Source organism: Mobula birostris, chromosome 10 (genome assembly GCF_030028105.1).
Source record: "Mobula birostris isolate sMobBir1 chromosome 10, sMobBir1.hap1, whole genome shotgun sequence".
NCBI classification, from domain to species: domain Eukaryota; kingdom Metazoa; phylum Chordata; class Chondrichthyes; order Myliobatiformes; family Myliobatidae; genus Mobula; species Mobula birostris.
This window is the reverse complement of record NC_092379.1, coordinates 92362498-92506676: the sequence shown is the minus strand read 5'-3', so window position 1 is coordinate 92506676 and position 144179 is coordinate 92362498. Positions and strand designations below refer to the sequence as shown.

Genomic DNA, 144179 nt, shown 5'->3' with positions numbered 1-144179 from the left:
AACTGCTCTACTCTTACTCAATGCATTATACTCATGCCTTTCTGTGCACTTCTTCAAATGTCTATCTGACTTTCCACTGCTGCCTGGCACCCTCATCGAATGCTTTTCCTCCATTGAATGAGCACATGTCATTTTCATCCTGTTAAAAGGAAGCAGAGAACAGCAGGGAGAGTGTGGTAAACCATATATATGTTGTGACTGGGTTAACTGTCTGGACACACCCCTCTGCTGACTGCCCCTGTGGCTCCTCCCACAGAGTCCTGTATAAAGGTGTTTCACCTTGCCCCTCCCCCTAGGTCCGGGGGCAGACACTCACCATGGAGGTCGTATTGTACAGTGAATAAAAGCCTTTCAGTATTTTACCAAACCTCAGTCTTTTGGAGTTATTGAAGGTGCTTCAATTTTATTCGCTGTACATTTTAAAGCATGGAACACGCTTTGAGACCCGACAAATTAGACCTTGATCCACAAACACCTGAAGCTGGAAATGCTTTCGAACTCTGGCTGGCCTGCTTCGAAGCATACCTAGAGGAGATTAAAGCGACCGACCCCGTAGCGAAGCGCAGAGTTCTACTTTCCAGGGTCAGTCCACGGGTCTATTCCCTTATCAGAGACCAGCCGAGCTACGATGGCGCGATGAGCGCCCTCAAAAGACAATACCTGCGGCTGATAAACAGCGCCTATGCTCGGCACCACTTAGCGACACGGCATCAACGGCCTGGGAAATCAAGTGCTGAATTCATCCGAGCCCTACAGACACTCATTCGGGCCTGCAATTGCCAGGAGCTGACAGCAGCACAGCATGCAGAACTCCTAGTGAGAGACGTCTTCATCACGGGGACCAGGTCAGTGTACGTGCGCCAGCGGCTGTTGGAAAAAGCCGATCTTACCTTAAGTTCGGCAATCAAGCTGGCCGACAGGCTGGAGGCCGCTCTGCATAACTCTGAGGCTCTCCAGGCACGCGATCCCCCGATGGCCTCGTGGGCGCCGCAGACCCCACAACCTGCCGGCGAATCGACCTCGGCTGCTGCCAGTCGCAAGTCCCCGCAACCTGCCAGCGAATCGATCTCGGCTGCCACCAGTCACGAGTCCGCAAAGTGCTACTTCAGTGGACTGGAGAAGCAGCCCCGGAAACACTGCCCGGCCCGAGAAGCTACCTGCTCCAGCTGCGGAAAGAAGGGCCACTTCGCGAAGGTCTGTAAGTCCAAACCGCGAGCGGGATCGAGCAGCGTCGTGTGCAAAACATGGGGGTCGCCATCTTGCCTGCCACCACCTTCCCTGCACGCCGCCACCACGTGCGAGACATGGGGGCGCCATCTTCCGTGCACACTGCCACCATGTGCGAGACATGGGGGCGGCCATCTTGGTCGGCGCCACCTCCCACCGCCTACGACCAACGGGTGCTCACGGGGCACCCCACCACGCTGGACCAAGACAGCGACTCTGTGACCCTCGACCAAAGCGCTCCCCACCAGCTCGCAAGGTCAATGATGGACATCCTGGTGGAGGGGCACAGGACAAGCTGCCTGTTTGACACAGGCAGCACGGAGAGTTTTATCCACCCAGACACGGTGCAGCATTGCGGAATTATGATACGGCCGGTAAGTCAGAGGGTCACCATGGCCTCCGGGTCGCATACAACAGACATCCGGGGGGGTTGTGTAGCGACACTATGGGGCAAGGGACAGGATGTCGAGACTTTACGTTACTGGTCATGCCTCAACTGTGCTATTGGGGCTCGACTTCCAGAGCCACCTGAAAAGCGTGACAATGAAGTATGATGGGCCCCTCCCACCAATCACTGTCGTAAATCCCCAGTTTTGTAGAGATATGTCACGTACCCCGCTACTGAACACACACACACACCGACCCGCACATCCCACCCAACACCATGCCAACTACCGCACTACCGACGCCACTTGTGGCCTCTCCACCCTCAGGATCCCTTCCCCACCGCTGTTCGCCAACCTGACCCCTGACTGCAAACCTGTGGCAACTAAAAGCAGGAGGTACAGCGCGGGGGACAGAGCCTTCATTAAGTCGGAGGTGCAGCGGCTGCTCAGGGAGGGGGTCATTGAGGCAAGCACAAGTCCTTGGAGGGCGCAGGTGGTCGTTGTTCAGAACGGGGAGAAGAATAGGATGGTCGTGGACTATAGCCAGACCATCAACAGGTTCACGCAGCTCGACGCGTACCCGCTACCCTGCATCGCGGATATGGTCAATCAGATAGCACAGTACAAGGTGTAATCGACCATAGACCTAAAATCCGCTTACCATCAGCTCCCCATCCGCCGGGAGGACCGCCCTTACACCGCCTTCGAGGCGGACGGCAGGCTTTATCAATTCCTGCGCGTCCCCTTCGGTGTCACGAATGGTGTATCTGTCTTCCAGAGGGCAATGGACCGGATGGTGGACCAGTGCCAACTGAAGGCCAGGTTCCCATATCTGGATAACATCACCATCTGTGGTCACGACCAGCAGGATCACGACAAAAACCTCCAAGAATTTTTGCAAGCAGCCAAAGCTTTCAATCTCACCTATAACAAGGACAAGTGTGTATTTGGGACCACCCGACTTGCTATCCTTGGGTGTGTCGTGGAGAAGGAGTCATTGGCCCTGACCCCGACCGTATGCGCCCCTTGTTGGAACTCTCTCTTCCCAACACCCTCAGAACCCTCAAAAGGTGCCTGGGCTTCTTTTCATATTACGCCCAATGGGTCTCTAACTATGCAGACAAGGCCCGCCCCCTGGTCAAGTCCACCACATTCCTCCTCTCAGCCAAGGCCCGCGCAGCCTTCAGCTGCATAAAATGGGACATTGCCAAAGCAACAATGCATGCAGTGGATGAGGCCATCCCCTTCCAAGTAGGGAGTGAGGCCTCCGACTTTGCGCTGGCTGCTACCCTCAACCAGGCGGGAAGACCAGTGGCGTTCTTCTCCTGTACTCTTCAAGGCCCTGAAATTCGGCACTCTACGGTGGAGAAAGAGGCCCAGGCCATAGTGGAAGCTATTAGGCACTGGAGGCACTATCTCGCCGGCAAAAGGTTCACCCTGCTAACTGACCAGCGCTCAATCGAATTCATGTTTAATAACCAACAGCGGGGCAAAATCAAAAACGATAAAATTCTGAGGTGGAGGATCGAACTCTCCACCTACAACTATGTACAGGCCTGGGAAGCTCAACGAGCCCTCCGATGCCCTATCCCAGGGAACTTGCGCCAGCGCGCAGATCGACTGGCTATACGCCCTACATGTAGATCTTTGCTACCCAGGGGTCACCCAGCTTTTCCACTTCGTGAAAGCCCGGAACCTGCCTTACTCCCTTGAGGAGATCAGGATGACGACCAGGGACTGCCAAGTCTGCGCAGAGTGCAAACCGCACTTCTACCGACCCGAAAAGGCACCACTCATCAAGGCCACCTGCCCCTTTGAGCGACTGAGTGTTGACTTTAAGGGCCCCCTTCCCTCCACCGACCGCAATGTGTACTTTCTTAACGTAATTGACGAGTACTCACGGTTCCCCTTCGCCATCCCCTGCCCCGACACCACTACCACGTCAGTTATAAAAGCCCTGCGCAAGATCTTCACTCTGTTCGGATACCCATGCTATATCCACAGTGACAGAGGGTCCTCATTTATGAGTGACGAGCTGCGCCAATACCTACTGGCTAGGGGAATTGCAACTAGTAGGACCACGAGCTATAATCCCCGGGGGAATGGACAGGTGGAGAAGGAGAATGGCACGATGTGGAAAGCCACACTCTTAGGCCTCAAGTCAAAGGCGCTGCCGGTCTCCCGCTGGCAGAAGGTCCTTCCCGAGGCACTCCACTCCATCCGCTCCCTGTTATGCACGGCCACCAATGCCACCCCTCATGAGCGGCTCTTTTCATTTCCCAGAAAGTCGACCACTGGGACCACCCTACCAACTTGGCTGACGTCCTCGGGGCCAGTGCTGCTCCGGAAACATGCGAGGAGCAATAAATACTCCCCGATGGTCGAGAGGGTTCACTTACTCCATGCGAACCCTCAGTATGCCTGTGTGGTTTTACCTGATGGGCGGGAGGACACGGTCTCCATCCGGGACCTGGCGTCCGCAGGAGCACCAGGCCCCTACCCTGAACACTCCGTGGTGACTACTAACCCCGTACCCACCGATGTATGTACCTACGAGACACCGTGCACCCTAAACCCTACACAGACACCACACGACACTACCATACCGGGCGTGATGCACACGCACGAGGGATTAACAATGCCTAACGTGCTGACACCTCAAGTCAGGCCGGAGCCAGCACAACCACCGTCGCCAATACAATCACCACTGGTGCTACGTAGATCACAGCGACGGACTCGACCGCCTGATAGACTTGACCTGTAAATATACTTGTTTTAAATATTGTCAGTCACTTCACCTCGCGGTACTCTTTTTAAAAAAAGGAGGGGAGAGTGTGGTAAACCATACATATGTTGTAACTGGGTTAAATGTCTGGACACGCCCCTCTGCTGACTGCCCCTCCCACAGAGTCCTGTATAAAGGTGTTTCGCCTTGCCTCTCCCCCTCAGTCCGGGGGCAGACACTCACCATGGAGGTCGTATTGTACAGCGAATAAAAGCCTTTCAGTATTTTACCCAACCTCAGTCTTTTGGAGTTATTGAAGGTGCTTCACAGAGGAGAGCTCTCCACAGATCCCATAATGCTCAATTACAGACAGGTGGCACTGGAGCTCCTAGAAACAAAGCTAAGGTATCTAAAAGCTCTATCACCAATAGTGTGACGAAGGGAGGCAGGAGAATAAAAAACAGAATCCAGCGACTCAGTGGCATACCAAAAATGGATGCCTGAAAAGGATAGGATCCACTTAAAAGGGCAAGACCATGAGGAATCTTCAAACAAGGGCAATATTGTAAATTTAACGGGTTATGGAAAATCAAATCCCTTGAGAAAAACAAATTAATACATGGAAGTGAGTGGGTGTTTTTATACCTGACAGGAGCACAGTATTCAGATGACTCTGATGGTGTAATATCATGAAAAAAAATCTTGACTGTTTTCTCCAATACAGAAGGTAGCTAGGAGCCACTTTCACCAGATATGTCTGGAAGATTCGGCCTGTCAATGTGATGAGTGAAATTTTTGTGGTTTAGTAAGAGGAGTGAATTGATAAGCTAATACATTAATGCAGCTGAATTTGTATCTCAGTATGCGAGACTACTTGAAAATAAGTAACATTTTTTAATGTAAGTGAGTCTCACTGCAAGTGAATGAGGAGAACAATCACTGCACATTCCATTCTTGGCTGGTTGCCATGACTCCACCTGGTGAAAGGTTCCTCTGGTTGCCGGGGGCAAAGGTTGAGAAGTTAGAAGTAGCTCTGGCCTGTTCTGTGCAGCAAGGCCTTTACACAGGGGAGCTGAAAACAGCCAGGGCCCAAAACACTTTCTGTCAAGAGGTAGCCCTAAATGTAGGTGTAGAATATTGTTCCTTTCCTTACTAAGCTCCTTATATGAAACAGTGGGTGAGTAATGTTCCTATTATATGTAATATAATAGCTGTATTGATGTGCAATCACTTCTTGTTTTTACAAGATGTTGGAGGCAGGAGGAGAAGGAAGACATTTCTCACCAGGGGAGACAAGTATCCCCTGAAAGACTGAAATGTCTTTCTATTGTCTCAGCAAGTGTTTAAATATACAGCTTTTTTTAAAGATATTAGTATCTTTGATAAAAAAAATAACCAAACATAATACATGGTTTTATAGAGAGCCTGGAAATAACAAAGAAAATATAATCTAAAATGAAGTAAACTTATCAATAACAATATTGTTAACAGTATACACTGCTCTGAAGATTACAGGCAGACAATGTGTGCACCTTCTCCAGAACTGCCCTGGGTTGTTAGTCAAGGGCAGGCAATGACTTCTGTCAAAGGTGGCATCCACCTTTCATTCATTCAAGTTAATTAAATTAGAACATATTGTTTATTAGGAAGATGAGAACAAGCATTAAAGCTATGAAAAGATTGGGAGAAAAGTTAGCACTGGATGGTGACAAGCTATAACTAAAGCAATGGATATAATCTATTAATATCTTGGAATCTGAAGATGAGATTAAACACAGATAAACGAAAGTTGTTGACTAAATTGTACTCTCCCTCTGCCTTTAACCTTGCCACTCATTACCTGACTCACCTTTGAAATGAATTGAACTGTGTGAATTTAGTGTACTTACACAGTAGACATGAACTGAAACTCCCCACAGAGACTGACCAGTTTTTAACAATGATATGGATTGTTTTCTGCCTCTCAGCTCCTTTGCACTGAAACGTAGCTATTCCAGTTGTAAAGTCCCTTTCCTATGCTGTCAATTAAGGCAGATTTTTCAAATGTCTGCCTGACGGTAATTTGTCTCAGTGTATTTCCACCTTCTGCTTAATCCGTGGGTCTTTGAGAAGGCACCAGTTGTCTTCTGGGCACAAGTTCATGAATAACATATTTCAAATAAATCAGAAAATCATGGACATAAAATGCCAGAAATATTCAGGGGATCAGACAGCATGTGTGGAAAGAGAAATGGATGTAAAGTTCCAAGTGGAAAACCCTTCGTCATTTTGGAAATACCCAACCAACTCAGGTAACATCTAGGTTCTTATGAAACATCATCAACCTGAAGTATTTATTGTTTGTCTCACCACAGAAGCTACCTCATTTGTTAAATATTTTGAACATTTTCTGTATTGTTTTCAGATTTCTAGTATTTATACTTTATACTTAATACTTTATTGTTGCCAAACAATTGGTACTAGAACGTACAATCATCATAGCGATATTTGATTCTGCGCTTCCCGCTCCATGGATTACAAATATTAAATATTTAAAATAGTTTAAATTAGTAATATTAAAAACTTAAATTATAAATCATAAATAGAAAATAGAAAAATGGGAAGTAAGGTAGTGCAAAAAAACCGAGAGGCAGGTCCGGATATTTGGAGTATATTATATCTATACATCGGAAAGGTCAAGAATTTCTTTTGAAGCTATAAGGAATTCACTGGTATACCCCAGCCTGACTTTTTTTTTGTATATTGTAAATGTCATCATCATTGATTTAAATTAAATTCAGTAGTTTTGATGAGAGATCTTCTACCCGAAACATTAACAGCTGCTCTTTCTCCTCATATAACATAATGATATGCTGAATATTTTGAGCAATTTGTGGATTAACACTGATTTAAAATGCTTACTTTCTCTGATGCATCTATTTTATATACAACAAGGAATATATTTTAAAGCATTTTTAATATAGTGTTGCTTAAATTCAGCCTGATCGTACCAGTTCATATCAGACCTAATTTCAGTGAAGAAGCCTGAGTGGAAATTTGTAGAAAATACTCTTCACAGATATACAAGATCAATTTGGGATCAATTATCAATTAAATCAGTAACTGTGTTGAAATGTACAAAATAGATATCCCTCTTATTTTATTTACTGATAAAGAATGAAATAAGGGTCTCTTCCAAAATTTAAAAAAACGATTTTCATTCTGCCTACAGATATGAGTCTCCTACACAAAAATAATATCCGCATGAAGTGTTTTTAATTTCTTAAAAATCTTTCTGCGCTTAATAGGTTGGTTCATACCATTCAGATTCCAAGACATTATATTAATTTTATTAAAATCCATATTTAAAATTCTTATAAAGTAAGCTAATGCGCAGGCGGAAACTAAATCCGAAGAAAGGACAAAGCATGACTCGATCAGAAAGAGAAGCAAGATAATTGACAAAAAAAAACCTCACAGGACTGCCCAGTCGAAAAAAAACTAATCTAATAGACCCACCTCCCTCTCCCGAAAACCCGGAAACCGTCCAATAGACAGACGGCATGCTGCTCCAATGACCTTTGACCCCTGTCTCCAGTTAGCAGCTCTTGCTTACAAAGTAATACGTTGCCACCACCAGAAAGACATAACAAAAGGTACATAAATAACAATTTCCAAATATTTTCATATTATGTCGAACAATAGCTAACACCGAACTAACGACGGCCATCTTAGATTCATTTAAGATACGTAACCATGTATGCAAAAAAGATAAATCCAACCAACTAATAAACTACAACTAATGTTAAAGACTTACAAATCAAAGAAAGAATAAGTAATTATATATATATAAAGTCCAAAACTATATTAACTATTAAAGCAAACAACAATGGATCTGAGTAAATCAACCAAGTCCATGTCTGGGCACTCATAAAACGTGGAGCGGACTTTCATCGAAACCGCTACAACAGCTCCCAGCTAAGGATTAACCATTCAAATTGCTTACAAAATGGACTTAAACTCCTTTATAAATTTCCAACCGTCTTCTGGGGAGTCAATCCGTTTTGAATGAGAATTAGGTGGAGTAATTATCAGACGAGCCGGATAACGCAGAGAAGGACGACAGTTAATCTTATAAAGTTCAGCCATAGGAATAAGGAACCTTGGTTCTCAAGGGATATTGCAACTCTGATAAAGAAGAAGAGGGAGTTGTATGAAATGTATAGGAAACAGGGGGTAAATCAGGTGCTTGAGGAGTATAAGAAGTGCAAGAAAATACTTAAGAAAGAAATCAGGAGGGCAAAAAGAAGACATGAGGTTGCCTTGGCAGTCAAAGTGAAGGATAATCCAAAGAGCTTTTACAAGTATATTAAGAGCAAAAGGATTGTAAGGGATAAAATTGGTCCTCTTGAAGATCAGAGTGGTCGGCTTTGTGCGGAACCAAAGGAAATGGGGGAGATCTTAAATAGGTTTTTTGCGTCTGTATTTACTAAGGAAGCTGGCATGAAATCTATAGAATTGAGGGAATCAAGTAGTGAGACCATGGAAACTGTACAGATTGAAAAGGAGGAGGTGCTTGCTGCCTTGAGGAAAATTAAAGTGGATAAATCCCCGGGACCTGACAGAGTGTTTCCTCGGACCTTGAAGGAGACTAGTGTTGAAATTGCGGGGGCCCTGGCAGAAATATTTAAAATGTCGCTGTCTACGGGTGAAGTGCCAGAGGATTGGAGAGTGGCTCATGTTGTTCCGTTGTTTAAAAAAGGATCGAAAAGTAATCCGGGAAATTATAGGCCAGTGAGTTTAACGTCAGTAGTAGGTAATTTATTGGAGGGAGTACTAAGAGACAGAATCTACGAGCATTTGGATAGACAGGGGCTTGTTAGGAAGAGTCAACATGGCTTTGTGCGTGGTAGGTCATGTTTGACCAATCTGTTGGAGTTTTTTGAGGAGGTTACCAGGAAAATGGATGAAGGGAAGGCAGTGGATATTGTCTACATGGACTTCAGTAAGGCCTTTGACAAGGTCCCGCATGGGAGGTTAGTTAGGAAAATTCAGTCGCTAGGTATACATGGAGAGGTGGTAAATTGGATTAGACATTGGCTCGATGGAAGAAGCCAGAGAGTGGTGGTAGAGAATTGCTTCTCTGAGTGGAGGCCTGTGACTAGTGGTGTGCCACAGGGATCAGTGCTGGGTCCATTGTTATTTGTCATCTATATCAATGATTTGGATGATAATGTGGTAAATTGGATCAGCAAGTTTTCTGATGATACAAAGATTGGAGGTGTAGTAGACAGTGAGGAAGGTTTTCAGAGCCTGCAGAGGGACTTGGACCAGCTGGAAAAATGGGCTGACAAATGGCAGATGGAGATTAATACTGACAAGTGTGAGGTATTGCACGTTGGAAGGACAAACCAACGTAGAACATACAGGGTTAATGGTAAGGCACTGAGGAGTGCAGTGGAACAGAGGGATCTGGGAATACAGATACAAAATTCCCTAAAATTGTCGTCACAGGTAGATAGGATCGTAAAGAGAGCTTTTGGTACATTGGCCTTTATTAATTGAAGTATTGAATATAAGAGCTGGAATGTTATGATGAGGTTGTATAAGGCATTGGTGAGGCCGAATCTGGAGTATTGTGTTCAGTTTTGGTCACCAAATTACAGGAAGGATATAAATAAGGTTGAAAGAGTGCAGAGAAGGTTTACAAGGATGTTGCCGGGACTTGAGAAACTCAGTTACAGAGAAAGGTTGAATAGGTTAGGACTTTATTCCCTGGAGCGTAGAAGAATGAGGGGAGATTTGATAGAGGTATATAAAATTATGATGGGTATAGATAGAGTGAATGCAAGCAGGCTTTTTCCACTGAGGCAAGGGGAGAAAAAACCAGAGGACATGGGTTAAGGGTGAGGGGGGAAAAGTTTAAAGGGAACATTAGGGGGGGCTTCTTCACACAGAGAGTGGTGGGAGTATGGAATGAGCTGCCAGACAAGGTGGTAAATGCGGGTTCTTTTTTAACATTTAAGAATAAATTGGACAGATACATGGATGGGAGGTGTATGGAGGGATATGGTCCGTGTGCAGGTCAGTGGGACTAGGCAGAAAATGGTTCGGCACAGCCAAGAAGGGCCAAAGGGCCTGTTTCTGTGCTGTAGTTTCTATGGTTCTATGGTTCTATGATTTCCCGATATTTAATTCTTTCAGCATAAAACTCTGGGGTAAAATCTTCAACTATACAAATCTTTGCTCCGTTATAAATTAGCTTATCCCTTTTCCTTGCATCCAGAAGAATAGCTTCTTTGGTTGTAAAATAACGCAGACATACTATAAAAGGACGAGGTTTCATTTCGGCTGAATTCGTTGAGCTCTGTCCAGTAGCGGACAGGCTTCAAGAATCTCACTAAAAAGTGAATATAACATGTTCGAAAAGAACTTTACTGGCTCACCGGTTTTCGTATTTTCAGGCAAGCCCAGTATGCATAAATTCATCCTGCGACTTCTGCTTTCCAAATCGATTGTTTTCTTCTTAATTCTTGATAACTCCGAAGTAACCTCATTAATTTTCTTTTCCATAGAAGATAACTTGAATCCTTGTTCTTTAATAGTTTGACTCGTTGACTCCTGTTCTCTTTCAATTCTATGAGTGTTCTGTTTAAGCATCTGATATTGATCTTCCAGATTCTTCAAAGATTCCTGAACAGCAAAAATAGTTTTTTCCAGCTTTTCATTAGCGTTCGTCAGCTAATCGATTTTGGTATCTACCGTCCGATCTTAGCATCTATAGCTTCTATTGAAGAGAGCATTCTTTCTGAAGAGACTTCCTCTGATTTCTTTGTTTTTTCAGCTTCGGAAAGAGTTTTGCCACCTTTGCCACCACTCAATTCCAGATCGAGTATCAGCCATCGTAATTGAATCGTAAATCCTTCAGCAAAAGTAATAAATCTTCAAACTTTGAACAAATCTAACAGTGGAAAGTAAGTTGTAAAAGATGGAGCTGCGACAAACATGCCTTACTCCAGGAACTGCTAAGGGGAGACCTCCAGAGTTTTCACCCTAAGATTATCTCCACACATTGTATGGAAAAATTAAATAGCTCCCCCACCTTGTCATAAACTGAGTCATCGAGTCATAGAAAAGTACAGCCCAGAGGCAGACCCTTTGGCCCATCTAGTCCATGCCAAACCATTTACACTGCCTGCTCCCATCAACCAGCCCCAGGACCATAGCCCTCCATACCCCTACCATCCCCCTACCATCCATGTACCTGTCCAAACTTCTCTTAAACGTTGAAACTGAGCTTGCATGAACTATTTGTACTGGCAGCTCATTCCACACTCTCATGACCCTCTGAGTGAAGAGGTTTCCCCACATGTTCCCCTTAAACTTTTCATCTTTCGCCCTTAACCCACGACCTCTGGTTGTAGTCCCACCCAACCTCAGTGGAAAAAGCCTGCTTGCATTTACCCTATCTATACCCCTCATAATTTTGTATACCTCTATCAAATCTCCCCTCAATCTTCTACATTCCAAGAATAAAGTCCTAACCTATTCAATTTTTCCTTATAACTCAGGCCCTCCAGTCCCAGCAATCTCCTTGTAAATTTTCTCTGTACTCTTTCAACATTATTTACATCTTTCCTGTTGGTAGGTGACCAAATCGGCACACAGTATTCTAAATTAGGCCTCACCAATGTCTTATACAACTTCAACATAACATCCCAACTCCTGAACTGAATACTTTGATTTATGAAGGCCAATGTGCCAAAAGCTTTCTTTACGACTCTATCTACCTGTGACACCGCTTTCAATGAATTACTTTGTATATACCTGTGTTCCCAGATCCCTTTGTTCCACCATACTCCTCATTGCCCTACCATTCACTGTGTAAGACCTACCCTAGTTTGTCCTACCGAGGTGCATCACCTTGCATTTGTCCGCATTATATTCCATCAACCCATTTTTCCAGTTGGTCCAGATCCCTCTGCAAGCCATGATAGAATTCATCGCTGTCCGCTACACTCCCAATCTTGGTGTCATCTGCAAATTTTATGATCCAGTTAACCACATTATCCAGATCATTGTTATAGATGACAGACAACAACGGACCCAGCGGCTCTTCATTAGCCCAAAATGACTGGACTGGTACTGGCTGTTATTTTGCATCATCCTAAACAGTTACTGAACTTGCATCTGTACTCAGAATATATACTTTGCAGCCGCTATTTTCCATTGTTGAAGAACAAGTGGAGATCATGATTTATGCATTAGGCTTTTTCTGAATATGAACACTCCTTTACATGCACCTCAGGCTTGCCACAATTAATTGTAAGTCTTCAGACTTACCCTATCAGTACAATCACATAATTACTGGATGTCCTCCATGACCTTGTCTTTTTAATGGCAGTCATTCCTTGCCATCCCATCCTCACCACCCATATAAAGTGTGTGCACTTATCGGAAACTTAATGACCAATAATGCAGATGTACACACTTACTTGTGGAACTCAAAACAACAGTAGTTTATTCGAGAGCTCATTGCAGATTGCCCCCTGGAACTTTCTACATACATTGTTATAGCCATTGAATAGATGAAACAACCCTTAAATAAGTGACCACTTTAAAGATAAAATTTCTACTCACAACCAATATCACAAACTCTCACGCACAAAAGGAAATAAGTAGAAAAGACATGTAAAGGAGTGTTCATATTCAGAAGAAGCCTTATGCATAAATTATGATCTCCACTTGTTCTTTGACAATACAAAAGTATTACTTTAGAGATAGAGTTATCCCAATAACCAAAGTACAAATAGAACTCTTCTACTAATTAACAATTTAAAAGGATAAAATTTCAAAGATTCAGGGTAATTTTTAACTAAACTACATGGTAATCTAGCAGGGAATGTGGTCAGCCATCAGAAAATGCGTTTGGTTTTCGCACTCTTGAAATGACCATTCAACCACCAACCCTCCCTCCCATCTTGCCAAAGCCGTGTTTCCTGAGCAAAGGCCAAATAAATCAGCTCAGGGAGACATCAGGCTCCCAGTTTTCTGACAGCATCTAACGAGTGAAATATATCTTTCAAAATGTATTCAATAGTTCTGATGGAGGGTTTTTCATAACTTGCATGAGATTTCAATGGGTTATGGAGGAAAAGAGATGTTTTGCAAGGTGATTTGGAGATAATTTGGGAAGAGTTATGATGAAGGCAGGTGATTTCTGTGAATCTGCATTACCACGTATTTATTAATTAATTGATTGCTTCACTTCCACAAGAGAGCATGTGGCTACAGTCCTTCGTATGTCTCAGAATCTGTGGACTGGTTCTGGTCTTTATACAAGCTGTTGATAACTCCAAGAAAGATGAGGAGCTTCAAGACAATTCTGACTCTACTCAACTACACAGGGTGAGAGTTCATAATTAAACTTATAAGCAACTTAAGATGTCCAGTATTCCATGTGGAACCTCTTCAAATATTTGAATCCTGAGACCACAGCAGCTGGCAGCAAAGTTCAAGTTCGAAGTTCGAATAAAATTTATTATCCAAGTACATATATGTCACCATATATAACCCTGAGATTTATTTTCTTGCGTGCAATCACAGTATGTACAAGAAACACAATACATGAAAGACTACACCCAATAGGACCAACAAACAACCAATGTGCAAAAGATAATACACTGTGCAAATACAAAAAGAAAAAAATTAATAGTAATAATAAATAAATAAGTAGCAAATATCAAGAACATGAGATGAAGAGGCCTTAAAAATGAGTTATGGGAATAGTTCAGTGACAGAGCAAGTGAACTAGTCCCCTCTCGTTCAAGAGCCATTTGGTTGAGGGGCGGTAACTGTTCCTGAACCTGGTGGTGTGGTCCTGAGGCTCCTGTACCTCTTCCTGGTGGAAACATTGAGAAGAGAACATATCCTGGATGGTGGTGGTCCCTGATGATAGATGCTGCTTTCCTTTGACAGTGCTCTGTGTAGATGCGCTCAGTGGTGGGAAGGGCTTTACGCATAACGGACTGGGCCATATCCAATAGTTTTTGTAGGCTTTTCCGTTTAAGAGCTTTGGTGTTTCCATACCAAGCTGTGATGCAATCAGTCAATGTACTCTCCACCGGCCCTCTATGGAAGTTTATCAAGAGTACAGATGTCAGGCCAAATTTCTGCAATCTTCTTAGAAAGTAGAAGTACTGCCATGCTTTCTTTGTAATGGCACTTATGTACTGGAACCAGGACAGATGCTTTGAAATTATAACACTGAGGAATTTAAAGTTGTTGACCCTCTCCACCTCTTATCCCCCAATGAGGACTGGATCATGGACCTCCAGTTTCCTCCTCCTGAAGTCAGTAATCAGCTCCTTGCTCTTTCTGACATTGAGTGAGAGGTTGTTGCTGTGGCACCAATCAGCCAGATTTTCAATCTCCCTCCTATATGCTAATTCGTCACCACCTTTGATTCAGATAACGACAGTAGTGTCGTCAGAAAAGTTAAATATGGAAACCGTGTAAGTTGAGAAAGAAGTTACTATTAACCATTAATATTCAATATCAGGAGCACAAATTCTGTCAGATTTTCATCTCAGTTGTAAAACTCCATCAGCCAACTCACCATATATTGGGAAATTGAACTGAAGATGCTGCTGATCTACATCACCCAGCTGCAAACCAATGTGGAATCACACATTGAGACATTTGATTACCATTAAACAATGTATTGATACAGTTTGCATTTGATTTTTGACTATCAGTTATCAAGAGTTATACTGGATCCATACAAAAGCTGTGTTTTTTCTCCTGGTGCGAAATTCGCAGACACAAACTATATTTGAGCTCACAGAAGGATAATGTCAAATGACACGTCTGAAAGAATAATACAATAATCTCAGCTCTGGCCATTGAGTCGCCTAAAGATTAGCAGTTTTTCTAAAGCAAAGATTTTCCATGCAATAATTATCACTTCTTCAACAGGTGCACTCTCTTTTCATTCTACCATTACATGTTTCAGATTGTTTATAACCCACCAAAGCCCGCTGGTGATGTTTATTTTGTGGCCTCCTTTGACACAGAAGGTCTTGAAAGGTAAGCTTGCCTCCATAAATCTGATCTCACTGCAAGTGTGTAAGCAGTCTATAGGTGTGTCTGCTAAACTGCATAAAAGATCTCTCCTGACTGATGGTGGAATGAGTTAAATGCACAGTAATTTAATAACACAATTTTCTGTAACTATTCTATGTAACAAGAATCTGAGGACTCAGGGTTAGATGTAGATAATTTCTGCTCAGCCTCTACTGAACAAGACTAGCTGATATGGCAGCTTGATTTTCCAGCACTCAGTACCAGTGGCAGGATACAACAGGCCCGAGCCAGTGCTGTATACCAATGTGACAAACCCACTTTTAACCTCCACTGCTTTTGTCTAGTCTCATTAGATATAACAAACCTAAATCTCTTCTGTTTATTCTGAATGCAGACTCAGATTCCAGAACCAGAAGCTCGATGTTGAACACGCTAAAATTCCTCAAGGCAATTCTTTTCTAACCAGTCTTAGACCATAAGACATAGGAGCATAATTAGGCCATCTGACCCATTGAGACTGCTCTGCTATTGTATTATGGTTGATATATTATCCCTTTCAACTCCACTCTCTTGCCTTCTCCCAATAACCATTGACGCCCTGACTAATCAAGAACCTATTAAGCTCTGCTTTAAGCATATCCAATGACTTGGCCTTCACCGCCTTATGTGGCTATGCATTCCACAGATTCACCACCCTTTGGCTAAAGAAATTCCTCCTCATATCCGTTCTAAATGGATGTCCCTCTGTTCTGAGGCTGTGCCCTCTGGTCCTAGACTTCCCCATTATAGGAAACATCCTCTCCACATTACTCTATCTTGGCCTTTCAATATTCAATAGGTTTCAATAAGAGCCCCCCACCCCCGTGTTCTTCTGAACTCCAGCGAGTACAGGTCCAGAGTCATGAAGTACTACTTAAACGTAAATTTTGATCATTCTCTGGACCATCTCCAATGTAAACGCATCATTTCTTCGGCATGAGTCCAACCTAATACTCCAAGTGTGGTCAGACTAAAGTCTTATAAAGCTTCAGCATTACATCCTTGCTTTTATATTCTAGTTTTCTCAAAATGAATGCTAACATGGCATTTGCATTCCTTACCACCAACTCAGCCTGTAAGTTAATCTTTAGAGAATCCTGCTGGGTGACTCCAAGCCCTTTTGTAGCTCTAAGTTTTTTTATTATTTACCTGTTTAGAAAATAGTCTACACCTTTGTTTTTTTCTACCAAAATGCATGACCATACACTTCCCTACACTATATTCCATCTGCCACTTCTTTGCCCATTCTTCTGATCTGTCTAAGTCCTTCTGCACCCTCCTTACTTCCTCAGCACTACTTGTCCCTCCACATGTCTTCGTATCATCCCCAGACTTGGCCACAAAGCCATCAATTCTCTCATCCAAATCATTAATGTATAACGTGAAAAGAAGCAATCCCAACACCAGTCCTTGCAGAATACCTGGTCATAAGCAGCCAACCAGAAAAGGCCCCCTTTATCCCACTCTGCCTCCTGCCAGTCAGACAATCTTCTATCTATGCTATTATCCCTCCTGTAATATTATGGGTTCGTATCTTGTTAAGCAGCATTATATGTGGCACCTTGTCAAAGGCCTTCTGAAAATCCAAGTAAACAACATCCACTGACTTTCCTTTGTCCAGTCTACCTGTTACTTCCTCAAAGAATTCCAACAGATTTGTTAGGCAAGATTTCTCCTCAAGGAAACCATGCTGACTTTGGATTATTTTATCATGTGCCTCCAAGTAACGTGAAACCTCGTCTTTAATAATAGACTCCAACATCTTCCTAACCACTGAAGTCAGGTTAATTGGCCTATAATTTCCTTTTTTTCTGCCTACCTTCCTTCTTAAAGAATAGAGTGACATTTGCAATTTTCCACTCCTCCGGAACCAGTACAGACTCTAGTGATTCTTGAAAGATCACTACTAATGCATTCACAATATCTTCAGCTAGCCTTTTCAGAACTCTGAGTATAGTCCATCTGGTCCAGGTGATTTATCTACCTTCAGAACTCTCAGCTTCCCAAGCACCTTCTCCGGAGTAATAGCAACAACAGCTACTTCTGCCCCTGACACACTTGAGTTTCTGGAACACTGCTAGCGTCTTCCACAGTGAAGATTAATACAAAATACTTATTAAATTCATCCACCATTTCTTGTCCCCATTACTATTTCTCCAGCATCATTTTCCAGCAGTCCGATATCCACCCTTGCCTCTCTTTTACTCTTTATATATCTGAAAAAACATTTGGTATACTCTTTTATATTTTTGGCTAGCTTACCTTCATATTTCAACTGTTCTCTCCTTATGGCTTTTTTAGTTACCTTCTGTTAGTTTTTAAAATCTTCCCAATCCTCTAACTACCCTCTAGTTTTTGCTGTATTATTTGCCCTTGCTTTTCTTTTTATGCTGTCTGTCTTTAACTTCACTTGTCAGCCACGGTTACATCCTCCTCCCTTTAGAATACTTCTTCTTTGGGATGTATCTCATCTGCATTTTCTGAATTGCTTCCAAAAACGCTATTGCTGTTCTGCCGTCTCCTGCTAGTGTCTCCTTCGGATCAACTTTGGCCAGTTCTTCTCTCATGCCTCAGCAATTCCCTTTACTCCACTGTATTACTGATTTGCCTGACTTTAGCTTTGCCCTCTCAAACTGCAGGCTGAATTCTATTCGTATAGAGAGAAAAGGTTCCAACTGTGAGGAGCAGATGCACAAATATTGACTAGAGAGCATTTTACACCTAAGACAGAGTCCTCAGCTGTTCCCGCCTATTACATTAAATTGATTACATATTGTACAAAATCAGTTATAGCAAATTCCCATATGTGTTCCATCTGGGCAATTAACTAAAGGGAAATTTTATCTCTTTGGCAATGGAATGAATTTTGGAACCTTAGGGTCATGTGCTGACATCACCATGTAACAAGTAGAAATGTAATTCTCCATCATTGGATATTTTTCTATTAATCTAAATTACTATAACCTTATGTAATACCAGCATCCAAGTATGTGTTACTGGGTCACACAGACCAGAATGTGTGAAGTTCAATTTCCAGCCCTCACCGAGTTTTCTGATCACACCTGGGAAAGGGAGATCAATGAATATTTTTCAAGTGTTCTCTGAACATATAACTCAACACCAATAATTATCATGTGTGAGAATTGCATTAACTGTAGTGACTTTTACTGGGATTTCACTTAAGACCATAAGACATAGGAGCAGAATTAGGCCATCAGGCCCATCGAGTCAGCTCTACCATTCAATCATGGCTGATCCTTTATTCTCTCCTCCTCAACCTCAGTTCCTGGCCTTCTCCCCATAACTTTTCATAGCATGTCCAATGAAGAACCTATCAATCTCTGCCTTAAATACACCCACCGACCTGGCCTCCGTAGCTGCATGTGGCAACAAGTTTCATAAATTCACCACCCTTTGGCTAAAGAAATTTCTCTGCATCTCTGTTTTGAAAAGGCACCCCTCTATCCTGAGGCTTTGCCCTCTTGTCCAAGACTCTCCCACCATGGGAAACATCCTTTCCACATCTACTCTGTCTAGGCCTTTCAACATTCAAAAAGTTTCAATGAGATCCCCCCCCCCCTTATCCTTATAAATTCCAGCAAGTACAGACCTAGAGCCATCAAACATTCCTCGTATGGTAACCCGTTCATTCCTGGAATCAATCTTGTGAACCTCCTCTGGAACCTCTCCAATGCCAGCACATCTTTTCTAAGATGAGGAGCCCAAAACTGTTTACAATACTCAAGGTGAGGCCTCACCAGTGCCTTATAAAGCCTCAGCATCACATTCTTGTACTTGTATTCTAAACCTCTTGAAATAAATGCTAACATGACATTTGTCTTCCTCACCACCTGTTAACAAGTTAACCTGTAAGAAACATTGTTAGTTAAACTTTGTTATGAAAAATCTGATAATGAACTATTGTAATCCAAAGTACTGCGTGATTTGGTTCATGCCAGATTTAGTGATTTATAAAGTCTGAGAAGAAATGTGTGAATAAAAATACTTATGGAAACTTATCCAACTTTGGGTGGAATTTGCATCTGGGACACTGAAAACTGTTGGCGAAGCAGAAATTCCTGGCCAAAAGGTTATTGATAGAAACAATAATGTTAACTAATTTTCTCTAATCATGACCATGCTTCACAAAGCCAAATGATGGAAGAAATTCTAGATTCTTTGAAGGTTGAATGAACACAATCTTTGCTTATCAGCTGTTTCTTTTGTTCATTACCTCAAATCTCAGTTTTTTTTCTCTTTCTTTCTCCTAAAGACACTGCCTCTTGATCTGTTAAGTTCCCCAGTCCTACTTCACATCACTCATCAGCCATCCTCCATGTGTGCATTCAGACAGTGGTTTCTACCTGGGATTCAGTCATTGAAAGGAAACACAACTGGAGCCAATCATGATCACTACACTGGTGAAAAAATGGATAGTATCCAAGGCCATCACCTCTGACAGTTTTCCTCTCAATGGTGTAAGGGTGTCCAGTACTCCTCTTGCAATTTGATGCAGAATGACTTTATTCAGTGAAATCTAACATCAAATTTGGACTTTCTGGATTGTATGGCTGAGTTATATAGCTGCAATGAGGTAATCAATAGAAACATTGACCTGGACATTTAACATGCAGGGAATTCATTTGCTTACCAATGGTGCACTGTAGTGACATATCAAAGTGATTTATAAGTACAAACCATAGAAATGGAAGAGTTGGATTGGGGGGTGGGGAATCAAAGGGATATATAATAGTTATCCAAATTGCACATTTGCACATCTACCTGGGAGCGGAGAGTAGGCACAAGAGATTCTGCAGATGCTAGAAATCTGAAGCAACACACACAAAATGCTGGAGGAACTGAGCAGTTCAGGCAGGGAAATGAACGATCAGCTTTTTGGCCTTAGTTGCTTCATTAGGACTGGTTTCATCTGAGCAGGCTCTAAGGTAAGGCGATGTCTGATAAACAGAAGGGGTATTAGTAAGTAGACCGACCAGAAAACAGTGCTATGCATTTCACAGAGGTTGGTTGAAGAACAACACTGGCAGAGGTAATAGAGAGCTCAGTATTCAGCAGGACATACACTGTGTTTGCCTCACGAGAACTGAAAGATTTCACATTCCCTTTCCAGCTGGGTAATATCTGAGGCAACAAAGGGTGACACTGATGAGACCAGATATGAAGGTAAGTCATTTCCATGAAATATAATGATTACTGCAATTTAATTTAATTTGAGTTTTATCTCTGTTCACTTGGTTGCCAGACTACAATTTAAATGCCAGGAGGGTGAGAAGGGATTGATGAAGAATATTTTCTGTTGAAATTTGGAGTGCACTGCTGGAGAAGGTGATGGGGGCCAGGTACTGAACAAGCACTTGAGTCAGCAAGACACTGAAGGCAGTGACCAAGTGCTAGAAAGTAGGATTAGTATAGATAGGCATTTGATGGTTGGCCAAGGCATGGTGGGCCATTGGGCCTCGTATTGTGCTCTATGACTGAGTGCAACACAAAGCATATTTTTGGCTGAGAATGAGCTTCTAGCTCAGTGTTGCTGTTCTCATACACATAGCAAGCAAATAGTAACGACATGAAGCATACTGCGTTTTGCCTCCTTCTGGAAGTTGAACCTAAACTGCAGTGCAATTCCCGAGGTACAGCTTAAGAGCAACCTCCCATTCTTTCACAAAGTAGCTGATGTCCATGTACTGCCAGCATTGTAGGTGAGCATTTTAATCACAGATTCCACTAGGAATGATTCAGCGACCCTTTTCTGCCTTGCTCCGCGATCCTCAATGTTAGATCATGGAGTACTGACACAGAAGAGTAGCCATTCCATCTCGCACAGTCAGAACAGCAGTAGGCAGCACCAACCCCCTGAATAAGATGGAGAGTTTAGGCAGTTATTAGCAAGCCACTAATCAAAGTTGTTCCTGCCTCCTTTGCACCAGAGCTGTTGGGCTTAGAGTTCCAGGAATTGAAAGTGTTTTGTGTGGTGTTGTGTTCTGATATGTGAAGATGCTTATACTGTGTCAGTTTGTTTCATAACGTTAAGTCTGCAGATCATGGCTGATCAGTTACTGAATTGCAGGAATGTGGGCTGTGGAAGAATCTTATGACAAGAAAATTCCAGGAAATAAAGGACTGGTACTGAAGTCCCCTGCCAAACACCATGCTATTGCTGCCCACTTGCAGAAACCTTTCTCTTTCAAAGGCAAACCTCTCATTGTGCAGTGAGTATTGTCTTCTCATTCAAAGTCTCACGTCATTACTTAAAGATACACAAAACACCGAATTTACATTTTCAACAGAACCTCTGCTCCTGTTTATTGTGAACTAATTGTGTACAAGTGCATGGACACCGGCTGTACCCCACTCCCTCACGCATGTGCCCATTTTTAAGGTGCTCGGTGAAGCCTAGCCCCTCCAATGTCTTCAAAGTTCCATTTTTATGTCTCTTCTAAAGCTTGTTTTGAAAAGATTGCCTTGGCACAGCAATACACAAAGGTTAGAACAAGAAAGCTACCGAGGAAAAACCAACGACATATTCATTTCAATCTTCCTGAAAGCACATACTGCCACAGGGAAACTGAAGCGATGAAGTACTGTGATGGTTGCTTTCACTGTATTATAGAGCTTTGTGCTGTGTTAAGTAGTGTGTAGGGAATTTAATGAGTCATGCATCTCATCATCAGAGCAGCTGCAAGGATGCTCATTGCAACAGATTTAGACCAGGTCACAGACTGACCCGCAAACCTGAAGCAATTTACAATCTATTGTTTATTTATTTATTTATTGGGATGCCGTGCAGGACAGGCCTTCTGGACCTTCAAGCCACACTATCCCACAACTCCCAATTTACCCCTGGCCTCGTCACGGGACCAATTAACCCACCAACAAACCCGTTCATTCTACTGCAATAATAATCAGAACATTGATTGACCCCAGTTCCAGCAAGTATTTTAGGCTCTATATATGATTTTAGAATTCATTTTTGTGTGCATCAATCTACAAAATATCCATTTTTTTGTGTGAAGCAAAGGAGAAGACATTAGCAGACTGTTCTACAGCAAGTAGAGACCACGATTCCGTCCTTTTCAAATGTCCATACACAATCTCTGACCTAGAACAATTAATGGGAAGTTATGGACAGGAGCTTTGCCTCACCTCCATTATACAGACATTGCAGCAAATGTTATGCAAAGATCAGCTAACTTATATACCATTTAAAAGCTGCCCATGTGAACTGAATGCACTAAATGGTTGTGCTCCTGCAGAATTGTCTCATCCTACCAATAAGAATCAGTTTCCTAACTAGAATAACAATTTCATTCTGTTCCTTCAACTTAAACTTCCAGTCTCTTTTGAGGCACCCTCGTGTAATATTTTTCTAAAAGTACTCATAAGTAATATAATTAGACATTCCTTTGTCCAATTATCCATTATTCAATGTTCTTCAAAAGAATTCAATCACATTCATCAAGTATGACTTTAAGGTGCTCAATTACATCTTAATATTTTTCCCAATTACAGTTTGAGATACTGGAAGATAACTGGTTAATTAAGCTAGTAAACTACTTCATTATTAAGATAAAGAGACCCAGGATAGTACATCGCTAATGAGCTTACTCCACAGATGTAAATAGACTTCTAGAAACTTCTGCACTAACTTCACCCTTGTTCATTCTCCTTTTTCCTGAAATATCTCTGTGTCGGTTTTGATACTCTTAAGGAGCTTCTTTTCATCCACCCATTTTATCTTTCTTAATATTTGTTTTGTCACACTCCTGTTTCTCTTTCACTAGGATTTTTTTTTTGCAAACTTGTACACTTCTCATTTAGTTTTATATTCTCTTACTGCATTGGTTGTCTTTAGCTGCTTTATTGGCAAGAAAAGCTTTTGCCCCTGGATGTATAAGCTGGGTCTGTTTCACTTTCAGTTTTTATTTGAACATTTCTCAACTGATCCTCTCTTATTAACAAATTTGCCCAGGTTATCATAGATGGATTCCCTCTTACTTTATTGCAATTGATCTAAGCGTAATCAGCAATCTAAGTAGCTGATTCACATTTCTTTCTTTTAATATAAGAACTCTTTTTAAAAAAACAGGAAGGTAGGAGGAAGCCATGCAGCCCTTCAAGCTTATTCTGTCATATATTGATCTGCTATCTCAGTCCCATTTTAGCTTATTCTGTCATATATTGATCTGCTATCTCAGTCCCATTTTAGGGCACTTTCCCTGCTACCCTTGATTCCCCTCATATCTGGAAATCTGTGGATAAAGATGTAACTAAGCCTCCATAGGCCTCAAAGGGGGAGAATATAGAATCTGCCCTTCTGAGTGAAGAGCTTTCTCCTCATCATAGTACTAGGTAGCCTTCCTCATATTTTGAAATCGTGCCCTCCGGTTCTAGATTCTTCAGTCAAGCCTGTCAAACCCTTCAAAAATGTTGTATGTTTCAATGACATCTCCTCGTGTTCTTCTAGATTACAGAGAATACAGTCTCAGTCTACTCAATGTCTTCTCAAAGATTAATCCCACAATTTTTGAACCAGGTTGAGCCTTAGTGTAATCCCTGTTTGGAAGTGTTCTTTTTCTTATTTTCTATTTTATGGCCTTCTCTCATTTAACTTCTAGTGCACCCTGTTAGGGCCTGCGAGGAAGAAATCAAAATAAAGCACACTTGCTCCCTTTGTAAAAGTATCCATACTCCGATCACTCAGCATGACAACTAACACTGGAAACTCACTCAAGTGAAGCAGCAGATACAATGGAAAGGAATTAGTGAATGATACAACAACAAAATGTGCCCATGGAAAATGGTTTCTCCTTGTTAACAGAATTTATAGATTATCATTAGAGCTAATTGGCACAAAAATAGATGGTAGGTGGATGAAGTGGAAGGCAATGAATAACAAAGGACAGACAAATAGAGGTGACTCTGGAATTAAGTGTAATGTGTGTCCTTCCTCACTGTCCTGTAGGTATGAAATATATTTCCAGAATGGAGTTCAGTGCAGTGGTGCCTATCTGAAGTTGCTGTCAGAAAATGATCAGCTTGATCTGGTAAGTCAATCTTTTGATAAACTTAAACAGTAAAAATAAACAGTCTGCAATTTGTCTCTAGCTTAAATTGTATCAATACAAATTCAATTAAAAGGCTCTTGATGATCTTCCTTGATTCTAGGTTGTATTGGTTAGTGGTTACTGTCAATAGATCATTCACACACAAAGTCAATGGTTAATGTTAAACTCAGATCACACCTGTGGATAATCAGTGATGATTCTAGACTGCTAGGCAATGGATGGTCACCATTGACTATGTCAATCATTGCTTACCATTCATCCAATACTTTGTCAGTCAATGGTTATTATTAAAGTCCAACTCATTTGTTCATTGCTTATATTTGATATTCATATGTGTTGATCATTGATTACCATCGTTTCCCTCTCTCACTGGTTATAAGGATGGGATGAGTACCAGTTTGATATTAGGAAAAGAATACCATTGAACCGGTCTCCTCTTGTGCCAAGATGAGGCCACCCTCAGGATGGATGACCAACACCTTACATTCCATCTGGGTAGCCTCCAACCTGATGGCATGAATATCGATTTCTCCTTCTGGTAAAAAAAAATTCCTTCCGTTCTCCTCTTCTTCTATTCCTCATTTTGTCCTCTTATCTCACCTCACCTGCTTTTCATCCTCCTCCTCCTTCCATTTCTCTTATGGTCCATTTTCTTCTCCTATCAGGTTCCTTCTTCTCCATCCCTTTATCCTTCCATCCCACCTGACTTCACCTATCACCTTCGAGCTCTTCTCCTTCCTCTCTCCCCACGTTTTTATTCTGATGTCGTCCCCTTTCCTTTTCAGTCCTTAAGAAAGGTCTCAGCAGAAAACGTTGACTGTTTATTCTTTTCCATAGATGCTGCCTGACCTGCTGAGTTCTTCCAGCATTTTGTGTGTGTTGCTTACCATTGAACAAAGTTTAAGTGGGTTCAGCTGGCAGATCCTACACAATCTGAATCCCCTTTCGATGACAGCTTTCATGTGCTCATTACAAACTCTACCATTGTTTCCACAGAGGAAGTTCAATGATAAAACCCCTTACAGCATCATGTTTGGACCAGACAAGTGTGGCCAGGACTATAAATTGCACTTCATCTTCAGGCATAGGAATCCCGTAACAGGTGCATATGAGGAAAAGCATGCCAGGAAACCAGACGTGGACCTCCAGAGTTACTTCGACGATAAAAGACCTCACCTGTTCACACTAAGTAATGTGATCTTTATCATTCTAACAGAAAACAAAACAGCTGCAAGAGAGGGAAGGCAGTTATTCAGACTCTTAATGTATTTTGATTGAAGTAGTACAGGCTAAATTACCTTTTAAAACAAACAGCATAGAACAGGCAATCCATATGATTCAAACAAATTTGTATATAACAAAACAATCTGTCAACTTTCTCTTAAGAAACTATTGGTGAAAGTAATAACTAAAGTGAAGAATAAGGTCTCCTGTGTTCAACACGATCTGTGGGTCTAAACTTCCTATATCAAATACAGTTTAACATATGAATGCCAAAGCCCAGCTCTTGCTTTCTGGAGCAGATTCTTTATTAGATCTCAGCACTGCAACATATTTACGTACTATACCAATACTAGCATATTATAATCATTGTACTTAAAATTGCTTCTCACTTGATATTCTCTTTTATCTCTCTATTTTCAATAAAAATTCAAATAATTACTGGTTTAGTTGTGAGACCAGACAACAGTTTTGAGATGCTGATTGATGAAAGATCTGTGAGTAAAGGAAACCTCCTTCAGGACATGACACCCTCTGTAAACCCTCCCAAAGAAATTGAAGATCCCAACCATCAAAAACCTGAAGACTGGGATGACAGGCCTAAAATAGCTGACCCAGAGTCCGTGAAACCCAGTGACTGGTAAGAATCAAACTACTACAAGTTAGTGAAGGAGCCTGTGCATATATATACTGTTAACTGGGTGTATATCCCCTTTCATTCTTCAATGTAGAGATTACTAAACTCCAGAGAGTATTTATCACCTCCAATACTATGTATGGGCTAGAATAGGACATGTGTGGTTTCCACTACAGAGAATGGAAATCAGCAGGAAATTCAGCAGCTTTCCTCCATTAACACTTGAGATTAGCCTCTGGCCAGCACCAGTCAGCTGACTAGCGAGAATATTCCTCCTAGCAGCAGACTACCAGTGAGTACAGGAAGATTCCTTCCACCTACACTAGATTACAAATTAATCCAGAAGCATCCCTCCACTAATACAAGACCCAAATCGCAAAATGGTTCAGACTTAGAGGGAGGCCACTTAACCCATCAAATCTGCAATCCAATTTGTCCCACTCCCCAAACCCTAGGTGTGGATACATTGCTGAGGGACAATATCTACCAACATTTGCAGGGACTGAGTCTGGTCTGAGCTGTGTGGTTAGTCCACTGCTGTTCACTCTGCTGACCCACGACTGTGCTGCAACACACAGCTCAAATCACATCATCAAGTTTGCCGATGACACGATCATGGTGGGTCTCATCAGCAAGAACGGTGAGTCAGCATACAGGGAGGAGGTGCAGCGGCTAACAGACTGGTGCAGAGCCAACAACCTGTCTCTGAATGTGAACAAAACAAAACAAAACAGTTGGTTGTTGACTTCAGGAGAGCACGGAGCAATCACTCTCTGCTGAACATCGATGGCTCCTCCGTTGAGATCATTAAGAGCACCAAATTTCTTGGTGTTCACCTGGCGAAGAATCTCAACTGGTCCCTCAACACCAGGTCCATAGCCAAGAAAGCCCAGCAGCGTCTCTACTTTCTGCGAAGGCTGAGAAAAGTCCATCTCCCACCCCCCCCATCCTCACCACATTCTACAGAGGATGTGTCGAGAGCATTCTGTACAGCTACATCACTGCCTGGTTTGGGAATTGCACCGTCTCAGATCGCAAGACCCTGCAGCGGATAGTGAGGTCAGCTGAGAAGATCATCGGGGTCTCTCTTCCCACTATTACAGACATTTACACCACACGCTGCATTCGTAAAGCAAACAGCATTATGAAGGACCCCACACACCCCTCATACAAATTCTTCTCCCTCCTGCCATCTGGCAAAAGGTACCAAAGCATTTGGGCTCTCACGACCAGACTGTGCAACAGTTTCTTCCCCCAAGCCATCTGACTCCTCAATACCCAGAGTCTGGGCTGACGTTTACATCATTTATTATTATATTGTAATTTGTCCTCTACTGTGCCTATTGTCTTGTTCGTTAATTATTGTATTGCCCTGTACTCTTTTGTGCACTTTATGTAGTCCTGTGCAGGTCTGTAGTTTTTATGTTATTTTACGTACTCTAGTGTAGCCTTGTGCTGTCTCACATAGTCTAGTGTAGTTTCATGTTGTTTCATGTAGCACCAGGGTCCTGGAGGAACATTGTTTCATTTTTACTGTGTACTGTACCAGCAGTTTATGGTCGAAATGACAATAAACTTGACTTGACTTGACTCCAGGACAGTCAGCACTGCTTTGTATGTAGGAAGTTGTGTCTGACGAATCACTTGGAGTTCTTTAAGGAGGTAACCAAGAAGATAGGGCAGTGGATAACCCTAGATCTCTCATTTCTGTATTCTTTTTAGCCCTCTGTTTATTTTGCATCTTCTTAATTATTGTGCCAAAATGTGTTACTTTGTGTCTCTCAACATTAAGTTTCATCAGCCACCTCTTTGCCCATTCAATAGCCGATCTCGTATTTCATCAATGTCTGTCACTACCCTCTTACCGTGTCACTAACCATGCTTCCAAATTTTTATGTCATCTGAAAATTTGGAATTTGTACCCAACTCCAAAGCAATATTATGTTTAGAGAAAAGCAGCAGTTCTTATACTGATCCCTAGGAAACTTCACGATACACTTCCATAAAGTACTCGACAAGAAACCTTTCACTATGATTCTGTTTCCTGTTATGTGGCCAATTTTCTGTCCTGACGTAATCCCTTTTATTGTCGTGATCCTCTGTCTGGATGACAAGCCATTATGTGGCACCTATCAAAAGCCATTTGAAATCTAGGTATACCACATCAACCACATTTCCATTATCAATCCTCATCTATTTCATCAAAAATACTATCACATTAATTAACCAAGACTTTTCTTTAACAAATTCTAATTGACTTCCCTAATCAACCGATACCAGTCCAAATTCAGATAAATTTCTCAACCAGCAAGAAAGTGAGTAAAAGTCATCCCTCAGTTGATAGAAATATGAATTAACAGTATTGGATTGATCTTTCTGGAAAAAAATTCAATTTCACGACCAAATATTTAATCTCAGCTAGAGATTATTATGTGGATAAACATATTTCATACTGTACTAGGCTCAGTACTGAAAGATGGTGTGAATAAAATGAAGAAGGCTGGCAGGGAAGGGATAAAATGCATAGTTGGCCAGTATTTTAAACACTGTTTCAGAACTAGCCTTTCCAACAACTTCAAATCACTGTCCTACTATTGCTATGTGTTATATCTGGAGTTGTTTCTTCCTATCTGCCATATTTTACGTGCAAACCTAATGCTTTCTGAGTAATTTACAATACGAACTTATGTCAGATACTCAAATGCACAACTGCTGTGGAATGTTCTTTACCACAGGGATGAGGATGCTCCCCGCTATGTTCCAGATCCCACTGCTGGGAAGCCTCTTAACTGGCTGGATGAGGAGCCAGAATACATTACAGATCCTGAAGCTAAAAAACCTTCAGACTGGTGAGTTGAGCACAAGCTTGAGGAGTACAAACACATCCAGACACCAAACTCATGATGTGTACCATAGCTTCATTGGTATATTGTGGGCACGTGGCCAAGTGGTTAAGGCATTCGACTAGCGATCTGAAGGTTGTGAGTTCGAGCCCGAGCCGAGGCAGCGTGTTGTGTCTTTGAGCAAGGCATTTAACTATACAGTAGTCTGTGACGACTCTGGTGCCAAGCTGCATCGGCTCTTGCCCTTCCCTTGGACAACATCGGTGGTGTGCAGAGGGGGGACTTGCAGCATGGGCAACTGCCAGTCTTCCATACAACCTTGCCCAGGCCTGCGCCCTGGAGAGTGAAGACTTTCCAGGTGTAGATCCATGGTCTCACAAGGCTAACGGATGCCTCTAAATTTAAATTGGTATATTCATTCATATAACCCAACTTTCATTTTCATATTCCTTGAAATACCCTCAAGTCTTTGCAGAATCATTTCCTGTATGTCTATATGTCACAGTCCTCAACATAACATCCTTTCAAATACATCTGATTAAACGTTCATTAATCTTACCAAGGTTTTTTTTTAATTTATTCATTTACAGGATGTGGGCATCACCAGCTAAGCCAGTATTTATTGCCCACCCCTAGTTGTCCTTGAGAAGGTGGTGATGAGCTGCCTTCTTGAGCCGTTTCAGTCCCTGAGGTTCTAGCCCTATAAATGAGGAATCATTATTTAACATCCAACTATTTTTGCCCTTCTAGTAATCACTGATAATAACAAAATCCAATGATTTTCCCCACTGCAATGAACAAAAATAACAATGTTTAACGTTAGATTTAATAAAAGAGATGTTTGTCATAGATCATTTAGGAATTATTTTTCGATTAGAATCACTTAAGTTTTGTTTTACAGGGATATAGAAATGGATGGTGAATGGGAAGGACCAAAGATCCCGAACCCTCTGTGCAAGTCTGCAGGCTGTGGAACCTGGAAACCTTCCCTGATCCCCAACCCTGCCTATAAAGGCAAATGGAAAGCACCGAAGATTGCCAATCCCAATTACAAAGTAAATTCATCTATGCTACATTGACGGTCTTTGTGTGATTTTTAAGGTTTTACAGTCTTCCTTATATTAGCTAGAAGTTTTGAACACTCTGTAGCATTCCTGGTATGGATCGTTAATAAATACAGAAGTGTGCCGTGCAGACCAGAGGGTGTGAAGCAAAAAACAGAATGTTGGAGGAACTCAATGGGACAGACAGCATGTGTGGAGGGAAACTGTCAACATTTTGAGTTGAGACCCTGCATCAGGCTTGTATTTCATAACTGTTAACATCTGTATTTTCCCTCTTGCTGCTCTTGTTAATCTATGGGTGTCTGTGAAGCAAAGAATTTAGAACCCAACCCAATGATCATCATATGTAAGTTTCAGGTGAGGAATAGTTTTGGCTGTGGTGACTTTCTCTGGGAATTCACACGTGGACAATGAGGTGCATAGCATTGCAGTTCAAAAAACACACTATGTTGGGAGCACTGAAACCTGTGTGATTTAAAATGGCCACCAACCTATCTATTATTTGTGATAAATCAGCTAGCATGAGCCCAGTGTTGAAGGTGATCAGCCAAAGGTGAGAAATGATCCCAGGAGATCCCTGCACTTTTATCTCTCCCATCATTTGATTTTTCAGTTTATACACTAACATGTCTCCTCATCCCAAAAACCCCTGGCTATAATGGAGAGATCATTTCAACAGTACTGATTCATTTCTTGTAGATATTGTTGCTGTCTCCCTTGAGGGAAGTAACTGTCTTTAGATTCTTAAAGCAAAGGTGATACAATTTCCTTTCTTCACTGAAGTAAATATTTCTCTTTTTATAACATAACTGAGAAGTCTAAGTGAGCAAAATTTCTAATTTTCTAACTTTTTTCCAATAGGGAGTATGGACACCTCGAAAGATACCTAACCCAAACTATTTTGAAGATTCAAACCCATTCCAAATGATTTCAATCAGTGCCATTGGACTGGAACTCTGGTCACTCACTGACAGCATTATGTTTGACAACTTTATTATTTCATCTGATGAGGAGGTTGTCAAGCAGTGGGTGAAGGACACTTGGGCACAAACGAAGGCAGTATATGATGCAGATGGAGTAAGTTAACATAGTTGTTGCAGAGAGATCACTTTTGTTGTGTTACAGCATAGGATAAGTTTCAATGTGCAGAGCTTCTTAGGTTTGGCTCAACAGGTGTGGAGGTTGACAGAGGGTTGCAGCCAAGTAGTGGGGTTGAAACCAGGAACACTGGCAGATCAGTAAGGCAACTCCACACCATCATCTCCCACTTCTAACTGCAGTTAAGCTGTGATGGAAATCCTCCATTAAAGAGGCAGCATGTCAATTAAAAAATGTTTGTCACTCAGACATGGCAATAGTAATGTGCCCGCACAATTTTACTATGCCCTGTGGGTTTATAAGGTTTCCTGGAATTTAGCAGGTAAAATAAAGTAGGAACACACCAGCAATTGAGGGCTGAAGAAATAACGGAAATATGCCAGAAAGTAGCGAAAGCACACTGCTACTTTGCTGCCTTCTGTGTGAAAGGCTGTGTTCACACTACTTGTGCTGGGAGGTTAGTTTGGCAACTTAAGAGCTTTGTATATTTGCTTTGCACTTTGGATCTTGGATCCGTCAGATTAGTTTTGGGTGCTGCTGTATTTTTGGCTATCTGTGCAACCACATGCTCAGAATTAGTCCAGGTTCTGCCAGATACTTGTATAGGATTTCACTGCCTGTGGCCTATAGCTGCTTACGGGTTCACTTCTCTGGTTGGGCAAGCACTTAACTCTCCCAGCTCTGGCACCAGTCAGTATGTACGATGCTCCTATACAGGCTTCCCATGGTTGCAGGATGCATCTGGTTTCAAGCACTTAGCATTTAAGTCCCTCTGCAATATTCATCAACAATAATAACATCCATACTGTAAATGGTACACAGATGTAACAATATATATTTGCAGCCTTGTATAAATTCTTAGTGGTTACTTTAATACAATAAAACTGTATTAATCCACTATCCAATTATTCAGAAATCCCAATGGTTCAGCATCTGGCTCACTGGGACTGTTTGGTGATCTTTCATTAAACTCACTGGAGCCTTTTCCCATGCTTCCATTAAACCCACTGGGTCTCTTTTCTCACAATCCCTTTAAACACATGAGGCTCCATTTCCTATACTCACTTTAAGTACATGAGGGTCGCTCTATTTTCTTTGAATATGTCATGGCCTCATTTCCTGCTTTCCTTATGCAGGAAACTTTATTGTATTGCTGCATAAAATGGATTAAAAGTTATCTGGAATATCAAAAGGATTAAAATCCATTTATCATGAAATTATTAGTCCAACATTGCTAAAGACTAGAGTGTGCCACATTAAAACTCCATCTAATAGGAGAGTTAATAGAGGTATATAAAACTAAGCGGGGTACAGATAGGGAAAATGCAAGCAGGCTTTTTCCACTGAGTTTGGGTGAGACTAGAACAAAAGGTCATTGGTTAAGGCTGAAAGGTTAAATATTTAAGAGAAACCTGAGGTTGAACAACTTCACACAGAGGGCAGTGAGAGTGTGGAACGAGCTGCCAGCAGAAGTGGTGGACGTGGGTGTGACTGAACCGTTGAAGAGAAGTTTGTAAAGTTACATGGATGGGAGAGGTATGGAGGGCAGAGGTATCCAGGTGCAGGGCAGTGGTACTAGGCAGTAAGCTTTAGCACAGACTATATTGTCCAAAGAGCCTGTTGCTGTGCAGTAGAGCTCTTTGACTCTGTGACTCTAAATTAAAATCCATCTCCCCGTGCCTACTAATACCTCTTGCAGTGTGTTATCACATATCCAAGTGGGAGAAATTTTTCTCCCTGTTCTTCCCTTAAATGAGATGCTGTGGTAGTTGAGAATTAGGAATGCTAACGGCCCCAACCAGAGACCAACATGAGCCCCTCATTCTGTACATACCAAATGCAAATAATCACAGTAAGGAAGTCAAGTGTCCGCGATGAAGCTCACTCCTCCTTCCTTATCACTGCTCTCCAGACTCCGTCTGATAATATTCCCAACGAACAATAAAATGGGTCTTCTGTGGACCCACCACTCACCTCCCCAACTCAAGACAAATGAGACTCAGTGAGAGCTGCTGTTTGATTCCAGACAACTGACCCTTTGCTGTCCTCGGTCATCTTTTTTAATGTTGGGTTAAGTTTACTGAAGTGTATTGGTGGATACCTGACTGGGAGCCTTCTCTTCATGTTGGATGAACCCCAAGCCTGGGAAATTTATTTGGAGCTCTGTTCCCTGAGAGAGGAGAATTTCCATTGTCATTTGTCCAGCGGTGCCATCATGTGGCAAGACATCTGAGAGTGCCTCATTGTGTTTTCATGTGCCAGTCTGTGCCTTTATTTAATTGTTTCTGAGCGTGAATGGATACATTTTTTCAAGAGTGACTGATAATTCTGTTGATTACTGCTGTCCACAGCCTAATTTGATCACGCAGCTCATTTTGGCAGCAGACAAGCGCCCATGGCTCTGGGGGGTCTACGTGTTCACAGTTGCCTTACCAGTCATCTTATTCATTAGCCTTGTTTGGCCAAATAAGGTAATTCTGTTAATTTTGGTTCATAATAGAGTAAAAATGGAGTAAGAATTAAATGCTTAAAACTAAAATAATCTCACTGAATCCCATTCCTGTAATTTATTGTTCTCTTATAGCTACTATGCTCTTTTGTAATAGATTGATCTACCCACTTTGTGTGGAATTGTGTCTCCTGCCTGTACTATGTGGGGGGCGGGGTACGGTACGGTAATTTTCACTACTACATTTTATCTTGACGTGTTGTATTCTCTTGTGACGCGGATTGTTTCCATAGCGTTTTGGGCCCCCTGATGATTATTACTACAAGAAGACTGATGATGTGCAGGTCAATGATGACGAAAAGCTGATTACAGAACGCCAGTCTCAGCAGTCAGGTAACCTCAACGGCATTTACAGTTCAGCTGCCTGAGTTCAAGGCTGATTTTGTTTACCTTTGTTTGTTAAGAGCCTCAAAATGCATTTAGTAAGCCTACCACCACAATAAAATTAGCAATTCTGTACTTCCCATCTGAAAGGAACAATGCTGTTGAATGGGGAATATCCATTTATTTTAGTAAGGACACTGGGAGTCTAAGTAGTTATTCCAACACCTGCAGAATCTCTTGTGTTTAAGTAGGATTCCAATTGCCACCTTGATGGGAACCAATTGGAGATTGCTGAAATGCTTCTCTGGAAGGGGAAAAATTGATCAGGTCAGTATAGTCTGCATTCATATAGTGCTTTTCACAAGCTCAAGATGTCCCAAAGCACTTTATGACCCATGAATACCTTTGAAATTCATCCATTATTATAAACGCCCTGATCTTTGAATGATCAACAATGCCCGACATTCTGCTAGTGTGCTCTGAGGCATAGTCTCCCGTAGGCACCCAGCTGATCAGTAAGCTTAAGTTTTGTCAAAAAGTCACAGGCCTGAACTATTAACTCTTCTTGTAGAGAAGTGAATCTTTGGACTTCTTTGCCCTGGAGTGTTGTGGAGGCTAGCTCATTAGATGTACTTAAAGTGGAAGTGGATAAATAGGAAGAGAGTGGAGATGAAAAATTGGCAGAGGCTGAAAGTCAGAAGGTCTGGGAATGGTTTGAGGGGCAGAAGGCTCGTGATGCAGAAGATCAGGAGGGCTGAAAAATGATATATTGAAATAGTTGTAGTCAAAAAGAACGCATGAGTCCAACTTGTATTCTCCACATTCACAAACAGCTTAGCTGCCTATTACCATGTATTAGACTGCTGCATCATTTTTACCTTAAGAAAGATCAGCCACTCACTTTCAAAGGTAGCACTAATATTGCTGTGGTCCAGGTATAACAACTGCCTCAGCATCACAGTGGGCTTCTGAAGAATTGGTCATTTGGATCAATAAGATTCCATTTAGCAATGAAAAATGGACCAGTTAATCTGTTTCATTAGTGATGTTGCTGTGGACACAGTTGACTACTTTTCTTTGAAATCCTAAAAGAAACAGGACTTCAGGTCCACATCTTAAGGTGGCACCATCAACACTACTGCTTGGATTTTCTCCTTATGTCCCTGGAGTGGAACTTGTGCCATTACCTTCTGACAAAGGTGAAGTTGCCATCAACCAAGTTCCTGATTACTGTACAGTCTATTTCGCCAAGTTATTCCAATTTCCTCAGGAGCCTTGGAGTTGAAGGAAGGCATATGAGCAAAGGAATTATAATACATAGGAAAAGCTAAAAATATTATTGTAGTTTCCACCAAAATATTCTAGCCACTGAGGAATCTGCTTCCAGAGTAACATACAAAATGCTGGAGGAAATAACCAGGTTTCAGCCCAAACTATTGGCTGTTATTCCCTTCAGCTGATGCTGCCTGACCTGCTGAATTCCTCCAGCACTCTCTGTATGTTGCTCAAAGTTTCCAGCATCTGCAGAATCTCTTTGGTTAATCTGCTTCAAGACTCGCGTTGCTCTCTACTCCAATGTTGAGAACTGCTGAAGACAAGCACATTACTGTAGTTCTTTGATTCCCTTGGCTGAGAATGCATCAGATCCCCAATAGGTCTATCTTACAGCTATTTTTGACTGAAAAATAATTGCTACTAGTTGAGAAAGCACAAAGTAAATTAAATATCCAAGTACAAAGAATTGTTTTCTTGTGGGCACACACAGTAAATCCAAGAAATAGAGTCAATGTAAGACCGCACCCAACAGGGTGGACCAACAACCAATGTGCAAATGCAACAAAAAGAATAAGCAATGAACGTTGAGAACATGAGATGAAGGGTCCTTGAAAGTGAGTCCATAGGTTGTGGGAACAGTTCAGTGATGAGGCGAGTGAAGTTATCCCCTCTGGTTCAAGAGCCTGATGGTTGAGGGGGTAATAACTGTTCTTGAACCTGATGGTGTGGGTCCTGAAGCTCCTGTACCTTCTTCCTGATGGCAATTGACTGCTGATATCCAGATTACAGACCAGTTCAACAATCAGATTCTTCAGTGCCAAACTGTCATGTCTCCACTCTATCTTGGACTGGATTTGTTAATGATTACTAATTGTGATCTGCATTCTCAGGTAATCCTTCCCATGATCAACAAGGGATGGACAAAGAAAGTGCCCAGAGAAAAATGAAAGCAGAATTGGAAATATCTGCACAGGTTGGAATTCCAGAACATTTCTTTAACATTGAAATGTTTTTACTTTGTTTTGACCTAATTTTTCAAATTGAAATATTTAGTAGAGCTCTTACCTGTAACATTTTCCAGTATCATTTTGTTTTATAAATCACATGACAAACCAATACACCCAAAAGTGCAACTTGTGAATTATTGTCTGAAAGTTATAGCAGGTCGTATCAGGTTCCGTGCACTACATGATCCAGATTCATTTAAAAATCAAATGTTCTCAGATCTCAGTGTGTTTGGTTCTGGGCCCTCCATGTGCCTGATGTGGTAAACTCAAGCATTACTGTCCAGTGATAATGTAACATACCCTTTGATGCTATCTCTTGGATTTTCCAAAGATTATCTGCATGGGCTCTTTTAAATATCATTCTTGTTGACACAGATTCACAGTGCCTAGAGCCTGCCTTTATGTGACTAGAGAGACCAATGCTGGGGACATGACTCAGCCAGGTCTTCTTGGCTCTTTTGTGGAGATTCCTTTTGTTCCCTCTCACACACATTTTCAAGAGAGCAAAGTTGTAATAATAATAATAACTTACTTATAGAGCACTTTCATACAATGTAGTTCAAAGTGCTTTACAATGGAATAAAGTGTAAACATGAAAATAAAAACAAACGTGAAAATAAAAGTCAAAAAGATTTAGTTAAAAGCAAGGTTAAATGGGTTTTGAAGTGACATTTAAAAATGAGTCTGCATCCTTTATAGTTTTAGGTATTGAATTCCACAGTTTAGGAATGTAGTTCAAAAAAGCTGATCTACCAATTTATCTTTTGAGGGAGATTGTTGAAATTTAATAGAACAGAGGAAGGAGACCTGTGAGCCCAAGCAGGATTATAAAACAAAAGTAATTCTGTGATGTACTCCCATTCCAGACCATTAACAGCTTTAAAGACAATTAAGGAAACTTTAAAATCAATTCAAAAAGATACAGAAAGCCAATGTAGAGTAGCTAGGTCAGAAGTGGTATGCTCCCTCATCCTGGTTTTAGCTAAAGTCTAGCAGTGGCATTCTAAATGAGTTGAAGTTTGGTAAACAGATTGCTTTGGAAGGCCAGTAAAAATGCATTGCAGTAATCTAGTCTATTCGATATAAAGGCATGAATTAGTTTGTCAGCATCATTACCTGATAGAAACAGACTGTCACGTGCCTATCATCCCAGCCTGACATATTCCCCTTATCCATCAATTTATCATGCAGCTTGATTCAACGCCCCATTCAACTGATCAGAATCAGCTAATGATTCCTCATGACCTTCCCACCTGGGAAAACAAGCCCTTCGCCCCATCCTCCAAACAATCAATAATCCAAACCCTTACCTAAGCTATCTGCTCCAACTCAGTCCAGACCATCCCTTTTATTCCTCACCTCCTTGACCTCCCAAACCCAAATCTGTCTGAGTTCCCAACATGTTACGACCAGGGATAAAAGAGTCACAGCCACAGTTTTAATGTGCTTTTGCGGGCACTGACCTGCATACAGCCTGAAACATTTTTTTTAAAATGTATGTAAGTGAGCACTTTCTTTGTCAGAAAATGTAGTGATCCCCCTTTCTCCATAAACCATAGCAACAGTGTTACACTGGAAGCAGACAGCCATTCATTGTTCCAGCAGCACAGTGGTTGGGATTTTCACTGTACCATTTGCACATCATTCTAATTTGCTGACTTGTATCTTAGCACAGCAATTGAATCCTCAATTATCCCTGGCCAATTTGCTGTCTTGGTCTTAATAGCAATGTCAGTGATCGACCCTTCTAAGGCTATGTTCTACACTAATCTAGATTCTAGTAACTGAAAGGAAAAAGAGTTTCATATATCTTATCACCCCTAACAATACATCAAAGCACTTCAAAGCCTACTAAGTTCTTCTGGAAAAGCAAGTATATTTGAAATGCTGGGAATGCACAGAAAAATTGCAGAAATAGACATGATAATCCCTAATAAGGCCCCAGAGAGATGCTATACAGAAACAGGCCATTCAGCAACCACCAATCACCCATTTACACTAATCCCACATTAATCCCATTCTTTCTCAGTAGACGAATAATTATTGATAAGGACTATTCTGTTCTTGCTTGAATTGCGCAATGAAAGTCCTACTGAAAAGGCTTTATTTAGTTCAACAAACTGAAAAATACAAACCTTCCAACAGTGGAGCACTATCTCTGATGCCAAGGAAATAATGTTAACAACAAAAAAATTAAATGTCAGTTTTGTCAAAGAAAGATATAATGTACAGGAGTCATGATATTCTTATCTAATTATATACAAAGTCATAATCAAGAAGCAATTTTAATTATACCTTATCCCAAGACATACTATGAATACAGAGGCAAACCGTAGATACTAGCCTTTTAACAAAAATTGCAAACAAGGGCAGTAATCTCCACAAAAAATGTCAACTACGCAGTTGATGATTTTGAACATCGTCAATACTCTCAAAGAGTACAGACACCTCCTGAGTTTAGAAAATTGTCGTTCTTCCACCTGGAGGAAGTTTGTCAACAGTCAGCAGAAGAATTTTGTTAAATTATAGGCATAAAGGAATGAAGCCAGATGTTTATGGAATTAATTCTGTTTGCAGGCACAAGGGAGTGGTGACTCATACCTAGGGCAGATTCCAGTCAAGGAGGCCCTGCGACACCGCACGACCAGGCCAGAGTAATGTGCAGAGGATTCATCACAGTTAAAAGAAGGACTTTTACACATTTCCAATTGACAACCTGACCAGAGCTTTACTGAAAATCTTTGGATATCTCTGAAGATCTTGACTTTTATTAATGCAGGCTTTTTTCTTGTTTTTTTTTCAAGAAAAACAAGGGTTATCTTGTTTTATTTGTCACAATATGATAAAAGTAGTTTCCTTATTTGAATTTATAGTTTTCCTGGAAATACCAGATAGGGTAAAACCTTACACGTTATTTCAAGTTGTGATAAAATTAAATATTTGTTCTTCTCTACACTGAAATGGAAGAGAATATATTTTTTTTCAAAGTTGATGGAACACAAATCACTTAGCATAATTCTCAGATCCAGTTATGGCACAGGTACTGTGCTGTTCACTAAAAGTAGAATTACAAAATTCCCTCAATTCTTAAACACAAAATAATCTGCAGATGCTGTTGTCAAAGGAACACTCACAATGCGCTGGAGGAACTCAGCATGTCAGTCAGCATCAGTTGAAAAGATTAGTCGATGTGTCGGCCCGAAACATCGACTAATCTTTTCAACTGATGCTGACTGACCTGCTGAGTTCCTCCAGTGCATTGTGAGTGTTCCCTCAATTCTTGTTGCTAGCTTTTTGTACTTCACCTCAAAATGAACCTGCCAATACATTCTCTCGAACATGATAAGTCTGCTTGCAGCAACACCTTTTTGGTGGCCTTCAATGTTTTCCCACCCATAACGTTTAATATGTGTTGTTAAAATGTGGGCCTGTAGCTACTCTGAGGCCACTAACAATTAAAGAGGCTTTGACATTGGAGTTAAATATGGCCCAGAGTAGACATCCTTTATCAAAGAAGGTTTTCTTAACCTTTGGATTTCTACTTTTCAAGCTCACCTTTTCTGGTGCAAGCCTTCAAAAAGCTGTAATTATGGAATTCGCTGGTGAATACTTAGTTCTAGTTCACTAGCTTTCCACATCCTACTCAAATTATTCCTCTAGGTATTTAGTCTGTGAGACAACTGGGTAACTTGTCAACCTTTAAGAAAAATCCAAGTGTTAAAAGTGCATTAGTGCAATCTAAAGAGAATTTCCAACAATGCAGGCAGAAGCATTGGATATCAATACTGCAATAGGTCATCATCCCTACATTATGGAGTACACCAAATTCAAGATACTTCTCTGATATGCAGTATATACTTATCATTTAGCCATTTACTAATGTAGGTACATGTCACATTAATTCATTTAGCTCTTTGACAAGGGAGACAAAGCAGATGCCTAATGTTAATATATGAAATGATAAGGGGTTAGCACAGGATGATGGTTCTGGCATTGACAAACCAGTGATCTTAATGAATGGCAGAGTAAACAAGGCTAAATGGTCTTTTCCTGCCTATGTTATCTGGAAGATAGAGCACTGACCTTTTGGCCCATCTAGTTTGCACCAGCCTGGTCCTATGTACTGGCACCTGGACCAGAGTGTTGCGTACCCCTCTCATCCATGTACCTATTCTCACTTCTCCTAAATGTTACAATTGAACCTGAATCCATGACTTCTGCTGGTGGCTCATTCCACACTCCCACCATCCTCTAAGTTCTCGTCTCACCTAACCTGAAGGGAAAAAGCCTGCATGCATTCATCCGAACTATTCCCCCCCCCAATCATTTTGTATAGCTCTGAAAGACCTCCCCTCATTCTCCAGTGCCCCAGTAACTAAAGTCCTAACCTATTCAACTTTCCCCTATTACTCAAGTCCTTGAGTTCTGGCAACACCCCTGTATATTTTTTCCGTACTCCTTCAAGCTTATTGATATCGTTCCCGTAGGTAGGTGACCAGAACTGCTCAAAGTACTCCAAATTCAGCTCACCAGCACCTTAGATTTATTTATTTATTCAGATACAACAAAGAATAGGCCCTTCCAGCCACGCTGCCCAGCAAGCCCCTAATCACGGGACAATTTACAATGACCAATTAACCTACTAACCGGTATGTCTTTGGATTGTGGGAGGAAACCGAAGCACCCGGAGAAAACCCTCACATCCTACGGCGAGGAAGTACAGATGGCGTCGGAAATGAACTCCAAACTCTGACGTGCCAATCTGTAACAGCGTCATGCTAACCCCTACACTACCACAGTGTTCAACTTCTATCTCCGCAATTCCTGTGTTCAGTGCCCTGATTTATGAAGGCCAATGTGCCAAAAGCTCTCTTTGAAATCCTGTCTACTTTGCTGCCATTTCAAGAAGTTACGGATCTGTATTCTCAGGTCCTTTAGTTCTGATACAGACGTTAGAGCCCTACCAATGGTCACAGCACCAATCCCTGTATCACAGACCTCTAGACAGAAACAACCAGAGAGATGTAAGAAATACTAATTTTCTGGCTTTTGTAACATCACATTTTAAGATTAAAGACAAATAAATTGATGATACACCAGCTACCTACAAATAAAACCAGTACAGTGTCAACTTTGCATTGAGCCACTGTATTCAGGGTGTAGAGCTCCAAGCATCTCCAGTCTACCTGGTGCAGTATAACCCTGTATCGCCATTCAGAGTGGGAGAACTAAGAAAACAGCTTTAAGATGACATTTCTGGTGATCGCTTTGACAAGAGTCAGCCAATCGTATGGAATATCACAGCCAGAGGCTGGCAATGTCACAGACCCTGTTAATGACTGACCATTCAGCGAATTTATTAACATGCTCCAGATTAAAGAATCATCACCAAAAGATGGCATTCTTCCAACTCAGCTGTGGAAAAATAATGGTTTAGACACATATTAAATCCTGTGACATATACGTCCTTTCATATTTTGCGGGTGCATGCAAAGGTTTTTTTAAATCAGGCAGGGAATGGTTTACAAATCAAATGCTTATTCACCAACATTGATGACAATAACATCTGGGCATAATATGCAAATTTTCAACCTCAATTAAAGGGGGCAAGTTAAAATACAACATGAAGCACATCCAGGCCATTAATGTGACTGGGTAATTTCTATGACGTTGTTACACCACATGTGGAAAAAGCACAATAAGCATTTTGTAGGTCGTCAGTGCCAAGGTATTTTTTAACCCTTCTTTTCAAAAATGGGCATATCCATAAAAAAGTAAGAAAAAGTACACCATATGGCCCTGGATCTTGCTCTGCAAATCAATAAGAGCATGATTGATCTCATTTTGACCTCAGCTCCTCTTTCCTCCTTGTTCTTCATAGCTTTTTATTCCTCTACAAATCTTAAATCTTCCACATAATTCAGCCTCCATGGCTCCCTTAGGTAGAGCATTCCAAAGCTTTCCCCACCTCAGAGAGGAAAGTCCTCCTTATCACCATCTTAGTTCTAAAGCTTTGCTCTTAAGTTAATTTCTCCCATGTTCCTCATCCTGTCCATAGAGTTGAATTCCAGAACTGAGGTGAGGGGTAAATATCGCTGACGACAAAGTGTAGCATCACAGAGCTGCAGTGATAGTGAAGTCAATGAGCATCAAAGGGAAAACGTACATCAGGACTTGGAGAAAGGAAAATTGGCTGTGGTGTTTGGAGGTTTAGAACAGCGGTCCCCAACCACCGGGCCGCGGACTGGTGCCGGGCCGCAAAGCATGCACTACCGGGCCGCGAGGAAATGATATGATTTGGCGATATGACTCAGCTGCACCTTTCCTCATTCCCTGTCATGCACTGTTGAGCTTGAACACACGTGAGGTCATTACCCGCGTGTCATCCATGTCAGCGCAGGAAGAAGATCAACTCCTCGAGCTTGCAAATGACGGCGGGCTGAAAAGTATGTTTGACATAACATCTCTGCCGGCATTCTGGATCAAAGTCAAGGCTAAATATCCTGAGATAGCCACGAAAGCACTGAAAACGTTGCTTTCATTTCCAACATTTTTCTACATTGAATGCAACGAAAACTAAATTGCGGAATAGACTGGACATAAGGAACCCCCTTCGAGTACAGTATCGCTGCCTCCAACCACCCCTCAATAGGACCGTCTTGTTGCAGGGAAACAAGCCCAGAGCTCCCACTGATTCAGCGATATTGGTGTGTTGCAATGATTTTATATGCTCATACGGGGAAAATATGTGCCGTGTGTTTAATATCCAGACGTTACTTAAAATGTTATGATGCTATTGATTGACTTATATAACCATATAATAATTACAGCACGGGAACAGGCCATCTCTGCCTTTCTAGTCCATGCCGAACGCTACTCTCACCTAGTTCCACCAACCTGCACTCAGCCCATAACCCTCCATTCCTTTCCTGTCCATATACCTATCCAATTTTTTCTTTAAATGATAATATCGAACCTGCTTCTGCCACTCCTACTGGAAGTTCGTTCAACACTTACTTGAAGCTCCCCTGTCCTCCCCTGATAATTGACTTATCACTATATTCATGCATGGAAAATATGCGCTGTGTGTTTAATATTAAATTCGTTAGATAAACCCTTTTAGAAACAAAATTGAGTGTATTAGACCCTTTTAGAAACAAAATTGAGTGTATTAGCCACTTATCACCTATATTCTGGTCGTGATTAACAGCCCCCCCCCACCCCCGGACAGAATCACCGAAAGCGATTTGTAGAAGGAGGAGAAAATATCGGCAGGTTACGCATGCGCACTGGTGCCCGCGCAAGGCTTCATGGTCATTGTAGTCCTTCTCGGGGTAAACTCAACGTATTTGACTGCTACTTTTGTCCGTTGGCAACCCTACCGCCCCCCCCCCCCCCCGGTCAGTCGGTCCACAAGAATATTGTCAATATTAAACCGGTCTGCAGTGCGAAAAAGGTTGGAGACCCCTGGTTTAGAACATCACTGCAGGAATTCCTCAGAGCACTGAGCCAGGCCCAGTCATCTTCAATTGCTTCATGACTCTCCTTCCACCCTAAAGATCAGGAATTGATACATTCCTTGATCATAGAGTTTTACAGCATGAAAAAGGCCCTTTGGCCCAACTGAGCCATACTGACTGAGATGCTTAGCTAAGCTTATCCCATTTACCTGCATATGCCCCATATTCCTCCAAATCTTTTCTATCTACATACCTGTCCAAATATCTTTTTAATGTTTTAATGCCTTTACTATTTCCTCTTGCAGCCCGTTCCATATAGCTATCACTCTATGTATGAAAAAATTGCCCCCTGAAACCCCTTTTAATCATTCCCTTCTCAATCCCCCTCTCAATTTAAACTGCCTTCTAGTTTTGGACTCCCATAACCTACGTAATATTCCATACCATTCACAGCTCCTTATCAAATGAAGCAGCCTATGCCAACATACAGCATGATGGAGATAAGATAGACCATATTGCCACTGGGCAATGACAACCTCCAACAAGAGAAGGTTTAATCACTGACCACTGATATTCAATGGCCACCACCGAGTCCCCCACCATTAATATTCTGAGAATCACTATGATGGAAAATTCATTTAGATCAGCCACATAAGTACTGTAGCCATGAGAGCAATTTAGAAACTGGATGTCCTCCAGTGAGTGATTTACCTCCTGATGACCCAAGGCTTCTCCTTCATCCCTATGGCACAAGTCAGTAATATGATGGAATACTTTCCACTTGACTAGCTGAGTGCTGATACAACAACCTTCAAGAACCTCAGCACCTAGGGTGAATGTGGCAGTACATTCATCCTAGAAGAACTGCAGTGATTCAAGCTGAAGTGGCATACACCCACCTTCTCAACAGAGAATGGTTGGGCTTGGGCAATAAACTCCAGCCCTACTCTGTTGAGCCCAATAAGAATCAATGGTACATCAATGGATAATCTTTCATTCTTCTGAATTATTATAAATATTGTTCCAAGCTAAATACTGTCTGAATCTTTCCTCATAAAATAGTTCCATCATTCCAACAATTAACCTAGTGAACCTTATTTTAACTGCCTCCAAGACAAGTATATCCCTCCCTAATTAAGAAGTCCTCTTAAAACTGTATGCTCTTGTCCTACTACACTGGTTTGGTTTTAGTGTTCTTTTAAATGACAGTCATTTACAAACCTGTAGTATTATTTGTTCTTTAAAATTTCATTAATTTCTAGTTTATCTACCTATCTATAATTTTCTTGACTGGTTAACAATGTTGGTAAGATTTTGCTAATTTTGTCTACAATTTCAAAATGCAAGTAAGCCAACATGATTTTGAGATTGGAATTGTAATAGGAATATTATTGTCACATGTACCGGGGTACAGTGAAAAGTTTGTCTTGTATGTACATACTGTCCATACAGATCAATTGATTACTCAATGCATTGAGGTAGTACAAGGTAAAGCAATAACAGAATGCAGAATAAAGTGGAGCAACTACTGAAAAAGTGTAGTGTAAGCTGACAGGACGATACAAGGTCATAATGAGGTAGATTGTGAGATAAGAGCCATGTTATCATACTGGGAAACTATTCAATTGTCTTATAACAGTGAGTTCCCTAACTCATCTCTCTATACATATTTTTAATGGTTCTTAATGTCAGTGAGATGATGTTAATTGTGTCTACAATTTCTAAATGCAAATATGCCAATATCATGGTAAGTTCCAAATGTATAGCAACAAACATATCAAACAAGCCAGAAGATGTTAAGGTTTTAGTAGATGATCTCAGCAAAACAGTTCTTGATAAAAGAACATATAGAACACATCAAAACAAATTTAATTATATTCGCTGAATGCCACGCTGGTGTAATACAATCCAGCGAAGCTACAGTATATTGTACTGTTCAGTTGTGGTCACTGAGGTAAGTGAAATGCTGTAGAGAAGTTGGAATTGGATTTGGTTTTATCATTGTCACTTGTACCAAGATATATACTGCAACAAGACATAATCCTCAAAGGACTGAGTTACAGAGACAGACTGCATGGAACCTGGGTTTTTCAGACCCGAAAGGAGGTAACTATAAAGCTGTGTCAGAAAAGCAATAAATATGTCAAAAAAGCTTGAAAGGATAAATCCAGTAAGCAAATACATAGCAGCAGGTTTGGGCTATGCGGAATGTTATTCTTTGAAAAGGGTAGCAACTGGAAAGAACTTTTGGAGGAAAATCTAAAGCAAAACACAAAGGAATAAATAATGAAAGAATGGATAGTAGAAAGAAATATCGATTCGTTCTATATGACTGTGTTTAGATAGGCCAAAGATCTTTATCATTCAAACAGAACGATAAAGATGTATCATTTCTGTTAGTATTCTGGAAATTTTGAGATTAAAGAAACAAAGCAAATCGATGGCAATTAAAGGTTTAGAAATAGAAGGCTCAGTGTAGCACCTGTGATTTTTTTTCCATCCTTCGCAACCAACATATATTGGCCTATAGCCTGGCCTAAAGTATTAACTGGATAAAGTTAGACCAACTCACAAAATAATCATGCAAACAGAATCCTATGTGCGAAAGGAGAGGCACACATATCAATATGAGCATTTGGGTTTATTATTTCATAATTAAATAGACTAAATACAAAAGGTACCCAGGCTGACTCAAGACAATAAGCTACTGGTTCTAACAGGGTTACAGTCTAACACTGGACAGTCTCAACTCTCAATCCCCTTTAGCATAGTTAATGTTACTATTATTTGTCTGTCTTCTTGGAGCTTTTGGTTGGTCTGGAAAATAAAAAAGGACATTTTTATTGAAATTAATTTGTTATTTATAGCAAATTAACTGAATTATTTAAATAATCTGACTATTTAACCCTTTCACCTTTTGAATGCAGAAACAGTGACCGAGTCAGTAGAACACTTAGATAGAAATGAGACTGCACTGGGTAGCATGTGCTGCTGGGGATGGGGAATAGAACAGTTGGCCAGCCAGGAAATTGTGCTCAGAATGTAGCTACCTGCTCCATCACTGAGTGATGCAGGTAGAAGTCTCTTGTCTACCCTCTTGGGGAATCCGCTTTCCTGAAGAGTTCAAGGAACAGATGCTGTTTATCATTGTTTCTTTCTCACTCGGGAACTGGATCGTGCTTTGACGTGACGTACCTGCATCCTCCATCAGCCAGGAGATGGGCCACGTTGAGAGATGTCATCGGCCCGTGGAATGGTGCTTGAGGCGCTGATGGCCATGATCCCTAACCATTTGACTTCAATATTACAAAGCCGTCACCTGATCTTCCTGTGACCTGATGACTCTGACCCTCTGATCGCCTGACTCTGCAATGACCCAAGCTCTTAATCATCTGTCTCTAACATGCACGATGAAAACCATAAAATCTACCTCCCCCATCCCCAAGCTACCTCTGATCCCTTAATAGCCCAATACCCACCTCTTCCAAGCCCGTTCCGGTATCTATCTTCAGTTATAACCTCTTCGATGTTAGATTCTAAGTTGGATAGAGCCTTTTTGATGTTGGATCCCAAACTGCAACAGTTACTGGCATTGATCAGACAATACATCTACAACAGGGCATTACATTTTCTGAGTACCTGTTGCTTCTTAATTAATATTGCATATCTTATACAACTCAGAGCTTTTCTCATGCACTAATCGTAGACTTTCCTTCATGGCTTACAGTTTTGAATCTTGCCTCTAATTTTGGTACGTCAATTTTTTTTCAATGCTCAAACACGGACCAGATTGTGGCTGGTGAAACATTAGCTGCAGCAGCTCAAGGGCTGGTAGGTTGCTCACTTCAGACTGTGAATAGGTGGCCTGCTCACTTTTTTCCTAATTTCCCTTGAGTAAACTACTATCGTCCTCTTTTCCTCCCCAGGTCCAGTACATACAAGGTCATGACCATTCTATAGCATTGTGCAGTGCAGTCTCAACTGATGCTTTTTGTTGGCTGTGTATTTTTTTCTTGTGCTTTCACTTGCTACATTTAAGAAAGAATTTCCAACATGGAATACATTAAAGAAGTTGTGGCCTTTAGAGACCAGCAGATTTGACTCCTGTTTGCTAACTTTGGAAGTGTTTTGTAAATCATTGCATCAATTAGAAGCAATTGAATCATATCCCATCAACCAAATCTCAATATGCAAACAGGATCAGGGACCTGAAAATATTTCATCACCTAGATCTTAAGGTGAAAAGGTCAAAGTGAGATTTCAGACAGATGGACATGACATGCAGATTAGCCCACTACACCTGTCGAGATATAAAGTTGATGGTATCAGTGGAATGAGCTCCTTACTTTCTCTTGTTCTTCGACTCTGTGGTTTGAAAGACGCTGGAGGCTGACATGAGGTTTTCAATGTACTGACCAAGCACCTGGTTCTCAGATTTGAGCTTCAGGTTCTCTTCTTTAACAGCATCAACTCTGGCAGATAGATCTGTAAACCAGATGTAATGGTCAAGGATAGAGCAGGGTGACAAACTACCATGAAGTACAAATTATAGTAAAGTTAGAAAACATACTTTTTTTTCCTAAATAGGAGAGTGAAGAACAAAGTAGAGGATAGACAGAACTGTAAATGAATTTTTTTTAAAAACTGCAGATTCTGGAAATCTTTAATAAAAGCAGAAAACGATGAGAGGCATCTGAGAAAAGTGAAACAATTTACATTTCAGGTCTGAGACCTTTAATCAAAACAGAACTTCTGACAAAGGATCTAGGATGCGGAATGTCAGCTGTTGTCCCTTCCAAAGATGTTACATGACTTGCTAACAATTCCAGGATTTCTGTTATTTGAGAGTTAGAGGGTGACAGATGTGGGTAAGATGGTGGAGTGCTTGGAAGAGACTGGGGAATAGTACAGGCATACAGTGAGGTGAGCCTGAAAAGGGAACTGAAAGAGTGAGAGAGGAAGTCACTGCAGAGAGAGGGAGTGTGTAGAGTTGAAAATAAGATGGAGCCACAAAAAGAGAAAGGGGTAGAAAAAGCACGAGAAAGCTAAAGAAAAAAATGTAGAGAAATGGAGAAAGCAAGATAATTACAAGGAAAGGTGAAACACAAAACTGCAAAGAAAGGCCAACACAGAAAGATCTGTGAAAAAGTACCAGCTTACAAGGCTATTGTAGCATACAAAGGCAAAGACAGAGAAAACTGCAGTGATTTATCAATCAGTAAAGAAATAAAAATTAAGCCAACACTGAAAGAAAGAGAAAAATATTCAATGCAGAAGGAAAGATGTGTTTGTTAGCAGAGGTAAAAACACCAACAAGCAGAGAGGGAGAAAGATAACTTTCTCCTTCACAGAGTCATCATAGAGAAACAACCAGCGAATGAGAGAGCATCAGAGCAGAGGGGGATAAAAACTGATCTGAGGCAGCAACAAATAATCACCTTCGAGTGTGTGCTGCAATTCCAAAACCTGATTTATTAGTCTTGTCTTCTCCTCCAGCTCCTCTTGATTTTCAAAATCTGTTCCTACAGTGATAGAAAATAAGAAACCAGATAACAGTTTGAAACAGATGGCTTGAAACAGTTCAAGTGGCAAGCCTGAATGCAGAGAAGCCTTCTCTCTCTCCAATGCTCTCAGCACTTTGTGAATTAAACCCACATTAATATGCACATATAATATTTGAGCTGAACCGCCAGAAATTCTGCTTTGCCACAAGACATTCTATAGTAAAATCTGCTGCTTTTGCTGCTCCATTGGTAGAAGACTAGAGTTCTAGGGCATGCTTTAAATTTTCAGCCAAAAATGCCCACTCAATCTGCCTTCTAAAGATAATGCTCTAAGAATCTGACTGGGTGTGCTCTGGGTGGAGTAATGCATGTTAATAAATATTTTCAGGATATTTTGCATCTCCCAGGAAATTTAACAAGACATTTAGGATTCCCCAAAGCCAGATCCCAAATACCCCGAATGCCCAACCCTTCAACTCTCTTAAGATTCCAATGGCCAAATGCAATGCAAACCACTGCTCCCAAGGGAGACCCCCCCCCTCCACACCTCAGACCCAACTGCTCCCAAGGGAGACCCCCACACCTCAGTCCCAACTGCTCCCAAGGGAGGTCCCCCTACACCTCAGTCCCAACTGCTCCCAAGGGAGGCCCCCACACACCTCAGTCCCAACTGCTCCCAAAGGAAACCCCCACATCTCAGTCCCAACTGCTCCCAAGGGAGACCCCCACACCTCAGTCCCAACTGCTCCCAAGGGAGGCCCCCCTACACCTCAGTCCCAACTGCTCCCAAGGGAGACCCCCACACCTCAGTCCCAACTGCTCCCAAGGGAGGCCCCCACACACCTCAGTCCCAACTGCTCCCAAGGGAGACCCCCACACCTCAGTCCCAACTGCTCCCAAGGGAGGCCCCCACACCTCAGTCCCAACTGCTCCCAAGGGAGGCCCCCACATACCTCAGTCCCAATCTACTTTTGGGGACTCCTTCATAGATTCTACTCATCCTTCCCCATCCCCTGCAATGTTCTTCTGTAACTGAAGGAGATGTCACACCCACCCCTTCACTTCCAGGTGCAGCAGAGGTTCACCTGCACCTCTCCCAACTTGGGCCACTGCATTCAATGCTCATGATACGGCTTTCTTTACATCAGTGAATTCAAGCGTAGACTAGATAACTGAATTGTGGAGCACATGTGCTCTATCTGAAAGAGCCGCCTTTCACTTCCGGTTGCATTTCATCTTAACCCTCCAGCCACTCCCATACAGACATGTCTGTCCTCGGCTTCCTCCACTGTTACAGACAGACCAAATGTAAACTGGGAGAACAACTCATGTTCCACTCAGGTTGTTTACAACCCAGTTGAATGAACTTTGAATTTTCCAGCTTGAGGTACCTTCAGCCCTGGTGTTGTCATCTCACCTGGTTCCATCGATCCATCATTCCCTCCTCATTATATTCCACCTATCGTCTACAAGCCTCCATCCCACCCCCACCCAATTCCATCATCCTCTCACTACATGGTTCTACCTGTCACCTACTAGCCTCTTTCCACTCCTTTCATATTGCTACATGTCCTAATGTTCTTTCCTCTTCTCTCTCAATGCTGATATAGGACTCAACCCAAAACATTGACTTACTTTTTGCCTTCATAGATGCTGCTTGACACACTCAGTTCTTTCTCTGCTCTGTTGTTCCAGTCCACCAATCCCCACTGAGCTCCTGGTTCCTGAAATAAACTCCAGCTGTCAGCCCCCATCATCACCATCCCCATTCATCCAATAACCTGTCAGACTCCACCAGACCCCAGGAGCTCATTTTATTTTTTACACTATGATCCGTCAGGATCAAAGGCCAACAACATAAAGCTGCAGCAGTACAGTAAGTCTATAATTTATCACAACTGTAACAAGGCACTTTCATCTTCAATCCAATGTTCCTGTTTAGGATTAGCCATTCTCACAATGAAGCATGTTGAGGTCTTTACTTTATCCACAACTTGGTTGACTACTACCCAGTTCTTTCAAAGGGCATGAAACATCAGGTCTGTTCCGCTTTCTGCGCATGCAGTATTTTTTGCTATTATCCCTTTTAGGCTTGTTGGGCCCAAGGGAAACATCATGGAAGGAATTCCCAGGGCTGACCAGTAATTATTAGTTACTACAGCAAATGGGAGACCATTCCACTCATCAAATCCATTGCTGGCTCCTTGTAGATAAATTTCATTTAACCCGTCTGGCTTCTCCTTATTTCCTGACCACTTAGGTGTGTTCCCAGCATTGGCTGGCACTTGTCCAGAGGACTGATTCATTTGAATGGGAAGGGATACTAATTGTGAGAAGTGAGGGTACAAGGCAATTCCTTATTTTCTTAATTTCATTGATTGAAATGTTTTAGCTGTTTTGTTATGTTTTGAGTATTTTGTTGTTTTTAATTCTAAATGTATTTTTACAACAGCACTGTGGCATGGCTTCAGTGACCAGTGTTCAATTCGGACCTCCTCCGCTGTCTGTGCAAAGGCTGCACGTTCTCTGTCCGACCTTGTGGGTTTCCCCAGAGTGCTTCAGTTCCCTCCTACATCCCAAAGGGTTTCTGGTTGGTAAGTTATTTGACTATTTTTGGTGCTCTGGGGAGCTGGGAGTTTGGGCAAAGGACAGGTAGGAGGATGAGGGTGGTGTTGATAGACACGTGAGAGAACAGGTTACAGAGAAATAAGTAACGACATGGAATTGTTCTGAGAGAAATAAGTAACGACATGGGGTCTGCGGGCTAAAAGGATTCTTTCCATTCATGAAAAAAATGTGAATGACGTCCAAGAACTGTTCAAAAGGAAAATAATTTCAGGATGTATATTGTATACATTTCTCTGACATTAAATCTATCTATTGAAACCTATTGACCTATTGACCTATTGACCTGTTGAAAAAAAACTGAGGCCCAGTCATATAGACTCAGTGTGTGAAAACATCAAAGACACTAATCCAGAACAAAATCAACCTGGGAAAATAGGGATAACACAGGAAACAAACACTGTTTTGTGAAAGACAAATTGTGTTCGACTAACCTGATTGAGTTCTTTGTTGAAATACGAATGGGGTTTATGTTGTGTATATGAACCTTCTAAACGTGTTTTAGCAAATGACTACATGAATCTTGCTAACAAAACAAACTTGTGGATTAGAAACAACTAGCTCCATAAATACTGAAATAACTGCACTAACAGCCTTAGATGGATAAATCAGAATCAGGTTTAATATCACTGGCATATGTCATTAAATTTATTAACTTAGTGGCAGCAGTACAATGTAATACATGATAAATATAGAAAAATAAATAAATTGCAGCAAGTATATATGTAAAATAGTTAAATTAAAAATAGTGCAAAAACCAAAAAAAAAAATGGAGGTAGTATTCATGGGTTCAACGTCCATTTAGAAATCGGATGGAAGAGGGGAAAAAGTTGTTCCTGAATCGCTAAGTGTGTGCATTCAGGCTCATCTACCTCCTTCCTGACAGTAACAATGAGAAGAGGGCAAGTCCTGGGTGATGAGGGTCCTTAGTAATGGACGCTGCCTTCCTAAGGCGCCGCTCCCTGAGAATGTCTCAGATACTACGAAGGCTAATACCCATGATGGAGCTGACTAATTTTACAACTTCTTGTAGCTTCCTATAATCCTGTGCAGTATCCCCCACCTGCCCCCCATACCAGATGGTGATGCAGCCCCTCAGAATGTTCCTCACGGTAGAATCAGCTCTTTACCAATGTTCCCAAATGTGTATAGATAGAAAACAGAGATTAGTGCATTTTTTTTCAGACTGGAGGGAAATCTATAGGAGTGTTCTACAGGAGCTACAGTTTGGTATTGTTATTGTACGGTCCAAGAGATGGCTTGAACTTATGCACATAAGGCAGATAACTTCAAAATTATTGATGCAACACAATTTGGAAATGTAATAGACCTTCAGCAATCTTGCCGTAAATATTGTACCGATTTTGAGCAGGATATAATAAGAGTAAATATCCAAAACATTCAACAGTCCAGGATTCATGTGCCGGGACAAAACATAGTTAGCTCTTCATTTCAATGAAGAGATTCCTCAGAAATAGCATTGGTTCAAAATTTGATAAGTCATAAGTACAGAAGCAGGGAAATTGGGGCAGGTGGGTGGTGGAAAGAGGTGGAGAAAAGAACAAAGAAATTAAATCCACAATGGGGTGGAAAGGAAAATATGCTAACCAACAAAAAGTAATGAGATGCAAGATAAAACAGGATAATGTTTGGATAAGAAACAAAAGATGAAAAGATAACAATCAGAAAAGATGCTAACACCTGCTAACTGCACAAACCGACTGGAAAGTGGAACTTGAGACACTGTGCAGAACGTTGTTAAATGTCTAAATCAAAACATGATCCAGTATTCCATGTGTTTCCACTGAATCTTTATTTTTAAAAACTCATGTAAGAGGACAAAAGGAGTGGCATAGAGAACAAAAATAAGAAGTGATCAAACACTCGAGGTCATATTTGTAAGCTGCGTGGACTTCTATAGCAAATGATTGCATCTCCATTTGATTTCCCTAGTGCAGAAGCCATCACATCAAGATCAGTTAATATAATTTGCCAAGTAGTAACTATACAGATGTGTCTTGGTCCGTCTCATAGTAAAGGACAAGGTACAGTATGTGTGGGAAGATGCTATGGAATGAAATTAATGAGCAAACCTACAACATTGATTTGAGATTAGTAATATCATTTTCTAATCCATGGGATTCCTTTCATGTTACTGAACACGAGAACTTCCTATTTTGATATCAGTTTATGAGTCCTGAAGCAGATGAATGGAATTCATTTGTTTATCGCTCCAAGAATTCCAACAGATAGGTCATCAAATTAACTTTTTGTTAATATCAGTGCAACATTTCCTCTTCCCATAAGCTAGGCATGTGAAGGACGAAGCATTGGAGATTTGCATGTGACAGCATTTTGAAAATGTCTCTATAATAGTTTTTAATTTCATCCCAACAGCAGTTCCCCTTCCCATTCATACCTCATCCCTTACTACAGCATGAGGCTATAACCACTGAATCACAGTGCATTGCTCTTACCAGCATTCACTCAACAAGAGATCAAGTCCTGCAGACAAATATATATATATCTGTTTAAAGGAGCTCGTTTCAGTACAAAGCTGCTGTTAACAATTTCAGCAACTCAAATAACTATCAGCCAGTCAAGCAAAGTAATGAATCCATCCCTTTGTGCTTCATTAGCTGTTTTAAAATCTTAAATTCACATGTTGACATCAATAAAGTCTATGTAAATCTGTTACATAATAATTACACCCTCCATTAGTAATGTCTGTCTTGCATTCCCCATCTCCTCAGTCTACGCTTCTACAATCCAATCAACTCTACCTTTATATTCATCAACATTATGATTTGCTAATTTAACTTAATTATAAAAAATATAACACTACATGAAAGTAAGAATAAAATGCAAAGCATTAAAGTGAAGACTAAACTGCATCTGCATCGCCAGTACTCTACAATAATCCATGCAGACAAGGAGATGGATTAGCTTTTAGAATAACTTTGGGATAATTTAGAATAAACTGGAGTACTGTACTCTGGAGAAAAAGAGGAGGATAAATGGTAAAAGCAGTCCAGCAAATCAGTAATGGGAGAGCTACTTCTGACCTGTGTCAAAAACAAAATTAGTTCTCAGTTGCAGAATAACATTAGACAATCAATATGCAGACTTGTTAGAGGCAAATCATGTATGACTGATAGTGGCCATGCAATAGATAGGGTTTTAAAAGTTATTTTAAAGCAGCACAACAGTCATTCATAAAACAGAAAACATATTAGACAGACCTAGATACATAGCTGATTGAAGAATAGAGGACAAGATTACAATCTTAATTTTTTGATTAGAGAGAAATAAGAAGTGCTCTTAAGTTAGTATAGGAAACATTCCTTTTCCTGTTATGTTAAATGACCAGGACTAGGATTCAAGAGCTATAATTTTGAAGCAAGATACTCAACATGGCAGCATTACAAATAATCAGCAAGATAGAACCCAACTTCTGGCAGAAATGCACATACTGGAGATACAATACCTCTCTATCTCCAGCCCATATCAGGAGGGTCTGAGGGTAAACACCCAACCCCACCCTATTCTTTGAATAGAGGTCCAAACAGTTTTTCTCTACCAACATACTTATTTGTCTGGATGAATTCATCCTCACATTCAACAACTTCTCATTCAACTCTACTTAATTTCTGTAGGTCAAAGGTACAGATATGGAACTTGCACGGGCACTTTTGATGGGATACATGGACCCATTCCCCCACTAATTTATCTTAAGTACATCAGCAACAATGCCGTTTCCTAGACTCATACAGAATTCAAAATTTTCATTACCTTTGCTTCCAATTTTCACCCCAAATCTCACCTTCAACAAGGTTTCAACAAGTAGAGCTGGTACAATGCAGCTGGATTTTCAGAAGGCTTTCAATAAAATTATTAATTGAAGTTAGAGTAATGTACCGATGTGAATTGAGGGTTGGGCAGGGGCCAGGAAACAGAAAGAAGGAATGAAAGTCTCATTTTTGAGCAGGCAGTTTGTGACTAGAGGATTACCACAGGCATCAGGGTGGTGTTACTCCTTCTGCTTCTCTTCTCAAGGACAGACAAGCCACAAACATCATTTATAAATCTATAGTCTCCCACATCAAACGTAATCATCTTTCCTCCCAACTTGTCTCCTGCAAGGACTCCATTGCATTCTCCAAGTTCTTCCATCTTCACCATATTTGCTCTGATGATGAAACTTGCCACACAGGTGTGTTTGAAATGTCTTCTTTCTCACTACGTCGAGGCTTGCCCTTGGCCGTGGTGAACAGAGCCCTTCACTGCATATCATCTATTTCCTGCGCCTCTACCCACAATGGACAGATCAATGAAAGAGTTCCATTGCTCCTTACCTTCCACCCCACCAGCCTCTGCATTCAGATCATCCTTCACATCTTTCCTCAATTCCAACAAGATCCCACCACCAGACATGCCTCTTCTGCCCCTTCAGAATCTCAACATAACCATTCCCTTCATAACTCTCTGGCCCACTCTTTGCAACTGATCGCTCCTCATCCTACAGCACTTTCCCATGCAATTACAGGAGGCACATTACCTGCCCTTTTACTCCTCCCTCCCTACCATCCATGAACCTTCACAGTCTTCCCAAGTGAAGCAGCAATTCACTTAGACATCTCTGAATCTAGTGTAGTGCAGGGATGAGGTCTACATTGAGGAAACAAACCACACAATGTTCACATTTTCTACTTGTATCCCATTGTGTACGGCATCATTTTATTTCATCTGTCCTGTCCTTGCTTATTTCCTTCATCTGCCTGTATCCCCTTATAGTTTCTATGCAATTTGCTCACAGCTCCACTACTTCATGGCTCTGAATTACCAGTGAATTTGGATCAATTACTCAACAAAATCACTGATTTAGATTAACAGGTGAACCACCAACCTGATTCCTGTGGTCCCTCTCCTAATCACAAACTCCCTACTCAAAAATCAGTCTTTCATTCCTTCTTCCGGTGTCCTGGCCCCTGCCCAACCCTCAGTTCACACCGGTATGTTATTCTCAATGCCACACACTCTAACTTCAATTAATAATTTTACTGAAACCCTTCTGAAAATCCAAATGCATCTTACTTACTTTACTGATTGAAACCTCAAAAATTTCCAACTAATTTAGCAACCATGAACCAAGAGAGGGAGAAAATTGGTAGAAGGCTGGAAAAGGGGGCCGCTTTGCTGTTGTCTTGTTTTGTTCTGTTGTTGTTGCCGCAGCTGCAGTTTGTGTTGTTCTGCTGAACATTGTGAACACGCTACATTGGGGCTGGAATGTGTGACAACACTTGTGGGCTGCTGCAGCATATCCTTGAGTGTGTTAGTTTCAATGTACACGTGTTAAATATATCTGAATCACTAACTCCATCCCCTTTAGTTCCAATTGACGTGCAATAAAACTCACCCCATTGTTATCCCTTAATCCATAGTGTTCTCTTCAGTATTTCAGAAATTTATTCATTTGTTTTATGACTGCTAACGAGTTGAGACTTATTTGAATGTTCTGTCAGCTATGAGCTGTATGTAACCAGTAATCATACAATTTACAATATTTTTCACCATCTGGATGTCAACAGTTCCAAACACCCTCAAAAATCTCCAAAACTACCTAGGACAAAGCAGTCTACTTGATTGACATTCTATCCGCCATCCTAAACATCCACTGCATCAGAATCAGACAGTGGTCACATTGTGTGCATCTACAAAAGGCACTCCATTCTCTTACCTAGGCTGCTGCAGCAGCGCCCTGCTAACCCGTGACCTCCAGCATAGCAGGCACATGGGAACCCCACCTCCTGCAAGTTCCCCTCCAAATATCACATCTTCAGCTCAAGTCACACACCTTCCTAACGTTGTAACGTAATGCCATTCTTACCACTGACTCTGAATCCTGGAATGCCTGCCGTGACAGCAACACGCGAGTCCCTTCAGCTGAGGGACCACAGTGGTGGCTCACTGTCACTTTCTCAGGACAGTCAGGGATGGGCAATAAATGCCTGCGACTTGCACTTCCTGAAACTGAACGAATAATATCAGTAATGTGCAACTAACTTTCTTATAATCCCTACTTAATATTTTGATTACGTACTTAAAATGAAGTATCTGCCAGTTTTTTTGCCCACCATCATAAACAGACTGTCCTTTTGAAGGCCATTCCATTTTTGGCAGCATTGACTATTTCTAATTTTGTTTGTTGAACATTTTATGAAAGCTACATACATTACCACATTCCAGATCAATTATGGGACCCTATTATCCCACTCTTCATGCCAACATGTTTGCTGTTTCAATGCATTCCACATTTTATTTCATCCAATCTATCTCAGCAACCTGCTACACATACCATATGTATTTTCTGTTAGCTCCAACCAGATTCTCCACAAACATGTTACTGAAATAAATTAAGCATTTTTTCATTGTCCCTCATATAAATATAGAGGCAGGTGTTGTGCCATCTCCTTGAGCCAGTTCTGCCGTACAATTGAATCACTGCTGCTGCCTACCCTGTATCTATAACGATAATTGCCCTGTCTGAAAAAAACTTAACTCTGAAATATTCATTCAGCCTGGAGTACGGAACAGAACACAAGGATTTTAAGACCATAAGATGAAGGAGCAGAATTAGGCAATTTGGTCCATTGAGTTTGCTCCACCATTTCATCATGGCTCTCAGCTCCAACCTCCCGCCTTTTCCCCATATCCCTTCATACTCTGACCAATCAAAAACCTATCAACCTCTGCCTTAAATATACATAAAAATTTGGCCTTCATAGCTGCCTGTGGCAAAGAATTCCACAGACACACTGCTCTCTGGCTAAAGAAATTCCTCCTCATCTCCATTTTAAAAGAACGCCCCTCTATTCTGAGGCTGTGTCCTCTGGTCTTAGACTCTCCCACCCCATAGGAAACATCCTCTCCACATCCACTCTATCAAGGCCTTTCACCATTCAATAGTTTTCAATTAGATCATCCCTCATTCTTCTAAATTCTAGTGAACACAGGCCCAGAACCATCAAAAGCTCTTCATATGACAAGCCATTCAAACTTGGAATCATTTTCGTGAAACTCCTTTGAACCCTCTCCAGTTTCAGCATATCCTTTCTAAGATAAGGGGCCCCAAACTGCTCATAATGCTCCAAGTGACACAGTACCAAGGCTGTATAGTCTCAACATTACATCCTTACTTTTATATTCTAATCCTCTTGAAATGAATACTAACATCGTATTTGTCTTCCTCACCACAGAGTCAACCTGCAAATTAACCTTTAGGGAATCCTGCACAAGGACTCCCAAGTCCCTTTGCACCTCAGCTTTTTGTATTTTCTCTCCATTTAGAAAATTGTCAAATCTTTTATTTCTTCTACCAAAGTTCATGACCATACACTTCCTAACACTGTATTCCATCTGCCACTTCTTTGCCCATTCTCCTAATCTGTCTAAGTCCTTCTCTGGCCTCTGTACTTCCTCAAAACTACCTTCCCTTCCACCTATCTTCATATTGTCTGCAAACTGGGCCACAAAGCCATCAATTCCATCATCCAAATCACTGACAGACAACTGAAAGAATCAGTCCCACACAGTGGAACACCACTAGTCACCAGCAGCCAACCAGAAAGGGCTCCAACTGAAAGAATCAGTCCCACACAGTGGAACACCACTAGTCACCAGCAGCCAACCAAAAAGGGCTCCTTTTATTCTCACTCTTTGCCTCCTGCCAATCAGCCACCACTTTATCCATGCTAGAATCTGTCCTTAATTCCATGGGCTCATAGCTTGTTAAGCAGCCTCACGTGTGGCACCTTGTCAAAGGCCTTCTGAAAATCCAAGTACACATCATCAACTAATTCTCCTTTGCCTATGCTGCTTGTTATTTCTTCAAAGAATTCCAACAGATTTGTCAGGCAAGATTTTCCTTGAAGAAACCATGCTGACTATGGCCAATTTTACTATGTGTCTCCAAGTACCCTGAGTGTTCACCTTAGTAATCGACTCCAACATCTTCCCACCCACTGAGATCAGGCTAACTGGCAACCTCTTTCTGAACCCTGGGGTATACACCATCTGGTCCAGGTGACTTATCTATCTTCAGACCTATCAGTTTCCCAAGAACCTGCTCTCTAGTTATGGTAACTTCAAACACTTCATGACCCCTGACACCTAGAGCTTCCACCATACTGCTAATGTCTTCCACAGTGAAGACTGATGCAAAATACTTATTCAGTTCATCTTCCATTTCCTTGTCCCTGATTACTACCTCTCCAGCATCATTTTCCTGCAGTCCAATATCCACTCTTGCCTCTATTTTACACTTTATGCATCTGAAGGAACTTCTGGTATCCTTTTTAATATTATTGGCTAGCTTACTTTCTTTACCTTCTTAAAGACTTTTAGTTGCCTTCTGTTGGTTTTTACAAGCTTCCCAAACCTCTAACTTCCTACTAATTTGTGCTCTATTATTTGCCCTTTCTTTGGCTTTTATGTTAGCTCTGACTTCTCTTGACAACCACAGCTGTGCCATCTTGCCTTTAGAATACTTCTTCTTCTTCTTTGGGATGTATACATCCTGTGCCTTCCGAATTGCTTCCAGAAATTCCAGCCTTTGCTGCTCTGCTGTCTTCCCTGCCAGTGTTCTTTTCCAATCAATTCTGGCCAACTCCTCTCTCGTGCCTCTGTAATTCCCTTTACTCCACTGTAATATTGATACATCTGACTTTAGCTTCTCCTTCTCAAAGTTCAAGGTGAATTCGATCTTATTACGTTCACTTGCCCCTAAGGGTTCTTTTACCTTCAGCTCGCTAATCAACTCTGGTTCATCCCACAATGCCCAATCCAGAATAGTTGATCCCCTCGTGGGTTTAATAAGGAGCTGCTTTTTAGAGCATTCTCATAGGCATTCTAGAAATTCCTCTTTTGGTATCCAGCACCAACCATTATGTGAAAGCTTTAGTCTTGGAGAATTGGTATTATGAGACACAAGGGGACGATTAATAAACCTTTCTTCTGCCACCTTTACCACCCCACCCATCAAGATCAATGCCTCTCCCACCGCCCCAATACCACAGGTGTGCGAGACAGTGCTGAAAATTTACACGTTATTTCCGTATCACTGATTCTGACAAGGGTGCTAAGATGGAAGAATCCATTTCCACACAGGGTTTGCATGTTACTGGCGCTTCTCCGGAATTTTCCGTTGCGGTACGGACAGTTCCCGATTCCCCTCACAGACAAACAGGGGGAAATTCGGACGTAATGCCGTAAAGAAGCACAGTAGCCAAAGGCTGGCGTTGTCAACTACCTTCTGTATCTGCGCTCATTTTGTCATCAGCCTCCTGTGGAATTTTCATTCGATGACGTCGCCTAGGAACTCCTTGGAACCGACAATCTGGAATAAACGGGATAATAAAATAGAGGAATTGATGTGCAAGGGGCAGGTCACATACAAAGCTGCCTTTTGTGTTGGCCATTATCCGGCCGCGCACGGCACGAAGACTAGTGGTTTTCTGCATCCAAAGCCGGGCTCACTGCAGCTGGCTACCCCTTTCAGCCTGAGCCACAAATGAACAAATTCTCGATCCGAAATTTGCAGAGATTGTTACCAATTGAGGAATTAACTGCGGAGTTCCACGGCTAGCAGCAAAATTGGGAAATATAAACGGTCTAAGTTAACACAACATCCTCAGCCTCCACCCAGCACACCCAATCGAGGGAATTTGTTATCAGCCCCAGAGTAGGCATCGGAAGAGATCCCCATCCAAGCTCACCTTCCCCGGGATAATGCCTGTACACCGGTCTGCCTCCAACGCCGCTGAGAGATTGATGCTCGCTTACATCGAAATATTTTGTCCCGTTTGCATGGGCTTGCTTTTTGTTCTGCCCCGTGGCGGACGGATCGGGTTGGTCCCCGCCCCCGAGGAAGTCAGCTTGCTTACCTTCGTTGCGACCTGCTCCTGCCCGCTGTCTGCTGCGGCGTGCGCTCGGGAGATGCGTCAGCCCGCAGTGCGCAGAGTCAGTGCAGGGCCAGAGTTGCCCTGCCGTCTCCTCGCTCACCACTGCCTCCGTCTACGGCTGTCACTGCCCCCTTACATCACTGATACACTCCCTATAGCCATCGTTGCAACAGTACATCGCCCTTACACTTTTAAAACCCTCGTTATCCACTAGTCCATCATCTTACCACCACAGTTGTTGCTCTCTCACGCTTCTGTTGCATCCGCAATCACCATCGCTAACCCCTTCCAGCACCTCAACTCCTCTTCTCATTATTGCCTGTTGGTGCCAGAGCTACACCGCACCACCACCCCTGTAACAGTCCTTGTCACAGTCACAGGCCCCTGACTTATCCCCGGCATTAATGTACTCGTCACGTTCTTCCAAAATTGCTGTACCCCTTGTCAAAATCTGCAACCTCTACATTACTGCAGTTTTCTCTGTCGTTATCACTGCCTCCTTACACCACTGTTGCACCCGGCTTCACCGACCTACTTGCGTGATTCGCCCGTTTCTTTACACCACTGTCTCGCCCCTCCTCACCCTTACACTACTGTTCTTTTTTCACTACCATTACTGGTGCATCAGTTCTGTCTGTCTGTATCTTGTTTTACGGCGGTTGGCATCCAGCTTGATGGTGCATTACCGGCACCCTCTGCTCCAGAATGTGCACTAGACATACATTCTAAATCCCTTCACCCAATCTCTCTCTCTCTCTCACACACACACACACACACACGCACACACACACACATATATATATATATATATATATATATATATATATATATATATATATATACATACAAACCTACACCACCCTCCCATCTTTGACCATCCTAGTATCCTATTCCTGTTTATTCGTCATATTCTATAAAAAAAAAACCCCTGTACCCCTTAAAAATGCTAAAAATACCCGGACTTGTGCTCTCTCACCCATGCCCAGCAACCCTTTTAATGAGAATTCCTGCATCCCCAACTCCCTTAATTTATTTCTCATCATCTCTCTCTGTATCCCATACTTCCTGCAACTCAGAACTACATGTTCTACTGACTCCTCTTCCTGACATTCCTCACACAATCCTGTCTGGTGTTTCCCTATCATTTTCAATGTTTTGTTTAATGCACAATGCCCCAGCCTTAACCTAGTCCACACAATTTCCTCTCTTCTGTTTCCATTACCTACCCTAGTAACTGCAACACTCTTTTGTATTTGATATAAATGCCTCCCTTTCCCCTCCCTGTCCCATCTTTCTTGCCACATTCGGTTGACTTTTTCCCAGATTACACACTTAAACTCTGCTTTACTGATACTAATGTGTATTTCCATATTTTCTTTCTTTAACACCCTCTTTGCCAACTCATCCACCCTCTCAATCCCCTTCACTCCTACATGTGCTGGAACCCATAGAAATTTTACCTGACTTCCCTGATTTGCAATTCTTGTAACTAACTGAAGGACTTCATAAAGTACATCTTGCCGACTGTTTGTGCGAAAAGACCTTAAACTTGCTAGAACTGAGGATGAATCTGAACATATCAATGCTTTGGCTTGTCTGGCTTTCTGCACCCATTGCAACGCAACCAACACTGCCAGCATCTCCACTGTAAACACCCCTAACTTATTAGATGTTCTTCTGCTGATTCCAATTTCTTTTGCTGGTATTACCACCCCAAACCCTGTCACTCCTGTTTCAGGTTCCTTCGCACCATTCGTATAAATGTGAGTATAATCACTATACTTTTCCATCACATGACAGTTAAATGCATTTACCAAATCTGTTTTATATCTTTCTTTCCTTCTTACCTCTAACAAATGCCAGTCTATGTCCGGCCATACAAGCTTCCATGGATGGTACATCAGTTCGCAGCATTGTCGCCCCATACTATTCTGCACCACCAATTAGCATACATAATTACCTCATTGCACACATGCACACCTCTTGTCACTAACAGAAGCATAGAACATTTCAGTTCAGTACAGGTCTTCCAGCCTGTGACATGCTACCAAACTTTTAACCTACTCCCAAACCAATCTAACCCTCCCCTTCCATATAACCCTCAATTTGTTCTACCATCCATTGCCTAACTTTCTTAAATGTCTCTAATATCTGTGCCTCTACCAGTGCCCCTGACAGTACATTCCACCCTCCCACCACACTTAAAAAATACTTACCCCTGACATCCCCCCTACATTTTCTTCCAATGACCTTAAAATTATGCTTCCTCACTAACACTGCCTCCATTCACCATAGCTATATCTACTATTGCTTTTTCATTTTACTACACAACCCTCATCAACATTAGTGCCTTCTTTCACTACTGACACAGCCATTAATGCATCCTCACAGCCCTGCTGGATCCTTTGTCACCATCTTTGCATGATCGTACCATTGTTTCCCTGTATATCCCCTTGCCGTTTGCTTACACTGCTCCTGCAGCCTGATTCACTGCCATAAGAGCAGATCAATTGTCCCATTGTGGCATGCAGTGAGATCATGGCTGATAGCTAACCTCAGTTTCACTTGACCCCACTATCCCCATATCCACTGATTATCTTCAAGCATAAAAATCTATCAGTCTGCCTTGAATATACTGTAATCAGAGACTGGGCCTCCAGTATGGAATTCCAAGGAGCCACCGGTATCCTGAATAGCCAAACACTTATTTTGAGATAGTAACCCTTGTTTCGGGACACTGGTTGAAATTTCCTTTCTACAGCAACTTTGTCAAGAATATTAATAGTTTAATGATATCACTTCTCCTTCTAAATTCTAAAGCATACAGACCAAATCTGCTTGAACATCTGTTCACAAAAAGAAATCCCAGTAATCAATCTGGTGAAACACTGCATATTGTTTACTCTCTGAGTTTCATACAAGCAAGACATTTCATTACACCTTTGTGTACATCACAATAAACTCATCTGAATTTTACCAACTGTATAACCCAGTATAGCCATTTTTATATAATTACTGTTCTATAATTCATTTCCTTATATAATTACTTCTCCTTATTATCATCTCTACTTCCTTACACCAAGTACTGAATTCCTCATTACTCCCACTGATTCTTTTTGCATCCTTTATCACCGTCACTACACCCTAACAATAAATGTTTCATTGCATTTGTGGTATTTGAATTGAAAGCCTACCTCAAATTTTTTGCTCTCTGGCAGTCCAGTTTCTGTACTAGTCTTACTCTATTACATTAAGTTAGTTTCGGTGGAAGGATTATTATATAGAGTTACACTCACATCTCCTGTAGCTGCCTATAGCAAGAATAACTCTCCATAACAGAGCCTATTTATGTCTAGATGAATCTCTCTATTTCTCTCCTTTCCCATCCATCCTAATTACTCGATAAGGAACAGGTTGAATCTGAAATCAGACTGTGAAAAGAGAAATACAGTAAATTTCATTCAGTACACAGGTCTGTATGGCAATCATGTCTTTTCATCAATGAAAAAGATCAGACTCACCTAATCAGAAGAGTTAGGAAAAACTACATAAAGTTATATATTTAGCTTCACTTTATCACTTTCATTAAAATGATTGATTCTTAATCACCTACCAATTGTTGTCTTAAGAAAGGTCACCAACTTAAAATATTAATACTGTTTCTCTCTTCATGTGTACTACCTAATGTACTGATTATTTCCAATATTTGTGTCCTTATTTGAGACTTCCAGGGCTTTGCAGTTTTTTTTGCTTTTCATTTATCACTTTAAGTCTTCATTTTTTATAAATTTTCAATAAAAGAAAAATGAGAAACTTTGGTAATTATGATCGCATACTGACACAAAAGATAGGTTCATTTATCCGGCAGTAATTAAAGGTTTATTTAATCACTCTTCAATGAATAGATCCAATTAGAATGCTATTTTGGGAAAATTGATTTCTACTTAATCAAATCCAGTCGGTAACCATGACAACTAACTAAGGTTCTGCAAGCAAGCTCGGTTGGTAACCATAATAGATTTATCTGTAATTTCCTTTGGAACCCTATATTTTGTTTGTTACATTTGAGAAAAGTAAATGGCAGCTTTAATGATCGATGCCTAATTGCTCCATATGAATTGCACATTCTTCTAGACCATTTCAGAGGGCAGTAAAGAGTTAACCACATAGATAAGTCCAGAGACAACATAAATAAATTTAAGGAGTTTGAGCTTTTATTTAGCATGTGCATTGGATCAGGATGTTCCTGATTAAGCAGTTCAGGTTCAAAAGACTAAGTATCTTAGCATTGCACCTATATAGAATTGCTGCAGCAGCCCCATATTGTAAAATGCAAGGAGAGTTGCCCAAAGGCTTGTAACTTCGTATAGATTTGATACTGTCTTGAAAATGATGTAACCTACTTTCACTAATGTAGCACTCTGAAGGCTGGGTTTTAACATAGATTCATTACACCTGACCTTAGATGGGAATTTATGGAATTTGCCACTTTGAACTTTGAAACTCAGATTCTAACCTCCAAAATTAAAATAATCAGTCAGCATGCCACCAAAAATATGGGTACTTGGTATTCTCTCCATTCATTGCTGATGTGTGTTAACCTGCGATAGAATATGATTTCATTAGCACCTTTTGAATTTCCTTGAAGTTAACTGTTATTTGGGATTCTGCTAAAACACAACTTTGATTCTGAATCAAGTATGTACTTTTTGTTAACCTTTGATGAAAAAATGTTTCTAAGTTGCAATTTATTACCAAATCACAAAATAACAACCAAAGGCTATTTGTCAGCAAAATATGGGCATTATAATCTATTTAATCTATACCATTATGGCAAATTACCCAAACCAGGAGCTTAATGCAGCGTTTATCCACATTACTGATCATTTAATGTGCATTCAAAGGGCAAATAAAGTGTATGAGCATAGGTGTTATTTCACTTTCAAAATCAAAGACAAATTCATTATCTTAAAAACTTGATCCATCCAGCATAAAATTTTAAATAGTCCATTTTTCATGAGTAATAGCACGTTAGGAGTTAGGTTAACATAGGATATTATCATTTCTCCTTTCATTACATTAAAGCTCAAGAATTAGGAAACAATATTCTATTTTCATTAAAACCAATACATACAATTAAACATAACAAGCCATAATCAATCCATTATTATTCCATTCTGACTATACAACAAGAACAGAGATGAGAGAGAATTTCTTTTGCCAGAGGGGGGTGAATCTGTGAAATTCATTACCATAGGTGGCTATTGAGCCCAAGTCATTTGGGTATATTTAAAGCGGAATTTTCTAGGTTCTTGATTAGTAAGCTAATTAAAGGTTACAAGGAGAAGACCAGAGAATGGAGTTGAGAAGGATAATAAATCAGCCATGATTAAATGGCAGAGTAGATGTGATGGGCTAAATGACCGAATTTTGCTCCTCTGTCTTATGGCCTTATGGTCTATCAAAAGTCATACCTACCTTCACCAGCCCAGAGACATTATCAGACCATTAGCAAGACCCAATACATTTGTTCTAATAAAAACAAGTGATAATATCTTTGTGTTTAGGAGTATCTGAGTTTGGATGCTATAAATTGTGTGTGTTAAACAGGTTCTTAACATTTAATAAAGTTCAATGTAGAATTTGCAAACTTACACAAAAAATCTTAAATAAAGTATATCTAGCTTATTAAAGGGTTCCTGTGCCAAAAAAACCCCTCCTACAAATAATCCTTCTGCTGGAGAGTGGTTAGGTGGTTAGTCCAATATTATAATCTCTACATGGGCTACAACCTTAAAGTAACCATTCTTGTTTAAAGTCATTATTACATTTGCTACATAACTTCCTTTTTCAAAATGAATCTATAAATATGACTGAAGTTTTCACACACACTGTGATTTTCACAGAGGTACTATTGTAACATCTGTTCTACACAGATGCATCATATCTTGTTGAAATATCATCTAACATTAATGTCTCATTTTGACCTCCTCAGATGAACTGAGATTCCTTGATCTTGCAATCAACTTTACTATTCTCTCTGATGTTTTGTGAGAAGCATATTGTCTTCATAAACTTCTCAGAATTTCTCACCAATCTTCACAAGATAAATCTTAGAATTGTACACCTCTTTTACTTCCTCAATGTCTCATCTTCACACCTCAAGTTCAAGTTTACTGTTATCTGACTGTGCTTATATACAACCCAACGAAACAATATTCCTACGGACCATGGTGCACACACAATACATATATCACACATAGTACATAAAACAAAATATTACCACTAAGTTAATAAAATATATTAAAAATGCATGTGAAGTGTGCAGCAAAGGTAAACAGAAAATACCGTAAACAGCTTGCTAACCTAGTGATGAGAACTCTGTGATGGCAGGGTATTCATTAGATTCACAGTCTGAGGGAAGTAGCTGTTACCCTGTCTGGGAATCCTAACCCTGATGCTTCTGTACCTCCTTCCTGATGGTCAATGGTCGATGGTCAAACAAATTGTGGGATGTGTAGTAGGAATCCTCAACAATGCTTTGGGCCCTTTGTGAACAATGCTTGTGGTAAATGTCATAAATAGGATGAAAGGAGACCCAATGATCCTCAGAGGTTCTTAATATCCTCTGTAGGGTCTTGCAGTCTGATGTCTCACAGCTTCTGTACCACACAGTGATGCAGCCAGATAGGACACTCTTGATGGTGTTTCTGTAGAAAGTTGTTAGCAGGGGTGTGGGGAGCCTTGCATGCCTCATCTCCTCAGGAAGTGTAAATGCTGCTAGGATTTCTCAACATTTGAGCTGCTGTGGGTCCAGGGTAGGTCGTCCATTATGTGCACACCAAGAAACTTTGTAATTTTCACTCCCTCCGCAGAAGCGCCATTGATGTGTAACAGAGTGTGGTCCACCTGCACTTTCATGAAGTCCACAATCATCTATTTTGTCTTGTCCATGTTGAAACTCAGGTCGTTGTTCTTACACCATTTGATAAGCCTCTCTACCTTCTGTTTCCAACTCATCGTTGTTGCCAATATGGCAACACTGTTGTATCATCAGCAAATTTGATGATGCAGCTTGAGCTGGATCCGGCAGTGCAGTCATGAGTCATCAAAATGCTGAGTACACAGCCCTGGGGCAGCACCAGTGGTGAGTGTGACGTAGTTTGAGATCTATAAGCTTTCAGGAGGTAGTGCATGGCAAGGATAGAACTTTATTTGCACTAACTTGCATTCAATTTCTAATCACTTTGAATGACAAGGTAAAGGCTGGATACACTCAGGCAACATCCGTAAAACATTTAATGTTTCAAAAATAAATCCAAAAGTTGTAGAAATTTTGAACAATTATTTTATTATATTTCCAGAATCTGGGCTGCAAAATTACTTTAGGAAGTTCTAAGGCAATCTACAAAGTGTCCTTGAATAAACTACAAGTGTTTGACTCTACTTGACTTTTTCATGTCACATCTATAGTAGGTAATTAAATTGCAGCATATTACAGATTACAAAACCAGATACACTAGCAATGAGGCCAAGGTGACAAGGATCACAGCCAAATAAAATGACAAAGTCATTAATGAGTGGATTGATTGGCAAGTCCACAGCACTCATTTCAATTGGTCTGACGTGTAGACTTGAGGACCAGGCTGGGGGGGGGGGGGTGGGGGGAGAAGGTAGAGCAGATACTATTCCCATTGCTAAATTTTGACAATTATTAATAATGTGACTTTGAGATTGAAATGGACTTTGTTGCCAGAAACATGGGCCTTATCAAATATGTTTCTCAAGCTATCAATTCCTAGAAAAGTAATCTCTTCAAACCTTGTTTACATTATTCAATTTTCCTGTATTTATGCTGTTCAAGAGAATCAATGTAATCAAAGGATTGAAAAACACACCCACTTTGTGTTATTGAATCTTTCTTCTCATCCGACTGTAGACTGTCGTTTTACCAATGCCTCCCTTGCAAATTTAAACATTTCATTTCTAACATTGCTTTAGTTCTACTAGGTCAAATACCTGAAATTTCAAGTGATTCATTCTCCATAGAGAATGCCACAGCCACCCTGCACTTTCAAGACTTCAGTTCACACCACAAAAATGCCAGTATAGCTCTCCAATTAAGAATTCTAAACTTCCATGTTCCATAATTGAATTTTTTTTGCCCAATAAAAAATGGGCAACATTATCCTGACATTATCTGGTTTATCAGAAGAAAACAAAGCACTGAACTTATAAGCTTTTAGAATTTTATGATCTCAGTGAAATCAATGCTCTGTACTCCCATTATTTTTAAAATATGGTCATTCCTCTCAAAACCTTGTGATCAAAATCAAAAGATGCTTCACTGCAGCCCTCATAGCCAGGTATTCAGTTGAACAGCAAGCTTGCAAGAGTGATTTCATTTAAATTCAGCAAGATTCCTTCTAATACTCTCATAGTTTAAAGCCTTTCTAATTATATATCAGGCTATTTACATTTAATTTCTCCAGTCATTAAAAAAACTTTTTCAGATTAACAGAAGCAGGATTTTGGCTTTATCAGACTAGTTTTGATTTTGGCTACCCTCCTCTTGTGCTTTAAAGGTTAAATTTAATTTACTGTCATGGGAAGGCCCTTTCATTCAAACATTGAACTGAAGAGCAGGTATTTGCACACCTGTGTAATTCAACAATGGGAAGGGAAATAGAACAGCTCAGGATGGTTCCAATTATGAGATCTGCAAAAAAAACTCAACAATATCATGCCACTGAAGTGAATATAATGACTATAATAATGTCACAAATAACTTTGGCAGAACTAAACTTTAGTGAAAGTAACTCTTCAAGGGGATTCTGCACATTTATTTTATAGGTACTTTGAAAAAATGTCTGCATTCTTTGTATAACCGATTCATATGGAGATCAGGAAATGGTAGAACCATACCAAATTAGATTACATGCATTTCTGTCAGTGGGTGCTGTAAACAAATAGATTATGTCTGAAGGTACTTTGCAAATCCCCAAATATTGCTGGTTGGAAGTCTCTTGCAACTTTTAGAAAGTGACACCACAGAAACTTAAATTTGAAACTATGCTGGATATTCTCAGTGCTTGTATACTAAAATAATTCTTAAATTTTTATTGGTAGGAAATGTAGTTTGAGAATTTTAAAACCATCTCATAATAAATTTAAAGGTTGCCTGCAAAATAGCATTCTCACCAATCCAGATTTATTATTTCAAGTAATAGTAATCAGTATTAACTAAAATTCAAAATTCTGTTCGTTCATATATTCACTCTTACTGATGAAATAATTTAAATATTGTATGTATCATGTTTTCCCTTTTAAATTAAGTTGCAGTGGACGAGAAAGAATGCAATGGACTCCACCAAACACGAGATACTTGTAAATGGAAGGACACGGAAAAACATCCCAAGAACTTGCAACGGAATATGAATCCATAGGTCAAATAATCTGTTAATTCTTAGGTTCAAAACAAATCAGGAGCAAAACATTAAAATTGTTTATGAAAAAGTGCAAGACACCAGTCAATTAAAAGCTTTGGAAAGAGCAACTGACAAATTGAACAGTGGAGAGCAATTCTAATATAGTTCACACACCACAATTGACTTTGAAATAGATTTTATTAAATACTATTTTTTAAAAAAAAACACACAGGAAAGGGCAGAGAATTGATGCCAAATCAAGTTGAGGACTGTGCAAGTATAGTCCAGTTAGATATACAATTTATTGTTTTTTTTAATCTCTTCCGCTGTAGGAGTATGAAGAGGAGGAAAATAGGAAGTCTCATCAGCTCATCCCAAACCAGCACAACTGTGAATATAGAGAATTCAATAATGCAACAGACCACCCATAATGCAGGTTTTACAAAAAACATACTATTTTTAAAAAAGGTATACAGCACATTAAATGACATTTTACAAACAAAAACTTTAGGGGGGTGCAAACAGAAGAAAGTAACTGGCATTTGTTTCAGCACTCTCACTATGAATATTACTCAACTGATTATCTTTGTATCTATAAAGTCATATCACAAATATGAAAGTTTTCATCACAGACACATACAATATGCTTAACTTCCCTTTAACCGGGGATAAAGAAAACAGGTCAGAAAGAAAGACGGCATATTTTGCATGCAGAATTTAAAGACAAATATCTTGAAATTACATAATCACCAGAGCACTTTTCAAAATGTTGCTGATCCTGCATGAAGTATCACTAAGACAGGACCAGATAAACTATTTTTAAAATACAGTGAGAGCACTGAAGCAGCGTCTGGAATGAACAGGGCCTGTTGCATTTAGAAATGACACAAATTACGTGGCAAGATGTTTAAAGTCACAAAAAATGTGACAACTGCAGCAAGTTACTCAAAAACAGACACGATATAAAGAATTATATCAGGAAATATCAAGTTATTGTACACCCATTTGATATCTAGTCCATTATAAGGATGCCCTTCAGCGAACCAAAAGGCTATGTTTAGGACCATCCACTCTCTCCAGCTTTTCAAAGTGCTTCCGGGCATTACGAATATTGATAAGTGTAGCTGCAGAAGCTGAAAGAAAACAATTGTCAAAATTTAAAGAAACACTGCAAGTTAAATTGCATAAACAAATAAACATGCAATACATAAAATGAAAAGTAGAAGTGACAGCAGGACAAAGCTATATCCTAGATGGCCCGAAGAGCAACAAGCTTCGAACCTCAGATTTGCTATCAAAGGTTCCCAATGGAAACAGACAGGGATATATTATGCAATATCACTTTTAGATTAGATCAGATTCAACTTTATTGTCATTGTGCCGACTACAGATACAAAGCCAATGAAATGCAATTAGCATCTAACCAGAAATGCAAAGAATAGTGTTATTTACAAGTAAGTGCTACAGCACACAAATATAAAAGTACTAAGACAGTACAATATGGGTGCAATACTGCTTAGTGCTGTGACGTGAGGTTCAGCAGGGTCACAGCCTCAGGGAAGGAGCTCTTCCTGTGCCTGCTGGTGCGGGAGCGGAGGCTCCTGTAGTGCCTACCGGATGGGAGGACAGTTAAAAGTCCATGGTTAGGGTGAGATGCATCCTTGATAATGCTTTTCGCCCTGCCCAGGCAGCGTTTATGGTAGATGTTCTCAATGGTGGGCAATAGGGTGCCGATAATCCGCTGGGCAGTTTTCACCACACGCTGGAGTGCTTTTGTGGTCTGACACGGAACAATTGCCATATCACACTGAGATGCAGTTGGTGAGTATGCTCTCAATGGTACAGTGGTAAAAGTCCATCAGTATCCTGGGACAGAGGTAAGCTTTCTTGATGCCCTGCAGGAAATAAAGGCACTGTTGCGCCTTTTTGATCAGGATGGAGGAGTTCAGGGACCAGCTGAGATCCTTGGAAATGTGGACACCAAGGAATTTGAAGTTTGATACATGCTCCACTACAGCTCTGTTGGGGACGTGAGTGTGGCTCCTAGCGTGCCTGAAGTTCACAATGATCTCCTTGGTCTTCTGGGTGTTAAGGGCCAGATTGCTGTCGGTACACCACGCGGCCAGGTGCTGGACCTCGTCCCTGTAGGCTGTCTCGTCATCCCCTCTGATCAGGTCAACCACCATGGTGTCGGCTGCGAACTTGATTATGGAGTTAGAACCATGTACAGGAACGCAGTCATAGATGAAAAGGGAATACAGAAGAGGGCTCAGCACACAGCCTTGAGGCACACCAGTGCTCAGGGTGAGAGTGGAGGAGGAGAGGTTGTGTAATTTAACTGACTGGGGTCTGTTAGTCAGAAAGTCCAAGGTCCAATTGCAGAGGGATGAGCTTACCCACCGTTTCCAGAATAGCATCGTTTCAGTAGGGCTATATCTAATGGAATAGGTTCATGAAAGATACATTCAAAAGGTTTATTGTCCCATTAATAATTGTCACACAAATAATTTATGGATAATTACAACAATCACAGGTCGACCTTCACTAATCCTGCATCACTGGGAACTGAGGAGTGCCGGATTAGTGAAAATGCCGAATTACAGAAGGATCACATTAGGCATAATCGTGCCGGATTATCAGAGGAACCAGATTACAGGTAGTCGGACTAGTGAAGGTCGACCTGTATTTAATTTTAGGCCATTCTCATGAGAACAATTTCTTAGATTCTAAAGGAAACAATGCACACTGTGTCTATGTTATCTTGGATTGTTACAAAAACACTAAATTCCTTGTGGCACTATCACTTAATTTTGATAGGTTAGGTTAATGGAAGAAAAAGGCAGGATAGTTATGGAGACGAGACAACAGACACTGAAATCTGGAGCAAAACCAAAAGCTGGTGGAGGAATCTCAGGTCAGGCAGGTCTCTCCACAGATGCTGCCTCACTCGCTGAGTTCCTCCATCAAATTGTTTTATGGTTGGATAATAGTGATACAATGAAGAACCAGATAAAATATCAATAGTTCTAATGTTGAAAGCATGAAGGAATCAAATTAAACAAATTACCATTTGAAAAGTGTTGGATGTGTTCTCCAAATGTTAACAAGTTTTAAATAAATGAGTTATAATGAGAGAAAATATACAAAGCAAAAGTGTATTTTATAACTCTTAGGAGATCGCATTATGACATTTTTGTATGTTCTTTTAAAAAAAACACATCCATCTACAGAAGTTCAGGACAATAAATTCTCCTGTTCTTGTTACTATTTAGTCAAATCTCCCTGCTTGGTAGTCATCTAATTCAACCTCAAACCTTCTGACACTATTACTAAAATCCACAATCTGCCTCAAATATGCACTTTGGATACAAAAGTGTGTTTCCATCATCTCAGTAATTAATAAAAATCTTATTGTAGGCAAATAAATGGCAAGCAAGCCTGGGTAACTGTAAAAAATATACCTATTAAGTTACTGAAAAGTATACCTATTAACTGACTGCATCACCATCTCATTTGGGGTGGAGGGCGGTACTGCCCAGGATCAAAATAAGCTGCACAGTGTTGTAAAATTAGTCAGCTCCATCATGGGCACTAGCCTCTGTAGTATCCAGGACATCTTCAAGAAGCGATGCCTCAAAAAGGTGGCATCCATCATTAAAGATCCCCACCACCCAGGACATGCCCTGTTCTCACTACTACCAGCAGGAGGTACAGAAGCCTGAAGGCACACATTTAACAATTCAGGAACAGTTACTTCCCCCTCTGCCATCAGATTTCTGAATGGACATTAAACCCATCAGCCCACACTATTTTATTTCTATTTTTGCACTATGTATTGAATACATATATTTACTTAAATGTTTTTTCTCTATTATGTATTGCATTGTACTGCTGCCACAACACATTTAATGACATATGCTGGTGAAATTAAACCTGACTCTGAGTAAGTTTTCCGTGCCTTACAGTGATCTCTCATTTTGGAGTTAGTGTGTAGTAATCTGTCACGCAGGTTACATAAAATTCTGTAATGTGTAATTTACCATAACTAAAGAATATCATGACTGACAGTATAAAGGAATAAATTGGGAAAGCAAGAGGAGTTCCGGGTTACTTACGTATAGACGGATCTGACATGATTACCATCACATAGGTGTTGGATGTAAAGACATCAATGAATGCTGCAAAATTGGAGTTTCTAACTTCCATACTTTGGAAAGATGCTGCCAGTTTACTACAAAGTGAGCAGAATGATAAACATTTAATGGTGAAAACCAAGACCAGTGAATCCCATAATCACTATAACGTGTACTGTGCTTCTGTGGTCAGCAAATCCTGAACAAAGTCTAAGCAAGGCAAAGACTGTACCAGGAGTTCCCAACCTCGGGTCCACAAACCCCTGTTAACGGTAAGGGTCCATGGCATAAAAAAAAGTTGATTAGCCCCTGTTCTAGACGGTCGGTCTGAAACACAATCTATATCAGGTTTTTTTGGTATCTATTAAATCAGAACGGATTACAAACAGTACTTAAAAGTAGGGAGTTGGGGTAGGGAAACCCAAAAATCACTCAACTTGGTAAAGACATATATAAAAAAAAAACAACTGATGAAATTAGAAATGCTTCTCAGATATGGCATTCCGAGGAAGCTTTCTTCAGCTTCTCGGCCACACTATACCTCAAAGAATGTTCTAGACTAAAGCAAACTGTACTTGATTTATTTCTTGTTCTCATTTTGGTGAACACAAGTAGAAATCTTGTTCTTCAAAAGTTTACCTGCAGCTTAGCTTAAATTGTTTAATGATATTACTGATTTTTTCAAATCTGTGTGCATCCCTTTGTTCTTTACATTGATAGTGGGAGATCACCTGAAAAAGAGAGGAAGCTATTGTAAGCAGTCACTGTAAAAGGACAGAAGATCAAGATTAAAATGTTCCACTGAAAGAGAACACTGTACCAGTTATACCAAAAGCGCACAGCTTGCAATAATGGAGAAAAGTATAAACAATGTAACAGCAGAACTGAGAAAGAAGTGCCATAAATCAGAGATCGCATTTAAATATTTGGTGCATAATAAAACATCATATTTCCCACTCTTGTCATATAATACCCAAATAGTGTATGGAGGAAAAAGAAGATTTTCTAAATAAGCAAAAAAGATTTTTAAGCACAGAGGACTGAGGACAAGATCCACTCTCAGAAAGTATGGAGATAGCTTAACCCAATTTAGATTCTTGCATTAGGCCTCATTAGGTCTCAGAGGTTGTACATGCAGCTTTGTCAGAAGCAACAAAATGTAAGGATTCCTTAACAAAATAAAAATTTGTATAGTTAAATCATCCTAATTCTCAAAATTTAAGTGCAGTCATTACATTTATGTAGGTCAAACTAAACAGACTGAAACCTCCGAACCCAAATAAAATGCAGTTGAATTCAATATTCATTCAAGATACAGAAAACCCTTACCAATTTTAGACTGCACCAACCTCCACGACCCTCTTACAAAGACTCACATTCTCAAGAAATGCCAATCTTAATGAACAATACCAGGACATAGTAGGAATATATTAAATAGCAAACAATATTTAATCTAATACATCATACAGCGATAGATCTTCCAAATAAACAGATCCCCTTAGACATTAAAAATATTTTAAATGATCAACACTAAATCAGGACCTCTGTACAGATTGGGCAGCTAGTCAGAAAAAAAAATTGTTGCATTGGCTTAAAACTTAACCTTTAAAAAAAAAGAAGAAATTCATATTGAATTAGACAAGGGAAGTGCAAGATGGCTTACAGCAGGGGTCCCCAACCTTTTTTGCACCACGGACGGGTTCAATATTGACAATATTCTTGCAGACTGGCCAACCCTGGGGGGGAGTGTCTTAAGTTCAACAGTGCGTGACAGGGAATGAGGAAAGGTGCAGCTGACTCATATTGTTTCATATTGCCAAATCATATAGTTTCCTCGCGGCCCGGTAACACATGCTTTGCGGCCCGGTGGTTGGGAACCACTGGCTTCCAGGGACTGGACTGTACTCAGGGATTCATCTTCAAATGAACATCACTTCCCTACTTTTTTCCTCTTTCTACACTACTTACTTAACTATTTAATACAAACGTTTGTATATATATTTCTGTAATTTATTTTCCTCTATTATGTATTGCATTGAACTGCTGCCACAAAGACAACAAATTTCTCAACATATACCAGTGATACTAAACCTGATTCTGAATTGACACTTTTTATAGTGACAAGAAGGAAAGCTCAATTTAACAATCTCACAAAAACAGTACATTTACTACAATGCACAAGAAAGTGAGCAGCTGCATTACTGGGTCAAATATCCAAAGGCCTGGACGATGGCAGAGAGAGTTGAAATCCAACTCCAGCTACTTTTTTCAAATACTCCACAGATACTCCTCCTTTAGGCACATATATTAATAACCATGGAGGCAGGACGTATGGAAGCAACCATCTCATGAGGATCCTCACAAATTAACACCAGGAGGCAAGAAAGAATCTAGAGCACTTACTAGGAATGTAGCCCTTTCAAACAATAGCACCTCATCAGCTTCAATAATCTGAGCAAAGTTCCTCAAGTTGGTTTCCAGTTGTTGTACATTAGGGATCAGCTGGTACACAATGCTTGACCATGCCTAGGAGAAGTGCATCTCAAAAGCATTAGAAAATACCAAAAATGACATTTTGTGCATTGAGAAAAACATATTTTTTCATGTGATTAAAACTTATCTACCTTCCTGGTAGAAAAGGTGTCAAATTTCAAACATAATCTTTGCAATGCTATGCAGTTACAAGTGTTAACCCAGCTCCTGGTTGTTCCAGAAGATGGCACAATTGGCAGGGTACCTGTCAAATCAAACTAAATCCCTACAAGATAACCACACAGAAGCATTTCCACAGAGTGGCAATGAGGCCAAAGATCATTTCTCCTTGACAGGAGCTCAGGCTAAATATGGCATTACTACCAGCACTTTGGCCAACTTCAGGAGTTACAAAAAGTATTCAGGCAATCAAAATTTTCAGATGTTAAAATTTCCTTTCCTCTCAAATGCAAGATTATTTTATTTCTTCAAAAGAAGCAGGCATCTCTCAAGATTTCTATTACACTTTGTTGTCCGAACACGAGGGTTCCATCCAATATATTTCAGAGTTCAGCTGCACAATGTTTCACGGTATCAGAGTGGTGAACTATACTGTGCTCAATGCAAGCATAATTGAATGGTTTCAACTAGTTTAGTCTTTTAATCTTTTCGCAAAGCACACTGATTTCACACGAAAGAAAGGCTAGTACTTATATACCATTGTTCTTCTCATTTCATGTGATTATTCAGTTTCATTGCATCTATCCTATCTATCTCTACATACAAGATGAATGGGAAGCAAAGGGGAAAAAAAACTATCTGAATTAAATTGAATTTTAAGAAACTATCAGGTCACCTCTAATCTTTTCTTTAAGGTTTTTGAAAAGTCTTCTTACATAAAAAAATTGATTTGAATTGGTCCAACTTCAAGAAATTTATAGGGGTAATGCAATAAAGTATTATGTACAAATGAAAGATGAAATTCTGTAAAAGATCGCACATAAAACTTCCTTAAAATCTGTAACATCAGAACAGCTATCATCACTTCAAACTATCTTACTTTATACAAAGTCTCATCCCAGATGGAGGTCCGAAAGCATGTGCATTCTAGAGGACGTGATAAGCGCCTCAGGTCATCTTCACGCTCCTTAAAAATCTATAAATCATATCCAAAGAGATTAGACTCAAGAAAATAAATTCAGCCTTTATACAGAAGTTAGCAATTATTCCTCTTATATTTGTGTTAGGCTGTAAACTGAAGTGCCCTGTTCTCAATTTCAGTTCTGTGTCAAATGAGTACTTTGTACTCATCTAGAAACTGGCATAAACAATACCACAGGTCAGTGTTTAAATAGGTTTACCAATTATAAATAAAAATTTTAAACTGATATGGAGTTAATTCATTAGAAATTTTATCACTGTGGGCTGTTACTTTTGTTCGCAAAGCTGAGGGTATCACAAAGATTTCAGAAATCAAAATCCATTTCATGTAACTCCCAATTCAAGTACAGCATAGTATATCAGTCTTTTCAGCTTTCTAACAGTTAAACTTGGAACACAATTTCAGATCAGCCACAATATGACATCAAATTATATGTCAGAGTAGAGGCCAATTTCTATTTTTATTGATTTACTGAACATTGAGCAATGAGACCTTACCCACTAAAAACTCTGTGCACATAGCTATAAAAGAAAATTAAAACCCAAGAACCAAAGATGCTAACTTTTGGGTTATCCTGTTCTGCAATTATTCCATTTCCAAAATGATTGCTCTACTTCAGCAAAATGTTAAATTAGCCAGCTAACTCACCAAGTCACGCTGATCCTCCTGCACAAGATCCATCTTGTGGACAAGACAAAAAATTTTGGCATCAGGAGAGTTTTGAAGAATTGCTTCCAGGCACGATTGGTAGTAATGCATATCTTTCTCCAATTCCCGACTTTCAACATCAAAGACATAAATGAGAACTTCCACATTACGGAATATGTTGTCCCGCTGACTTGTAAAGTAGTTTTCCATGAACGTATCTTGGCTGAGATTTAAACATTGAGATTCAAACAATATCATAACAATCCAAGATATAATAATTCCCATGTCTACCTTTCCTAGTTGAAATGCTCTTTAAATATTCCAATCTACAACTTGTATTATTATCTGCACCATCCACCTCCAAATAATATTGCTATCACTTTTATGCCAAATCTTATCATGATTTTGTAATAGTGGAATGGTACAAAGAAGGGAGGAAGACCTTACATCACAAGACTAGAGAGAAATATACAGGGGCTCCCCAGGGTGCAAGGGACTTTAGTTAGTAGAAATCCGACTTCACACAAATTCACCCATACATTTTTAAAGCATTTTTAAAATGCTATATGAATAAAAAGTTGTGTGTGTTCATTAACGACTGCACATATTCCATAAATTTATGGATAGTGTCAGGGTGAACATTTGAGGAGAAATTATAGCAAGTTTACATAGTGATGCAATACAGGTAACAATAGAAAATTAATGTTTCTGTCTTGCAGAAAAGTTGATTGACGGACTATCCTGAAGAATGGAACCCAGGGATTTCCTGTAAATTGGCCAGAATGCACTATTTCAATACTATTACATGATTCCATTATAACATAATGGGAGAGATCAAATGGTCTGTATTTACTGTGAAAGTGGTTATGGAAGCCAAGAATTAATAGATATGGATAATGGTGCCTAGGAACATACCCACATTTCAAAAGAGATGTGGCAACCTTTAAGTATATTAAGGTGCACAAGTCCCCAGGGATTGACAAACACTCGTGCCGAAGTAGAGAAGCAATTGCAAGGGGCCTTGGTAGAGACACAGTGAATTTTGGTTAACTGAGCAGCCATTTATTTGGCATAACTCTTAAAGAACAAAAACTAAATCAAGAAAACAGCTGGGATTCCCTTTGTTTATTTGAGACTACGCTGCTTAATTGGGACAGGAGAATGTTGCTGAACAGTTTCTAATTAGTGTCAGTCGTTAGATACTACACTGTGCTTAGAAACAAAAAACCTACAGCACAATACAAGCCCTTTAGCCCACAAAGTTGTGCTGAACATGTCTTTACCTTAGAAATTACCTAGGGTTACCCATAGCCCTCTATTTTTCTGAGAACCATGTACCTATCCAAGAGTCTCTTAAAAGACCCTATCGTATTCGCCTCCACCATCGTTGCCAGCAGCCTATTCCATGCACTCACCTCTGTGTAAAAAAAAACTTACTCCTGACGTCTCCTCTGTATCTACTTTCAAGCACCTTAAAACTGTTTTCTTGTGCTAGCTATTTCAGTACTGGGAAAAAGGCCTCTGACTATCCACACAATCAATGCCTCTCATCATCTTATACACCTCTGTCAGGTCACCTCTCATCCTCCATTGCTCCAAGGAAAAAAGGCCGAGTTCACTCAACCTACTCTCATAAGGCATGCTCCTCAATCCAGGCAACATCCTTGTAATTCTCCTCTGCACCCTTTCTACTGTTTCCACATCCTTCCTATAGTGAGGTGATCAGAACTGAGTACAGTACTCCAAGTGGGGGCTGACCAGGGTCCTACACAGCTGCAACATTACCCCTCGGCTCCTAAACTCAATCCCACAATTGATGAAGGCCAATGCACCGTATGCTTTCTAAACCAGAGTCAACCCGCGCAGTAGCTTTGAGTGTCCTATGGACTCGGACCCCAAGATCCCTCTGATCCTCCAGAGCCGTCAGTTTTGTAAATACCGTCAGTTGCATGTGTGTTCAAAAAGCAGTGAGTTTTATCACAGTCAGTTTGCAAGAAATAAGCAGTAAGACAATTCAGGACTGTTTTGCTCACTGATGTTTCAAGGATTCAGGCTTAGGATGCCAGGAATGGTCGGGAATGAAAATGAAACAATTTCACTACTTTAACAAGTTAGGAATTACGAAGAATTCAAAGGCATCTATAATCTTTTTGAAGGTTACAATGACAATGCAGATTGGAAAGATGCAATCATCTAAAGCATTGTTTAAAGGCAGTCTATTATTTGCATTTAGGTGTCTACACGATTTTGTTCATTTACAGTCAATCATAAGAACATGTCAGATTAATTCCTCTGTCGATAACTATTAGGAACTAATACAGTTTTATAGTACAATAGAGGTATTGGTAATCTTTTAATTCGTTCTACATTTCATTTACATACACAAATTGTTACCCAGTTAAATGATAGTTTGACTTTTTTTTTTAAAAAAACTTTTTTTTTTAACTATTTCCATGAAACTTCTGCTAATTGGGGTAGCCGCTTAATTAGGCCAAAATGTACTGATCCCAATGTGTCCCAATTAACCAGAATCCACCGCATTTGTATCTTGCTTAGCCACAGGTGAGGAACTGAAGTCTGGAGGATGTCTAATGCTGTGCTTTTATTTAAGAAGGGCTGCAAGAGACAAGTCAGTGACCAGAAGTTCAGTTCAGTTTTCGTTTATTGTTATTTAGAAATGCATGCATTAAAAAATGATACAACGTTCCTCCAGAAGGATATCACATGAAAAACACAGGACAAACCAAGACTAAACCTGACAAAACCACATAATTATAACATATAATTACAACAGTGCAAAGCAATACCATAATTTGATAAAGAGCAGACCATGGGCACGGTAAAAAAAAAGTCTCAAAGTCCCGATAGACTCATCATCTCACGCAGGCGGCAGAGGGGAGGAACTCTCCCCGCCATGAACCTCCAAGCGCCGCCAACTCGCCGAAGTAGAACCATTGGAAGCACCCGACCGCAGCGGACTCTGTGTCTGTCCGAAAACTTCGAGCCTCCAACCAGCCCCTCCGAGCACTACCCTCTGACGAGCGCTTCGACCCTGCCCCGGCCGCCGAGCAACAAGCAAAGCCAAGGACTCGGGGCCTTCTCCTCCGGAGATTCTGTACCACACAGTAGCAGCAGCGAAGCAGGCATTTCAGAAGTTTAACCAGATGTTCTTCCGTGTTCTCACGTCCGTCTCCATTAAATCAGTATTGTGCACGGCACGCTACTTGACAAATAATAGACATCACCACCGGAGTGGCCGCTGCGAGCTGCGTCGCGCCGCCATCTTCTGCGGAAGTTTTCACCTGGATCAGTATTGCATCCACTATCATTTGTCATCTACAGTAATGAATTAGACAACAACATTGTTGACATGGTAAATAAATTTGTGGATGACACCAACATTGGTGCAGTGGACCGCGAAGATGGCTATCTCAACTTCCAAGTGAATATAAGTAAACTTGAGAAGTGGGCCGGAGAAGGGCAAATGGAATATAACTTAGTGTGAGATGGTGTACTTTGGCAAGTTAAACCAGAGTTATATTTACACAATAAGTTGTAAGGCTCTAGAAAACTTACTGCATAATAAAGGGACCAAAGGGTATAGATACGTAGTTTCCTGAAAGTGAAAACACAGATAAAGTGAAGGCAGCATTTGGCACACTTGCCTTCATTGGTTAGGGCAATGAATACAGGAGTTGGATGTCATGTTACACCCGTAGATGTTGGTGAAACTGCACTTGGAATATTGTGTGCAGGGTGAAGGATGACATTAAGCTGGAAGGGGCACAGAAAACATTCATGAGGGTACTGAAGGGCTTGTGTTACAAGAAGAAATGGAATTAGGCTGCAAATTTATTCCCTGGAGTGAAGGCAGGTGACCTTAGCGGTTTATAAAAGCCTAAGGGCCATAGATAGGATGACTGATTAGTTTAATCCCAGGACAGGGGAGTCTGATACTATGGGGCATAGGTTTGTGAGGAGAAATAGATTTAAAACATATCCGAGGAGGAACTTTTTCCACTTAGAGGGTGGTGGATACATGGAATGAACTACCAGCAGAAGTGGTAGAAATGGCTACAATTACAATGTTTAAAAGTACATGAATAGATGTTCAAGGGATATGGGCCAAATATGGGGAAGTTTGACTAGATGAAGCAGACAACTTGATTAGTATGAACGAGTTGGGTTGATGGACACCATTACTGCCCTATATGACTACCACAAGTAACAATGGACAATAATTATAGATCATAACATTAGGGTCACATTAGAGTTTAAAAATCAATCCTAAATAAAATGTTTATTAAGTGAGCAATGAACAAAATATTTATGTACTATTAGAACAAGGACAAAATGACACTGAAAAGATAAATCAGATCCCATACAGTGCCTTGAAAAAGCATTGTGCCCCCACAATTATTTCCACATTTTACTGTCTCATTTTCTGAATTTAAGATATATTGAAGCAAAATTGAGCTAATCTACAAAACATCATGTCAAATCAAAAGAAAAATTCCAAAACCTGTCAATTTACTAAAAATTAAAAACTAAAATTGAGGCTAAAAAGTATTCAACCCCTTTGTAATTATAATGCTAACTTTCCTCAGTAGCAATACCTTACCAATTCACACAATTTGTTGATGTAGAAACCTGGAGGATCATCTGTTTTCAATGAATTCATAAGAATACAGAGGGAACAGTATGGTAGATTTTCAACAGGCCAAACCAAAATGAAGACTCGGGCATTCAAGACAAGTCAGGAAAATGATAATAGAGAAGTAGAAATCTGGGGAAGGGTACGAGACCATTTCAAAGGCACTGAACGTACCTTGGAGCTCAGTACAGTCCATCATGGAGTAATGCTAGATCTAACATATAAAGAGGCTTTGAGGAAAGAGAAGCAGAAAAAAGGCTGTAAAGGTAGTAAGGTAGAAGGACTAAAGTGCATGTACTTTAATGCAAGAAGTATCAGGATCAAAGGTGATGAACTGAGAGCTTGGATACGTACATGGAATTATGATGTAGTGGCCATTACAGAGATTTGGCTGGCACCAGGGCAGGAATGGATTCTCAATATTCCTGGATTTCAGTGCTTTAAAAGGGATGGGGGGGGGGGAAGAGGAGGGATGGCATTACTGGTCAGGGATACTATTACGGCTACAGAAAGGGTGGGTAATGTAGCAGGATCGTCTTTTGAGTCAGTATGGGTGGAAGTCAGGAACAGGAAGGGAGCAGTTACTCTATTGAGGATATTCTATAGGCCCCCTGGTAGCAGCAGGGATACCGGGGAGCAGATTGGGAGGTAGATTTTGGAAAGGTGCAAAAATAACAGGGTTGTTATCATCAGTGACTTTAACTTCCCTAATATTGACTGGCACCTGATTAGTTCCAATGGTTTAGACGGGGCAGAGTTTGTGAAGTGTGTCCAGGACGGATTCCTGTCACAGTACGTTGACAGGCCAACAATGGGGAATGCCATACGAGATCTAGTATTAGGTAACGAACCGGGTCAGGTCACAGATCTCTCAGTGGCTGAGCATCTGGGGGACAGTGACCACCGTTCCCTAGCCTTTAACATTATCATGGAAAAGGACAGAATCAGAGAGGACAGGAAAATTTTTAATTGGGGAAGGGCAGATTATGAGGCTAGACGGCTATAACTTGCGGGTGTGAATTGGGATGATATTTTTGCAGGGAAATGTACTATGGACAATGTTTAGGTATCTCTTGCAGGATGTTAGGGATAAATTTGTCCCAGTGAGGAAGATAAAGAATGGTAGGGTGAAGGAACAAGTGAGGTGGAAAATCTAGTCAAGTGGAAGAAGGCAGTATACATGAGGTTTAGGAAGCAGGGATCAGATGGGTCTATTGAGGAATATAGGGTAGCAAGAAAGGAGCTTAAGGGGCTGAGGAGAGCAAGAAGGGAGCATGAGAAGGCCTTGGCGAGTAGGGAAAAGGAAAACCCCAAGGCATTCTTCAATTATGTGAAGAACAAAAGGATAACAGGAGTGAAGGTAGGACCGATTAGAGATAAAGGTGGGAAGATGTGCCTGGAGGCTGTGGAAGTGAGTGAGGTCCTCAATGAACACTTCTCTTCGGTATTCACCAATGAGAGGGAACTTGATGACAGAGAGGACAATATGAGTGAGGTTGATGTTCTGGAGCATGTTGATATTAAGGGAGAGGAGATGTTGGAGTTGTTAAAATACATTAGGACAGATAAGTCTCCGGGACCTGATGGAATATTCCCCAGGCTGCTCCATGAGGCGAGGGAAGAGATTGCTGAGCCTCTGGCTAGGATCCTTATGTCCTCATTGTCCACGGGAATGGTACTGGAGGATTGGAGGGAGGCGAATGTTGTCCCCTTGTTCAAAAAAGGTGGTAGGGATAGTCCGGGTAATTACAGACCAGTGAGCCTTACGTCTGTGGTGAGAAAGCTGTTGGAAGGGATTCTTAGATATAGGATATATGGGCATTTAGAGAATCATGGTCTGATCATGGCTTTGTGAAGGGCAGATCATGTCTACCAAGCCTGATAGAGTTCTTTGAGGAGGTGACTAGGCATATAGATGAGGGTAGTGCAGAGGATGTGATCTACATGGATTTTAGTAAGGCATTTGACAAGGTTCCACACAGTAGGCTTATTCAGAAAGTCAGAAGGCATGGAATCCAGGGAAGTTTAGCTAGGTGGATTCAGAATTGGCTTGCCCGCAGAAAGCAGAGGGTGGTGGTGGAGGGTGTACATTCAGATTGGAGGGTTGTGACTAGTGGTGTCCCACAAGGATCGGTTCTGGGACCTCTACTTTTCATGATTTTTATTAACAACCTGGATGTGGGAGTAGAAGGTTGGGTTGGCAAGTTTGCAGATGACACAAAGGTTGGTGGTGTTGTAGGTAGTGTAGAGGATTGTCAAAGATTGCAGAGAGACATTGATAGGATGCAGAAATGGGCTGAGAAGTGGCAGATGGAGTTCAACCCGGAGAAGTGTGAGGTGGTACACTTTGGAAGGACAAACTCCAAGGCAGAGTACAAAGTAAATGGCAGGATACTTGGTAGTGTGGAAGAGCAGAGAGATCTCGGGGTACATGTCCACAGATCTCTGAAAGTTGCCTCACAGGTAGATGGGGTAGTTAAGAAAGCTTATGGGGTGTTAGCCTTCATAAGTCGAGGGACAGAGTTTAAGAGTCGCAAGGTAATGATGCAGCTCTATAAAACTCTGGTTAGGCCACACTTGGAGTACTGTGTCCAGTTCTGGTCACCTCACTATAGGAAGGATGTGGAAACATTGGAAAGGGTACAGAGGAGATTTACCAGGATGCTGCCTGGTTTAGAGAGTATGCATTATGATCAGAGATTAAGGGAGCTAGGGCTTTACTCTTTGGAGAGGAGGATGAGAGGAGACATGATATAGAGGTATACAAGATATTAAGAGGAATAGATAGAGTGGACAGCCAGCGCCTCTTCCCCAGGGCACCACTGCTCAATACAAGGGGACATGGCTTTAAAGTAAGGGGTGGGAAGTTCAAGGGGGATATTAGAGGAAGTTTTTTTTTAAACTCAGAGTGGTTGGTGCGTGGAATGCACTGCCTGAGTCAGTGGTGGAGGCAGATACACGGGTGAAATTTATGAGACTACTAGACAGGTATATGGAGGAATTTAAAGTGGGGGGTTATATGGGAGGCAGGGTTTAAGGGTCGGCACAACATTGTGGGCCGAGAGGCCTGTAATGTGCTGCACTATTCTATGTTACAGTCCATCATGAAAATGTGGAAAAAAATGAAACCAAAGCCACTGTCTAGGTCAGGTTGCCTCTCTAAACCTAGTCACTGGAGAAGCATGGCACTTGTAAGAGGCCACTGTAACACCAACAGTCACACTCAGTGAGCTGCAGAAGTCAGTGGCTGCAACTGGAGATGAAGTTCATGACTCCACAATCTCAAGGCCTTAAACGAAAAGGGTATTTATGGAAGAGTGGCAAAAAAGGAATTCCTAGCTTTAAAAATAAACATATCCTTGCCTGTAAAGACTTCACAAGATATCTCTTAGAAAATACTGCAAAGATTTGATAGGTCTTGTGGTCAGGTGAGACTAAACTGGAACTGACTGGCCTCAACACTAAGCAGTACATGTGACACAAATCTAATTCCGTGCATCAGCCAGGTAACACCATCCCTACTGTAAAGTATGGTTGAGGTAGTATCACACTATGGCAGGGGTTCTCAACCATTTTTATGCCACGGACCCCTACCATTAACTGAGGAGTCTCTGCACCCTAGGTTGGAAGCCTTTGCTATGGAGATGCTTTTCAGCAGCAGGGACTGGAAATCAGATTTGATGGGAAGATAAATGCTGCTAAATACAGAGAGATCCTAGTTTAAAAACCTGCTAGTCTCTGCCAGAAAGCTTAAACTGGGAAGGAAGTTTGTCTTTCAACAGGACAACAACCCAATGCACACTGCAAGAGCAACCATGGAGTGGCTTCAAATGAAGAAAATTGATGTCCTTGAATGCCCCAGGCAGAGTCCTGACCTTAACCCAATCCAACATTTTTGGCAAGACCTCAAGATTGCTGTCCATTGCCACTCCCCAACTAACCTGGCACAGCTTGAGCAATTTTTCAAGAATGGGTACATCACTTCATCACATTGTGCAAAACTAAAAGAGACATTAAAAAAGACTACTGGCTACAATGGCTGCGAGAGGCGGTTCAACTAAGCAGAGGGGGGTAAATACTTTTGACATTTCAGTTTTTGAATATTTTGTTTTTCATGCTTTACAATTTCTTTTGTTTTTTTTGGGGTGTTCTACTGTGCCAAAGGGAGCATGTAATTCACAGAAAGAAACTCTCAATTAAACTGATCAAAATTCCTGGTTGGAGCACTCATTTCTGTGAACAAAGGGCTAGGGACTAAATACTTTGACAGGACACTATTTATCTGGATTGCAACAGAAAGATTGTTAAGAATTTCTTTAGGAAAGCAGAAACATTTTCAGACTTAATTCCTTAGAATAAATATTAGGCAAGTTGCATCCTTCTGAGGGGTATCCACTACATTCATATATTGTAAAATTTGTACTTTCTTTGCTTAGATTGGTTATCTGCAGGAAGAAACTTACTTTGTCAGCAGGAAAGGCTTTGCTAAATGAGTAGTGCAGCAGATTCCTATTCCAATAGGTACTTTTTTTTTCATTATTTTAACCTAGGGTCTAAAGTAGTTCCACATATTTTCTATTAAACTGCAGAAAAAAAATGTAGTTGTTCTAGAAGTGGGATGACAGTTGTGAACAAAGAATGGTGGATTAAATTTCATCAGCAATTGCATAATGCCACCTACCCACCACAGTCCCATAGATTCAGAACCAGGTTTCCCAGGAACCGGACATGTGAATGCTCCACGTCAACTGTGGAGAGAATAAAAATAAATGTACTTTAGAATCTACAAAGAGATACCAATGTTACATTACCCAAAAAACTCTTGATATAGTCCTTTACGGCTTAACTTTACACGGGGAAAAAGTATTCTGTATTTCCAATGTCATTAGCACATTTTCCCATTAGCATTGTAATATATGCAGAAAACAAATAAAGGCAAATAACAATCTAAGTACTATGGGGTATTAATTTTATTTTCTCTGGAAATTATATCTTCTGTATACTGAAATGCATTACAATAGCATTTGATCATGAAGGTTGATCGTGATCATGCATCGTACTTACTTGTAGCCGCAAGGCGTCTTGTGTCCCTGGCTATGTAGTTTGCAAAAATAATGGATCTCATGCTGGTCTTACCAGACCCACTCTTTCCCATCAACAGCACCTAGTGAAAGAACAGCGGCTTTAAACAGGAGAACCAACGATTGGAGTCCAATTTGTTTTTAGATGCCCATCATCTTTGAACAAGGTCAGCAGGAGCACAACCCATCCTTGGTGTAAGGTCACCAAGACTGAGTCAGTTGCAGTCCCTACTGCCCAAAATATATCCATTAGTACAGTTTGTTGCTGTGCAGAGACTGACATTTTTCTTTACAGCAAAAAGATTCAAACATTACTGACGATTCAATAGAAGCTTGTGAACGAAATGATGGCAAATCAGGACAATCAGCCAGTGAGGTTGAGCAAACTAGTTTTTGAAGAGCTTTAATGCTATCAATGTGTGTACAGCACGTGTCACTTACCACATGATCCAAAGAGTCTGGCCTGGGATTTCTCAGGAGAGATTGAATACCACTGGTAGTGAGGCAGAATCAAATATCTTCACTAAATAATGCATTCTCTGTCCATTGCTCTCAGATGGTAAGCAAGCAAATAAGGAGTTGGGTATTCCAGCTCATTATGTTGTGTGGTACAACCATTGTGTTGAATCCAACAATGCAGGAACAGCTATCTGAATTCTGAGTACCCATGTGACATCTGTGGTTCTTCAGCAGCAAGAGAATGCTATAGCACACAACCTGCAACATTAAGGCTAGGCATATCCTTCAATCTCCCATTACCATCAAACCATAGATAAAATCTGGTTCGAGGAACAGAGGACTGTGGCAGATGCAATCTTAGGCAGATGTAAAATGGTTGTGGCAATGCAATAAAGTTGCTCATGCATGGATGTGACAGAATTGCGGAGCTTGAATCTATCCAATTCATTTTGGGAACATTTAGTTTTGCCCCTGCCATTCTGCTCTTTAATATTATGGGGGTACACAACTAAACAATTAACTGAAGTGACATATTCACAATGCCACAGACCAGTACTTCATCCAGAAGAGAAATCTGAAATACAAGCAAACAATTCCAAGTGGATGATCCATCTGCACTTGCTCCCAAAATTCTCAGTCACAAATAGAAATTACTGGGCAGATAACTTAATTCATTCTGACATTAAAAAGTGTTGATTGACAGTTCTTAGCAAAAAATCTAAACCTATCATTGAAGACAGTTGCAGTGTCATGCAAACAGGAATCACTAAGAGAGAGAGAACAGCAAAGACAGAGATTTTTCAGTTTGATTAAAGAATTCAACAGACTATCCTCTGAAACTCACAAAACTTAATACGGATGCAAACCTTGATACGACTACAGTCATGGACTAAAATAGTCTGGGTGGTGTGTCGCTGCTGAATGGTGCAAAAGAAAGGAGATTCGGGGGGGGGGAATTAAAGAAATGCAATCATAATGTGGCAAAAAGATGGATAGGGGTTTTAGAGAGGGTGCCAGTGAAAACAAGCTGCCTTGATGGCAAATCGCAAATGAGGAGGAAGTTTCTGGAAGTGCCCTATTTGGGATAACCCTGCAGAGGGCATGTTGACTTCCAGACAAGTGCCACAAGGGGAGGTTAACCCCCGCAGGAAGGGAGAAGATGAAAAAAGGGGTTTAGTTACCCATTGCCGTCATTCCGTTGTCCGGTATACCCCACCTTAACCTTTCCCTTCTAAGCACCCTACTGCCGCTATTACCTTTTTCTTCATGGCTGTGCTTGGCATCCCCCGCCTACTGGAGTTGCAGATTTATCCCAAGCTTTGCCCGGACTGTCTCCACCTCTGGGTCGCAGCCGTGCAGCTTCTGGAACACAACAGGCCACAGTCACGCGCTTTCGCTTGCGTCATTTACATGGTGACCACTTTACGGCGTCCCACTCCCACCGCCCGAAGAGTTATTTGCGACATTGTCGCAAACAATTCGCGGCGCTTCGGCGGCGCTCGAGTCTCCGCCCTAGTTTCAGAGACGTTGACGGAAGTTCAAATGTGTGAAAGAAATTGTTTTAACCGGACAAATCTCCAAGTGGAGGTTAACAACAAAGAGTTAACAAATGCGCTGGTAGTTAGAAAATTAATCTCAGGGTTGTACATGGTGACATAAATGATAAGTTTGATGATAAATTTACTTTGAACTTTAAAGAAGTTCATTTCAAGTTAAATTTTAAAATATATGCGTACTTAAAATTAGACTGCTGGTTTATATTGTGGTGAGTTATTTATCCTGGGGTAAGAGTCGTTTTAAATCTCGGGGCCTATAGATTAGTAGAAGGTCACAGTTTTTTTTAGGGGTGGAGGAATCTAAAACAAAGGACAGGTTTAAGGTGAGGGGGGAAACCTAAGGGTGACCTAAAGGGCGAGATTTTCACACACACGGTGGATGGTACTGTATGTGGGACAAGGTGTCAGTGGAATGTTTTACAGCGCCGGTTATGGGGTTCAATGCCCACTGCTGTCTGTAAGGAGTTTGAATTCCTTCACGTGAGTGCAGGCATTTCCTCCTGTTGCACTGGTGTCCCGCCACCTACATTCCAACACACGGGTAATAAGTTGTGGGCATGTAATTCTGGCGCTGGAAGTATGGCGATACTTACCAGCCTGCCGCGGCACATCCTCGGCCTGTGGTGGCCTTTGACACAAATAACACATTTCACGGTTTGATTTGACATTTTGATGTATAAGTATCAAATAAAGATCATCTTCAGTCCTTGATTAATTATAGTGTCTAAAATACATTGGGACAGGTTCTTGGATAGGAAAAGTTTAGAGGCATATGGTTCTCATGGCACCTTGATCAGCATGACGGAGTTGGGCTGAAGGGCATGTTGCCCTGATGTGTAACTATGACTCTAAATGCCTGTCAATCTCCTCCTCCACAATTCTCTGTGGTAGAAAGTTACAAAGAGCCAAGATCTTCTGAACAAAGAAATTGCTTCTTGTCTCATCTTAAAGATGGGTCACTAACTGCATAGGTTTTCTCCAGGGGTCCAGTTTCTTCCCACATCCTGTACACCCATGGGTCATTAGGTTAATTTTCTATTGTAAATTGCCACTTTTTTGTGGGTGAGTTGTAGAACCTGAGGAGAATTGATGAGAATGTGGGGAGGATAAAGATGGGATTAATGTAATACTGCTAAAGTGTATTAATATCCCCATCACCCTGCACAAATGACCCTGCTGAAGTTGGACCATATTTACATTGTTAACCCCATAGCTCTGTCATACTGGTTCCAGGTTAGGATGTATCACCTCAAACATGAGAAAATCTGCAGATGCTGGAAATCCAATGCAACACACACAAAATGCTGGAGGAACTCAGCAGGTCAGGCAGCATGTAAGGAAAAAAGTACAGTCAACGTTTTGGGCCGAGGCTCTTCATCAGAATGTATTATATCGATATTCCCCTTGCTTCTGGTATATGTCCTGGATTGGGAGTGGGGGAGGGGGAAGAGAGACCCTGACGATTGTCCGTTTGGTCTCCCAAATGTAGAAACCGCACCAACAGATGGAAATACAACATCCCAAGAAGTGAAAGTAAATTATAAACAGGAGAAATTCTGCAGATGCTGGAAATCCAAAGCAACACACACATCCCAGAGGAACTCAGCAGGTCAAGTAGCATCTATGGAAATGAATAAACAGTCGACATTTTGGGCTGAGACGCTTCTTCAGGACTGGAAAGAAAGGGGGAAGATGCCAGAGTTAAATGGTGGGGGAGGAGAGAGGAAGGAGATAGCTAAGGTGATAGGCGAAGCCAGGTGAGTAGGAAAGACAAAGGGCTGGAGCAGAAGAAATCTGATAGGTGAGGAGAGTGGACCATAGGAGAAAGGGAAGGAGGAGAGGACCTGGGAGAATTGATAGACAGGTGAGAAGAGATAAGAGGCCAGAGTGGGGAAAAGAAAAAGAGGCATGAGGGAGGGAATTTTTTACCGGAATTTTGAGAAATCGATATTCATGCCATCAGGTTGGAGGCTACCCAGATGGAATGTAAGGTGTTGCTCCTCCACCCTGAGGGTGGCCTCATCTTGACACAAGAAGAGGGCATGGACTGACATGTCAGAACGGGAATAGGTATAAAATGTTTCACACTGGGAAGTTTCGGTTGGAGCAGAGGTGGTCCCCCAATTTACTACAGGCTTCACCAAAGTAGAGGAGTGGCAGGCACGATAGGCGGCCCAGCAGATTTACAGATGAACTGTTGCCTTGCCTGGAAGGACTGTTTGCTGTCCAGTCGCAAAGAAGAGAAAATCCGCGGATGCTGGAAACCCAAGCAACACACACAAAATGCTAGAGGAACCCAGCAGGCCAGGCAGTATCTATGGAAAAGATTACATTCGACATTTCGTGCCGAGACCCTTCATCAGGACTGGGAAAAAAAAAGATTGTGATGTTTTTCCAGTCCTGATGAAGGTGCTTGGCCGGAAACGTTGACCATACTCTTTTTCATAGGACTGTTTGAGGCCCTGGATGGTGGTGAGGGAAAGGTGGATGGGCTGGAGGAGCACTTTAGATGCTTGCAGGAACAAATAGTGGGGAGGGTCAAATGGACAAGGGAGCGATCCTTGCGGAAAGGGAAGGAGGTAAAGATGTGTTTGGTGGTAGGACCACTTAGGGATGGTGGAAGTTGCGGAGGCCAATGTGTTAGATGCGGAGCCTCATAGGGGTGGTAGGTAAGGATAAGATGAACTGTGTTGAGGTGGTGGGACGGTGGGGTGATTGTGGGTATTCGGAAAATGGATGAGCACAGCATCAATGGTGGATGATGGGAACCCCATTTCTTTGAAGAAGGAGGACATCTCTGATATAGTGGAGAGGAAACAGATCCGATACTGGGAACAGATGCGGCAGAGACAAAGGAACTGAGAGAAGGGGAAAGTCCTGCTAAAGGGTCTCGACCAGAAATGACTGCTGTACTTTTTTCCATAGATACTGCCTGGCCTGCTGAGTTCCCAGCATTTTGTGTGTGTTGCTTGGGTTTCCGGGTCCTTACCATCCCCTCCGACCTGCAGATTTTCTCTTGTTTGTGAGAAAAGGGAATAGCATTTTTACAGGAGACAGGGTGTTATGAGGTATAGTGGAGATAACCGTGGGGACCGACAGACTTATAAAGATGTTGGTCGACAGTTTGTCTCCAGAAAGATCAAAAAAGGGAGAGAAAGGTATCAGAGATGGGCCAAGTGAATTTAAGGGCAGAGTGGAAGTTAGAGGCAAAGTTGATGACACGGGTAATGAAGCAGTTCCAATGCAGTGGTCAATGTAGCGGAGTTAGAGTTGGCGAACATTACCGGGGAAGGCTTGGAATGTGTAACTGTTCTACATAGCCGACGAGAAGGCAGACATAGTCGGGGCCCCTGCGAATACCCATGGCGACTCTCCGAGTCCGGAGAAAGTGGGAGGAGCCGAAAGAATGTAAAATGCTGCTTTGCAGGAATTACACTTTAAGGAACATGAGAGAAGGATTATTTTTATCAAAAACAGAAAATGCTGGAAAAACTCAGCAGATCAGGCGTCTGTGGAAACGTCAATCTTTTAGGTCGAAGACTATCGGAAAGATTTTGCCGTATTTCCAGCATCTACAGTTTTTGACTTTCATTTTATAGTAGGATTGCTTTTTTTGGTTCGCGAATTTTCCGATATGCAAAATCGGGGAATATATATTTTAATTCAGGTGATTAAATGGTTGTCTGCTGGGATATGAACTCCGCTCCGAAAAGAAAACGCCACCTAGACAGGCCAGAAGAGATGGTGTTTGATTAATTTTGTGATGAGGTGGGCAGGAGCAAGCACGTTCTCTGACGGCGGTGCTGGCTGTAGATAATCGTGGGGGATGGTTGTTCGTCTTGTTTATGTTAGTTGTTGCAGATAATCTGGTGCTGGGGAGAAGTTGCTAACGGTAAGGGAGTGCAATAAATATGATTGTTTTAAGATCGTTAAAAAATGTTTGATTTATAATGCAAAATGTCGAGCAGCTTAGTGAGTAGGGCCAGGCTGCAGACTCTGTCCCCTGCTCCCAATGTACGTTGCCGCCGCATTGTGGTTGTATTTCTCTCCATTGAGAGAACAGTCGTCGTTCTGGGCAAGACGCACATGAGCGAGTTTGAGGAGTGGAGTTTGTATATTTTTCTTCAAGTATCGATCGCAGCTCAACTTTAAATGTTTTGTTTGAGAAGGCAACAAATAATTTGGCACAAGGCAAAGTTGATCTCCGAATAGACTTTGTAGCTGTCGTCGAACAGAAGGCCGCTATTAAAAATATAATTTTACTTGTATTAACTCCCTTTTGTGGATATTTTTATGAACAGAACCCTACTTTAAAAAAATTAACCTACTATGTACTTTAAACACCAGAGATATCTACTTGTTGCCGTGCGTAATTTTGTTTAATTCTAATTAAATAAATGCGGGCAATCTTTTCCGTGTAGAGAAACATCCAATGAAATGTGCCAATCAAAACAAAAATCAGATGTTACTGCATTGAAACAGCTTCAGTAAACTCTAGGTGGTTCGGGCTCGGATGTGGGAAGTTTGTTTTTGTTTGATCTTATTAATTAACTAGTACAGTATTGTATATTAGCAGCAAGTAATTCGTTTTGTCAGCATTTTTTTGTTATCTGTATGGACAGCTTTTACTGAATTTGCTGCTGAGTTGAAGAAACTTGTTCAGTTTTTTTTTGCTTAACTGCCGTTCTTACTCGATTTTGTGTTAAATGCTGAATAATATCTTCATCAATTAGCATGTGGGGAAATGTGACAAATTAAAGTATCCTGCTGAACAAGACAAACATTTATCACCATTAAGGGTCTGGTGGGTGAGGATTTGCAGCAGTGATGCCTAAGAATTATAAAACTTTCTATTTTTAAAATAATTATCATCCAAGTTTGTTATTTTAGTCTGGTTGGATTTAAAGTTCGGAGTAATTCAATTGCAAACAAGAGAAAATATGCAGACAACACACATCAAAGTTGATGGTGAATGCAGTAGGCCAGGCAGCATCTGTAGGAAGAGGTGCAGTCGACATTTCAGGCCGAGACCCTTCGTCCGGACTAACTGAAGGACGAGTGAGTAAGGGATTTGAAAGTTGGAGGGGGAGGGGGAGATCCAAAATGATAGGAGAAGACAGGAGGGGAAGGGATAGAGCAGATTGCTGGATATCCGAGCAACACACACAAAATGCTGGAGGAACTCAGCAGGCCAGGCAGCATCTAGGAAAAGAGTGCAGACGACGTTTTGGGCCGAGACCCTTCGGCAGATGTTTGTGCATTGAAACAGCTTCAATAAACACTAGGTGGTTCAGGCTCGGATGTGGGAAGTTTGCTTTTGTTTGATCTTATTAATTAACTAGTATTGTATATTAGCAGCAAGTAATTCGTTATGTCAGCATTTTTTGTTATCTGTACTTTCAATGGACAGCTTTTACTGAATTTGCTGCTGAGTTGAAGAAACTTATTCAGTTTTTTTTGCTTAACTGCCGTTTTTACTTGATTTTGTGTTAAATGCTGCATTGGAGGGGGAGAAAAAGCTGAGGAGTAGATTTAAAAGGCGCGGGGAGGGGAGAGAGAAACGCCAGGTGATTGGAGAAACCTGGAGGGGGAGGGATGAAGTAAAGAGCTGGGAAGTTGATTGGTGAAAGGGACAGAAGGCCATGGGGGCCGGGGAGGGGGGGGGCAAGGAGCACCAGAGGGAGGCGATGGGCGGCCAAGGAGAGAAGGTGAGAGAGGGAAAGGAGATGGGAAATAGTGAAGGAGAGCGGGTGGGTTGAGTTTCTACAGCATTTCGTGTTTGTTGCTTGAGTAATTCATTTGCTTCTGATACAAGCTCAACTGGAAATGAGGTATTTGTTTAACCAAATGTGCAATATGTTCTAATTACAATCAATTAGTTTAACAAACAGAATTGTATTTCGTGCTTCAGGATATGCCTAGATGTTTCTCCAGATATTAGATTTTGTTCTCCTGATAATAGATTTTGGCAGCAATCTGTCACCACTTAATGATTGTGCCATAAACAGCTTCATTAGGTGGTCCACCCAATTCTCAGTCTCCGCAAGTAAATACAAAGACACACCAAATTGATTTTGATAAATGCTACCAAGAGCAGCAGCTTCTTTGTAGCTATGTACAAAAGTTTTTTTTTGCCTTAGAATACAAAGTAGTATAACAGTATATGACAATGCTGACAAGTTTAATGCTCTTTTGCCCATCCAAAGGTGACCAAAACTGATGATGGGCTTGTATTAAACAGTTGCAGTCTGCATAATGAATTTAGTTGCAAAATCCATAATTTTTAATGGTTTCATTGTAACAGAATGTTCAGGCATTTAAGTGGGTTGCGAAAAGCAAATTGCTAGGGCATGGAATGACAGTTTGCAAAAAGAGCTAACTTTATTCTAAGCAGACTGGTTAAGATCATATGAAAGGTACATTTTTCATTGAAGATGGATCGAAAAGTACAGCACTGGAACAGGCTCTTCAATCCATCACATCTCCCCTGACCATGATGCCAAATTAAATTAATCCCATTGGCCTACAAGTAATCAGTATTGCAGGGGTTCCCAACCTTTGTTATTCCATGGACAGAGTCTGTGGACCCTAGGTTGGGAAGCCCTGCTCTACTCACTGTCTGTTCATGCATCTGACTGGTGGTGTAGTGGCATCAGCACTGGACTTCAAGGCAAGTGGTCCCAGGTTCGAATCTGGCCGGCTCCTTGCGTGCTTCCCAACTGTGCTGGGTTGAGCGTTGAGCTGGCAACTTGGCCTTGTGGAAAAACAGACAAACCCTAAAGAAGCGGCAAGGTTGTAGCCTGATGCGGCACAAGGCGCAGAGAGGAACAGCAACAATCATGTCTCAGATGTTGTTATCATACCTGGTGGTCTGTTCCAGCCATCTACCATGGTGTATGACTACCACATTTGCTTTTATCAACATCAACTTTGCATTTCTCGTTTTAACAACATTTGGATTGTTAATCTCATAGGGCCACTTGGGGAATTTAGTGCATATTTTCTGGGTTATTAGTCTGTAGTTCCATATAATTGTGCTTCAGTTTTTTAAACATGTATTAAATACAGCTGTGAATTGCAGCTTGTTATCAACTGTTTGTTGCTCCACACTGATGTTTTTAAATAAGTAAAAGATGATACTGCAGAGAACATAACCATTTCTGGGTAGTTAGGTTTCACTGAGTGCTTAGCATTACATTGAACAAAGGCTGTAGTCATGCTTTGAAATCAGCACATGTAATACCCTCTGGTAATGTCATAAATTGCATTGTGATCACTTGGAGTGCATCCTTGACTAGGCAAAGCATCACAAAATACTTCCCAATAAAGATCAGGAGATGGGGGAAGAGAAGATGAAGAAAACGAGGGACTGGAGGAATAGGTGAACTGTTGCGTAGGGGCTTCTGAAATTAATAAATGGAGCAAGGCAAAGATTTAGAAATAGATTCCTATGGTTAGTAACAATGGCTGAAGAGTTCGCGGCCAATGTAGACCAAGGGAAAGGGGGAATACGAGCAGGACAGAGATGAAAAATAGTTTTTTGATTTGGAAGGTAAGTATTGATCTTGGGCACATCAATTGATTTCGGGTACAAGCAAGCATATTTCTATTAACATTTTCTTCACTTGAATATTATTTAAATGTTAAATTTTACATGTGATGTGTTTAGGTTCTGAATATTTGCAATTATTACTGCCAAACAATATCACTTCAGTAAAACCTTTCTAATGCTTCTAGAAATGTACTTTTAGAAATTTTTGTTTGACTTGATTCTTGGAATAGTGCGAGAACTTAATTTAGACGAGGCCATTTATTTCTTATTATGCATTGTAATAAGTTGAGGGGTACTCTAATATGATCTTTCTGTTCTTCCTTTTGTTTTCATGCTGACTTAAAAATTACCAGATGACCCAACATCTGTGAAAGAGTTCCACTTGCTTTGCAGAAATTTCCAAACATCATTCCTTAAAAGGCCCAGCATGAATTTTGGTCTGTCACCTAATCCTAAACACTCAAACCAATGGAAAGCTTACCTATATTCCCCTTAACATGTGAACAAATCACCACTTAAAAGTCTTGCATTCCCTGGTCCAATTTCTGAATGTGCATTTTGCTAACACTGTGTACCTTTGGAGTAGAAAATTCTTATGTAAACTTCATTTTTTTTTTCCTCTGCTTCGAACCCATTCTCACAGCAGGAAATGTCTTTAAACCACTTACTGCGTCTGGGTATCAGTGTACGGCATCTGAAGACTGATGTTCAAGGATGGAGACCATGGCAAAGTTACATAAAGCAGCTTTTACCTTCAATAACTGTACGATGGTGTCATCATGGTGTTTCAGACTCTCTGAACTGTTCGTGGTTGATGCATGATAAACACTTGGGTAATGTACCAAAAGTCACTTTACTTCAGATTGGATGAAAGAATTAATACAGATCGTTCTTGATCAGATTTTCTAAAATACCTTTTTTTTGGAATTGTACTTCCGTCTGATCTGTAATAATTCCACTTTTCCTTTTGTACTTTTCATAGAACTCTGTAATTTAATTTTTCTTCTCTTTCCCCTTTTAAAGGCCCCAATTTAATTCTTTCTACTAAACTTCCAGGCAGAGAGTTCCAGATCTGCCTGTTTTTTATTATTTGAGTGGTAGCGATGTCCTGTATTTTATCTGAACTGCCATTGTTGTCATTCTCTTTATCTGTCCTTTAGCCCCTTTTCCTCTCTCCTTCACCTTGCTGTATTCAAAGTGCATAACCCTCACATTCATTTTCTTGTGGGCATTTGCAGTAAATACAATGAAACACTATAGAATAAATAAAAACCACACACAGGCGGACAAACAGCCAATGTGCAAAAGACAACAAATTGTCCAAATACAAAAACAAAGTAATAACAGATATTTAATAAATAATGAGAGCATGAGTTATAGCATCCTTGAAAGTGAGTCCATAGCTTGTGGAATCAGCTTAGTGTTGGGGTAAGCATCAGGACTAGGTAACAGCTTCTTCCCTCTGACTGTGACACCATCGAATACCCTGTTGCCACCGAGGGCTCGTCACTAGGATAGCGAGCTATTTACTATTTATCTGCATGCGTTTTGAATTATATTTTAGTAACTTGTGGTAATATTTTGTTTCGTGTGCTCTGACATGTTTGGTAGATGCACTGTAGTTGTCAGAAGGGCACAGCTGGGAACGGACCCAAGTGCACAGACACTGAAGTACTAGGGACAGGACTAGGATACAGGGTGATGGCAAGCACATGGACAGGAAAACCAGGAACCTGGAACAGGACTGGACAAAAGAGCTAGGAGCCCGGGCTTGGACTCCAAGCCAGAGACTGGACAAGGACCCAGTACCTGGGTCTTGCCTCTGGCTCGGACCCCAGAACTAGGCAAGGATGAGGCTTGGCAGGCAGGCAGGATGAGGCAGAAATCTACAGGCTTGAAGCTTGAAGCTAGAGACTTGGCTTGGCAAGAGGCTAGAGACTTCAGGCTAAGGGGTGGAGTCTTCAGTCTAGGGGCTAGGCAGGAGACGAGGCGAGGCTGGAGGCAGGAGACGAGGCCAGGCGAGGCTGGAGGCGAGGCCAGGCGAGGCTGGAGGCGAGGCGCGAGGCTGGAGGCGAGGCGCGAGGCTGGAGGCGAGGCGCGAGGCTGGAGGCAGGAGACGAGGCGAGGCGCGAGGCTGGAGGCAGGAGACGAGGCGAGGCGCGAGGCTGGAGGCAGGAGACGAGGCGAGGCGCGAGGCTGGAGGCAGGAGACGAGGCGAGGCGCGAGGCTGGAGGCAGGAGACGAGGCGAGGCGCGAGGCTGGAGGCAGGAGACGAGGCGAGGCGCGAGGCTGGAGGCAGGAGACGAGGCGAGGCGCGAGGCTGGAGGCGAGGCGCGAGGGCTGGAGGCGAGGCGCGAGGGCTGGAGGCGAGGGGATGCGAGGGCTGGAGGCGAGGGGATGCGAGGGCTGGAGGCGAGGGGATGCGAGGGCTGGAGGCGAGGGGATGCGAGGGCTGGAGGCGAGGGGATGCGAGGGCTGGAGGCGAGGGGATGCGAGGGCTGGAGGCGAGGCGCGAGGCTGGAGGGGCGAGGCTGGAGGCTGGAGGCGAGGCGAGGCGCGAGGCTGGAGGCAGGAGGCGAGGCGAGGCGCGAGGCTGGAGGCTGGAGGCGAGGCGAGGCGCGAGGCTGGAGGCAGGAGACGAGGCGAGGCGCGAGGCTGGAGGCAGGAGACGAGGCGAGGCGCGAGGCTGGAGGCAGGAGACGAGGCGAGGCGCGAGGCTGGAGGCAGGAGACGAGGCGAGGCGCGAGGGCTGGAGGCGAGGCGCGAGGGCTGGAGGCGAGGGGATGCGAGGGCTGGAGGCGAGGGGATGCGAGGGCTGGAGGCGAGGGGATGCGAGGGCTGGAGGCGAGGGGATGCGAGGGCTGGAGGCGAGGGGCGAGGCTGGAGGCTGGAGGCGAGGGCTGGAGGCGAGGGGATGCGAGGGCTGGAGGCGAGGGGATGCGAGGGCTGGAGGCGAGGGGATGCGAGGGCTGGAGGCGAGGGGATGCGAGGGCTGGAGGCGAGGGGATGCGAGGGCTGGAGGCGAGGGGATGCGAGGGCTGGAGGCGAGGGGATGCGAGGGCTGGAGGCGAGGGGATGCGAGGGCTGGAGGCGAGGGGATGCGAGGGCTGGAGGCGAGGGGATGCGAGGGCTGGAGGCGAGGGGATGCGAGGGCTGGAGGCGAGGCTGGAGGCGAGGGGCGAGGCTGGAGGCTGGAGGCGAGGCGCGAGGCTGGAGGCGAGGCGCGAGGCTGGAGGCGAGGGGATGCGAGGGCTGGAGGCGAGGGGATGCGAGGGCTGGAGGCGAGGGGATGCGAGGGCTGGAGGCGAGGGGATGCGAGGGCTGGAGGCGAGGGGATGCGAGGGCAGGAGGCGAGGGCAGGAGGCGAGGGCAGGAGGCGAGGCTGGAGGCGAGGGCAGGAGGCGAGGGCAGGAGGCGAGGGCTGGAGGCGAGGGCTGGAGGCGAGGGCTGGAGGCGAGGGCTGGAGGCGAGGGCTGGAGGCGAGGGCTGGAGGCAGGAGGCGAGGGCAGGAGGCGAGGGCAGGAGGCGAGGGGATGCGAGGGCTGGAGGCGCGAGGCGAGGGGATGCGAGGGCTGGAGGCGCGAGGCGAGGCTGGAGGCGAGGCTGGAGGCGCGAGGCGAGGCTGGAGGCGAGGCTGGAGGCGCGAGGCGAGGCTGGAGGCGAGGCTGGAGGCGCGAGGCGAGGCTGGAGGCGAGGGCTGGAGCGAGGCTGGAGGCGAGGGCAGGAGGCGAGGGCAGGAGGCGAGGGCAGGAGGCGAGGGGATGCGAGGGCTGGAGGCGCGAGGCGAGGGCAGGAGGCGAGGGCGGAGGCGCGAGGCGAGGGCGGAGGCGAGGGCGGAGGCGCGAGGCGAGGGCGGAGGCGCGAGGCGAGGGCGGAGGCGCGAGGCGAGGGCGGAGGCGCGAGGCGAGGGCGGAGGCGCGAGGCGAGGGCGGAGGCGCGAGGCGAGGGCAGGAGGCGAGGCCGGAGGCGCGAGGCGAGGGCAGGAGGCGAGGCCGGAGGCGCGAGGCGAGGGCAGGAGGCGAGGCCGGAGGCGCGAGGCGAGGGCAGGAGGCGAGGCCGGAGGCGCGAGGCGAGGGCAGGAGGCGCGAGGCGAGGGCAGGAGGCGCGAGGCGAGGGCAGGAGGCGCGAGGCGAGGCCGGAGGCGCGAGGCGAGGCCGGAGGCGCGAGGCGAGGGCAGGAGGCGAGGCCGGAGGCGCGAGGCGAGGGCAGGAGGCGAGGCCGGAGGCGCGAGGCGAGGGCAGGAGGCGAGGCCGGAGGCGCGAGGCGAGGGGAGGCGCGGGGAGGCGAGGGGAGGGGAGGCGGGGAGGGGAGGCGGGGAGGGGAGGCGGGGAGGGGAGGCGGGGAGGGGAGGCGGGGAGGGGAGGCGGGGCGAGGCGGGGGGGCGGGGCGAGGCGGGGGGCGGGGCGAGGCGGGGGGCGGGGCGAGGCGGGGGGCGGGGCGAGGCGGGGGGCGGGGCGAGGCGGGGGGCGGGGCGAGGCTGGAGGCAGGAGGCGCGAGGCGAGGGGATGCGAGGGCCGGAGGCGCGAGGCGAGGCGAGGCGAGGCGAGGCGGGAGGCGAGGCGGGAGGCGAGGCGGGAGGCGAGGCGGGAGGCGAGGCGGGAGGCGAGGCGGGAGGCGAGGCGAGGCGGGAGGCGAGGCGGGAGGCGAGGCGAGGGGAGGCGAGGCGGGAGGCGAGGCGGGAGGCGAGGCGGGAGGCGGGAGGCGAGGCGGGGCGGGAGGCGAGGCGGGAGGCGAGGCGAGGCGGGAGGCGAGGCGAGGCGGGGGGCGGGAGGCGAGGCGGGGGGCGGGAGGCGAGGCGGGGGGCGGGAGGCGAGGCGGGGGGCGGGAGGCGAGGCGGGGGGCGGGAGGCGAGGCGGGGGGCGAGGCGGGGGGCGAGGCGCGGGGCGAGGCGGGGGGCGAGGCGGGGGGCGAGGCGGGGGGCGAGGCGCGGGGGCGCGAGGCGAGGGGGCGCGAGGCGAGGGCGGAGGCGCGAGGCGAGGGCGGAGGCGCGAGGCGAGGGCGGAGGCGCGAGGCGAGGGCGGAGGCGCGAGGCGAGGGCGGAGGCGCGAGGCGAGGGCGGAGGCGCGAGGCGAGGGCAGGAGGCGCGAGGCGAGGGCAGGAGGCGCGAGGCGAGGGCAGGAGGCGAGGCCGGAGGCGCGAGGCGAGGGCAGGAGGCGAGGCCGGAGGCGCGAGGCGAGGGCAGGAGGCGAGGCCGGAGGCGCGAGGCGAGGGCAGGAGGCGAGGCCGGAGGCGCGAGGCGAGGGCAGGAGGGGAGGGGAGGGGAGGGGAGGGGAGGGGAGGGGAGGGGAGGGGAGGGGAGGCGAGGGGAGGGGAGGCGAGGGGAGGGGAGGCGAGGGGAGGGGAGGCGAGGGGAGGGGAGGGGAGGGGAGGGGAGGGGAGGCGAGGGGAGGGGAGGCGAGGGGAGGGGAGGCGGGGGGAGGGGAGGCGGGGGGGCGGGGCGAGGCGGGGGGGCGGGGCGAGGCGGGGGGCGAGGCGAGGCTGGAGGCAGGAGGCGCGAGGCGAGGGGATGCGAGGGCCGGAGGCGCGAGGCGAGGCGAGGCGAGGCGAGGCGAGGGGAGGCGAGGGGAGGCGGGAGGCGAGGCGAGGCGAGGCGAGGCGGGAGGCGAGGCGAGGCGGGAGGCGGGAGGCGGGAGGCGAGGCGGGGCGGGAGGCGAGGCGGGGCGGGAGGCGAGGCGGGAGGCGAGGCGGGGGGCGGGGGGCGAGGCGGGGGGCGAGGCGGGGGGCGAGGCGGGGGGCGAGGCGCGGGGCGAGGCGCGGGGCGAGGCGGGGGGGCGAGGCGGGGGGGCGAGGCGGGGGGCGAGGCGCGGGGGCGAGGCGGGAGGCGAGGCGGGGGGCGAGGCGCGGGGGCGAGGCGGGAGGCGAGGCTGGAGGCAGGAGGCGCGAGGCGAGGGGATGCGAGGGCCGGAGGCGCGAGGCGAGGGGAGGCGAGGGCCGGAGGCGCGAGGCGAGGGGAGGCGAGGCGAGGCAGGAGGCGAGGTGCGGGGCGAGGCGGGGCGCGGGGCGAGGTGCGGGGCGAGGCGGGGCGCGGGGCGAGGCGAGGCGCGGGGCGAGGCGGGAGGCGAGGCGAGGCGGGAGGCGAGGCGGGAGGCGGGGGGCGAGGCGGGGGGCGAGGCGGGGGGCGAGGCGGGGGGCGAGGCGCGGGGGCGAGGCGCGGGGCGAGGCGGGAGGCGAGGCTGGAGGCAGGAGGCGCGAGGCGAGGGGATGCGAGGGCCGGAGGCGCGAGGCGAGGGGAGGCGAGGGCCGGAGGCGCGAGGCGAGGGGAGGCGAGGGCCGGAGGCGCGAGGCGAGGGGAGGCGAGGCGAGGCAGGATGCGAGGCGCGGGGCGAGGCGCGGGCCGAGGCGGGGCGCGGGGCGAGGCGAGGCGCGGGGCGCGGGGCGAAGCGCGGGGCGAGGCGCGGGGCGAGGCGGGAGGCGAGGCGGGAGGCGAGGCGGGAGGCGAGGCGGGAGGCAGGAGGCGAGGCTGGAGGCAGGAGACGAGGCTGGAGGCAGGAGACGAGGCGAGGCTGGAGGCCGGAGACGAGGCGAGGCTGGAGGCCGGAGACGAGGCGAGGCTGGAGGCAGGAGACGAGGCGAGGCTGGAGGTAGGAGACGAGGCGAGGCTGGAGGCAGGAGACGAGGCGAGGCTGGAGGCAGGAGACGAGGCGAGGCTGGAGACTGGAGACGAGGCGAGGCTGGAGACTGGAGACTGGAGACTTGAGGTGAGGCTGGAGGCAGGAGACTTGAGGTGAGGCTGGAGGCAGGAGACTTGAGGTGAGGCGAGGCTGGAGACGAGGCGAGGCTGGAGACTGGAGACTTGAGGCGAGGCTTGGCTCCTCCTGGACAGGGCGCGGATCACCACCCGACAGAGGCAAGGGACAGGAAGGGACAGAACCAACCGTAGGTAACGGCAAGACGGCTTGGCTTACCTGGGCGGAGGCAAGGGACAGGAAAGGAGCCAGGTACAGGGTGGCTCCAGGACCAGACAGCAAGACAAGGCAAGGCTACTGGCAAAGCAAGGCGAGACAGAACTTCAGGCAAGGCGAGAGTTACCGACAAGACAAGGCAGGGCTTCAGGCGAGGAAACAGAAGGCAGAGGAAGGGATACAAGGAGTAAGGACAAGAACAATCCTCAGCCATACCCTGGTCTCTGGAGGTATTTATGCAGCCAGCCCCAACGAGCATCAGCTGCCTCAATTAGAGCTCAACAAGAACAGAAACAGGGTAGACAGGAAAACCTGGAGCAAGGGTCGATGGACCGGACCGTGAACCGGAATATGGGCTTCATGGACCGAACTATGATGGTACCACCACCCCCGCCACCCCCCCCCCCCCCACGGGAGTCTCCGGGTGACCAAACAGGGTATCCAGACTATGGACAACCCGGGTGGGTGGGAGGGTATGTAACAGAAAGGATTTCCGGGTGGTAAGAGGAAAACGACAGTGTCTGTGTCGCTGGGTCCATGGTTGGCTGGATTGTTCTGTCATAAGGGCACAGCTGGGAACGGACCCAAGTGCAAGACACAAACACTGAAGTACTAGGGACAGGACTAGGATACAGGGTGATGGCAAGCACATGGACAGGAAAACCAGGAACCTGGAACAGGACTGGACAAAAGAGCTAGGAGCCCGGGCTTGGACTCCAAGCCAGAAACTGGACAAGGACCCAGTACCTGGGTCTTGCCTCTGGCTCGGACCCCAGAACTAGGCAAGGACGAGGCTTGGCAGGCAGGCAGGATGAGGCAGAAATCTACAGGCTTGAAGCTTGAGGCTAGAGGTTAGAGACTTGGCTTGGCAAGAGGCTAGAGTCTTCAGACTCGGGGCTAGATAGGAGGCTGGAGTCTTCAGTCTAGGGGCTAGGCAAGAGACGAGGCGAGGCTGGAGTCTGGAGGCAGGAGACTTGAGGTGAGGCGAGGCTGGGGGCAGGAGACGACGTGAGGTGAGGCTGGAGGCAGGAGACTTGAGGCGAGGCTTGGCCCCTCCTGGGCAGGATGCAGTAAGGCAAGGCTACAGGCAAGGCAAGACAAGAACTTCAGGCAAGGTGAGAGTTACCAGCAAGACAAGGCAGGGCTTCAGGCAAGGAAACAGGAGGCAGAGAAAGGGATACAAGGAGTAAGGACAAGAACAATCCAGCAGCCACACCCTGGTCTCTGAAGGTATTTATGCAGCCGGCCCCAACGAGCATCAGCTGCCTCAATTAGAGCTCAACAAGGACAGAAACAGGGTAGATAGGAAAACCTGGAGCAAGGGTCGATGGACCGGACCGTGAACCGGAATATGGACTTCACGGACCGGACTATGACAGTAGTCCAGCGGAATGGTTTTTTGTTTGGTTATATGTATGTATGTATGTATAGTCAGACGACAATGAACTTGAACTTATTACCCACTCTGATCGAGGAGCCTGATGGTTGAGGTGTATAACTGTTCTTGACCTGGTGGTGTGGGACATAAGGCTCCTGTACCTCCTTCCTGATGGCTGCAGTAAGAAGAGGGGGGTTCTGCCCTTTGGGTTTCCTTGATGATGGATGCTGCTTTCCTGCCACAATACTCCTTGTAAATGTACTCGGTTATTTTGTGATGGACTAGGCTGTATCCACTATCTTTTATAGGCTTTTCCATTCAAAGATATTGGTGTTTCCATATCAGGCCATGGTGCAACCAGTCAGTGTACTCTCATAACTCATCTGGGGTGATTGATAAGTTTGTGGTCTAAGGTAGAAGGAGATGAGTTATTAACTTCAAACTTTCTGCGTAATCACTCAGAGTTGACCTGCATGTGCATGTAACCAGAGTTGTATAACTCATCTCCTTCTACCTTAGGTCACAAACTTATCAATCACCCCTGCTGCGGACACTTTCTGGAGGTCCAAGATCCGTATGCTCCACGACCGCTGGACTAAGTGTGTAAATGTAGGAGGGGACTATGTTGAAAAATAAATGTGCTAGGTTTTCTAAAATTGACTCCTTCTACCTTAGGCCACGAACTTATCAATCACTTAAGTATGTATATGTTACCGAATACTATCTTGTGATTTACTGGAAGGGAAAAAGAAATCCAATAGGATTTTATGAAAAACTCTACTGGAACAAAGTTGACAAATACGAAGTGCAAAAGAGGACAAGCTTTGGGAATAAAAATAATACCGAGAACAGGAGTTGTAAAGGGTACTTGAAAGTGTGTCATGGCATGTCATGGAATTAGTTTAAAGTAGTGGTGAATGTAGTTCAAGAGCCAGATGGGAATAATTGTTCCTGAACATGGTGGTGTGGGATCAAAGGCTTCACTTCCTCCTCCCCAATGGTTAGGAGTGAGATGTGAGAATGGTCTGGATGGTGGGGGTCTTTTTATGCTGTTTTCTTGTGGCAGTGGTGGGAAAGTTTTGCCTGTGATGGAGTGGACTGTGTCCACTGCTTTCTGTAGACTCTCCTGTTCTTTGAGATTTAATATTTCCATACTAGGCCATGTTGCAACCTGTTAGGATACTCCACCTTGCACCTATGGAAGTTTGTCAAAGTTTTAGATCACATGCTAAATCTATACAAGTTCCTAAGAAAGTAGAGGTGCTGCTGACAATTTGTGATGGCACTTGTGTGCTGGTCCCAGGACAGATCCTCTGATATCTAAAGCTACTTGCATTCTTCACCTCCGATCCTCTGAGAATGGTTCAGGGCTTCCAGCTTCTTCCTCCTGTAGTTGACAATCAAATGTCTGGTTTTGCTTGGGCTGTTGTTGGGGTGCCACTCAACCAGATTTTCAAACTCCCTCCTAAATGCTGATTTGTCCCTTTCTTTGAATCGGCCAAAAGTGGTATTGTCAGATTTAAATGTGGGCATTGTATCTGTACTTAGCTACACAACCATAAGTATAAAGTGTGTAGAGCAGGGGGCTTAGCACACTGCTCCGTGGTGCAATAATGCTTATGGTGAGTGCGGAGGAGATGTTGCCAATCTGAATTGCCTGGTGTCAGCTAGTGAAGAAATTGAAGATCCATTTGCATAGGGAGGTACCGAGACCAGGTCTTGGAACTTGGAATGGATAGTGTTGAATGCTGAGCTGTTGTCAATGAAGAGAATCTTGATGTATGCACCTTTATTGTCAGCTGAGTGAAAGGTCAATGAAATGGCATCTGTTGTTGATCTGTTGTGTTAGTAGGCAAATTAGAATGGGCCAGGACCAGATTATCAGTGAATGTGAGTGCTACTGGATGATAATCATTGAGGCAGGCTACCATGTTCTTCCTGGGCACTGGTATGATTGATGCCTTCTTGAAGTGGGTGGGTAGCTCAGATTGCTGAAGCAAGGTTGAAGGTATCTGTAAACATGTCCTCAGTAGCACAGGCCTTTAGGACTCGGTCAGGTATGCATCTGGGCCCGATGCCTTCTGTAGGTTCACCCTTGTGCTCTCATGCTTACCTCAGGGGCCGAGATTACAGGGCTGTTGAGGGCTGTGAGGGTTCACCAAGGTGCCTCCATGTTTTTTCAGTGGAAGTCAGCATAAAAGGCAGTGAGCTTATCTGCAAGTGAAACCTGTGGTGACATTTATGCTGCTTGGTTTTGCTTTGTAAGAGGCAATGACATTCTAAACTTAACAAGTCTTGCTGTGATTAAAACTGTGAAGTGACACATTTACAGAACCAACACACATCAAAGTTGCTGGTGAACGCAGCAGGCCAGGCAACATCTCTAGGAAGGGGTACAGTCGAAGTTTCAGGCCGAGACCCTTCGTCAGGACTAACTGAAGGACGAGTTAGTAAGAGATTTGAAAGTGGGAGGGGGAGGGGGAGATCCAAAATGATAGGAGAAGACAGGAGGGGGAGGGATGGAGCCAAGAGCTGGACAGGTGATTGGCAAAAGGGATATGAGAGGATCATGGGACAGGAGGCCCAGGGAGAAGGAAAAGGGGGAGGGGGGGAAACCCAGAGGATGGGCAAGGAGTCAGAGGGACAGAGGGAGAAAAAGGAGAGAGAGAGAAAGAATGTGTGTATATAATGTTACGTACCCCATAAATGGGTTGCCAAACCAGCAGAAATGGATCACTCAGTTGGAGTCTGGATTACTAGAACTAACAAAGTTTTATTAAAGAAACAAGCAACACAGTACTCTAATCAAAAGGATAATGAATGTAACAGTTCAGCAATGATAAACATACATGTACACAGAATTAAGATAACAGGATCAATCAAGCTCTATCGTTGTCTAGGGGTGAATGACCAGTTTCAAAGTGACGCAAAGTTCAGTTCAATTTAGTTCAGTTCAGTTCGCAGTAATCGCTGCCGTGGGAGATGGACAGTGGGGGGAAGGAGAGAGAGAGCAAAACGAATGAATATTCAAACGGCTTCCACACAGACCTTCGCAGTCAGCTTTTGGACGAGTCCTTTGTGATGTCATCTGAGGTCACCGACCGTGACCCCTCCGTTTCCAGATACGATTATTTCTCTGCGGTGAACCCAGCACTCAGGCAAGGGTGGACATACACCAGGTTCCCGCCGATCGTGCCTTTCCATTCTGTGCATCTATGGCCCGGTACTTCCCACCAACTTGTGAGAGACGCACCGCTTCCAGGGTCTTGTTACCTCGGGTGTCGTGTGTGCGTCCTGCCTTAGCGAACCTGTCCCTTTTTATCCCCCTGCTGGGGTATCGCCTGGCCATCACTTCAAACAGTTCAGGGTTCAAAGGGGGAGCCGATCTTGACAGCTCTCCTTCCCCTTCATTAACATCTCCAAGTGCTGCTCCATTGTTTTCCTTATCTCTCTCTCTCCTGAGGAAGGTGGCAGACCAACTGCTGATTCCACTGGTGCCAGCACAGGACAGCTATGTGTATTCTTGTCACAATAAATATATAGCGGATGGGGTACGAGGGGGAGGTGGGGCATTAGCGGTTAGAGAAGTCAATGTTCATGCCATCAGGTTGGAGGCTACCCAGATGGAATATAAGGTGTTGTTCCTCCAACCTGAGTGTGGCTTTATCATCTCTCACAACGTTTACACAATATCTGCATTTATTGACTGATTGTTTCCACGGATGCTGCCCACCTGCTGAGTTTCTGCAGTGTGTTGTGAGTGTTGCTTTGACCCCAGCATCTGCAGAATATTTTGTGTTTACGATCTGCATTTATTTAACTGGTATCTGAATGAATCTACTCAGGTGGGTGGTGTAGAAGGATAATTGGAGTTAATCCTATTATTACTCTTACAGAATTGAAGTATTCTGATTTGGTGATGCGTTTTGATTATGTCTGGCTCCGGGATCATTGCCGCTCTGCATCATGTTTCAACTCAAAAACTAATCAACGGAGCCTAGATACAGCCCAAGTGGATTTGGCTATCAAGCCAATAAACATACGTTCAGATAATGATACTATCTACATAACTTGTGAGTTGCTCTTTCAGTACATGATTTTCCTTTCAGTTATATATTTTCATTACTGGAAAGGCTTTATCCTCTCTCTGGAATGAATTTAACTTGAAATTCTCAGTACTTTATAATGCAGTAACTTCATGCATTTAACTAATGTGATATATTTCTCTTTTCACTTGTAGGGCCAGATAATCATATGACCAAGTATGGGTTGTCATGGTTGGTAAACCATTCTTTTGAGGGCCGGAAGCAGACTGTTCAAAAGCGCATTCTTTGGAATGCTGCAGTTTATAAAGAAGCACAAATGCCTTATATTACTTATAATGCTGTGATGGAATCTGATGAGGAACTAAAACATTTCTTGGAGACCTTCCTGCTTTATGGAGTCTGTTTTATTGAAGAAGTTCCTGTGAGCCTTGAGGCAACAGAGGCTGTAGCTCTGCGTGTTGGCTTGATCAGGTAACATTTTTTCATATGAATGTTTTTTGATTCTTTTTGGCATGTTTTTGAAGCTTGGCAAGTCCCCAGGATGATGACAGTACAAACAATAATTAGTTGTAATTTGAGGGCATGTGGTAATTGGTTTCATCCCCACAAATGTCATCCATGTTGATATTGTATCCTATTTGTGTCTAGTTATGATTTTTGCTATCCACAAAGTATTTTGGGAGATCCTAAGTTCATAACCAATAAATTATAATTTGTAGATATTGAAGATTACGCCTTGGAATCATAACTCCCCTCAATATTTTTTATCTACTGTGTTCCTGATAATCCTTGCCTCTTGACTAACCCAACCCTCTCTACAAATTAAAACAAACTTGTTTCCCTTCACTTCCCCCCAAAATTTTCACCAAAGGGCTTTTGACATGAAACAATAACCACCTCTAGATATTGCTTGGCCATTTTTAGTGTTTCCAGCATTTTAAAGATTTTTACTCCTCATGTATGTGAAGGATGTAAGAAATAAAGTCAATTCAGTTCAATTCATCGGTGCACAAAATCTTGAAAAGACATGTTGAAAAGGGAGAAAACATTTCTAGTGGCCATAATGAGCATAAATATGGCAAAAGGAGCAGGTAACTCAAAAGATTGAACAGAAAAATATAGCAAGTGGTTGTAAGATACAAGATTCTGATTTAAAACTAACATGCAAGAAAACTGTATAAAATTCTTTTTAATTAATTGGATCATCATTAAACAGTAGAGAGGTGGGTAGCTCTATGAATAATCCTCCAATTAGCTGGAAGTTTCATGGAAATAAAAAGGTTTATATTTTTTAAAAAAAGACAAACTACCAATTAATTGAGCAACATTCTGTATGTTAATGAAATACAGAGCAAATTAGAACACTACCAATGGTCAGAAGTAGTCTGTTGGTTGGAGTCTACCATGGATGTTGTGTCTGTGATGTGCATGCCAGGGAAGGACGATATGGAGAGCAAGCCGCTGCCCGCAGAGCAGACTCTCCCTCTCCATGGATGAGTCCAGAGGCACAGCAGAGTTTGGCACCAGCAGTGTCGCAGGAGTACCAGTCAGCATTAAGTTCAGTGTAGGACTGGAACTCTGGATTTTTACTCAGTGTTTACTTCCAAATCCTTCCCCATGAGTTGGTATAACTGCAAGGGAGCGGATGTTTGAGATCAGTGTTTTCCTTCTAGAAGACGAGCTGCCAACCACAGCCGACAAGCCCCATTTGCTGGAAGCGATTGGTTTGAAATTGCCAGTAATCTGCCTTTGCCCCTTCTCCTGTCAGTAGAAACTGTTCTGGCAGGCTGAGTAGCTAAACCGCACGTGAAGGCCAGGAGCAGGACTTGGTCAGAGGCTGTTGGAGGCGCACAGCATTTGGGGCATTTACTAGGTATTTGGAGCTTTTCCCCACTATCACCCAGGCCTACAACAACCTTAAGGAACCAACTACCAATGCTATTACAGTACTATAAAACTGTGTATTAGTTTTTGATGGAGGAATTTATCCAGTGTATGGGTGTCCAGAGTGGGATAACACCTCTGAAGGTGCTTGTTGTGTTCATTTTGGGGCAGCTCCTCACCTTTGGTCCCTCCTGGACACCTGGCTCTCCCCTTTGGCTCCAAGTAGCTGTTTGCATATAACAGCGGCCACACCCCAGTACACCGCTTCGACGGGAGGACTAAACCAGGTGAGCGTAGCTGGTGACCTTGTACCCTGGTGAGATAGGAACATGCTTGTCCTAGCATGTGAGTCACCTCTAGCTGACTGGGCAGATGAGATCAACAGTAAGATCCAGCGGCCAGGAAGGTGCTTCTGCAAAGCTTCATGGAGAGCAAAGGGTATGATGAGGTACAGAAGAAGTCATGGTTGTCCAGTGCAAACAAGAAAGACCCCAGTTTGTGATGACTATTCATACCACTGGACCCATATGTCCAAGGTTGATAGTGGATCTGTTCCAGTGCAACAGCTTTGCTTTACAAACACTCCCGCACAGGTTACACTGTCATCGTCGGATATGACGGACAGCAAACACACTGCTGAGTTCTTTTAGATGACTGTAAATGAACAAAATTAGTACAGACACCTAGCACAGATAATGGATTGTCTTCATACAAAGCTTTTGACATATGCATCCACCAAATTTTCATTTGCATTTTATCATTCAAGATGATTGTCGATATATCTTCAAATTCTTTGTAGTTTTTAACCTGAAGTAGTGAAATTTGGTTCAGTTTCACTCCTGGCCATTTCTGGCATTTTCAAGCCTAAATACTTGAAACCACAGTGAGCAAAACAATTCTAAGTTGTCTTAATGCTTATTTCTTGCCAACTATCAGTAACAAAAATCACTGCTTTTTGAACACAGATGTATGCAGCTGATACTATTTTAAAAACTGTTTGCTGTGAGCACAGTGTAGTGTCTAACAGCCAAGCAAATTCAATGCAACTGACACTGGATAGAAACTGTTTGGCAACAGTCTTCTGTCGCAATTAAGCAGCATATTGTCCCACATAAACAAAGGGAATGTCGGCTACTTTCTCAATTAGTTTTTGTTCTTTAAGAGTTGTCCCAAGTAAGTGATTTCCCTGATTAACTGATGGACCGATTAACCAGAATGCATTGTATTTGAGTTGCTGTCTACATTGAAGCTCCCTTGTACACGTGTTTGGATACAAGGAATGTATATGGTACCTATTTGCCTTGTTTATTATGTTGTTTTCCAGTTGCAAACAGGTAATTTGAAGATCCACATGGTAGAAGACATGTACCTATTTTCTGTCCATATTTATTTGGTGGAGCTTTTATTATGGTAATCTGTCACATGGGTTGGGGTGTGGTTGAAATAAATGAGTATAGTTACGTACTCTCACTTTGCCTTGGTTGTTTAGTCTAGTGGATTAAGCCATGGGGGATGAAATTTGTTTTTGTTGACCATTATTTGGGGTGTTATGGAACACTAACTAGATTGCTAACTTTGTTTAAATACCTGAAGAACAGTAATTCTGATATCACTAATTAGAACACTTAGTTACGCTGATTTCAGCTATATCACTAATTTAGTTTTGTTTTTATCACTATAAGATCATTCATCTTTGCTGCCTTTGTAATAAAGGATTGAAAGTACTTTTATCAATGTGGAAATTCATTATTTGGAAGCATGTCATGCAATGTGATCTCCTGGCTTAGCCTCTCAGTGGTTTTGTTTGTTTTTGAGTAGCCGCTACACATAGTATCAGCACTCTTCTGTAATTTCCATGTGATTTTACTTTCACAACAATAGTACAGGCTATTTTTCATGTTTCTCTGAATAGCTCATTTTGTTTATTCTGATCAAATACTGTATTTGTCTTTAAATTACATCGCCCCTTGTAATGCAAGTATACTTTGTAACCAGTATTGCCACCACTGCTGTTTTTCCTGTCATGGCACCTATCATAATCCACTCTGGGATTTTGTGCTTGCATCTCCAAGCCTTTACTATGTTCTATGCATTTCAAACCGCCTTGTGTGGCTCCTGTGTTTCTCTAATCATCCTAGTTCTAAATGATATTTGTTTCTTTTAAGAAGCTCCCCTGTGCATCCACTGGTACTCTTCTCTGCCAAATAATTTAAACTTTCCGATGGGAATTATGAGGTGGTTCCAAAGCCTGGTTCTACTGCCCAAGGAATTGAAAGATCTGCGTTTTATCCAGCTTGCAAATGGACTATTTTACCTTTTTATTTCACTCCTATGCTCCAAAGCTTCGACATTAGAAATTCTAATTTGATCCTGCAAGATTAAGAATGAGTGACATGCTGATTTTATTGGTTCTGTGGATGCTAAGAGGCCAATTTTGAAACTGCTGACTCTTCAAAAGATGCAGCCGGGTAGTGGCTGATTGGATGGAGCAACTTGTGAGAGGGAGTGGGGGTGGGTGGGGACTACTCTGTCAAGCAATACTCTAAATACGTGGCCTCCAGTTTTCTGATTTTACCCTGAACCTACTTTGTGCCATGATTCCTGGGAGTCGGTAGTTCTGTTGAATATCTGAAAGGAAGCCTTGAAGGGCATCCTTGAATCTTCTCCCTGACTACCTGGTAATCTGTTCATCTTCACTCCATATCTGCTTTGACATCGGACATGGGGAATAATCTAAAGATCAACTTCTTTTCACTGTGCTGCTCTTTAACATACAACTCCTTGAAATTATTTGCCACCCTCTCAATTTTTTTACACTGTAAATCTTGATCTTTCTGATTTGGATTGCCGAAGAGCACATTTGAAATTCTATACTTCATAGTTCAGCCACTTAGCCTCTAGTGCAATGTGTGTTCCCTCACTTGTGTTTCAAGATCCAGTTGCCCTCTAATGAATCAGTGCCAAGATTGTTGATGTTTTATTATACTGAAGGATTCCTACACCGTCTGCTTTCTAATCTTAGCGTCTGTATCATCACGGTACATATGCTCTGTGACCATCTAATATATTAGTTATAGATTTAATAACCTCCTGTGTTCCTTGCATATCAAGCACTACCTGGAACAAGAAATTCTCAAGCTTCTCAGATGCCCTGCAATGAATCCAGATGTTTCTCACCCCAGATCTTGAATTTGAGCATTTGTTAATATCTCCTGTAACATGGTTGTCTTGGAAACTTTGAGTGGGAGAAGATGGCGCGACGATAGCGCGCGCGGTCTCTCCAGTGATGAATACCTGTAATCTGTCAAGTAGGGGACCGTGCACAATTCTGATCTGATGGAGACAGACGTGAGTGCACAGCAGAACATCTGGAAAACTTCTGAAATGTCTGCTTTGCTACCGCTGCTACTGTGTGGTAACCGGAATCTTTGGAGCTGAAGGCCTCGAAATTGTGTTTCAGCGTCCGGGGAGAGGTCGAAGGCGCTCGGCAGAGGTTGACGCTCGGGAGGCTGTATCGGAGAGGCTGCTCAGAAGCTCGGAGTTTTCGGACGGATAGGCTCAGGGTTGGCTATGGTCGGCTGCTTCCAAGGTATCGGCAAGTTGATGGTGCCTGGAGGTTTATGGTAGGGAGCTTCTCCCTTTTGCCGCCGCTATCAGGGACTTGGGACTCGATGGACTTGGGGACTTTGAGACTTTTTTTTACTGTGCCTGTGGACTGTTCTTAATCAAATTATGGTATTGCTTTGCACTGCTGTAACTATATGTTCTAATTACGTAGTTTTGTCAGTGTTAGTCTTTGGACTATCTTGTTTTCCGTGATATCACGCCGGAGAAACATTGTATCATTTCGTAATGCATGTATGCATTTCTAAATGACAATAAAAGAGGACTGAGTGTTCTCATAATCTAAAAAAAAACGCGTCATATTCTCACACACCTTGAATTGAATGCAGCAGGTCTTGGCTGTCCAAGTAATTTCTGAATACCATTTGTTTTAATCAATTACTTCTATAGTATTAATAGTCATGATTATGCAATTAAGATGGAGTATGTTTTCTCTATGACTTCATTATACTGTTAGACCATCTTTTTGATTATCTGTTCTCTGGGCTGTGGACTTAACTAAAATGCTAAACTGGAGGCAGGGAGGAGGTGCAACTGCAGGCTGAAGGAGGAAGTCTTGTTTTCTGTGATCTGGTAGGTCATTGGTCTTAAACATAAATGTATCATGATTAATTCCAGCAGTTCTGCTCTTTTGTGCAAATGCTGAAAATGTGAAATATTTAGATTTTAAAGGTTTTCATTAGAACTTTAATATTAAACATCCTTCCAATATGTTGAGCATAGCTGTAACTTTGGTAACTTTGTCGCTCTAGGGAGTCCATCTATGGCCGCATGTGGGATTTTACTTCTGACTTCTCGCGTGGTGACACAGCTTACACGAAAGTGGCTCTTGATCGGCATATAGACACAACTTATTTTCAGGAACCTTGTGGGTATGTGTTTTACTTGATTAAAAATATTATAAATGCTTTTGTCACCTACTACTAAGATTGAAGGCAGCTGATATGCTGTCTTTCAATTATCTTTTTTTAAAATTTTATTTTTATTTGGATAAGGAATTCACAAGTATCATGTACTTTTTTCACATGTATAACCTTTTCCATTTTTTATATGTATAAAACTATAATTATTTATACATTCTTAAGTACACATTGAGATGATATAAAAAGAAATTAGACACTTAAATAGATAATTATGTACAGTGGAAATTCTAATCTATTAGGCTAAGTAATGGTATTAATTGTTAAGAAAAATAGTAATAATAGTGGATTAGTAATAGTTTCCTTTCTTTTTAAATCTTTTTATTGAATAAGTATACATAAAGGTAAGCCATATAGGCACTAATACACTGTTAGAATATAATAAAATTACAGGAGATATTAATACAGAAAAAAAATGATACATACAATGTAATTTAAACATAACATACTAAGGTAACATAATAGTATACTAATTTTTATATATATATATATATATATATAATCAATAGAGAAAAAGAAAAAAAAACCAAAAAAACCCACCGTGCAACTAAACTAAAAGCAAAGCAAAGCAATGGGCTATCTTGGAACCAAGTAGAGTTAAAGAACTTAAAATCACGTCCTCAAACCCGACCTCCATTAAAAACAGTAAAAAAAACAAGAAGGGAATATAAATATGGAGCAAAAAAGAGAAGAAAAAAAAATTACATTAAATGAAAATATTGAATAAAAGATCTCCAGGTCTGTTCAAATTTAAGTGAGGAATCATAAAGATTGCTTCTAATTTTCTCCAAATTCAAGCATAATATCATCTGAGAAAACCAAAAAAAGGTAGTTGGAGCATTAAGCTCTTTCCAATGTTGTAAGATACATCTTTTCACCATTAAAGTAAGAAATGCAATCATTCTACGGGCTGAAGGAGAAAGATTACTGGAAATTTTAGGTAATCCAAAGATAGCAGTAATAGAGTGAGGAGAGATATCTATATTCAATACTTTTGAGATAATATTAAAAATGTCTCTCCAAAAAGTTTCCAGAGTAGGACAAGACCTACTTGTCCTTTCCAATGCTTCCTCCTACATATTTTAGATACTATAATTAACCTTAATCCATGATAATTAATGATAATTAACCATTAATGATAATTAATCTGTTAATGATAATTAACCTTAATCCGTCAGAAAGGTGCATTGTCCTTTCCAATGCTTCCTCCTACGTATATTTTAGATACTATAATTAACCTTAATCCATGTCAGAAAGGTGCATCGGCTATGATTTATAATATTATTATGAAACTTAGGAAAGCTCCATTTGATAAGATTAGGGTAGATTGGGAACAGGAATTGGGTTCTATCATTTCCGTGGATGAATGGGGGCAGATTTTACAATTAGTCAATACTTCTTCTATCTGTGCTAAACATTCCCTAATTCAATTTAAAGTTGTTCATAGAGCACATATGTCCAAAGATAAATTAGCTCGCTTTTATTCTCATATTAATCCTTTTTGTGATAGATGTCCGGGGCAGATAGCCTCTTTAACTCATATGTTTTGGATTATTAATAGTTTCCATATATCTCTTCTGGTCCAAAATGTTGTATGTAAGCCTATGTAACAACCTTTGTAGGTGTTTATATCCTAACTTGTTCATACTTGCTCCTGCCCCCAAACATAATTATCCAATCCCTATGTACTTATTTACTTAATTTTATCATTTTTTATCCCTTACCCAAATCTTTTCCTTTACTTGTATTAGTTCTCTATTTTCCAAAAAAAAACAAAAACAGTAAACATTTAGACCAGGGGTGCTTACATTAGCAATATTACTGTGTTGATGAGAAGAGCAGTATAAATCATTAGGAGAGTCATCTAAAGTCTGCTTGCATTGAGGTTATATATTCAATCCATTTATTCCAGGTTTGATAAAATTTTTCTTTTTGAATTCTCAGGGAGTAAGTCAACTTTTCCATTTAAAATATTTCCAAGATAATTTCGTGCCAATCTTCTAATGTAGGTGGTTTTGAATTTAGCCACTTTCTAGTGATTGATTTCTTACTTGCCGCTAAAAGGGCCTGCAGCAACTTTATATCTTCCTTCTGTTCAAGAAACAATACATGCCCCAAATAGAGCGTCTCAAAGTTCAGAGGTATCTGGGTCCTAAGTACCTTAACTAATGTTCTATGAATACCTTCTCAATATAGACTTAATTTAGGACGATCCCAGAAAATATGGAAATGATTTGCCTCCTTGGAGCCGCATCTTCTCCAACACGTCACGTTTGTATCTTTATATTTTTCCTGATATGGGGTATTGAAGTATCTTATAATATTTTAACAACAATGTTCTCTCCAAGTCAAAGAATTAGTTGAAGACCACTGAAAGCTGCATATTTTCCCCCAAGCCTCCTCTGAAAGTACCAACCCCGCTTCTTTCTCCCACTTCTCTTTAATATACAATGTGTTTATATTTTTAGCATGGGGGAGTGCATTATATAATCGAGAAACTGATTTACTAGGCATTGAACCGCAAGCCGAATTAAGAATCTTGAAAAATTCTAATTCTACTGTTAATAGGTCTGTATATCTGCAACTCTGGTTAACGTAATTTCGTACTTGAAGGTACCTAAAAAAGTCATTGTATTCTAGGCCATGTTTGTCCTGCAGGATTTGGAAACTTTGTAATACTCTTTTATGTATAAATGAGAGGTAGATTGTAAGAAATTTCTTTATCCATAGTTCAAATCTTTTATCTCCTCTGTTGGGAAGGAATTCGATATCATATGCACACCATCTGAAGAGTTTTAACATGTTATTACTTCCACATGAATTAACCACCTTCTGCCATGCTTTTAATGTAAGATTTATCCAACTGTTTTTAAATTTTTCCAATTGGGCCATCAATCCTTTGTCAGCTATTGAGGCCTGTAGAGGAAAACTGTCAACCAATCCAAATTCTATTTCCTTCCATCTAGCCTTATATTCCCCATTACACCAATATAACAGAGGGGTTATCTGTGAGGCATAAAAATAATTTCTCAGGCAAGGAAGAACCATACCTCCTCCTTCCTTCCCTAACTGTAAGGTGTTATATCGAATTCTAGATTTCTTTCCTTGCCAAATGAAGCGGGAAATCCATTTGTCCCATTCCCTGAATTGATTATCATCCACCTCCACAGGTAAAGTACGGAAAAGATACAGTAACCGAGGAAGAATATTCATTTTTATAGTATTTATCCTTGAATTTAAACTTAAAAAGGGGATAAGATTCCATCTATGCATATCTGCTTTTATCTCTGAGATTAATGGCCCATAATTTACCTGTGACAGCATTGAAAGATCCTTCGGCAGGGTTATTCCTAAATATTTTAATGATTTAGCTTCCCACTTAAGATCATATGTATCCTGCAATTTTTTGGATGGTGTATAACTTAGGGACATAACCTGCGTTTTCTTTACATTTATTCTATAACCTGATATTTTCCCAAAGTCATCCTACAGCGTAAACAATCCTATAAATGATTTTTCTGGTTCACTCAGATAGACTAAAACATCATCTGCGAATAACACCACTTTCTGTTCAATCCCTGCCACCTTGATACCTCTTACGATTTTGCTCTGTCTTATTAGTTGGGCAAGCAGTTCAATATATAGCGCGAAAAGGAGAGGAGAAATTGGGCATCCCTGTCTAGTGCCTCTCTCTAAAATAAAGGAGTCAGAGAGGTCCCCACTTATCTTAATTCGAGCTGTAGGGCTGTCATACAGAGTCTGAATTACTTTAATAAACTTTTCTTGAAAGCCAAATCTTCCTAACACTCTGTATAGGAATGCCCAACTAACCGAATCAAAAGCTTTCTCAGCGTCTAATCCTACTACCATTGTCTCTGTCTTGTTCTTATTAATCTGTTCTAATATGTGTAGAGTTCTCCTTATGTTGTCCTGTGTTTGTCTTTGTTGAATAAATCCAGTCTGGTCTAAGTGGATTAGGCCAGGTAAGAGTTTTTCCAATCTGCGCGCTAATGTAGATGTAAATAGTTTGTAATCTAAATTAAGAACACTAATTGGCCGATAATTGCCACATTCTAGTTTATCTTTACCCTCTTTAGGAATAACTGAAATAATCGCTTCTCTCCAGGAAGGTGGAATTTCTCTTCTCTGCAAGATCCAATTAAAGTTGTTAAGTAGTAATGGGGCTAACTGTGACTTCCAGGATTTGTACCACTCTGAGGTAAACCCATCTGAACCCGGGGACTTTCCAGCCTTTAACCTAGAGATGGCCACATTCAGTTCTTTGGCAGTTACTGGTTCTAATAGACTTTCATTTTGTAAATCTGTAAGTTTAGGTAGATCTAAAGAATTCAATAAATTGTCTATATAGGGCTCATTGGAGGCCCGGGGTTGGGAGTACAGCTCTCGATAATATGTTTCAAAACTCTCTTGAATTTTCCCTATTGTACTCTCCACAACCTTTGTCTTTGGATTCTTTACTTTATGAATTGTTTTGTCTGCTTGTTGTTTTTGTAATTTATATGCTAATAATCTAGCTGATTTACCTCCTACTTCATAATTCTTTTGTCTCAGGTAAAGAAAATTTCTTTGAGTTTCCAACGTATAAATATCGTCAATTTCACTTTGCAATTTCCTAATTTCCTGTTTTAAATTTGAATTACTTTTGTTGCTATCTACAACTTGAAGTTGTTTTAATTTTCCTTGAAGGTCTGCTAATTTTTGTGCATTGATTTTTTTCATGTGAGTGGTAATGGAAATAATTTTCCCTCTCAGTACAGCTTTCAATGTATCCCATAAGATCACTGGTGATGTTTCTCCCGTGTCATTAAGGTCTAGGTATTCTTTGATTTCTCCCCTTAATCTCTCCATTACTTTCAGGTTATTGAGTATATGTGAGTTTAGCCTCCATAGTGCTTTCCTCATTTTCCTTTCCAGGATTAGAGACATAGAGACTGGGCTATGCTCCAACAGATCAATTGTTGCAATATTACAGTTTTTTATCCTGAGTCTATCTGTATTAAAGATAAAGAAATAGTCTATCCTTGAATAGGCTGAATGAGGGAAAGAATAATGTGTATAATCTTTACTAGTGGGGTGTAATTCCCTCCACACATCTGTAATTCCCAACTCCTCCATCAATAAATTCATTTTCCGAGTCAGAGGTTTATTCTGAGTAACTATTCTTGAAGAATCTAATATAGGATTTAATCTAATATTAAAATCCCCTCCACAAATTACTACCCCTTGAGAACTGACCATTAGGTCAAAAATGTGTCTATAAAATAACCATTCACAACCTGGAGGAGCATAAACATTCAGCAATGTTATTTCTGTACTTTCTGTTCTTCCTGTAATTTTTACAAATCTTCCATCTTTGTCTTTAGTCTCTGAAATATGTTCATAATTAAGAGTACTTGATATTAAAGTAGCTACCCCTCTTTTGTGGCTCAATTTATATGATGAATAAAATACATGCTTAAAGCCCATTCTTTTTAATTTTCCACGTTCAGATTGGCTCATATGTGTTTCCTGGAGGAAAGCTATTTGTGCCCTCTCTTTTTTCAATTTAGACATAATCTTATTTCTTTTAATTGGATTCAAAACCCCATTAACATTATAGGAAATTATTTTTACCAATTCAATTTGCATTTTTCTCTAGTAGAGAAAAAAACACTCTCCTTTTCTAACCGAACAGTAAGCAATCCCTTCTCAACAGTAAACCAAAATATATAACCACACCCTAGACATTTTTGAACGTATGACATTTGAAAATTTTTCCCGACTTCCCACAGTGAGGCCTGAGCACCGACCCTCCTCAGTTCAGAGGGATAACCTCTATCTTCACCCTGTGTTAGAGGGCCCTCAGCAGTTTGAATAATCATAGAGAATTTTCTCCTATTTATGTCTCGACCATATTGCTATCATTCAAGTTATTCCGTCTAGTTTATTTTCAGATACCAGCTTTCATTTTACCTTTAAGTCCAATTTACTCTTTTCAGTCATTTCTCTTAATTAGTCTGTATTGTCTGTACATTCGCGTCTGAATATTTGCAGCTTTTCCTTATAGTTTGACACTCTGGCTCGTGTGGAGTGTCCTCGCCCCACTAACTGCCACAACTTCTGCCAAATCCTCTCCTGTAGCGACTCCGGTTGGGTGATAACTTTGATAGGTAGTCCCCAGTCCGCCAGGTCCAACGTTGCCTCCTCCACCGTAGCGTAAGTTTTTGTCCCTTCGTCGTAAAAGACTTTCACCCAAGCTGGATACAGGGTCTGAAATCTGATGTTGTTTTCCTTCAGGACCCTCCATGTTTCCGCATATTCCTTCCGTCTGGCAAGGATCCCCGGTGTGTAATCGTGGTCTAAACTGATTTTACAGTTGCTCCACATGAAACCTTTCTTTTGCCATCCCCGTTTAAGCACCTCTTCCTTCGTTCTGTAACTGAGAAATCTGACCAGAACCGATCTGGGCTGGCGCCTGCCGGAGGCTGTGGTGCCAACGTGCAGTAGGCCCTTTCTATCTGTAGGTCTTTTGCTGCCGGTATATCAGGGTTCTCTCTAAGCAGCTTCTCCACGAAGGGAATCATCAATCTGGGCTTACCTTCAGTTCCTTCGGGAACTCCGTAGATCCTCACATTTTCCCTTCTTGAGCGGCCTTCTTGGTCTATTAGCTTTCACTGGAGCTGCTCTTGCAGCTTTAGCATTTCTGCTATCACTTCCTCTGCGTTTTGTAGCTTCTCTTCAATTCTAACAATCCTCGCTTCGGCTTCATCTATCCTCGAGTTAGTTTTTACTATTTCTCCTTTAATATTCTCCAGCTGTTTGTTGTTATCTTGTCGGAACTCGCGAATCTCTCCGAGAATCAAAGACAGAGTCACCGATTCCTGCTCATTATCTCCGTCCTGGCTTGCCGTGGGGGAGCTAGGCCCGTCGCCTTGCTGCGTCTCTTTATGTTTATCAGCCTTCGGAGCGGACTTTTTAATCTTGTTCTTAGACATCATCCTTGCCCCTTTTATTAATATAGTTATACAATATCAAGTATTCGTCTAAATTCGATTTTGGGGCAGTTTACCTTCTTTTTGGCCGAGAGACCTTTTCCTTACGCCGCCATTCCCTTGATGACCCGGAAGTCCTCGTCTTTCAATTATCAATCCAACTATCAAGGCTTAAAGGAAGTGACTACAAAAAAAAGTTTTTAATTGGCTGTTAAACATTTTTCTATTTCTATGTAAAGTGAAATTTTGTTTCTTGATTCCATATTAAATTCCAGTAGATCCTCACAGTATGTTTCTTCCTTCAAGATAAATGGATACTGTACCATATAGCCTACAGTATTATAAGGGACTACTTTATGTTTTAGTAACACGTCGTTGCATGCGCTATTAGGCACATATTGATCTGTATGTGTGTGTCGAGTTTGGATTTCTGCCAGTAAAGAACCATGAAACTTAGTTCCTGTCTTCAGCCTTTTTATCAATAGCATTGTTGTGTAACCAGGCCACATACACAAACAGATACATTTCAGATATGATTCCCCTCTATAATTTTACTGATCTTGAATGGCCTCCAAAGGGGTAAGAGGGGAAATATTGCTAGCATTTGATATCCTGATCACTGCTTACTGAATCTGCTAAAAAACTTGATATGCTTTATTGTTGAATAAATGTTTAAAACTTGTCAGAGTGAATAGTTTGAACAAAGCATTGGAGAACAGTGAGAAACAGTGAGACCTTTCTACCCCGTGTCTCTAGAGATGCGGCTCGTTAGCCCCTTGCTAACAGCCACCAGACTCAGTGGTGGGAAAGCCATTTTTCTCAGATTCCGTACATCGAGTCAACATGACTTGGGTCCCACCAAAACTGGGAATTGGAAAGTCTCGCCCACCCAAACCTCGATCTGTGTGAATACTGTGTAACTACTGCCCCCATGCAAATGCCTGTCAGCAAGAAATAACATCGTACACTGCATACAATTATAGCAAAGTATATTTACAAATGTCATCTTTATTAAACAGTCAGCAGGAAAAAGAAAAGGAAATAAATTTTAAAGCCCATTACAATTAACCCAATCCAAATGTGCACACAAGTTGGAGCTCATCTTCAAGCTGTCTTTAACTCACATGTTGGAACCATGGTCTGTGTGAAAGCACATACCACCTTCCGAATATCGCTTGAAATCCATCGCGAATAAACGGGTTTCCCCCATGGGAGTATTGGTCCTTCCTCCTTGAAGCCATTCATCTGCATCAAGCACCTTGTACAACAGGGTTGGTATCCTCTGCCATCTTCCCTTATGTCTTCTCCCGGCTCCTGCCAAAAAGACCTTAATCCATATCAGTGTTCGTCACAAAAACCTCTCCGCCCAGCGTGCTGTAGAACTTTCTCCCAATTCCAGCGTCCTGATTGGGTGATGCAACATTCCTAAGTTGAGCAACATGGCTCCTTATCTTTAGCTCATATCCGATCATGCTAAAAGTAGAACAGACTGCTCTTGCAGAACTGGTAAAATGAAATACCTACAGCATAGCAGTAAAATTCTTAACCAGGGTGTTACATGTATATCCTTTAAGGAGTATGAAAGATGTGAATGAGTGAAATTAGGATAGGATAACCCAAGTATTTCTCTAACTTTTGCCAATGTTTTGCTTAATCTCAAGATGTACCTTCAGTTAAAATATAATGTAGTTATTGAATGATATTGAATTCTGAAATTTTAAATTGTGCATTTAATTTTAGTCTGTAATGCATAAGATATTAGATTAAGGACTGTTCTTCTGCTTAGTATACTTAGTTCTAATTTACACTCTTCTGGAAGCTGAAGGGACTTTAGTTAGTCATCTGCTACTGAGTGTAAATGAATGTGCTTTATCTAATTCTGTTATTTTTTAAAATACAAGAGTACAGTTGTTTCATTGTCTGAGGCATGATGGAACTGGCGGAAGAACTCTGTTGGAAGACGGTTTTAATGCTGCAGAAAATGTACGGAAACAAAGTCCTGATAACTTTGAGTTACTCACTAAAGTGCCAATCAAGCATGAATACATAGAAAATGTAGGACAATGTCACAATCACATGATTGGAATTGGACCAGTTCTGAATGTTTATCCATGGAATAACGAATTGTATTTGATAAGGTGAGAGCAAGCACCAAATGTGTTGATCTTGTTATTTCTCTGGTAGAATAAACAGACTGCCCAAAAATGTTCCTTAAGGCATCAATACTGTCTATCCATCAGGAGAACTGCAAGTTAGCTGCTCAAGAGTTTTTAGATTGGTAAATTTGGATCATTCCTTTATCATATGATCACATTAACTTTCTTGTTACTGCTGTAGATTGAGCCAAGATGAATTGAAAGCAGCTTTTAATTCAGACTGAAAGCAAATTAAAGTTTCTTTTCTCTTCCTTCCCCACGAATTTAATTTTCCAGCTGCTTTGCTCAAATTTTTAAATCTTTTTTTAGTTGTATAAATGATGAATTTCAGCCACAGATTTGCTGAAAGGTATACCATTTTAACTAATTTTGACACCTGTTTATTTTCAAATTGGGATCAACAAGAATAGCTTTGAGTTCCCATTTCCTGCACTTCCTCCTTCCACTGCCATGACCAACTCCACCACAGAGCCCAATTTGCAATTGTAGCAGTTTAGACCAGTTATGACTGGGGTTTACACCATCTGGTGAGCATACTTCAACTTGTCATGACTTTATGGCACCCAAATCTTGCCCAAACCCATGGACTTCTATGGAAGTGGATGAGGACCCCATACAAAGTTACACCATGCTCTGCATCAGTCATGATTCCTTCATGTTTACTGGATCAAAACCTAAATGGATCTCAACTTTGGTGGTACTGAATACCTTCATACAAACTGCAGCAGTGTATGAAAGCAGCTCATGACTATCTCATCAGTGATAACTGAATGCTAACTTTGTGATTCATGCTTGTATACTATTTGAATAGTTTTCAGTGCCCTTGATTGGTTAAATGGAAGATTCATGGAACATGAAATATTTTTGGTTGTGCATCTTAGTGCTGTACTGGATTGAGCTAAACTTTTTAGTTTTGGAGAAATTACAGCAAGGAAATTAGCTATCATTTGCAAAGTAAGATTGGTGCTTATCTTGTGTAGTAATCCCAAATGAATGAACATCCTAGATTGTGTCATTTCACTCGGATGTAATACCCTTTAAATGTTTTATCGTCTGTTTCAATTGATAATTCTTATAAAGTGATTGTACACTCTCTTGTTTTATTCCTCATGGTAAAGTTTTCTTTGCAGTTTTCAATCTCTTGCATTTATTGTTCTTAAATCTGCACCAGAAAAAACTTTGTAGTCTGCAAGTAATTTGTTCCCTAATAATTGGAATGTTATTCTAAACTAACTTTTCTACAGATATAACAATTATGATAGAGCTGTTATTAGCACAGTGCCTCATGATGTAGTCCACCAATGGTACATTGCACACAGGGCCCTTACTACAGAACTCAGAAAGCCAGAGAATGAAGTATGGGTGAAGCTAAAGCCTGGAAAGGTAAGGAAACAAAGTCAATCTGTTCCAAATTGTTTAAGTTATAAATATTGCAATAATTTCCTGCTATTCTCATCTTGTACAGATGCAGTTTGTTGTTGAGGCTGTATGCACATTCAAATGATAAAACTACATTGATAACAATTAGTCACAAACCATTTTATTTGTAATAACCATGGTCATTTCCAAGAAGACTAGGTGAACTAAAGTAAATTTAAATGACTTGCTATGTTATAGATTCAAGTCCTGGGTTATATGCAGTTGAAGTAATAATTGCAATAAGATAATGGTTTGAGAGTTTAACAAAAATGAGATCTGTGGGGTTAGCTTATCACAACACAAATTTATTTTTATATAGTAAGAGGGATGATATTCTGTTGACACTGGATCAACCCACCTGAGTTTTCTTCAACACTTGTAGTGAATATTGTGGAATGCCAGCCACTGTGTGTTTTATTCAAAATTAATTTTTAAGAATCACTTTATAAATCATTTAACTTCGCTGCATTGTAGAGCATTGAATGGAATACTTTGTGGCAAACAACTATTCATTCCATGTTCTCCCTTCTTTTGTAGTTTCAGCATCTCTTACTGACATCCCTTTCTAACATTTTAAGGACTAATGTAGGTTGATTTTAAGTACTTTATCAAGAAAAAGATTATTAAAGCTAACTACATCTGTTATGCCATAGAGTTCATTATTCATTATTCATTTATTGACCTTTATTGCTCCTCTATTTTGTAGTAATTGCTTCAAAGATGAGCAAAAAAGAAACTGCTCTAAGGTGCTGGTCTGTTTCCCATTAAATAACCATTTTCTGTTTACTCACTCTACCTGATGAAGATGTTTGTAGGCTGTCCTACATGGTATGAGTTTAATTTGGCTCAAATTCAAAGTAAATGTTATTATCAAAGTACATGTATGTCACCATAGACAACCCTGAGATTCATTTTCTTGTGGGCATGCTCAACAAATCTATAGAATAGTAACTATAACAGGATCAATGAAAAATCAACCAGAGTGCAGAAGATGTCAAACTATGAAAATGCAAATACAAACAATAGCAATAAGTAATGAGAACATGAGATGAAGAACCTTGAAAGTGAATCCATTGGTTGTGGGAACATTTCAATGATGGGGTGAGTGAATTTATCCTCTTGTGTTCAAGAGCCTGATGGTTAAGGAGTTGTAACTCCTAAACCTGGTGTTGCAAGTTCTGAGGCTCTTGTACCTTCCAAGTGATGGCAGTAGCAGCAAGAAAAGAGCATGACCTGGATGGTGGCAATTACTGATGAGGGATGCTGCCCTCTTATAATAGTGTTTCATGTAGATGCACTCAATGGTTGGGAGGGCTTTACCGGTGATGTATCGGGCCGAATCCACTACTTTTTGTAGGGTTTTCCATTCATGGGCATTGGTGTTTACATACCAGGATCTGATGCAACCAGTCAATGCACTCTCCACTACACACCTATAGAAGATGTGTAGTGGAGAATATATTCTTCATGTATCCTGCAGCTTGCAATATTTTGAGCTGGGGACAAGGAATTGTTGGGTTTGATATGGAGAGGGAAGTACAGTGCTGTGCAAGAGTCTTGGGCTCCTAAGATGTTTTATATAAATTTTGTTTTAGATGTTTATTTTTGTCTCCTGCATTAGGGTGTCAATAGAAAAGAGCAAATTTTAGATTTAAAAAAAACATTCATTTTCCAAAATACTAAATGTTAGAGAATTTTTAAAATTTGTTAAATAAAGTAACATGTATTAAGTAATCAAATAAAAAGCTTGATTACCTTATAGGTATATAGCCTAGTTTTCGTGTTTGTGATTGGATAACAAACAGGATGCTAATAATCAATGACATAATGAGTTGAATGAACTAAACTGATTAACAAACAGAAATGGGTGTAGAAGGAATCAAACTGGGCAAAGGACAACCAAACTAAAAGGTGATGGTGTGGCAGATGTGACAGTTTAACCTTCAAACCATCAATTCTTACACCATGGCAAGAGTGAGCATAGCAACAAGACAAAAGGTGGTAATTCTGCATCAGCAAGGTCTCTCCCAAGCAGAAATTTCACAGCAGACAGGAGTTTCGTGATGTGCTATCCAAACTCTTCCAAAGAAAAGGGGAAAGTTGAGGACCAGAAACACAGTGGTTAGAAATGGAAACGGAGTGCAACAGACGATAGATACATCAAACTGAAGTCCCTTCTAAATTGGAAGTAGTCTAGCACTGCTATCAGCTTTGAATTCACAGAAACCACTGGAACTCAAGTAACTCTTCAGTCCAGAGGGGTTTTGTCAGAAGTGGTCTTCATGGAAGAGTTGTTGCCAAAAAGCCATTCCTTCTCAGTGGGAAACAAAGCCAAGTGATTCACCTATGCACAAAAACACGAGGACAGGGGTGCTGAACAATGGCAGCAAATGCTCTGGACTAACGAGTCTGAATTTGAAATTTTTGGCTCAAACAGGAGACATTTTGTCCATAGAAGAGTTGGAGAGTGCTACATGGGTGAGTGTCTGTTGCCAACAATGAAGCATGACTGAGGTCCCCTGCTGGTTTGAGGCTGTGTTGCTGCAGATGGAGTAAGTGATCTGGTCTGAATTAATGGAATCCTCAATGCTGAGGAAGTACAAGCAAATTCTCATCCATCATGCAATCCCATCAGGGAGGCGTCTGACAGTTCCAACTTCATTCTGCAGCAGTGCAATGACACAAGCACATGACTAAGGTCATAAAGCACTATCTTCAGCAGATCTGCAATAAATGGCATTATTTCCAGAGTGACCTGACCTCAACATCATCGAGGTTGCCTGGGATTACCTGGAGAGGTAGAAGCAGTCAAACAACCAAAGCTTGTAGAAGAACTGTGGCAATTTCTCTAAGATGCTTGGAATAACCTACCAGCCGACTTCCTATAAAACTGCACAAGTGTAACAAAGAAAATTGCAGTTTTAAAGGCAAAGGGTGGTCACACCAACTATTGATTTGATTTAGATTTTTTTTTACTGTTTCTGCTCTTTCTAGTATTTTTTGATATTCAGAAACTTTTCCTTTCATTGTTTTTGAAAGCATCATCACTTTACAGAATGTTTTTTACATGTGCCTATGACCTTTGCATGATACTGTATACTCCAAACTTGGGCAGTTGATTAATTAAGGAATGTGCAAATGATCTGTATGCTATTTGGGATCTGGAACTGTTCTGGAATGGGATGGGTGGGGGGGAGAAAGAGCAACACTTTTGGTAATATATGTTATTTATAGGAAAGTCAAAACTATCTCACATGGGCTAAAATGGTAATGATAACATGACCACTCGTATCCATTACAGGTTCTATTTATAGATAACTGGAGAGTCTTGCATGGACGCGATGCATTCACTGGCTACCGACGACTATGTGGATGTTATCTGATGAGAGATGATGTGCTGAATACTGCAAGGTTCCTTGGCATCCAGATTTAAAAATGCTGCTGAACTTGAAGACAAATTATGTGGCAAGAATTCTGGCTCCTTGAAGATTTTTAGATGCAATTAATGGAGCATGTACTCTTACTAAGTTACTGAAAGACTATGCATTGATTGAACTATTTTTCAAATAAACTTGTATTTTACCTTCATTGCACAATTAATACCATTTGCATTTGTAAATTTTAGTGCTTGGCTGTTTTGTCACCTTTTAACCATAGCTTCTTTGTCTAGCCCACTCTGTAAGAAAACTTGGCTTCTAGATGTTTATGTGAAGTAGAACACAACTGCAGAAAACTAAGTGTTTAAGAAACTTTTGGCATTGGGGAGAAAAGGAAAGGTCTTGTGTGGTTTGGTTTGCACAGAAGGAAAGAGGTCTTCATTGATTATATCTGTGGTTAAGTGAAGAGTACTGATGACTGAGACAAATCATCACAGTCAGCACTAAAGTAGTGTTTGTAGTCAGGCATTTAATCTTTCAATCAGAGACCATAACTGCAGGTAGAATATCTGGAGGGAAAGGAGTGTTGTCCTGTGCAATATCTATCTCTAAATCACCATCACCCAATCCAGAAACTGGTAATTCACATACTGCTGTTTGAGTTTGCTGTGCTGCTCTGTTTCTTCCTCACTGTAGGTGCAGTTCAGAAATATTGACAGGGAACTTTGGCTATATTAAGATGAATTTATAATGTCAGTGCAGGTTTTCCTACTTGTGCAATACTATGTAACCTAAATTATCTAGATTTTTCTGGCTTTGGAGCACTTGAGGGACTGAGTCATTGGGAGAGATTGGACAAGTTAGGACTTATAGTACAGGAAACTAAGAAGTGAGTGATTCTTAATGATCATCCTATGAATCCATTAATTCCATTTGACATTTTGATTTTGTTTTCCAAAGGCAGCTTTGCACCTTTGATGTTTTTGATTGACTGTTATAAGGAGATTTATGAATGCTCTGTTTTCAATTATTCAAGAAGAGCTTTCAGCCATTTATAAACATGATTTCAGAATGTATACAGTCAAAGTTCTGCTATAGTATTAAATTAAACCCAGAAGATTATTGTATTTGTATCTTCTTTTTAAAGTTTTAAATGCTGGGCAATGCATCACTGGGTACTGATGTGATTTAAAAGATCAGCAAGAAATTGTCTAGGGAGAAGGTCCTAAATTGCTTTCTAATAATTATGGAAAGGGCATAGAAATTAATACCAGAGTATGGCCCACTAATCAGCATCTTGAGCTCCTTTTCTGGTGTAGATATTCATATGCTTTTTAATTCAAAAGATTTTGGTTTTATCAAAAGTGTCATAGAATAGGGGGACTTAGGAGTCCAAGTATGTGGTTTCCAGAAAGTGGAGTCACAGGTGGACAGGCTGGTGAAGAAGGGTTTTGGCATACTGGCTCATGTAACTTAAAGCACTTAATATAAAAAATTAAGAGGTCATAGAGCAGATGTATAGGGCACTGGTGAGGCCATACTTGGAATGTTGTTCAAGTTTGGTTGCCCTGCTGTAGGAAAGATTATATTGAACTGTAAAGAGTATAAGAGGATGCTGCCAGGACATGAGAGACTGAGTCATAGGGAGAGGTTGGACAGCTATGACTTCATTACTTACAAGTGTAGGAGTCTAATATGTGAGTTATAGAGGTATGTAAAATCATGAAGGCTATAGATAGGATACGTGTATTCAGTCTTTTACCCCCAGAGTTGGTGTGTAGAGAATTAGGAAGCATTAGTTTAAGGTGAGAGGAAATATTTAAGAGGAACTTGAGGAACAACTTCTTATGAAAAGGGTGGGTATCTGTGCAATCAGCTACCAGATGAATTAGTTGAGGCAAGTAAAATAATAACTGTCAAGACAGTTGAAGCATCACACATCAAATTTGCTGGTGAACGCAGCAGGCCAGGCAGCATCTCTAGGAAGAGGTACAGTGGACGTTTTGGGCCGAGACCCTTCGTAAGGACTAACGAAGGATCTCGGCCCGAAAGGTCTACTGTACCTCTTCCTAGAGATGCTGCCTGGCCTGCTGTGTTCACCAGCAACTTTGATGTGTGTTGCTTGAATTTCCAGCATCTGCAGAATTCCTCGTGTTTACGTGTCAAGACAGTTGGACAGGTAAGTGGATTGGCAATATTTAGAAGGGACAACCTTGGATGGGGTGTTGTGGGTCAGCCTGAATCAGTTGGGCCAAACAGCCTGTAACATGCTGTATGAGTCTGACACTCCTAACCAATTGTTTTCCACTTTACTCTTTATTAGGAGTAAGAGAGAGAAGAACTTCATCAGTTGGTCATCACAATCTTGGACTAAAGTTGTCATTGTGGTGTGACAACTGGTAACAGGCTTGAGCTGTAGAGTGGTATTGGCTAGCTTTCATTCCAAAGGCATAGTTTTGAAATCTAGGGGATTTTGGACAATAAAAAAAAGTTTGAATATCTAAGGCCTTAAAGTGCATCCCTGCTGCTCATTGGATCCCTGTGTGATGTAACCTTTTGTGTCATAAATTCCTCCCATGCATAACCCTTTTATATTATCCTGATTTTTAGAATGTCATCTTACTGTGAAATGGCTTTTTGCCATTTAATTATTCCCAATTCTCTCTACCAGTTTACTTTTTATATGCATCAGCTCTTAAACTCTAGAATTTTATTTTTCTTGTTTCACATTTTCTCCCTCATCTACCGCTGGAACATCAGTTGTAAAGGTTGACATGAAGAAATGATTTCTGTGCTATGTTCATTGGTAGAGTTGCTAGAAAACATAAGGTTTCATAAGTTGCAGATGTGATTGCAGGGTAATATGCCTCCTTGATGTCTTGGTCAAGTAGGCCATTTATCTGGTGCAAAAAATTTTACCAGTACCTTACTGAAGGGTTGTGGATTATGTATATGAATATGACATACCCCTTCCCTTTATTTCAAAGGTCTTTCCCCCTTCCCAAGCACAGACCAGCTGCTGAACTATTAATATTCACTGGCATAATCATCAAATTCAGCCAGCAACAAAACCTTTTATTTCTAGCTCGGGAAAGAGGGTAGTCTGCTTCACTTCCAGACATAACCCAGGGGATTATTCCAGTGGCTGTGTTATTTGATCTTGACTGCAACGGATTCTGTAGTCATCTCAGAATTCTGCCCCATTTCTACAACTGGATCTGGATTGGTCAGTTTGTGTTGGTTTTCAGTAGCCTCAGAAGTGGGCAACAGCCGATCAACATGCCTTCTCCAGATGTTGTGATTCCTAGTTTCCAATATGTATGACACAGGACCAGTGTGTGCCACCACCATCACAGGTATCCACTTTGATGCAAAGATGTAGTTTTGTGCAAGTACTCTCTCTCCTGCCGTACTTCACTTTGGCACATCTTTCTGCTTGAGTTTTCTGTTCACTTAGTATAGTCTTTGTGTTTTTTTCCAGGGGGGGGGGGGAGATCTGAGCAGGTCAAGCCAGCTGTGAAGCTGTCTTGTCATCAGTGAAGTGGGTGGAGCCATTTTGGTGGTGGCATGACATGTGTTCCAGTATGTTAGCAAGGAAGTAGTACAATGCTCATAAGATACTGGTTGAGGGATCCACTTCCAACTGAAGTCTTGAGGGCTTGTTCAGAAGGCCATTAGTAGCTGGATGATATGGTGTCAACTCGATGTATTGAATATCATTTGCTTCCATAAATGCCTTGAACTTTTCAGGCAAGAGTTGTAGGCCATTATCACTTCCAAGCTGTTAAGGAAGCCCAAACCAGCTAAAGATGGAACATAGTTCCTCACTGCTACATTGCCCCATTGGAAACATCCTGTCTGGCATGTCCACCACTTCAGATAGAACAGGGTCAATATACGTGTGCTTCCTGACTTGCTCCACAGTGACTAAAGCTGTAACAGTTACGGAAGTCTGGATAGTCCATCAGCATTTGAATGGTGTTTTGACCTCCTGTACTTTATAGCTCCCTGATGTGCATATGGTAACAGAGCCCAACGTTGCATTCAACTAGCAGCCAGGGAAGGAATGCCCACATGTAGACCAAAAATTAATGCCGGGGGTGTAAATAGTCAACCAGAGGAATTGATGGAATTTCTTAACTGCAAATACAATTGCAAGCGCTTCCTGCTCAATCTGGGAACAGCGGCTTTCTGCTTTGCTTAATGTCCTTGATGCGAAAGCATTTGGTTGTCATTCAGTCAACTGCATGAAGTGTCAGATAACTGCCCCCACGCCATAGCATTACCCTACAGTTGAAGTCAGAAGTTTACATACACTTTAACCAAATATATTTAAACTCAGTTTTTCCACAATTCTTGACATTTAATCCTAGAAAACATTCTCTGTCTTCGGTCAGTTCGGATCACTATTTTAAGAATGTGAAATGTCAGAATAATAGTAGAGAGAATGATTTATTTCAGCTTTTATTTCTTTCATCACTTTCCCAGTGGGTCAAAAGTTTACACACACTTTGTTGGTATTTGGTAGCAGTGCCTTTAAATTGTTTAACTTGGGTCAAACGTTTTGAGTGGCCTTCCACAAGCTTCTCACAATAAGTTGCTGGAATTTTGCCCATTCCTCCAGAAAGAACTCGTGTAACTGAGTCAGGTTTGTAGGCCTCCTTGCTGGCACACACTTTTTCAGTTCTGCCCACAAATTTTCTATCGAATTGAGGTCAGGGCTTTGTGATGGCCACTCCAATACCTTGACTTTGCTATCCTTAAGCAATTTTGCCACAATTTTGGAGGTATGCTTGGGGTCCTTGTCCATTTGAAAGACCCATTTGCGACCGAGCTTTAACTTCCTGGCTGATGTCTTGAGATGTTGCTTCAATATATCCACATAATTTTCCTTCCTCATGATGCCATCTATTTTGTGAAGTGCACCAGTCCCTCCTGCAGCAAAGCACCCCCACAACATGATGCTGCCACCCCCATGCTTCATGGTTGGGATTGTGTTCTTCGGCTTGCAAGCCTCACCCTTTATCCTCCAAACATAACGATGGTCATTATGGCCAAACAGTTCAATTTTTGTTTCATCAGATCAGAGGACATTTCTCCAAAAAGTAAGATCTTTGTCCCCATGTGCACTTGCAAACTGTAGTCTGGCTTTTTTTTTATGGTGGTTTTGGAGCAGTGGTTTCTTCCTTGCTGAGCAGCCTTTCAAGTTATGTCGATGTAGGACTCCTTTTACTGTGGATATAGATACTTGTTTACCTGTTTCCTCTAGCATCTTCACAAGGTCCTTTGCTGTTGTTCTGGGACTGATTTGCACTTTTCTCGCCAAAGTACATTCATATCTGGTGACAGAATGCGTCTCCTTCTTGAGCGGTATGACGGCTGCGTGGTCCCATGGTGTTTATACTTGTGTACTATTGTTTGTACAGATGAACGTGGTACCTTCAGGCATTTGGAAATTGCTCTTAAGGATGAACCAGACTTGACATCATTTTCTGACCTCAATCCGATAGAAAATTTGTGGGCAGAACTGAAAAAGCATGTGCGAGCAAAGAGGCTTACAAACCTGACTCAGTTACATCAGTTCTGTCTGGAGGAATAGAACAAAATTCCAGCAACTTACCGTGAGAGGCTTGTGGAAGGCTATCCAAAAAGTTTGACCCAAGTTAATTTAAAGGCAATGCTACCAAATACTAACAAAGTGTATGTAAGCTTCTGACCAACTGGGAAAGAGATGAAAGAAATAAAAGCTGAAATAAATCATTCCCTCAACTATTATTCTGACATTTCACATTCTTAAAATAGTGAACCTAACTGACCTAAGACAGGGAATGTTTTCTAGAATTAAATGTCAGAAATTGTAAAAAAACTGAGTTTAAATGTATTTGGCTAAGGTTTATGTAAACTTCTGACTTCAACTGTATGTATGCCAACAGTATGGGCAATGATGGGTTGAAGTGAGTGAGTCTTCACCATTTACAAAGGGATCCTACCACCAAACATATCTGTACCATACAACATCCCCACCCCCCATTTCCACAGGGATCAGTCCCTCTGTGATTCCCTCATCCATTTTTCTCTCCCTACTAATCTCCATTCTGTAACTTACACCTGCTACACCTGCCCATTCACATCCATTCAGGGCCCCAAAGTCCTTCCAGGTTAGGCAACATTTCATCTGTGAATCTACTGGGATCATCTATTGTATCCAGTGTGTGCTGAGCCCACTGCTCTACTCTCTCTATATACCCATGACTGTGTGGCTGGGCATAGGTCAATTACCATCTATAAAGTTGCTGATGATACAACCATTGTTGGTAGAATCTCAGATGGTGATGAGAGGGCGTACAGGAACGAGATATGCCAACTCGTGGAGTGGTGTTGCACCAGCAACCTGGCACTTAACAGCAGTAAGACGGAAGTGCTGATTGAGGACTTCAGGAAGGGTAAGACGAAGGAACACACGTCAATCTTCATTGAGGGATCAGAATTGGAAAGAGTAAGCAGTCTCCAAGTTCCTGGGTGTCGAAATCTCTGAGGACCTAACCTGGTCCCTACATATTGATGCAGTTATAAAGAAGGCAAAACAGTGACTATACTTCAATAAGAGTTTGAAGAGATTTGGTATGTCAACAAATACACTCAAAAACTTATATAGATCTACCGTGGAGAGCATTCTGACAGGCTGCAGCACTGTTTGGTATGGGAGTGTGGGGGACGCTACTGCACAGGACCGAAAGAAGCTGCAGAGGGTTGTAAATTTAGTTGGCTCCATCTTGCGTACTGGCCTACAAAGTACCCAGGACATCTTCAAGGAGCAGTGTCTCAGAAAGGCAGCATCTACTATTAAGGACCTCCAGTACCCAGGGCATGCCCTTTTTTTTCACTGTTACCATCAGGTAGAAGGTACTAAAGCCTGAAGGCACACACACACAGTGATTCAGGAACAGCTTCTTCCCCTCTGCCATCCAATTCCTAAATGGATATTGAACCCTTGAACACCACCTTTTTTTATATTATTTGTTTTTTGCAAAATTTTTAATATATTCAATATACATATACTGTAATTGATTTACTTATTTATGATTACCATTTTTCTTCTATATTATGTATTGCATTGAACTGCTGCTGCTAAGTTAACAAATTTCATGACACATGCCAGTGATATTAAACCTGCTTCTGATTAGTTAAGTTGCATGCTGTGGAAATGCAGCCACTGCAATCATTTTCACCTTTGGAGCCTCATGAAGCCCTGAGTTATTGATCACATGGCGTAAATATTCAATCAAAAGTGGAAAGAAATTACACCTGTCTACCTGGACCCTCCGCTTATTCCTTGAGTCTTTGTAGTGTAGATTCTAAGTTTTCTAGGTGCTAATGCTCATTTTTCCCATTAATAAGTAAGCAACCAAATAGCATTGCACTCCTGTCAATTCACTAAGGAGCTGGTGCATTGCTCACTGAAAAAACGCAGCAAACTGAGGTGATGACAAAACAGAAGCCTGAACATTCCAAAGTGAGTCACTATGGTCAATGTGTCCTGTGAGTCCGGCTCCACATGCATCTGCAAGTACGCTTGACACAAGTCAATCATGCAAAATGTCTGTCCTCTGACTAATCCTGCAAAAAGGTCCTCAATGATGGAAAGAGCCTAAGGTTCAGCCATAAGAACAGAGTTAATAGTTACACAAAGCCCTAAACACCCATTGCTGATTAGCACAGCAACCACTGAAGTTGCACATTCATTTACAGACTGGTTTACTCTCTTGCTAGGAGGCAATGCTAAAGGCAACTTTAAGTTAAAGCCTATGATTGCGTTTCATTCTGAAACACCATGAGCAATGAAAGGCATTTTAAAATCAAGTCTACTAGTGATTTAGAAATCAAACAATAAAGCCTGGGTGATGATTGATGTTTTCCAAAATTGGTTTCTTTCACATTTTTGTCCAGCAGTGAAGCGGTATTGTGAGGAGCATGACCTTGAACCTAAAGCATTGTTGGTACTTGATAATGCCCCAGGCCACCCTAAAAATCTTGACACACTTCAGAACTGCTTTCCTATAGAAGTGGCTTATCTTCTACCCAACACCTCTTTATTACTCCAACCAATGGATCAAGGAGTAATATCAAATTTTAAAGCCTACTATCTTCATCGCCATTCAAGCAACTTGCAGAGGAAACAAAAGCTCAAGACAAACAATCCATGAGGCCGGTTTGCAAAAACACTAAAACATCATGAAAGCTGTAAACAATATCAAAGCAGCAGGGGATGAAGTAACATCAAACTGCATGAGTGCAGTGTGGAAGAAACTGTTGCCAGAAGTATGCAATGACATCCTAGGATATCAGGCAAAACCAATCATCCAAAACATTGTTGAATTGTCCACAATGAAGCAGGATTTACAGGATGCTAATGATGGTGATATTGAAGAGTTACTGCAGTCCCATTCCCTTAATAACTAAGAGCTTTGAGAATTGGTGGAGCAACACATCCTGGGTGAATCCAAGGACACTGAACAGCACAAAACCTCAGCACAAAATTCCTAAGCACTAGCATCACCATGATCGCACAAATCATGGACCAGTTCACGGATCACCCCTGACCGGGAGCAAAGCAATAAGGCAAAGAGAGGTGTTCTCGACATGATTTCCTGCTACAGCTTCATGAGAGGAAACTTAAGAAAAGGCAGTCAAATCTCGACGCCTACTTGAAGAAGAAGCCAAAAGGGACCAACCATAGTCTGGTCCCTCCTCTAAGATGTAACCACCAGCCGTTTCCCTCTGTTGCTGCTGCAATGTAAAAAATGTGTTGCTGCCTCACTGATGTACAGGTTAGGCCTATTTGCAAGTTTGTTACTCCACAAATTACTGTGTGTACATAAAATATCATATATCTTGGGTTTGATTGTTTTTATCAGGCACACATGTCCATTTTTACGAATTGTTACGGTATTGATTTACATAGCGCCCCACCTCCGAGAACCCCACATCTCCCACCTCAACGTTAAGCAGGGTCCAAGTGTACCACCAAACTAGATATGCTTAGGCATCGTCCCTCATGAAGGTGGCAGAATTCGTCATCAAAATGGGGCTTAAAATCGATACCGGTACCCAGCTGGAATCCCAAGAAGAGTTTATTCGTCATATTGCCAGGAAAGCACTAGATCATTTTTTACTCTAACAGCCAGCCAATATTTATGTTTTAATAGGTTAACTTAGTATATGTTAAATATATGAAAAACCATTTCACCAGCTCTAAATAGGATACATTATTCAAAGAATAAATAATATATTTTATATATTATTCATCCTGGTTAAGATTTTTACCACTATGCTGTAGATATTTCATTTTAGCGGTTCTGTCTGTTCTGCTTTTAGCATGTTTGGGTTTGCGCTAAACATAAGGAGCTCTGTTGTTCAACTTGGGAATGTTGTGTCAGCCAATCAGGATGGTGGAATTGGGAGAAGGTACTAGAGAACACTGGGCGTTTTTGTGACAGACTCTGATGTGGTTCGGGAGCTGAAGAAGACAGGAGGGAAGATGGCTGATGATGCCATCCTTGTTGCACAAAGTGGTTTCTGCAGATGAATAGCTTCAAGGAGTAAGGCCCAATAATCCCATTGGCGAAGCCGGTTTGTTCAAGGTGGATTTCAAGTGAATTTCAGAGAGTGGTGTGTGCTTTCACGCAGACCATGGGTCCACTGTATGAACTTCAAGATGAACTCCAACTCCTATGCACATTTGGACTGGGTTAACAGTAAAGGGCCGTGTTTTATTATTTGTTTTTCTTTCTTTTTCCTACTAACTGTTCAATAAAGCTGAAATTTGTAAATATACTTTCTTTATAATGTTATGCAGTGTATGATCTGTTATTTTTTGCTGACGGTTAATTGCTTGGAGTCAGTATTTACACAGTATTCATTCAGATTGGGGTGCGGGTGGTCAAAACATCCCAGCCCTCCCGGTCTGGAGGGACTCAAGTTATATTGACCCTAGATGCAGAGAGTTTGAGAAAGGTGGTTTTCTCACCATTGTCCATTGGCTTGTTAGAGAGGGCTAACTAGCCATGTTTCTAGAGATGCCCAGTAAAAAGGAGTTTCTTATAATTTTAGAAGCATGAGAGAGGAACTGGTCAAAGTTGAATGGAAGGGAATACTAGCAGGGATCACAGCAGAAAACCAATAGCTGGAACTTCTGGGATAAATTTGGTTGATTTGATGATCAACAGATGTTGCTGAAATTAGCTCCAGAAATCTGGACAATGGACTGGAGAGCATGCATTTAAGAGGCCATTTTGTTTTTCACACAGAGTGGGGCTACCACAATGGAACATCAGGGACAGCAATTATAATAGGTCTTTTAAAAGGCTCTTTGGTAGGTACATGAATGTGCAGAGAATGGAGGGATATTGGCAGTACGCAGAAGGGATTAGGTTAGTTGAGGTAGTACAAAGGAAAAACAATAACAATGTATAATATACACACATACCAGTTGGTAGGTTAATTGGTTATTGAAAATTGCCCTGTGATTAGGCTAGGGTAAAATTGGGGGATTGCTGGGTGATGTGGCTTGAAGGGCCTATTCCACATTGTATCTCAATAAATAATGTGTGTTAATGCAAATAACTGATATCCAAGCACAAGGTAGCAACTCTGCATAACAGCATGCAGACATGGTCAAGAGGTTCAGTTGTTGTTGAGACCAAACATCAGTGTTGAGAGGTGGAGTTACAATGGTGCTAAATTGTGACTCCTTCATGTTCATCTACAAAAATAGCTTAATTTCTGGCTTTGCTGTCTCTCCTTTTCCTTTTCAGGTGGATGGAGTTCTGTTGAAGGCCCTCACCTGGAGTTACAGTTGAACTTCAGCTCTTTGCAGTGGTGGGACCCGCTCATGGCCAGTCAGTTTTCGATATCCCAAGGCCAAGGCCTAGAAGACAAACATGCCTTCAGGTTCCGAGTTTTGTGGCCCTGTGGATGGGCTGATTCTAAACCACTGCCACATACTGAAGCATCACGGGAGAGGAGAGAACATCAGATCAGCTGTTGAAAGCTCTGTACTCGGCTAATCGTACTCTCTCTCATTGGTGGGTGAGAGATCGTTGCTGATTCTCTGGATGGAGAACTTGGGGGGGGGGAGAGAGGTGGCACAACAGAATTTTAACACTGAATCAGCGGATTGTTTTGTTATGTCTCCCCTCTCACTGTGAAAGGTGACATCTTTTTTTTCCCCTTTGTTAGGGAGAGAGAGCCTGTGGCATGTCGAATTGTTGGGTGAACCATTAGTTTTTGTCGTACTGCAGATCATGGTCTATATTGGGGGCTTTGTTACTGTACGTTGGTGGGTGCAGGGTGCTGATGATTTTTTGCAGAAGTGGGTGGAGGGCCGTTGCTTTGCCGCTGCTTGTGCGTGGGAGGGGGAGTGGGGGGTCTTTAGGGTTCTAATATTTCAACTGTCACTCATTCTTTGGGACACTCTTCTGTTTTTGTACGTCTACGAAGAACAAGAATTTCAGGATGTATGTTGCATGCAAATTAAATGGAACTATTGAAATGTGATCTAAGTGACTTTGACCACGGAATGTTTATACATCCACACTGGACCAGATAATTTTGAAAATGCCGGTTTCGAGTAAGAATGACAGGCGTCCACACTACACGTTTTTCAAAATATCTCTGCCCACACCAAAATGGATATTTGGGCAAATCTACTCCTACTGGGCATGCGCAGACACACCTACAGAAAACAAGAGGAAACGGTATAATATTTACGTTTCAGCAGCGGCGTTCTGCTATTTCCATAGAATATAACTAGAGTACCAACAACAACAGCGAAGAAAGCTTTCAACGTCTTCGAGGAATACAAAGAAATCCTCCACTGGAAAAATCAGACCGGACTTCTTCGTTTAGACAGACAATGAAGTCGAGCTGTTTCTGCGAGTTACAAACATCTACAAAATCAGCAAAGCAGTAGAGATGTTTAATTCCAAACAAACTATTAATGTAGACAATAAAGTAAACAACACACGCATGAAGCCGTCCTCTACCCAAGATCAACAGAGAGAGTGGAATCTTCTGCAGCCAGAACTGTGCAATATTTCTGACATTAATATTTTTAAAGATAGACTCAATCAAATCAATTTAGAGGATCTAGTCAAAAAAGCACACTTTACAATTTAACTCCCATGCTGTTCACACAGACTGCGTGTTATAACAGCCGCCTGGCAGTGCTTGCGCAGTACTAAGCAGAAGCAGAAAAAGCATTGTTGTTGTGGTGTTGTCATGA

At 42.1% G+C, this 144179-nt stretch overlaps 4 protein-coding genes across 8 annotated transcripts; 2 read left to right on the top strand and 2 right to left on the bottom strand.

Moving 5' to 3' along the window:
• The first annotated feature begins 5379 nt into the window (after positions 1–5379).
• LOC140204548 (calmegin-like) lies at positions 5380–39460 on the top strand. 3 transcript variants are annotated; one of them, XM_072271265.1, is made up of 16 exons: positions 5380–5515; positions 11162–11291; positions 13595–13725; positions 15332–15405; positions 20573–20625; positions 21530–21671; positions 24425–24506; positions 25524–25716; positions 26199–26388; positions 29121–29234; positions 30130–30283; positions 31154–31369; positions 33742–33861; positions 34133–34232; positions 36389–36471; positions 39083–39460. In XM_072271265.1, exons 3-16 carry the CDS (start codon positions 13600–13602, stop codon positions 39161–39163), a joined length of 1728 nt encoding a protein of 575 aa, XP_072127366.1. In that variant the 5' UTR covers positions 5380–5515; positions 11162–11291; positions 13595–13599; the 3' UTR covers positions 39164–39460. The 3 variants fall into 3 exon arrangements, with proteins under 3 accessions (XP_072127366.1, XP_072127368.1, XP_072127367.1); XM_072271266.1 differs by having other exon boundaries at positions 5402–5461; XM_072271267.1 differs by lacking the exon at positions 11162–11291.
• Positions 39461–46607: 7147 nt separating this feature from the next.
• LOC140204547 (short coiled-coil protein B) lies at positions 46608–62092 on the bottom strand. Its single transcript, XM_072271263.1, has 5 exons — positions 62036–62092; positions 61402–61488; positions 49404–49487; positions 48266–48450; positions 46608–46782 (listed from the first exon to the last, which is right to left on the bottom strand). The coding sequence occupies exons 2-4, from the start codon at positions 61448–61450 to the stop codon at positions 48308–48310; spliced, it is 276 nt and encodes a 91-aa protein (XP_072127364.1). The 5' UTR covers positions 61451–61488; positions 62036–62092; the 3' UTR covers positions 46608–46782; positions 48266–48307.
• A 9568-nt stretch (positions 62093–71660) lies between these two features.
• Positions 71661–91496, bottom strand: rraga (Ras-related GTP binding A). Of its 2 annotated transcripts, XM_072270597.1 has the most exons (9): positions 91347–91495; positions 89615–89714; positions 89232–89298; positions 79897–80119; positions 79147–79242; positions 78018–78140; positions 76254–76345; positions 75597–75712; positions 71661–72614 (listed from the first exon to the last, which is right to left on the bottom strand). In XM_072270597.1, exons 1-9 carry the CDS (start codon positions 91371–91373, stop codon positions 72517–72519), a joined length of 942 nt encoding a protein of 313 aa, XP_072126698.1. In that variant the 5' UTR covers positions 91374–91495; the 3' UTR covers positions 71661–72516. The 2 variants fall into 2 exon arrangements, with proteins under 2 accessions (XP_072126698.1, XP_072126699.1); XM_072270598.1 differs by lacking the exon at positions 78018–78140 and having other exon boundaries at positions 91347–91496.
• A 3923-nt stretch (positions 91497–95419) lies between these two features.
• tmlhe (trimethyllysine hydroxylase, epsilon) lies at positions 95420–133005 on the top strand. Of its 2 annotated transcripts, none has more exons than XM_072270595.1 (8): positions 95420–95538; positions 99845–100031; positions 111375–111551; positions 111719–111995; positions 117785–117904; positions 126846–127082; positions 128345–128483; positions 131821–133005. In XM_072270595.1, the coding sequence occupies exons 2-8, from the start codon at positions 99848–99850 to the stop codon at positions 131950–131952; spliced, it is 1266 nt and encodes a 421-aa protein (XP_072126696.1). In that variant the 5' UTR covers positions 95420–95538; positions 99845–99847; the 3' UTR covers positions 131953–133005. The 2 variants fall into 2 exon arrangements, with proteins under 2 accessions (XP_072126696.1, XP_072126695.1); XM_072270594.1 differs by having other exon boundaries at positions 99842–100031.
• Positions 133006–144179: the final 11174 nt, after the last annotated feature.

Excerpts from the sequence above, each read along its gene's own strand:
- LOC140204547 (XM_072271263.1), bottom strand. The coding sequence starts at position 61,450 with ATGAAAATTCCACAGGAGGCTGATGACAAAATGAGCGCAGATACAGAA. Across the intron at positions 49,488-61,401 it reads AATGAGCGCAGATACAGAAG|GAACAGATTTTGAAAATCAA; the intron begins GTAGTTGACAAC and ends CTATCACTGTAG. Across the intron at positions 48,451-49,403 it reads ATTGCAGCACACACTCGAAG|ATCTATCTGCCAGAGTTGAT; the intron begins GTGATTATTTGT and ends TCTGGTTTACAG.
- tmlhe (XM_072270595.1), top strand. The coding sequence starts at position 99,848 with ATGTCTTTAAACCACTTACTGCGTCTGGGTATCAGTGTACGGCATCTG. Across the intron at positions 100,032-111,374 it reads GATGCATGATAAACACTTGG|AATTGAAGTATTCTGATTTG; the intron begins GTAATGTACCAA and ends TTACTCTTACAG. Across the intron at positions 111,996-117,784 it reads CTGCGTGTTGGCTTGATCAG|GGAGTCCATCTATGGCCGCA; the intron begins GTAACATTTTTT and ends TTGTCGCTCTAG.
- LOC140204548 (XM_072271267.1), top strand. The coding sequence starts at position 13,600 with ATGTGGCTACAGTCCTTCGTATGTCTCAGAATCTGTGGACTGGTTCTG. Across the intron at positions 20,626-21,529 it reads TGATGAGACCAGATATGAAG|GAATGTGGGCTGTGGAAGAA; the intron begins GTAAGTCATTTC and ends ACTGAATTGCAG. Across the intron at positions 21,672-24,424 it reads GGCAAACCTCTCATTGTGCA|GTATGAAATATATTTCCAGA; the intron begins GTGAGTATTGTC and ends ACTGTCCTGTAG.
- rraga (XM_072270597.1), bottom strand. The coding sequence starts at position 91,373 with ATGCCAAGCACAGCCATGAAGAAAAAG. Across the intron at positions 80,120-89,231 it reads AATCTATGGGACTGTGGTGG|CCAAGATACGTTCATGGAAA; the intron begins GTAGGTGGCATT and ends TTTAAATCTCAG. Across the intron at positions 78,141-79,146 it reads GGGATGAGACTTTGTATAAA|GCATGGTCAAGCATTGTGTA; the intron begins GTAAGATAGTTT and ends CACTTCTCCTAG.